This window comes from Primulina tabacum, chromosome 15 (assembly GCF_025594145.1).
Source record: "Primulina tabacum isolate GXHZ01 chromosome 15, ASM2559414v2, whole genome shotgun sequence".
NCBI lineage: Eukaryota > Viridiplantae > Streptophyta > Magnoliopsida > Lamiales > Gesneriaceae > Primulina > Primulina tabacum.
In genome coordinates, this window is record NC_134564.1 from 28,302,453 (window position 1) to 28,438,770 (window position 136,318).

General features: G+C 35.3%; 6 protein-coding genes and 2 pseudogenes across 12 annotated transcripts; 4 read left to right on the forward strand and 4 right to left on the reverse strand.

The window, feature by feature from the left end:
- The first annotated feature begins 7,053 nt into the window (after positions 1–7,053).
- LOC142527626 (ubiquitin carboxyl-terminal hydrolase 3) lies at positions 7,054–12,144 on the forward strand. Of its 2 annotated transcripts, none has more exons than XM_075632471.1 (9): positions 7,054–7,209; positions 7,803–7,934; positions 8,040–8,078; positions 9,349–9,454; positions 9,681–9,739; positions 9,847–9,921; positions 10,343–10,390; positions 11,124–11,201; positions 11,787–12,144. In XM_075632471.1, exons 1-9 carry the CDS (start codon positions 7,144–7,146, stop codon positions 11,874–11,876), a joined length of 693 nt encoding a protein of 230 aa, XP_075488586.1. In that variant the 5' UTR covers positions 7,054–7,143; the 3' UTR covers positions 11,877–12,144. The 2 variants fall into 2 exon arrangements, with proteins under 2 accessions (XP_075488586.1, XP_075488585.1); XM_075632470.1 differs by lacking the exon at positions 10,343–10,390 and adding an exon at positions 10,431–10,479 and having other exon boundaries at positions 11,125–11,201.
- A 22,266-nt stretch (positions 12,145–34,410) lies between these two features.
- Positions 34,411–41,586, forward strand: LOC142527522 (deSI-like protein At4g17486). 2 transcript variants are annotated; one of them, XM_075632352.1, is made up of 6 exons: positions 34,413–34,548; positions 34,764–34,872; positions 35,306–35,579; positions 39,101–39,388; positions 40,695–40,775; positions 41,095–41,586. In XM_075632352.1, exons 3-6 carry the CDS (start codon positions 35,417–35,419, stop codon positions 41,235–41,237), a joined length of 675 nt encoding a protein of 224 aa, XP_075488467.1. In that variant the 5' UTR covers positions 34,413–34,548; positions 34,764–34,872; positions 35,306–35,416; the 3' UTR covers positions 41,238–41,586. The 2 variants fall into 2 exon arrangements, with proteins under 2 accessions (XP_075488466.1, XP_075488467.1); XM_075632351.1 differs by lacking the exon at positions 34,764–34,872 and having other exon boundaries at positions 34,411–34,548.
- A 10,691-nt stretch (positions 41,587–52,277) lies between these two features.
- LOC142527530 (AP-1 complex subunit sigma-2-like) lies at positions 52,278–56,458 on the forward strand (annotated as a pseudogene).
- A 469-nt stretch (positions 56,459–56,927) lies between these two features.
- On the reverse strand, positions 56,928–61,686 carry LOC142527718 (vesicle-associated protein 1-2-like). The gene is made up of 7 exons (XM_075632620.1): positions 61,355–61,686; positions 61,207–61,277; positions 60,160–60,241; positions 59,767–59,888; positions 59,395–59,517; positions 58,498–58,667; positions 56,928–57,533 (listed from the first exon to the last, which is right to left on the reverse strand). Exons 1-7 carry the CDS (start codon positions 61,398–61,400, stop codon positions 57,314–57,316), a joined length of 834 nt encoding a protein of 277 aa, XP_075488735.1. The 5' UTR covers positions 61,401–61,686; the 3' UTR covers positions 56,928–57,313.
- An 11,831-nt stretch (positions 61,687–73,517) lies between these two features.
- On the reverse strand, positions 73,518–77,122 carry LOC142527695 (uncharacterized). Of its 2 annotated transcripts, XM_075632587.1 has the most exons (9): positions 76,958–77,121; positions 76,778–76,852; positions 76,476–76,562; positions 75,601–75,657; positions 74,902–74,994; positions 74,481–74,553; positions 74,276–74,351; positions 74,058–74,148; positions 73,518–73,957 (listed from the first exon to the last, which is right to left on the reverse strand). In XM_075632587.1, exons 1-9 carry the CDS (start codon positions 77,006–77,008, stop codon positions 73,838–73,840), a joined length of 723 nt encoding a protein of 240 aa, XP_075488702.1. In that variant the 5' UTR covers positions 77,009–77,121; the 3' UTR covers positions 73,518–73,837. The 2 variants fall into 2 exon arrangements, with proteins under 2 accessions (XP_075488702.1, XP_075488703.1); XM_075632588.1 differs by lacking the exon at positions 75,601–75,657 and having other exon boundaries at positions 76,958–77,122.
- Positions 77,123–88,581: 11,459 nt separating this feature from the next.
- LOC142527510 (tRNA (guanine-N(7)-)-methyltransferase) lies at positions 88,582–90,503 on the forward strand. Of its 4 annotated transcripts, none has more exons than XM_075632338.1 (2): positions 88,582–88,694; positions 89,608–90,503. In XM_075632338.1, exon 2 carries the CDS (start codon positions 89,649–89,651, stop codon positions 90,396–90,398), a length of 750 nt encoding a protein of 249 aa, XP_075488453.1. In that variant the 5' UTR covers positions 88,582–88,694; positions 89,608–89,648; the 3' UTR covers positions 90,399–90,503. The 4 variants fall into 4 exon arrangements, with proteins under 4 accessions (XP_075488453.1, XP_075488451.1, XP_075488454.1 ...); XM_075632336.1 differs by having other exon boundaries at positions 88,585–88,694; positions 89,627–90,503; XM_075632339.1 differs by lacking the exon at positions 88,582–88,694 and adding an exon at positions 88,706–88,913.
- A 10,717-nt stretch (positions 90,504–101,220) lies between these two features.
- Positions 101,221–111,955, reverse strand: LOC142526685 (peroxisomal acyl-coenzyme A oxidase 1-like; annotated as a pseudogene).
- Positions 111,956–118,151: 6,196 nt separating this feature from the next.
- Positions 118,152–121,399, reverse strand: LOC142527115 (transcription factor MYBS3-like). The gene is made up of 3 exons (XM_075631829.1): positions 120,842–121,399; positions 119,040–119,248; positions 118,152–118,910 (listed from the first exon to the last, which is right to left on the reverse strand). The coding sequence occupies exons 1-3, from the start codon at positions 121,161–121,163 to the stop codon at positions 118,404–118,406; spliced, it is 1,038 nt and encodes a 345-aa protein (XP_075487944.1). The 5' UTR covers positions 121,164–121,399; the 3' UTR covers positions 118,152–118,403.
- Between the last annotated feature and the right edge of the window lie 14,919 nt (positions 121,400–136,318).

The following is a 136,318-nucleotide window of genomic DNA, read 5'->3' on the forward strand; positions in this document are numbered from 1 at the left end:
TATAATATTCAGCTAGAAGAAGACTTTGAAGATGATATGCCCAAAAGATCTATTCAATCTCCAGAACCTGATGTTCCTGATATGCAACCAACAACAGACATCAGCAGAGGGTAAGATCAAGTGGCTATTGATCAAATTATTCTAGAGGATGCTGAAGAGATCCCATTTCAAGATAATATTGATCCAATTCAAAAAAATAATAATAAAATCTTCTCATAACCAAATTACAAATGGAGTAAGACTCATTCTCCTAACTAGTAATCGGTAATCCTTTAACACCTCTCAAGACTAGGAGACAAATGATAAATGAATTTATACATGAAACGTTAATTTATCAATCAGAATCTAAGAAAATCGATGAGTCCCTTACTAATTCTCGTTTGATAGAAGCCATGCAGGATGAATTAAATATATTCAAGACTAATAATGTTTGGTACCTAGTTTCTTGACCCTGTCATCAAAAATCAGTAATCGGTACTAAATGGGTATTTAGAAATGAATAGAATGAAGATGTATTAATAGTTACAAACAATTTGAGATTAGTGGATCAAATATTTAGACAAGAGTAATGGATACATGTTGATGAGACTTTTGCTCAAGTAGCTCGACTAGAAGCTATTAGAATATGTCTTGCTTTTGATGCTTACAAAAATTTCAGTATATTTCAAATGGATGTTAAAAGTGTCTTCCTGAAAGTTTTATTACAAGAAGAGATATGTGTTGAACATCCTCCAAGATTTACTGATCATACTCTGTCGAATCTTGTATAAAAGGTATATAAAGCTTTATATGGCTTATGTCCCAACCATTATGGTGAACGAGACTCTGAAGATGTGCCATTTCAAGAAAGGCTTGAGCAGCCGAATCCAGTTGGCCTTAGCTGTATATAAAACCCACCAATTTTTCCGACTTAATGGGAGTAGCCATGAGTGCTGAAACTGACATCAAGCTCTGTGACGAAGAAATCAAACACAAATGGGCTTTCGTTGGTAAGTCTTCCCAAAGTGGACAAAGTTTCAAACAGCCCAACCATTCAAGTGGCCCATCGAAAGGAACCTTTGCCGCCTCCAAAAACAAAGAAATAAAGCCTTGTCCTAATTGCAACATTCAACACTTGGGGGGATGCTACGAGATGTCTGGTGCTTGTTTCAAATGTGGGAAATTAGCGTATCAGATCGCTTTGTCCTAAAAACAAGGATAAAGGAACTAGATCAAACATAGATACTAAAAAGCCAACATAAAACAAGCCCAATGATCGAGTGTTTTCCATGACCCAAGATGAAATGGACAATACAGATGACGTTGTGGCATGTACCATCTTAATCAATAAAATGCTTGCATATGTATGTTTGACTGTGGTGCTACCCACTAATTTGTGGCTAAAAGATTTGCCAAGAAAATAAAACTTGAATATGAAACTCTTAGCAAACCAGTAAGAGTAGCAAACCCTACTAGCAAAACAATTGAAACCCATAAAACGCACCGGAGCTGAAAATTTGGGTCAACAAACAAATTTTCGAGGCAGAATCTATTCAAATCAAAATGGTGGAGTTCAACGCCTTCCTAGGAATTGATTGGTTAACCAAGAACCATGCTTTGGTAGACTGTCAAAAAAGGAGTGTTAAATTACGAACTCAAAACCAAGAGGAAATCGTCTATCATGGTAAATCCAAGGAACACAAATATCTTTTATCTACATCACAGATCTGGAGGGCCATAAAATGCAATGAAGAGATTTACATGACAGTGATGAACAAGGTAATTAAAAAAACTACAACAAGGATAGAAGATATACCGGCCACACAAGAGTTTCCGAATATCTTACTCGTGGAACTTCCTGGCACAATTCCCGACCATGAAGTGGAGTTCGAAATTAATTTGGTATTTAGTGTTTTATTGATATCAAAAGCACAATACCGAATAGCTTCAGCAGAGCTAAATGAGTTAAAGTATCAACTGTCGGAGTTGTTGGACAAAAAGCAAATCCGACCTAGTGCATCTCCACAGGGATCCCCAATATATTTTTGAAAAATAAATATGGGAGTATGTGAATATGTATCGACTATAGTAAGTTAAATAAAGTCGCGATTAAAAATAAATACTTACTTCCGAGAATAGATGACCTTTTTGATCATTTAAAAGGAGCCAAGGTCTTTTCAAAGCTCGATCTAAGATCAAGATAACACCAACTGAAGGTCAAGGCAGAGTATATTCCTAAAAAAACCTTCATGACAAGATATGAAAATATAAGTTCACGGTAATGCCGTTTGGTTTGACCAATGCTCCAGCAGCATTCATGGATGTCATGAATAATTTTTTCAAGCTATAACTCGATAGGTTTGTTATAGTATTTATAGATGATATCCTTGTGTACTCACAAAGTGAGGAAGATCAAAAAGAATATTTTCGCTTCACTCCACACACGTTCATAGAAAAAGAACTATACGTCAAATTCAAGAAGTGTGAATTTTGGATAAAAAAACATCATTTTCTTGGGTTACATAATATTAGAAAATGGCATATTAGTGGACCCCAAGAAAGTGAAAGCAATCATGGACTGACCTCGACCAAAAAAGGTAACCGAAGTCCGAAGTTTTCTGGGTTTAGTTGGCTCTTATAAGAAATTTGTTGAATTTTTTTTTTCAATAGTCATTCATCTCGCTAAACATACACAAAAAAACTCCAAATTCAAATGGAATGAAAGGTGTGAGAAATGTTTCAAAATCTTGAAAAGGAAACTCGCTTCTACCCCAGTATTGGTACTCCTCGATGAAAGCAAGAATTTCCTGATTTACAGTGATACATCGAAGGGAGGGTTGGGATGTATGCTCATACGAGAAGGACAATTAATTGCCTATGCGTCAAGACAATTAAAATTTATGAGCAAAATTACACAACACACAATCTTGAGTTAGCTGCAATTGTTTTTTGCTCTAAAAATCTAGAGTTACTATATGTACGGTACAAAATGAGAGATATTCATCAATCACCAAAACCTCAAATACTTATTCACACAAAAATAACTGAACATGAGGCAGAGACGGTGGATCGAACTCTCGAAGGATTATGATTTAACCATCAGTTACCATCCGAGGAAGACAAACAAGGTTGGTGATGCCCTAAGTCGAAAGGACATGGAATAAATTTAGCCTATCTTTCAGCCCAACCATGCTTTAAAAAATCAATCAAACTAAAACAAAACCGAGATTTATCCTTGAAAAATATTAAGGAACAACTCCAAGTAGGGAAAGCCCAAGAATTTCAAACTGATGAGAAGGATGTTCCGTGGATGAAAATGTGTTGTGTGTAGTGAACTTCGATAGAATTCGGCAAGAAGTGATGTTCGAGCCACACAAGTCAAAAATTTTAGTTCATCAAGAAGCACCAAGATGTACCTAGATTTGGAAAAGAATTAAAGGTGGAATTGAATGAAGAAATATGCACCTGACTTTTGTCGTGCCAAATCTGTCAACAGGTCAAAGCTGAACATTAACGAACTGAGGACTTCTGCATCAACTAGAAATACCAAAATGAAATTGGGAGCACATTTCCATGGAATTTGTGGTAGGATTACCAAAATGAAGGAAAAATCATGATGAGATCTGGGTAATTGTTGATAAATTAACCAAATCTACACGTTTCATACCGGTTCGAATGAACTACAATCTGGATAAACTAGTCACTCTGTACACAAAATACATAGAAAGATTACACAGTGTACCAATAAGCATATTATCCGACAGAGGCCCAAGATTTGTGTCCCAGAGTTTCCAAAAAACCACGGGAACCAAAGTCATTCTCAGCACAGCTTACCACTCCCAAACGGATGCCCAAACTGAGAGGACAATAAAAACTCTCGAAAAAATGTTGAGGGCATGTGCCCTAGATTTCAGTGAAAATTGGAGTGAATACATACTTCTAATCGAGTTTGCTTATAATAATAGCTATCACATGAGTATCAAAATGACTCCTTATGATGCCCTTTATGGACGAAAGTGTAGGTCACCCCTACACTGGGATGAAATCAGGGAGAAAACTATCACGGGACCTGAACTTGTTCAAGTAACTGTTGATAAAACAACTATCATCAGGTATAAACTCAAGGCAGCACAAAATGGACAAAAGAGTTGGGATGATTTGAAAAAAGACCGTTAGATTTCGAAGTCGGTGAAAAAGCATATGTGAAAGTCTCAGCTATGAAAGGAGCGATTCGATTAAGCAAATACAGAAAACAAAATCCAATATATGTCCGACCCTTCGAGATTCCCGGAAAAGTCGGCACTTAGATTACCGACTGGTCTTGCCACCAGACATGTCAATAATTCAAAACCTCTTCCACATTTCACAACTAAGAAGATACATTCCTGACCCGAACTATATTCTTGAAATCACACTATTTCTAACAGAAGGAAACCTGAACGAAGAACTAAAATATGAAGAAGTCTTTATCTATATAATGGACAGCAAAGACCAAGTACTAAGACAACCATCATTCCATACATCAAAATACAATGGTCTAACCATGCCGAACGAGACAACACGAGAGTTAGAGGAGAAGATACACACCCAGTACCCATACCTTTTGAAGATCAAGCAGACCCAAGTTTCTAGGACGAAAATTCCAATAGGGAAGGTGGGATGTGAGGACCCAAAATTTTAAAGTGTAAAACATCTCAATGGTACTCAATTCAGTGTGTTGGAGCTTGAGGTGATGCAAGCTTGTAAGAATCGAAGTGAGACAACTCGAGGGTGCAAACCACTAGCTCATGGATCATAATATCTAGCTCGAAGAAGCTCATCTGTATTGTCCTAAAATGATAGTAAAATGCAGCCAATGGATGAGCTAGGAATTGGGCAACTTTATGGTGTAAAAGATGATCCTTTATTAAACAAAAATGACCTTTGAAGTGGTTGAGCAATTTGACCATCATGGAGGCTGTTTGGGCTCTAGGTTTTCGACCATATATAGCTCTTGATATGCCATTTTGCAGCATATAAATACCACCTATGTCTTAGACAATTCACACTCCAAAAATCCTCCACAAACTCACCAAAAATTCGGCCCCTTCGTGCGGGAAAATTTGCTGTTGTGCTCTTAAATTTTGGGCAGCAAGTAGGCATATAATCAATTATAGTCAAGCCAAGAAGTGTTCTAAGGAGTTGAGAAGCAAAAAAATCGAAATCAAGCCCCGTTAGAATCGTTATAGTTCGGCCTCCTCAAGCAAGTAACTGTCGAGATTGGGTGCTTCCAGTCAAGATTCTACAGCATCTAACCAACATTTTAAGGAATTATTTTACTCGTGTATCATGTCCAAGTCTTACTCGTAGTGTTGTCCAATTCACGTTCAATCTCTGCCAAGTTCTGCCAATGTTATGTTCAAATATCGATCAAGTTTAATTTGTATCTTTGAATTATAGTAAGTGGGTATATATATGTTTTAAAAGCTTATGTAAGCGTAAAATTTGATTGTATAATGTATGTTTTGCTATGACTCAATTTGTATTATTATATGCTTTCGCATTTGTATCTTTTTCTAAGTTCCATTCCGACTTGATAAGTCCGACTCAATACATTTCTTTAGTTTAAATTCGATAAATTCCTTCGAACCAAGTGATAAGTTTGTTTGATATCATTCGAATGGTGGTGCATCGGGCAAGCCTTCAAGAGAAAATGCTCTAGAGAGAGCCTGTCTATGGTAGAAGGCCCCAGAGGGAGCCCAGATGCGAGAAAAGACCTCAGATGGAGCTTATTTATAGGAGAAGGCTCCAGAAGGATCCCAATATCAATGATAACTCGTGGTCATTATTATAAGATATGTGTTCAGTATGTGATTCTAATTTTACAAGACTTTATTATATTAAGATTATGTTATGATGCGATCTAATCGTCTAATATGATATAAGTTTTGAACTTCATCTGTTTTGTTTTTACTTCATCTTTAAAAATGATCATTTTAAAGATAAGTATATGTAAAATTTATTATTCTGGTATTCGATCGGCTCCACTTGCTGAGTGTTTCCCAAAACTTTAATCTCCTTATCCCCCTCCCCAAATAAATGTGAAGAACTGGTAGAAGATTAGGAACAAGATCAATTTTAGGCTGATGAAGAAATCCGGAGTTTTGGAGATCAAGTCCCTAGTTTCAAAATTTATAAGTTTATTGTAACAGCTTCCGCATTTTTTACATTCACTTTGTAAGAACTACTTCCCCTTATTCGACTTTGCATATATAAAGACGATATTCTTTTATGAAATAGACTGTTTTTGCTATCTTTTGATACGAGGCTTATTTTTGTTAAACAATGTTGGATGTCATTTACGCCTCGGTCTCGGGACATGATATTTATGCAAGGATTAGTTTCAATTGTCGAGCTTTACATATATCCATTAAAAATAATAGACGACCACGTCTCAAAAACCAGATCAATCGGAAATACGTGAAAAGTTGATGATGACAATACAACCACGAAAAAATCATAATGGCAGAGATGTGGTAACAAAGAAAGGCGTCAAATTTGAAGTAGCGAGGAGGATCTTCGGAAAAGATGAACGGTGAGTTCGAGCTTCTTAGTGGCTTCAGATAATGGTGACAACTTCGAAAGAGATGAGCGGCGGATTTCAAATAGAGAGACAGAGTCCGTTTGAGCGGCTAGTTCGAGCTTCTCAGTCGATCTGATATGATCTGTTAGGGTTGTGGGTGGGTCAGATAGTTTGAACGGGTCTAGTTATAAAAGATTCTTATTACAACTTAGAATTTTGAGATGATATCATATAAATTTTTATCTTTAAAAAGTATTTTTTAATGTATTCGTAAACAGATAACATTTCTTTTATCTTCTTACTACATAACAAAGAGAGAATACCTTAAAATAAATATCTTGTTATGATCACTTCAAAAGTGATCACAATAAAAATACAGAAAAAAATATATAAAATTTCCGTATTAGAAAATATTGAACATACAAAATAATTATATAAATATGTAACGGGTACATATAATAAATAGTTATTATTATGAAATTGCGCCAATTATTGTAATTTTAAAAACTATAAGGAGTAAACTGAAATTAAGCAAACAGAGAAGCTATATATTTTTTAAGCAGAATCTCGAGTATTCTCTCAAAACCTCCTGAGCTGAGAACATGGCGGGCAGTGCTTCTGCGAAGAGGTGGCTTCCTCTTGAAGCAAACCCAGATATAATGAATCAGGTAGTGAGATCGAAGAGTTTTTTGTTATTATTTTATATTTGTTTTGTTTTTCTAAAAGTTTAGAAAGAAGTTCGGCGTTTGAGGCGTGTTCCGAAAGTTATTATGATTATGATAATTATTATTCTAATGAATTGATTTTGATTTTTGAATTTAAACAATGCCTTCTGCATTTGATGCGTATTTTCATTTTTTTATTTAGAAAATTTGAATTTGTTGGGTACTGAATATTGTTATTAGAGGAATGAATTCAGCGTTTGAACTGTATTTGAAATTAATTATTTTTCATTGGATTGGGTTTTTGAAACAAGGAAAGAAATTGAGCTCTTGAACGTAATGCTAAAAATCAAAGAACAGAGTTGATTTTTACGAGACATTATTAACAGCGAGGTTTCAAGCCTCTAAAAGGGAATAAATATGAAAGGTAAATGATCTACTTGAAGTGGGAATATGTGATTACGGGTTGGTGGTTTTCAAGAAATTTTACAGCCTAGAAAAATGTAAAAAAGGATTAATAACTCTCCCAAGAATCATGATATGTATTTTACATGGAACTTGTGAGTAGTTTTATTAATTAAGCAAGTTGCAATGAGCAGTTTCTTTGGGGGCTTGGTGTTGCTCATGACGAGGCTGAGTGCTATGATGTATATGGATTGGATGAAGAGCTCCTGGAAATGGTCCCAAAGCCTGTGCTAGCTGTGCTGTTTCTGTTCCCCATAACATCACAGGTAGTTTGAGGAAATTTTTAGATTGCGCTTGTTTTACCATGTGATACATTTTTCACACAAACCGTTGGTTATTTTGTTTGTGATGAAAGTTTTGTGTTTGCACAGACTGAAGATGAAAGGATTCAGCGAGATCGTGAAGAAAGAGTGAGTTGTACTTTCTCATTAACATCTGCTCTTTCAATGGGAAACTTAATTTCTCATGAAAGGATTATTATACGGACGTTTCTAGTGAAAATCAAATGCTACTTGGTTTGTTTATCCATTCTACTTCGTAGGATGAGCTTAGACTTCATTTTTTTGCTGTCATCAGTATGTTTGCTGCACCTGAGATTTTTATTAATAGCTACATTGGTTTATATAAGGATCAACTGATTTGTTTTCCCTTTTCATATTGTAGTACACTACGGCCGTATTTCTTTACACACAAAATGCCGTATGGATTGATGTAGGAATTTGCTTATAGTTTATTTTTAGCTATGATTCTGAATTAATTTGAATAAATTTGGAAAGTCAAATCCTAGGATTATGGAGAGATAAGTTATTTTCTGATTGGTTCAAACACTATGGTTAGTTTTTCCCTGTTTATATTGTAATAGCTTCTCTGGAAAGGGGTAATTCAATAAAAAGAGAGAATATTTCTTCATATTTCTCCCTCAATTCACTGCTTTAGTTTTCAAGGCATGATCTTTTTTTCATTTTTTTTGTCATGCTGTTATAACGCTTATGTCATCTATCCTACAATCATATGCATGGGCACTTCTGTAAGTGGATAATGTATGTGCACACACAACCACGACTCGCCTTCCAAGAATTCTGTTGAATTACATCCATGCCCTTTGAAAAACTTCTCATTTTATCTTCTTCTCGCTTTTTCTCGCAGTGCTGGAAAAGTGTTGATACTACTATGCTTACTAAATACTTTTACATTTTTTATTGAAGCATTAAGCCTCAAAGAAAGGTCAAGTCCTGGGAATTTTTATGCTCATATATATTGTACAATCACTGACGAGAATTGCATGAGTTTTCTGAATATTTTATCATTTTATGCCCCTGCTATTAATACTGCATTTGAAATAGGTTACAATTTTAATTGTTTCTTGTAATTTTGTTGGCTGGGTGAACTTCCTTCACAAACTAAGAAATTCGTTATCATTTGTTTTTTGAAGGTATCATTTTCTGCCTTTATAATTAGTTCTTTTAAGTAGCACTTGTAATGTAGTTCTAGCAATGCTTATCTTTTGATGAATTTTGGGATGACATAATTGTCAGTTGGGTTCTATTTCATATTTGTATCTATTTTTTTCTGCAACTTTTTCGTTGTTTATTTTCTATATCATTGATCTTTCTAATGACCATTGGTTTTGATTCATTTGCTTTGTTGGTTAAAATTGCAACTTGACAATCTTTTATACAGGAGCAGCACACTGGAGTTTACTTTATGAAGCAAACTGTTGGAAATGCATGTGGCACCATTGGACTTCTACATGCTGTTGGAAATATCACTTCTGAGATAAAGCTTGGTAAGCTTTTTGATTCTTTGTTATCTGGCTATCGTATGTATGTGATAAAGATTTTTCGTTTCTTCTATGGATGGTCTGCTGCATAAGTCTTGCAATTTAGAGATTATGCCTTTAATAATGTTTTCATTTTTTTGCTCGCATCTTTGAATACCATCTACATTAACTATTGGCTTATCTTCGAATATTCCATTTTTATGGTTTTCACTATTTTTTGGTTGTTTTTCAGCTCAAGGGTCTTTCCTTGACAGGTTTCTCAAAGCGACTGCCAATTTTGATCCATCTGAGGTATAATGATGCCAAAATTTTCATGTTGGTATTAAGTGTTTGGGTGAAAGTTACGTGTCATTATTTTTGCTGCCTTTTAATAGTTGCTTATATAAATATTTTTGTAGCGTGCTGCATACCTTGAAAAGGATCGAGAAATGGAAGTTGCACATTCTGTCGCGGCTACTGCTGGAGATACTGAGGTCAGGTTTTGGGCTGATTGAAAATGAGGTTTAAAAGTATTATTCATGAAATGGGATGCTGTTTTTCTTTCTCAACAAGTTGACTCTACACTGGAGTTCAAAGTCAGTGATCACAGTGACTTTGAAAGCATTGTTATTATAGTGTCTTTTTATGTTCTTACTTTGTTCTAGATTCATAATTATCCTCTTTTGATATCTTTATAACAAATGTAATGAAATTGAATTGCATTGGCCGCACAAACTTGCTGTATTTGGTGCTTGCTTCTCCTGTCTTTATAAAAAACTCAATCAAGTTAAAACTTTTTCATGCTTTTATTTCGATGCACACCGACAATGTACTATGCTTCCGTTCTTTATTGAATGTAATTTAAGCTGCTGCTTGAGAAATTGTCAATTTGTGTTTGTACCTTTTTGTATGCAGGCATCTGAAGAAGTAGACACGCATTTCATCTGCTTTGTATGTGTCAATGAGAAATTGTTAATTTGTGTTTGTACCTTTTTGTATGCAGGCATCTGAAGAAGTTGACACACATTTCATCTGCTTTGTATGTGTTAATGGTCTCTCTCTCTCTCTCTCTCTGTCTCACATTTCATCTGATTTGTATGTATTAATGGTCTCTCTCTCTCTCACACACTTTCACATACATTTCATCTGCTTTGTATGTGTTAATAGTCTCTCTCTCTCTCTCTCTCGGGTGCCCGTGTAACCATTTCACTGCCTTTTGTTTCCTCGGCTCATTTTACATTGTAGTTTCTTCGTATTTAACTCAGATTTTAGATTTCAGGTGTTCTTATTGAACTTTTTGGACCTCTCTCTCTCTCTCTCTCTATCTCTTATTGAACTTATTTTGGATTTCAGGTGTTCTTATTGAACTTTTTGGACCTCCATTACAATGGTTCTATAAATTAGCTCTACTATTTTTATGATATGCGCTGATATGGCTGACTCGGTAACAAGGAAGCAATATATTTTCATTAATCACTATTCTTTTGACATCCTTTGCTTTCGGTAGATTTTATATGCACAACAAACTTGGGGACACAATATTGTCAAAGACTCAAATGTCTTTTCGTGTGCCAGGCCCACTAGTTGGTCGCTTGCTTACGCATCTTAGCTTCTACTTTCCATTTCTGAGTCCCATGTTTTCTATTGTCTCAAACTTCGTTAAACTTACACATTCATTGCACATCATGTTTTTTCAGAAAAACTGTATGAGCTTGATGGAAGGAGGGCAGGACCAGTTTTGCACGGGCCTTCCTCTGCAAGCTCGTTATTACAGGTAATTATTTTCCATCCCCAACAATTGAATAGATCTTTCACGTTCTCCCCCTTCCCCTCTTAACTGAATGATGAAGTTGTCTACCTGCTGTTGGCACAAAAGTGGGTGCGGTGCATTCTTTGCATGTTTTGGCAAGGACTGAAATAATATAGCCAATCTTGTTGTAAATGGACTAAGCTTTAAAATGTTTTTGCTAAGCATATCTTGCATGAGTTTTAAGCCGTTCCCAATCTCCTGCGCATTACTGAATCAAGTGTAGCAGAAAATGGACTAAGCTTTAAAATGTTTTTGCTCAGCATATCTTGCATGAGTTTTAAGCCGATCCCAATCTCCTGCGCATTACTGTTTCATTGTCAGCTACACTTGATTCAGTTTTAGCTAAAAGTTTCTACACATATTTAGTCGAGTTAGTCAAGTTGAGCTCAATATCATTTGTTCGTGGAACTGAATGTCCACCAAATACATCTTTTTTTGTCTATCAAAAGTTCATGTTTCCTTGATTTTTACTTAACTATGTGTGTGTTTGACTCTGCGGGAATAGGCTCTGATGATGATGATGATGCGTGTGTTTGATTCTTGGTTCAGGATACCGCTAAAATTATTCAAAAGATTATTCAGAAAAATCCTGATTCGAACAATTTCAATGTCATTTCTATATCGAAGAAAACTGGCTAAAGTGAATGGTGTCAGCTCAATGATGGTTCTACTCGGATATGCAGCGTGTGTAAATGTTCTAACAAGTTGTATATCAGGAAGGATAACACATCTGTTCTTATCCAACGGGGTATTACTTTTGAGTTGAGTTTTCGTTGATAATTTTATGCATGACTATCTTCGATACCCTCCAATTCTTTGTTATATTGTTTATGTTATTGGGGATGTTTGTTATGTGTGCTATGATCATATTGCATTAATATAAGACACAGCACATATTGACGGAGTATAGTAGAATATATATTTCCTGAATGGTCGATGTATTTTGATTTATGATCTCAATTTTTGAAAATATATTTTGATTTATGATCTCAATTTTTGAAAATATTGTCTTATGCTACCTACTCAATCGTTAAATATTAATCTACGCATAGAACCATGTGCTAATCAATCCAAAATAAAATAGAGACTAGAGAGACATTCACTCATCTTGTACCAAAAAAAATCTGTTGTCCTTTCTTTTGTCAAATTTTCGCACGCTTATTTCTATCATTTAGAGATGGATTTGTGGGAGGTCGATCGCCCCTTATCCTTCATTCCGTTGCGCGCCGAATCCAAAATCCAAGGCCTCAATGTTTTGCTCCTTGGTTCAAAAATAACAAAAAACAGTCCTTGTATCATCTATTAAATCCGATAATTGCTCTCAAAACTGCCGAACACAATTATTTTGCTTTGAGTATAGCTTCAAATATTTCCAACATATTCAAACACGACTAAGGTTTTGAAAACGTTATTTGAGCTGGCATGAATATTGTATTTGAAATCCATGATTTCGAATTAATTTTCCTTCTTAAATAAGTTAAATCGGAGAAATTCAAATTCATCTCCCACAATATAGTACAATATTTTAAAGATTTGAAATCCATTGTGATTAATATAACCAAATTCATTTGTCACGTCCCAAACCAAAACAAATGGGAAGGGAGAGTAAGATAGCTGTATTAGGCATCTGTATTCTAACTTGAATAATAGAATCTAATCATGACATTTTGTTTCATATCCATCTCCCCATTGATGAACTCAAACGGGGAGTTGGCAAGTTCAGGTTATATTAATCAGAAGGAGATGCTCATCATTTCCCATCTCCTTCTGCTCCTGTTGAATTCTTTTGGCAGAATCCAAAGTCGACTGGCCGCAACCGTGCACCTCAATTATGTGTAAGGTAGGGAATTGGGATGGCACCCAAGTTAATGGGATTTTCCTCCAGATATTTGCATCTTTCCAGAAGGCTTGGAAAATGACTGTCCAAGTATTCCATTGCTCAAAGATCCATCCAGGAAAGTTTGAAGAACTTGAGTCGAATTATAATCTCCTTCTTCGGTCCTCCACTCGGCCCCATAAAAGCAATCACGCCTCAACTTCAGAACCTCCAGGCTTTGTAGCTTTCCAAGATTTGAGATATCTTTCCAGTCCATGTGCCCACCCACCAGATAATGTCAGCTTCCTCAATCCGTGGGCAATGTGGACCGGGGATGCTTGTGTGTGTTGGCGTGTTGGCTGCCAACTGTTTCCGCTAAACTTCAGCGATCGAGATGCATCAGGCTTGAGATATTCGGAAAATGGAACTTTCCCATCTTGAATGGACAACGGTAGAAGGTGAGGTTTTGAGATTCTGAGTCTGATTCAAAACCTCTTCAGCATGCTTGTGTAGATGAGAAAGTTTGATAGCTGATAAGCCATGTCATAAGGCCGAGGTTTTCCAAACTGAACCTCTTTGGAGATACGTAAATGCCTTGGTTTCGGTATCTTCCAGATACTTAAAGCTAGGGTGACTCCATCCAACCCCTCTTCTTTAATAATTAAGAGGGATTCTCTCACGCCTAATTCTCGAGACGCAATGTGACACCGATATTGTTATCAAATTATATATTAAAAAACAAGCATATTAGATGTACAAATTTCAGAAATTCAAACCAATCTATTCATTCATAATATTGAAAATACATTGTGTTAACATTGATCGAATCAATAACATAAATAACAAAAATTTCTAGCAACATGTAGTGAAATAACAAAAAAGAAAATAAATAATAGCAACGATTTATCTCCTTCATCAGCCCTAAAACTGCATCTACTCTTCATCATCAGTCTCTTCCTTATTTTTATCTAGGAAAAGTTTTGAGTTGGTCAATAATATGGTCGTCACCCAGTAAGTGGTGGAAAATACTATCGGCCTTTAATATCATTTTCACATAAATCTCGAATTCAATATGTAGAAAAAAAATATTTTTCAGGAATAAACGAGTATCATTTTATGTATGGAACAAATTATGAATTTAATTGATATCAGTCTCCTATATTTAGTTTTCCAAGGGGTGAGGCAAGAATCGGGAATTATGGAAATCGAGAATATTCAGAATATATATTTATATAATTTGTTCATAAAAAATTCGGTGCTTCAAATATCTAAATTTCAACATTCGAACTTTAAATGCATAAATACATGATCGTCGGTTTTAAATCAGATTACACAAGTTAAAACAGAAAAGCTACTTACAGTAGTATTTTTGACAAAGTTTTGGTTGATGTTTCACAAAAATATTCACTTGTTACTGGAATGCAGCTCGAATAAGGTTGCTTCTTGCTCGAATTTTGAGTTATTTTTTCCCAGAATTTTGTATGCTATGAAAACTGATGTTGTAGGCAAATTCTACTATAGGTAAGAGATCACTCTAGTTTGAGATGAATCTAATGCACAAGCCTGCAACATGTCCTCGAGTTTCTGAATAGTTCTCCCGGTCTATGTGTCAGTCTATGGATGGTATATTGTGCTAAGTTTTATCTTCGTACCCATCTCATCTTGGAAGCTTTTTCAAAATCCCAATGCAAATGTCGGGTCTCTGTCGGAGAATGCTGATTGGTACCCCATGCAGTCTCACTGTAATATCCATGTATATGACTGTTAGTTTATCCAAATTGTAGTTCATGTGTATGGGTAGGAAATGTGTAGATCTAGTGAGTCTATCCACAATAACTCATATCCCGTCGTGGTTTTGTTGCGATTTTGGCAATCTTACTACGAAATCTATGGAAATATGCTCTCATTTTCATTATGGGATTTCTAGTGGTTGAAGAAATTCACTGGGTCTTTGGTATTCATATTTCACTTATTGACATACTAAGCACTCAGAGAAGAAGTCTGCAACATCCATCTTCATCCCACTTCACCAAAATTTATTTTTTAGAATTTGTTCATTTTGGTGCTTCTAGGATGGTTGGTAAACTTTGACTTGTGTGCTTTTAACATGAATTCTTACATTAGTTTTCGATTTTTTGCACGTACAATCTATCTTGCATCCAAAGCACACCGTTGTGGTTGATATTCATACGTCTTTCATCCATTGGTTTGAGCTTTGATTTTTGTCAAGTTAAGATCTTGGTCCTAACTTAGCTTCATTCTCTCACACAAACATAATTCGGCAAATACAAAAGTGAGTATCATCTTTCTCATGTTCTTGCAACTCAGAGCATCAGCTACTTTGTTGGCCTTTCCATGTATTAGCTGATTTCCAATTCATTGTCTTTCAAGAGTTTTATCCACCGTATTTGTCTCATGTTCAATTATTTTTGTGTGAACAAGTATTTGAGACTCTAGTGTTCAGTGAAGATTTCACATTTATTCCCGTATAAGTAATGCCTCCAAATCTTCAGAGCAAAAAACTGCGGGTAACTCAAGATCATGTGTAGGGTAATTTTGCTCATAAGACTTTAATTATCTTCAATCATATGTAATCAAATTTCTCTCTTGCACAAGTACACATTTGAGTCCTTGCTTTGCTGTTGATTGTGAAGTCCTTTTCCTCCGCTGGCTATACAAGGACGAGATATAAGCTAAATTTTTCTTCAGGGTTTCAAATCACTACTCACATTCCTCACTCCAATTTATTTTTGAGTTCTTTTATTTGAGTTTGGTGAGTGAAACTACTATTGAGGAAATTTTTTCAACCAACTTCCGATAGTGGTCTGTCAGGCCTAGGAAACTTCCAATCTCGATTATATTCTTTTGACTTGGCCGCTCCATGATCGCCTCTACGTTTACAAGATCAACTGATATATCTTTAGCGGATATTATGTGACCTAGGAATGCCACATTATCTAGAAAATAATCATATTTCTTGAACTTGGCGTAAAACTCTTTCTCCCTTAAGGTTTAAGAGTCATCCAGAGGAGCTCTTGTGGTATTCTTTGCTTGGTGAATAGACAAGAATGCAGTCAATAAAGAATACCGTGATTTTTTTATGAAATGGCTTGAAGATCCGATTCATGAAATCCACGAAAGCTGCGGAGGCATTCGTTAAGCCAAAAGACATCACTATGAACCTGTAGTGTTCACATCTTGTTCCGAAGGCAGTTTTAGGATATCTTCTGCATTAATTTTCAATTGAGGATAACTTGGCCTCAAGTCAAGATTTGAAAATACTTTATTTCATTTCAGATGGTCAAAGAGCTCATCGATTCTTGGGAGTTGATAATTGTTCTTGATTTTGATCTTGTTCAACTATCCGTAATCGATGCAAAATCTCATTCTTCTTAACAAATAAGACAAGTGCTCCGCAAGGTGATGCACTTGGATGAATTTGTTTCTTATTTAACAACTCTTGGATTTTTTATTTGAGTACCTTGAGTTTTGTTGGCGTCATTCGGTATGGTGCCTTCGAAATGAGTAATTACCCTGGTGTCAAGTTAATTTCAAATTCAATTTCTTAAGTGCGTGATTTCAGAGTTAGCAACTAAAATTTAATTCTCAATAAGCTTCGTGCAACAAAAAACTATTGAATATATTTTTCAAGTGTGGAAAACTCTCAGTGAACCTTGTTTTAAAACAGTTGGGTTAAACAACAAGATCAAAGCAACAAGTAAGTGAATATTTCATAATAGTAAATGCTTACATGTAAATGATACAAGATTTGTTGCTGGAAGTTGAAATGTAATCTTTCTACATATCTCATTCTTTTCGTTGTAGGAAGATATTCACTAGAAGAATTTGATTGGTACAAAAGCTTGTACAAACCTACTTCGGCTGAATTTAAAACATAACCAGCTGAAACTCTTAGCAGCTCGACAAAAAACTTAATATATCTACAAATGAGTTCTAGAAGTTACAAGATTACACTCTTCTTACTGACTCATTAGTACAAATGATAAAGTGAATAAAAACAACACAACTTAAATGATTGAATATAAACTATTTAGCTGTGTTTTGAAAACTTAAAGCAACAAGATGTTTTATTGTGATAAATGTTTGAAAACTTGAATGCTTAATAGAGTTTCAGGATGTCAGTTATCTTTAATGTCCAAATATTTCCTCTTTAAATACTTGAGAATTCCATCATTAATAATTTTTAAAACAATTCTAAAGTGAATGACCAACAACTTCGAATGCATAGATGTCAGATGTTTTTTTCCCCAATTTTAGCAAAGACAATAAATACTCTGATTCATTAACTTTCTTTATCTAACAACAGCTACAACTTAATACTCATAGATCACTTGGTATTTATCTGATAACATTCTCGATTGAACTTATAATAGCTCAGTTGATGTACTTTTTTGTTAGCTATAAGGCTTCATTCAACTAATTCAACTAGGCAGATCAGTAATGAGACCTCAAATATCAACAAGCTTAGAAAAATGCTGGTTAGCTTGAGAAATATTAGCTATATGATAATCCATTAATGTTGTGAAACCCCGATTTTTTTCAGGAGATAAGAATTTTTATGATAAGCCTAATTTTGGGATAAACCAAGATCTAAGATTTGATATGATATTGATACCAGATAAAGATCTAAGATTTGATATGATAATTATCCTAGATTTAAAGTTTGATTCAAATTTTAAACACAAGGATAAAACACGATCAGGATAGCAGCCAACCCCTATAAATAGAAGGACCCTCTCATTCAAATTTTACACCTCAATTTTCTAATCTCTCCATTATTTTCGAAATTCTTCCCCAAAACATTCTGCACGAGTCATCAAAATTCTGTCCAAGTTCAGAAATTCATTTCTCTCGCTCGGGTACTCGGAATCCGATCTCCACCGTTCAGAATGTTCTTCCATATGTTTGGAACAACATATCCAAATTTCGGCTAAATCCAACGGTTAGTTTTTTGTTTATAGCCTTTGTAAGAAAACTGCTCAGATTTTAGGCGAGAAACAGCATACCTACGGTTTTTCGTTCATAAGCAAGTTAAAACGGCTTCAAACTCGATCTCCACCGTTAATAATTTAATTAACGTACTTGGTAACGTATTGTAAAAGTTTGAGCCCGATCCAACGGTTCAATAAGGTGCAAGGAATTTTACAAAGGGGATGATTTTTTGGTTATTTTCGAAAATTGTGTAAATATTTTTATGTTGTGCTCGAACGGCCCCCACTTGCTGAGTGACGACCATATAACTCACCCCTTACTCTACTCTCCTCAGATAAATCAGAAAAGAAAATCGAGGAAGATGAACAAGACCAGTTTTGGGGCTGATAATAAGATGATTCAAGAAGTTTATTTTAGTTTTGACTTAGTAAGTTGTAAACGCTTCCGTATATTTTTTTTAATATTTAAGAATCTACGTTATAAAGACAATCTTTTGATTGATTATGAGTAATAAACTGGTTTTTGGTTTATACTGTACTACGAGGCTTGTTGTTTTCAATTGTGTGGTTGTAAAACAACGTCGGTGTCGACTAACCCCGGTCACGGGACGTGACATTTAAGTGGTATCATAGCTGCCAGGTTCATAATCCAGTTGGAGAAAATTTTACCAAAATAAGAAAATAAAAATCGGCCAGATTTTTGCAAAGAGCCGATCTAGTCTCCTCCAAAACGACCCAACGAGTAATATCCATAACGAAGTTGAGAGACATGGTCCGCAAACGCAAAATACCTTCGTTTAGGCATCTGAAATCGCGTATTTCCATTTTAGAAAAGTTTCGTATATACTATAACTTTCTGAAGAAAATTCCAAATTCGATTATGTCAACTGTTCTGGAACCCTCTCGACGTATTCTTTCAATCCATATGTTTATCTCTAGACTTTCCATTTTTGAAAAATATCTCGAAAAATCTCGTTCAACGCGTTTCTTGTAGTGCTTATCGGATTTTTATGGAATTGGATTAAGGAAACAATTAGTATTGACCTATATTGTTGGGATTATATCTATCTGAGATAAATTGACTTAAGCTTCTGACTTAAGATGAAATATTTGATTTGGGGACAATAAATTATTTATGGAAAAAAAAACTAGTATGTGAAAATCTGAAATAAAAGTTATAATAAGTTTTGGATATTCCAATATGGAAGTTGATTTGGGCAATAGTTAAATGTGTAAACATTAATTTGGGTTCTTGAGAATGCCAAGCGTTAACTTTAAATATGTATAATTTTGAGTTATCTTGTTTAAAATGAAGTTGAGGGACAATATCTTAAAGTTAAGAAATTTATATTATTTTGGAATAAGTAGTAGATTACGACCTTATGTGAATAAAATAAGTTACGAGATATTGTTTGACATTGAGGAAGGTATAGCATAATAAGTTTTGAATTTTTTACGGTACTAAGAAAGATTCAAGGAGAAAGACATTCAATAAAAATGTTTGTGTTGGAACTTTCTAAGCTCATGGTCTTGAGGAAAGTAAGGTTTAGTGCAAGTAAGATTTAACAAAAGAATTAATTGAGAATTAATTTCATTTGTACAAGGTTGAATAAGATTTTATTTTATGACGATTGAGTTATAATTTTTGGGATTTAAATCAATAGGGTATAGATTGATATTGAGTTAAGTTCCAAGATTTTATATGAGTTTTAAGTTTTGAGATAATAATTGTGATAATTTCAAGATAAAATAAAATCAGTATCTATTCGCATATATTCCGTGCCGACTTGATTCCAAGTACTTTGGTAGATTTCGATGTCATCATATAGATGGTTTGGTTATCTAAGAACAGTGCAATAGCAGATTATCGGAAGTAAGAATTTCAAAATCCAAACCGCGAATCAAGAAGAAATAAGGTATCATGGCAATACCAAGAGACAAAAATACATTCTTTCTGCTTCCCAAACTTGGAAAGCCATTAAATCAGGCAAAGAAGTTTACCTAACAATAGTGAACGAAGTGCAGGAAGAAATTGAGCTCAAGTTGGAAGATACCCCAATAGTGCAGGAATTCTCAGATGTTTTTTTCCGAAAGAATTCTCGGGATAGTCTTGGACCACGAGGTTGAGTTCAAAATCAATGTGGTTCTCGGTGCTGCGCTAATTTCAATAGCACCATACCGAATGACGCCAACTGAACTCCAGGAACTAAAAAAAAAAACAACTCCAAGAATTGCTAGACAAGAAGCAATTTCAACCGAGTACGTCTCCATAAGGAACTCCAGTACTGTTTGTGAATAAGGAAGACAGAAGTATGAGATTGTGTATGGATTATAGAGAACTCAATAAGATCACAATCGAGAATAAATATCTTCTTCCAATGATAGACGATCTTTTCGATCAACTTAAGAAACTACAACTTCTCCAAACTCGGCCTGAGAACAGGCTACTACCAATTGAAGGTCAGGGCTGAAGATTTTCCCAAAACAGCCTTTCGAAAAAGAGGTTCAAGCCATTACTTGACAAACTTTTTAGCGGTGTTCACCGAGGGGATCCTCATTTACTCACCAAGTGAAGAAGACCACAAAGAACATCTCCATCTCACTTTTCATAAATCAATGGAGAGAGAACTTTATTCCAGTTCAATAAAGGTGAGTTTCGGCTACAGAACGTCACTTTCTTAGGTCACATAATATGTGAGGCATGAGTATTTGCGAATACTAAGAAAGTAGAGGCAATCAAAGACCGGCCAAGACCAATGACAATGACAGAAATTCAGAGCTTCTTAGGATTGGCGAGCTATTATCGGGATTTGTCCAAGATCTTCCCTCAATAGCAATACAGCTTACAAAACTCACAAAAGAACTCTAAATTAAATTGGAGCAAAGAGTGTGAGAAAATTTTTGAACCTTACAGAAGAAGCTTGCAACCACAATGGTGATAGTGCTACCTGATGAAGGCAATGATTTTTTTCAATTACAGAGATCCGTCAAAGAAAGGTCTAAGATATGTGCTCATGCAAGAAGGAAGAGTTATTTCCTCTGCATCAAGGCAATTGGAATTGTATAAGTAAAACTATCCAACTCGCGACCTTGAGTTAGCCGCATTAGTTTTTGCATTACTGAAGCATTACCCTTACGACGCCAAGTGTGTGATCTTCACTGACCATCAGAGCCTCGAGTATTTGTTCACGTGGAAAGAATTGAACATGAGGTAGAGATGATGGATTGAATTATTTTGACGTAACGATAAGCTACCTTCCAGGCAAAGCGAATGAGGTAGCTGACGCTTTAAATCGGAAAAACATGGGTAAGAGGATTCTAGCCTCACTATCGACGCAAATGTACTTTGAGAAATTGTTAAGCAAAACCAGTTTCATGGTCTTGATGGGAAATTAAGATTTAGTATGAGAAAAGAAAATTTGAGATTAGAGTTTACGTGAAATAATCAATTGGAATTTTGATTTTTATTTTTTAAGATAATACTTTTGAGGTTTACTTAAGGTTGACCGTATTGTATTATAGTTTGAATTTTGGGAATTTTATATTACTACAAGCATTGGGAAAGGAAACAATAATAATTGGGATCCAGCTTATGCATTACATGGTTGATATAAAATTTAAGAAATGATTTTTGGGATTTATATTGGATTGATTATGATACTAGTATTTATATTAAATGTTCAATAGAAAAGTTGATATTGATTTTTTGGATTTCAGTTAGAGTTACATTATTGAGCTACATTTGGATTTCAAAAGGTTTTTATTTGGGTTTTTCTTTCTCATTAGACAAATAGTTTATCAAATTATGATTATGAGATATGCGACTATTGGGTTATAGTAAGTTTTTGTAGAATCAATGATTCTAATAATTATGGTTCAATAGAAGTCATATAATTGGATGCAGTAATAGAAGTAATAATAAGAAATTATGATGTTACAAGTATAATTGAAAGTATAAGTAAGTCAAAACTTTAGTTATTAAGATGTCTGACAAGAATTATTGGGATATGATTTAGGAATTTTAAACGATTTTTTCTAATCATACTGAAAGGAAGCCACGCGATATAAAGAATGCGAGAAGAATATTCTTATCATTCAAAGATCAAGCCAACCCAAATTTCGAGGACGAAACTTTCCAAAAGGTGGGAGGGATGTGAAACCCCGATTTTTTTTCAGGAGATAAGAATTTTTATGATAAGCCTAATTTTGGGATAAACCAAGATCTAAGATTTGATATGATATTGATAGCAAATAAAGATCTAAGATTTGATATGATAATTATCCTAGATTTAAAGTTTGATTCAAATTTTAAACACAAGGATAAAACACGATCAGGATAGCAGCCAACCCCTATAAATAGAAGGACCCTCTCATTCAAATTTTACACCTCAATTTTCTAATCTCTCCATTATTTTCGAAATTCTTCCCCAAAACATTCTGCACGAGTCATCAAAATTCTGTCCAAGTTCAGAAATTTATTTCTCTCGCTCGGGTACTCGGAATCCGATCTCCACCGTTCAGAATGTTCTTCCATATGTTTGGAACAACATATCCAAATTTCGGCCAAATCCAACGGTTAGTTTTTTGTACATAGCCTTCATAAGAAAACTGCTCAGATTTTAGGCGAGAAACAGCATACCTACGATTTTTCGTCCATAAGCAAGTTAAAACGGCTTCAAACTCGATCTCCACCGTTCATAATTTAATTAACGTACTTGGTAACGTACTGTAAAAGTTTGAGCCCGATCCAACGGTTCAATAAGGTGCAAGGAATTTTACAAAGGGAGATGATTTTTCGGTAAATGTGTTGATACGTTTTCGAAGCATGATTCTTCTATGATTTTCGAATTCTTCGTGTTTTCTTCAAGGATTAAGGAAAGTGGGCTTGTTTTAAAATATGTTGCCTACGAATTATTTCGTTTTCGAAAGTTTCGGTCGATTTTTTATGAAATTTGGTACGCTACGTGTTGGCACTGTGAGGATTCACTGAAAATGGGTGGGAATCCCAACATATGGCCCTTTACGGTGGGATAGAACCGTTTTATGGCCTCGTCCCCTTAGAGGATTAAAAATTAGGGACTGATATCAGTAAATCATAGAAGGTGAAAGAATCACAGTGCTGTTATGATATGAATATGATGATATGTTATGAAAAGCATGATATGTTTACGTGTTATTTTCGAAAATTGTATAAATATTTTTATGTTGTGCTCGAACGGCCCCCACTTGCTGAGTGACGACCATATCACTCACCCCTTACTCTACTCTCCCCGGATAAATCAGAAAAGAAAATCGAGGAAGATCAACAAGACCAGTTTTGGGGCTGATAATAAGATGATTCAAGAAGTTTATTTTAGTTTTGACTTAGTAAGTTGTAAACGCTTCCGTATATTTTTTTTATCATTTTATGAATCTACGTTGTAAAGACAATTTTTGATTGATTATGAGTAATAAACTGGTTTTTGGTTTATACTGTACTACGAGGCTTGTTGTTTTCAATTGTGTGGTTGTAAAACAACGTCGGTGTCGACTAACCCCGGTCACGGGGCGTGGCAAATGTTTTCCAGCATCCTCCTATCATTCTTATCACCAAAACTTAGATAATCTTAGTTTTGATAGTTTTTCCCTTTTCGCTGATTTCAAAATATAGAGCATATGTAGTTAATAAACAACAGAAGATGATAAAAAAAAATTAATTGAGTGAATGAAATTACATTGAGGTGAATTATTAAAAAATTACAAGTTCTAATGAGAAAAATCTTTCTCCTGGGATAGTGCTTGTTGTAATGTTTGGTAGATTTGAAACTTATTGAATAATGCTTCCCATGGCTTCAGGTCCTCCTGGCCTGTCATTATTTGGAGGATCTATTTCTTCGTTTACCCCTTTTGTGGAATAAATCTCAATTCATATCCAACAAAGATCTCTTGCATGTTATCAATCTTAGCACCGAGCACAACATGGATTCTTTGAATTTTTCCACCAAGATTGATAGCGGACTTTCCATGAATAATCTTGATTTTCTCAATATGCTTGAGGTTAGAAGAGAATCTCACACGATGAGAATCAAGATTTTTCAACACTCTTTCCTTGAAGCTACTAAAATATGTGGTAGCGTCAAATTGGATTATATTGATATGTCTCATTTCATGAGACAAGGTGGCCATTTTATACTGGAAATCACTAACAGAGAGAGGTTGAGACGCTTCATGAATTGAGCTTGTTGGGGATTTCGGAGGAGGCATGTATTTGCCCAGTTCTTGAGATGATCTAGCATAGGAGGAAAGACCATTATCATCTTGATCATCAATATGTTAGCTAAGCTCTTCAACATCTAGGATGGAAAGTACCAGTGCATCGTTAGGATCAACTGGGGTAGAAGGAAAGACCACATCAAAGGTTGGATCAATAAGAAACGGTTGAGATACCGAGCTGGATTTAGAGATATCCAACTGAGGAGCGACATCATAGCTTGAACAGTTGGTTCAACATCTGTTTTTTTTTTAAAAAAAAAAAAAAAATTGGATACATCACAGTAGTATTAGATGCCACTTTCATAAAATCTTGAAGTGAGGCGTCTAGAATATCTTCATCAGTGGCAAGGAGAGTTTCCACAATTGGCTCAAATACTTCTTCAATAGAGGGTTCTTGTTGGAGTAATGTTTTCTAGTACTCAAGGCGCAATAGAAATTTTAAATTTTAGTTTTGACGTTTAAAACGTTCATTGGACGTCGTATGAAATAAAAACATTCATCACACACAAAATTAAACAGATTTTAAATCACATATATGCTTTAAATTAAATAAATTTTATTTAATTACTCAATTAAGTAGTTAATATATTCTATACTCTTTTAGAATATTTCATGAGAATTTTGCATTTAGTAGTCACCCCTACTAATATTATTATTTAATTAGTAGATTTTAAATTTACTAAATAAATAATTTTGAACTCATTATAACTCCGATCGACGATCAGTTAACGTCGATGTGTCGAGGGTATAATTCTCGTTTATATAATGAAAAATGAAAATTTCGAAGGACAATATTTTGCAATGATCCTCTTTTGGCAGCTGCTAGTTTTGTGAACATTTTAACTAAAATAGACAATTCCAATCTCCTTACTTAATTAGTTGTTAAGCTAATTTGCACATCTTCCATCGTATGAAATCAAATTATAAACTTTTTTATAAGCAATTTTTTTTATTCATCAAACTACAATCGCCAAATTAAACTCACTGAACTTGACTATCTCAACGAGATCGCAAAATCTGATACTTGTGTGGCCCTCAATGATTCAGAGATATAGCTAGACGTGGGTTCACAATTTCATTGTGATTTAGAATAACATTTTTATTCTTATCTGGGTTTATCATAATTAGCCACATTCTTTTCATCAGCCTCTTGATCAAGAACGTCATAACTCAAGTCTGATTGTACCCATCGGATCATAGTAAGAGCATCTAGTAACATCGTCCCATGATCTCCTAGGTATTGCTGATAGTGCCTGCAAGAACCTTTAGTTATAGTTATCATAAAATACAGTCCCTTCAACTTATATATCATGATCGAATCTGCAATCATTACTATATCGAGAGTTGCAAATGAATTTGATAACGATGTGATATATTTTTGAGCAATAACAGTGACATGTTGTGTGTAACTGAGGAAACACATTTCCAAAATGCACATGTCTTAATTTAATCAGAGATTACTCGCACTATTAACTCATCATATCTTATATGATATCTTCACCTGTAGGCGAGCAGTGAATTCCCGACTACAATACATTGGCTTCTACATATTTCAAAACTACACCGAACCTCACAACATGACGACCCTCATTGGAAGTCTGTAAATGAGTCAAAGTATAGTGTTAATATGCAGAGTCTCCATGTTGTCCCTAGTCAAAGGACTAATGTTATACAACTATAACCGCTGAGTTTTACTCGATAAGTGATAAATTTTTGGACAGTATGAGGTAGGGTTGTTTAGTGTATAACCAAATGATCACCCCTTTGTATGAAAGAACATCAACATGCCCTTACCAATGAAACATGACGTTTGCATCACAGATGATAGTCTCAAACTCAAGCGATCTTTATCCTTATTTTAGGTGGCTAATTCGACTAGGAACTTATTTAAAATATATGATACACTTCCTATTGAGTTTCATGATTTTACGTTGTGAAGCAGACCTCATGGTACCTGTAACGACCCATTACAGGCCCAGTGGACCGCCCATACGGCCCACTGCCCCGATCGACCTAAGGCTATCCCGATCTTGGGCTTAGGTCCCCTCACAGGCTTTCCATAGGCGTCGTACGGGTTACTCATAGGATCTCCCCCTCCCTACCAAGGGGTTTCTTTCGCCTCCCCAGGACTCGATCCCATGACCTATAGGATAAGTACATTGATATCAAGAGTCCTGGTACCAATTGAGCTAGTACCTTTATTGTAACGACCCATTACAGGCCCAGTGGACCGTCCATACGGCCCACTTCCCCGATCGACCCAAGGCTATCTCGATCTTGGGCTCCCTCAAAGGGGCCTTTTCCCTCACGGGCTTTCCATAGGCGTCGTACGGGTTACTCATAGGACTCTCCACACCAGGTTGGTGGAGTGTTACCTCCCCAAGTCTCGAACCCATGACCCTCGCTGGAAACTTACTCTAACAATTATATCATGACTGCCTCAAGAACTTGTTTTCCTGGAGGAGGAGAGGATGGACTAGTGGTTTCTTGCAACACATCAATAATAGAGTTGGCCACTATTGATATCATCAACATTGGTAAATTAAAAATCGATGAGGGGTCTCATTTGAGTTTCTACTAACGACAGAACTTCAATAACTTTGGGATTGGTCAAATTGACAGTGGAGGATGGATAAGTAAGGGTTGGATCAGAAGGAACGTCAACAGTATAGACAACAACGAGAACAAACCAGCTAGTCAACAAAATGAACAACTTGATCACCATTTGGTGGTTAGGTGAGTTAGTTGAGCTTTCTGCCTTGTTGGATGAAGATGAAAGCAGCTAGTTGTCTTGTCTTTTTACTTTAACAACTATGGAGAGAGAGAGAGAGAGAGTATACATCTTTAGATGACCCATGATAGTTGAGTGATCCTCAGTTTTAGGTCCACGAGGATCAAAATTATTCTTCTTAACAAGAATCATGGACTGAAGCTTGATTTCCATCGTCGTCAGGCAAAGGAAATCTCTATTCTGAAGGGCTTCTGAGATCAAATTTGGTCTCCACCTAATCTAAGATCCTGCTTCAGCTTGGCAACCTTGTTCAATTATCTCTTCTTCTTGATGGAAAAAAGTGAACCATTGTTCTTTAGTATATCGAAGAATAAAAAAACTATAGCCTGTCTTGAAAAAAATATCCCACTTCAGCAGCAGAGATGTGTTGGCTGCTCTCATCAAGAATTTAATTTCCCTTAACAATCAGATCAATTGTTTGAATAATAGAGCAGGTCGCTTCCAATGCTTTTTCCTAGATCACGACTCTAGAGGATTTCTTGGGTATGGGGAAGTCTGGAATAGGAATTGGTGCTAGTCTCAACAGATGATATGAGTCATTGGTTTCCAAAACCAAAATTCTCTCTGACTTGGTCTTGTTGGGTGTTTTGATTGTCTTCCATGATGTTTTCTTTTTTTGGAACTCAACCTGTTTGGCTTTCTCTACAATAGTTCCAATTTCAAATTAGATTTCTATTATTTCAGCTGCAGTGATGACATTATTTGAATTGAATGAAACTGTAGGACTAAGCGCTTGCCGTTTTACTAAAAGTTATAGCTAGTGGTAATGGTGCAACTCAAATCTTTTAAACTTTATAGCAGCTCAAGCATCACGATTCGATCGCTCTACCAACCAAGGACAATTATTGCACCCAACAATCTCTCTCCCAATAATTGCACTCCTTGCAATAAATGAGAATTGAGCCCGTGATCTTGGCTCTGATACCGATTGTAGGACCGAGCGCTTGCCGCTTTACCAAAAAGCTATAGCTAACGGTAATGGTGCAACTCAAATCTTTTAAATTGCATAGCAGCTCAAGCACCACGGTTCGATCGCTCTACCAAGTAGAGACAATTATTGCACCCAACAGAAACAATAGACTTTGCATTCAACAATTTCATATGATGCAACGGGGTAGCCTCACCTAGCTGCATAGAGCTTTTTCTCTAGCACGCTACTCAAAAGGACAAAAACCCAAGAGACTGATTATCCGAGGTAATAATGGCCAACAAAATGTAATACAACATAGTTTACCAATTGATTTTAATCATGAAGTGATAGCAGTCATCACTTCAAATTTCTCCATGGTGACTGCATCAGAAGATCCATCCTCACTCAACTTGGGTTTGGAAACGATGTCTGACAACAATCTGGAATCCACATTCAACTCTTTCTTCTAATGGTAAATTGAATTGTCAAATATGGCAAGCTTCAAATTGTGAGATGATTTTTGTCAAATTGCAATTTAATAAACAAAAAACTGAATTGCGGAACAAAAAAGTCATCTCCTTCAGTTGCAGATATCCCAAAAAAAAACTTTCTTCTCTCAATTTTTGTGTGTGTGTGATACTTTTTTTTTTTGATGAAGAAGAGTTATTTGAAGGGTTTAGGGGCAATGTTATTATTCATGTATATCTATGAAATAAAAGGTTTATTGAGTGTTGATTATTTTCTTGTGTGAGTTAAAAAAAATTATTTTTTCAGTTATACTCGGGGTGGAGATTATGAGAAATTGGATGTTTTGTATTCAATTGTAATTTCTTTCCCATAATAAAGATTTGCACTAGAGTACATTGGCGGCTCGAGGAATTTCGTGATTCCTTCAGATGACAGAAACATCTCAGCAAATGACTTCTGATCAAAAGTGAAGTTTTTGTTGTCGATAACTCTAAAAATCGAGTTGCGCTTGACGTTAGCAATGACATAATTCTTTGCTGGTTGGCTCATAAATATATGGACCTCACAACCTAGAAATTGATTCAAACCAATGAACTTGAGGTTTTTGTTAGGATTATTTTGTCCGACAGATATAACAAATAATAAAAATATCAGAATAAGATTAAAAATAGTAAATTTGTGTTTTGTCAGAATTAAATGTTGTGCCAGATGTTACAACATCTCGGACAACATCTACATGCAGCGGAAAATTAACTTTTATAACACAAATTGACTTGAAATAAATAGATGGACAAGATTAAATATGCACAAGTATAAATACTTGTCCGATGCCTTATGCCAAAAATTAATCACTAGAAAACCACAATGTTTACACAAAAATCTATCACTAGTGATTGTACCAAAAATCAATTTCCTCAACAAGTTGAGAAAAAAAAAATACTTTCTAAAACAAATAACCAGAATAAAACTAAGACAAGAAAGCAAAAACGTGAGCCAAAAAGGTAGATCCACGAGAAGCAATCTTCGGCCAACTTCTTCCCAGATGTTGTCCGCCGATGTTCTCAACATTCACAGCAACACCCTATCACAACTCTTTAAATCACAGCACGTCTCTTGAATAAGATTTTCTCTGAAATTCTGAACGTGCACACATGAGTGAATATTGACCGAGAGGAAGAAGCCTGCAAGAAAAACTCTCACTAAAAACTCCAAGAAAATCTTCTCACGTGAAAACTCTTCACGAAAACTTCCCACGAAAAACATTTCGACTCCACGAAAATTCTACACACAAACTCTCTGAATTTTTCCCACGAAAATTCTTTCTTTTAAGCTCCCAAGAAAATCACCTCGACGAAAATCCTACACGTGAACTCCTCCACTAAAACTCTCTCACTTCTTTTTAATCTTCATCTCTCTTATTTATAATTCTCTTCATCTCACAAGGAAATCTACAAAATAAAGAAATCAAGAGTTAAATCAATAATATAATATCTTCAAGATCTTTATCATAAATATATATCTAGAAAAGTCAAATCCAATATTCCACATAATCTTATCAAGAATGAAATTAGACTTAAGGAAGATATTATATCACAATAAAATCTTAATATAATTACCTAGAAAGGCAAAACCATAATTAAATATTATACTCAATCAAATCAACAAGGAATAGATAATATTAGGGAAATAAATCAATAAGATATATCAATTAAAATTAGGAATAAATATTTCCCTTCAATCTCCCCCTTTTTGCCTTTCTGGATAAAATCAAATCAAACTCAATTTCTCAGTTGAACTCCAGTTAACTCCCCCTTAATATGAGAATTTTTCTCCCCCTGAATAAAATCAAGTTAGCATGGGTGTTGTTCGTTGTGTTGGCAACACCTGAGACAACACCTGCAAAAATCATTAACAGTTCATTAAAACAGAAACATATCAGGGAAGCAGAAGTTAACAAAGCAGAACATTAAAAAGAAATCAAGCAAAAGTATCAGATAGATGGTATCATTTGATCCTTTCAATTCACAGTCCCTTGAGTTTGAGTTGCATCTTCTCCCCCTTTTTGTCCAGAATGGACATCTACCTCCATAGCCAGACGATAGTCAGAAACTAAGTTATCATAGGAGACAAGATCAGCTTTAGCTCGTAATCACTATCCAAAATTACTGAGATAATTGCGTCAAAAATCATTTCAAAAAAAATTTCCAGAATTGAAACCCACATCGGTTTAACACCACTGAACCATCAAAAATCACAAATATTGGATTTCTAGCAAAATCCGGATTTTCATCGAATTTTCTCTGTTGAAATACGCATACCCTCTTGACCAACAATATTCACAATGTTATGTTTATGCGCAACCTATTTATGCCTAATAACAGAATGTAACGGAAATAAAAACATGAAAAAAAATATGAGATATGTTTACAGATGAGGTGTTGTCACAAATGTTGGCAGCATCTTCTGACAACTCGTCCAATTCCAGAAAATAATTTTGATTTTTCTGCACACTTGGAGATTTTTTTTTTATTTTCTGATCATAGAAGTGGTAGCTCCCACACTAGAAGAACGGTCTTCTTTAGGACTCCTCTAGGTAGCTTTTTTCATTTTCTTCTATTTTTGCCTTCTGTATAAAATTCAGAAGAGGTAGCTCCCACACTAAAAGCACAGTCTTCATTGGACTCTTTTAGGTAGCTTTTTCCCATCTTTTCTTCTGATACAGAGCATATGCATAATTGATTTTTCTTTGTACTCAATCTTTTCAAGTCACTTTTCGTATGGGACAATGTCATGGAGTACATGATCATCCTTCAACTATTTTGTGATTTAATCAGATTGTTAGGCATATCCAAGTGTGTTAAGTTTAGATAGAACAAGAAATTGTAAGTGCACCAGAAGATTTATGCAACATAGTGATAACACATCATATAACAGTATGCATGCAGATGCAGTATGTCTAAGTCCTAGAAATGCACATGCAAGTTAGGTGTTGTCCGGGATGTTACAACATCTGAGACAACATCTATGAATGATTAGGCAGAACACATGCTGAGAGATTTCCTAAGGTTGGAGAAACTCTCAAAATCTAATGCTTTGTGAATATGTCAGCCAGTTGGTTATTTGTACCAACAAATTCAATTCGAATCAATCTTTTTTCTACTAAATCTCGAATATAGTGATGTCTAATGTCAATGTGTTTTGTTCGAGAGTGTTTTACTGGATTTTTTGAAATATCAATTGTAATAGAATTATCACAGTATATGATTTCTCCCTAATGAAACTAACCCATGAAAATTGTGAGAAATCATCAACACAAACAAAAGAATACTTCTTACCTCCAAAACTTTCCACTTCCACAGGACCCATAAGATCCATGTGTAGCAATTCGAGGCAACGTGTTGTCCCAAAGTGGGGCAACAAGTGATGTGACACGCGAGTTTGCTTACCCTTTTGACAGTATCCACAAATATATGGTGTACTAGATGATAGGTTAGGCATACCTCGTACAACATCGTACTTACTCAAATTCTTCAGGGTTTTGAAACTAGCATGTCCAAGTTTTTGATGCCATAGGTCGAGTTCACTAACTTCTGCATGTTTGCATGAAAGTTCTTCACCTATTTGGTAGAAATTGTCCGAAGACCTTGTACCTGTCATAATGCACAAATTAGTTTCATCAAAAACTTCACAAGTATGTTTATCAAACTTTACATTCAAATTATCATCACACAATTGGCTTATGCTTATCAAATTTGAATTTAATCCTTCGACATGAAGAGTGTTGATGGTGTAGCAGTCTTTGCAATATAATATATTGCCATGCAAGGACAAATATTTCAGTCCACGTGTCAGCATGTTTGTGGAGAATTTTGAAATTTTAAAAAAATTCATGAACGTTTGCTGGTTGATTTTTTTGGTTGATTTTGTTGGTTGAGAATTGATCGTGTCTCTATGAGCTTAATACCAAACTTTGGTCCATCAATATGGTGTCATCGTAATCCGATCGATGATCCAATGTCACCGATATGACAACTTTAAATAGATCGTTATTAAGATTTACAGTTGAATTTATCAACCCATTGATTCTAATTATGGTAACTGCTAAATTGGTACACTTTCACACTATTTTAGAAATCATACTCTCTATATAGTTTTTAGCAGTATCTCCAAGTTTCCAAAAGAGAATATGACCATAAACTCTTTTACAAGATTAAATATTTGATCATTTCAAAATTCTATTAACAAATTCAATATATTGAGAGATACCGATACTTGTGTGACCCTCAATAGTTCAAGAATACAACTATACGTGGCTTCACAACTCTTTGTGATTCATGACAATGTTTATCCCTTATGCGGGCTTATTATAATTAGTCATATTCTATATATCAACTTCTCTATCATTAGAATGTCAAAGGTACTTTCGATTGAACAAATCGAATAATGGTAAGAATGTCTAGTAGCACTACCCCATAATTTCCTAAATATCACTGATAGTGCTTGCAGAAATCAGTAGACTATATTTAGCATATAGCAAGGTCATTTCATCACATATATCATGATCGAACCTACAATCATTGGTACGTCGAGTGTTGTCTATATGTTCGATTAGCATGTGAAGCATATTTGAGAATTCAAGTGGCATCATGTGTGCAACCCCTTTTTCCTAAATCACACATTTCTATTATGTCGAGAGATTCCATGCACATGTTCGATTAGCATGTGAAGCATATTTGAGAATTCAAGTGGCATCATGTGTGCAACCCCTTTTTCCTAAATCACACATTTCTATTATGTCGAGAGATTCCATGCACTATGATCTCTTTAGATCAAATATGATATTCACGCCCTCAGACGCTCAATGAATCATAGCCTAAAATGTAATGACTCCTACACGTGTCATAATTACATCTAATCTTGTCACTTGATGACCTTCATAGAGCCAGTAAACATGGTACAAATCATCATATATGTTATTCTCAAGCTCGAGTGACATTTATCATTTATTGACGGCCCAATCGAGTAAGAACATGTCTAAAATATACAATTAAAAGATGTGTTTCATTATAATCTCATATGTACTATGATATATTCAAGTTTTTTTTTTAATATATATCTATGGAAATACATGAGTAAATAGAAAAAAAAAATTCAAAAGAAAGAAAATTTTATATTATAAATTATATTAAAATAATAAATATTTTTACAAAGACTCAATAATAATCTAAACCGATAGTTTGCTTGTAGAGTATCTATTCTAACACTACGGTAGAATCTATGTGTTGAAATTTTTAGAAAGAAATTTTTTTTTGATTAAAAATATGAAACTGATGGGATGAACTATGCACATAAAAAGATGGTGCATTACATTCAATTTTATAACCAATCAAACTTGGTCAAGAACTCCATCAAATTTGTGCATATTTCCAAAAATAAATAAATAAATAAAGTTGGACGCCAACAGACATGCTGCAACTAACAGCCGCGTTAATTTTGCTATATTTTTATATATATTTTAAAAAATTCAAAAATAAACTGCCAAAATCTTATTTTAAAAAAATTAATCTGCAAAAGTAATAATTAGAGTTAAATTTCACAAACGTCCTTCCAAAATTTTATCTGTTCTCAAAATATTCTAAATTTATTTATTAAACTATCATTTTATGATATTATTTAAAAATAAATATTATTTAAAAATATATTTGTACATAGATAAATGCATGCTCCGATATACTAATATTAATATATATTATACATTTGGACAATAAAGGAAATATATATCACTTCGTCTAACTAATTTGTGTAACATTTAGTTTAGGATTATTTTTAAAAAGAGTAGGTCTCTTATGAGACGATCTCACAAATCTTTCTCTCATAGAATACGATCCGTGAGACCGTCTCACGTAAATTTTTGTCATTAAAAAATATGTCCAAAATTTCTAATAGGCCCCGGCTTATTACATTTATTATTATTATTATTGTTCTAAACTTTTTTTATTCTCCAAAAATATCGACCGCCTGCTCCCCTCTTTGTGATCTGAAGCTGAATCCTTCAGACACCATATCCGCGGATTTTCGCTTCATCCACCGTAATTGCTACCTCTCAAATCCTGAAATTCTTGGTATGTACACGTTTTCTTTATGTGATCATGTGAATTAAATTACATATAAATATTTATTAATCAATTGAAATGATGGATCGTTTTTTCATTTCGATTAATTGAACTGTTTTTGGATCTAAATTGTTGTTTTCCTTGATTCGTTGCATGGGGGATTTTTCACTAATTGAGAATTTGCTCGAGCTGTGTTAAAATATTTTTCCATTTTCGGCATCGAGGTTTTCAAGTTGATGATTTGTTGGAGAATGAGCTGGTGTTGTGGAAATACGCATCATTGCAACAGCTGGGAGCAGTGGAGCAGTGGCAGTGAAAAGGGGCGATGTGTGGGTTAGTTGAGCGGCTAGATATTGTGACATAGCTGGGGCATCAAACTTCGCTTGATGTTGAGTAGGAATAGTTAAATTTTGCGATACATTATACATTCAACTGGGAATTATTTTCATACTGTATCGAGAAAGAAATGTCCTCTTTGGTAGATCTCCATTGGTGATAGATATCATGAGCTTGTAAATCCTTGTTCTGAAAGAAAATTTTTGTTTCGTAATCTCCTGAAAAAAAATGGATTTTTCAATTGGATTATAGGCTTAATGGATTGAACTCGCTAGTTCGCTACATTTTTCCGTGAAGACGAACATTAAAATGATTTTTTAGACTTGATATTTGCTTTTCTACTATAAAAAAGCTGTTATTGTTATTGTGTTTTCAGTATGGATTGAACTTTCTGCGTGGCTTGACTTGTTTGTCTTTTTTCTTTGATCAGGGGTTTTGACTACTTTCTTTTACCTGGATGTTAAGATGGAGTTATAGGAAGAACAATCTAGACGCATTTTGGTGAATAGTTGGGGGATTAGTTGTGAGGAGGGGTTATAAAATGCGTTTAATTCCAGTTTCATCAAGCTCTGATAGTTCACCAGAGGAGCTGAGCAATGGAGAGAAAAGTCGTTCGATGTTGTACCTAAACGTGTATGATCTTACCCCCATAAACAACTACCTCTATTGGTTTGGCCTTGGAATCTTTCATTCTGGTATTGAAGGTATATTCTATACTTCATGTTTTCAATTCAGTGGTTGACTACTTGACAATTCACCATTTCTTTGTGCTAGACTCAGCTCAATAAATTTTTTGTTTTGATTCTCTATTGAAATCTTGCATGAGCTTATTTTCACATTTGGTGACTGATGAAGGGTTGGAACATATTCTTTTCACCCTTAGCTGTAGTTTGAGTTTGTTTTGCTGATTTATTGTTACCCTGATGGTTGCTATATGTCATTTGGTGGCAGAGATATGATTGCCGTATCATGGTTCGCCATGTGTGTCATTTAATGTGTCAAGCCCATTCAGTTACAAGTGGGCTTAATCTATTGGCTTAAAAAATGGGTCCAATAACTAAAATGAGTTCATGTGAAAACCATAATTTCTAAATTTCTTATTTTTAAAACACCTAGCAGCGGCTAGACGGGCGCCTAGTCCCCGCTTAGGTGATGGCTAGCGAATTTTAGAACCTTGCTATTGATTGTTGTCTGTGTGGTCGTCGCTTCGTATGGACCATGTCTTCAACTTCAAAAGATAGATCCTTGTGATGCGCATCAGTATACTGTACCACTCGTTGTTGAGCTTGATGAAGACTTTAATTGAGTTGACAGATCATAACCCAATAAATATTGAACAAGAGTGGGCAGCGCGCTCCCATAAACCACCTTACCTTAAATGGTATAATCTATTCAGTTGTATGAAAGGTCTTATTGTACAATATTCTATCCAATGTAGCCTCTCCACCAATAACCTCGGTTCCAACATTAAGCTACATAAGTAACTCTCAATCATCTATCAATAGTCAATACCACAATTCGTGAATCATCTCAAGCCCCTAATCTGGTTGCTTCCACTGCCACCACCATTGCTGACCACCAGCAACCCATGAATGCTCCCAGGCGAAATATTAAGTCATCTGAGCTCTTGAATTTCCCTTTTTTTTTTCCATGAGCAGCGCACACTAATTGACTCTGCTTAATTATTTAATTTCTTTGGGGGTCCAACTTAGACTATCCCAAGCAATAGCTGTTAATTATCCACTCCCCCTGTTTCACCCCCATAAATCTCACAAAGGGAGAATTCCATAGCCCCAGTGATGTTGTGGGACCACCATGGGTTTTCACCTCACCCTTATTGTTAACCCATATTCCAATCCGCTTAGAGAATATCTTAGCATTTGTTCTTATAGTAATCTTTCAATGTTCTACATTAAAATTTTGAAATTGCTCCACATACTTCTCTACTACTCATCGGCCTTGCCCAAGTGATGTCAATAATTCATCCTGGTTTGAGGCTTTTCTTCTGCTGCAGTGTCTAATAAGTTCCTGGGTGAATCTTTCCCAGGTAATTTATGGAATTCTTTTTGTTAATCCAACGTCTCCTTTGTATTGCCCCTCGTCATACATATTACCTCTTTTGGAATTTGAGTAACTGCTGGGTACCTTGGATTTGAAAATACCATTCATCTTTTGATAACCACCAGGATCAGCTCCATTAAAACTTGGGAGTCCCCGCATCCTCAGACTTGTTTCATTTCATGCCCTCCTTGCTAATGCTCTCTGCTGAGTGAATCATCTCTTCGGGTATGTAGTTGTTGGGTTCATCTTCCGCTTCCAGGTGGAAATCCCTCCTCCATCAATTTCTGAAATTTCAATCGTAGTTCTCCACATATGATTCACTGCATCAATGATTTCATCTCCAGCAAGGATGCCAAAGATTGGTGCACAGACTCTGCCTTCCAGGTTATTTAGTTGATCTTGAGTATTTGTATCCTTCTCCTCTCTACCTAGTATTGACTTTTCTCTCACTTATATTTTTGCTTCATCCCTTGTGGTTGACATGTTTTCTCCCATCTCGTTTGCAGCAGGTCAGACAAATTGTTACGATCTCAATCCATGCTGTACAAATGAAAGCAATAACAAATTTAATCTAAAGAAATAAAACTCAGCAATAGGATTTCATTCTATAAAACAGTAAGATTGTTTACAAGATAATAATCCTTCAGCAGTAATATGACCCTCCTTCCAATAGAATAATTCTCTCTCTCCCTAGCAGTGGTAGCACTACTCTGAGATATTGTTGTTTACAAATAGCTAACTTCCCCCTTATTATTCCCTCCCCATTACACTTGCACAACCTCACGCTCTCTCCCATTTCTATATTCTCCTAGTATGTAATTTTTTAAAACTAGGAGGCTTTTTCACTATTTGAGGTGTTTTATATGTCATATTCTTGGACCAACAGCCCAACCCACTAGCACTCCCTATACCGAAGTCTGTAACAAGTGTTTTTTTACCTTGACCTTTTAAGTGGGTGATAAGGAATTAACTCCAAGTAGATCTTCATCTGAATATTCAATTTTAGAGTATCAAAAACTTTATATCAGCATTTGCAGGGAGATGATTGTTTGAATTGATTTTATCAATGCATGCTCTTTATTTATTTTACATTTGGTGATGTAGCTTTTCCCGAATTGTCCTGCTGGCAATCATGAAGTTTATAGCATATTCTTGTCTAAACTTTGAACCGGATAATATATCTACCTTTTGTTGTGATGTGAGAGTGCAACCAGAATGTGTTAGGAACTTAAGTAGATTGAGCCTAAATAGTTTAGAGAGTTTTGTGGCTCAAATGAATTGGGCCTAGAAGTTACTTGAGGAGAGGGAAAAGGAAATTAAATAAGACTAGAGTTGGTTTGAGGGGTATTCGTTTTTGTTTCCTTGATTTTGCTAGCTTGCGCTAGTGTAGGGAGAGAGGAGTGCCTTCTTGTAAAGGATTTAATCCTTGGCTGGGTATTTCACTCATAGTATTGTTGTTCTTGTTGCTTTGTCATATATCAGTTTATATTCTCATTTCTCTCTATTTTGTGTCGTGGTCGTGTCAGCATGTCTATGTTTTTTTCAGATTTTTTTGTCTCCATGGAAATTTGCCTTTTCTCTTAATAACTTTGTGAACCGGTAGATAACTGTAGCTTCTGTTGTTGGGTGTCTAAAATACTTTAAAATACATATAATTGGAGAAATATATTTCTCCAATTTCTTTACTTGTGCTTTATCTTTTACTTTCCTCGGAAATTGCCTACTATCTTAGTTTGTGAATGGTGGCGTATTGTTTTTCTAAAATGCTCACGTTTAGAAATTATATGCAACTTATATCAATGCTATTGCTATTTGCAAATATGAAACTGTGGAAACTGTAGGTCAACTGATTATGGTCATGCATGATGGTGTAGCTTTATACTGGTGATATGGAAGCTTTGTTAGCTAGAGCAAAAAAATTGGATTGGATCATATTTCGAATTTTATGAAAATCTGATTTCTCGTGGAGTGTAATCCGGTTTGGGGAAAAAAACCACTTCAAACCAATGGAGCTATTTTCGGCATTTCAATGTAGATGGATTAAGGGACTTCACTACATGCACTTTAGAGTTTTATATCATGCGATCACTTCTGGATTTAAATGATTTATATTATGTGATAATCATTTACAGATAGTAACCAATAACTTTTTATTCTGATGCAGCACATGAAATGGAATATGGCTTTGGAGCTCATGAATACCCAACTAGTGGAGTATTTGAAGTCGAACCTAGAGGTTGCCCTGGTTTTGTTTTTAGGCGTTCAATCCTTGTGGGCAGCACTGACATGTCTCGTGCAGAATTTCGGTCATTTATGGAGGATCTTTCCAACAGATATCATGGGGACACATACCATTTGATTTCCAAAAATTGCAACCATTTTACCGATGAAGTCTGTTTGCATCTGACGGGAAGCCCCATACCCGGATGGGTGAATAGATTGGCTCGACTTGGTAAGGAATATCTTTTATTGAATTTTTTTTTGCACCAGTATCTGGAGCCAAATTTTTTGATATGATGCCATTGAACAATTGGGCTATTAATCCTGCCAAGGGAGCCTCTTCCAAATGTGAAATTGTATGAGCTTTTCCCCTTGAAGTTTACGTTTTTCTCGAAAATAAATATCACCTTCAAACTGAGTGTTATGGCTGAGCAGAAATCAGACCAAACGAAACCAAACCAAACAGCTAGGTTTGGATTGGTTTTTTAATTAACAAAACGAAAACTTGGTTTGGCTCGAAGTTTTGATAAAAAAATTCAAATCGAACCGAACCAAACCAAACCAACTATAAATATATTGTACTTTTAAGTATATTATATATATGTATAGATTATTTGATTTTTTTTTAGTTAATGTTGTATCATTAATATTATGAAAAAATTGATAATAGATGTTACTTTTATAAATTTTAAGCTTTCCGATTATTTAGACTGAAATTGAATGGGACATAGAAGATAAATATTTCTCCTTTTTACAAGTGTGATACGGTGAAGTTTTTTTTTAAGCTGAACTACTATTTTGAGAATTTATATATTTTGATTCGAAATTCGGAATGTCATTATCATACATTATAATGTTAAATTTTTAATATTTATTTGAATATTGATATCTATCTATTTGTTATATCTAGTTTAAAAAATTTAAACCTTGTTTAAAAATAGTCAAAAAAATTATTTGAAACATAAATAAAAATTAATTGTAGAAGACAAAAACTTGTGTGAGACGGTCTCACGGGTCATATTTTATGATACGGATATCTTATTTAGGTCATCTATGAAAAAATATTACTTTTTATGCTAAGAGTATTACTTTTTATTGTGAGACCGTCTCACAAGAGACCTACTCTTAAATCAAACCGAAACCTAGGTTTGGTTTTTAATTATTAATGGTTTGGTTTGCAATTTTGCAAGATCGATATTATTGGTTTGATTTGAGTTTTTGTCATAAACCGAACCAATCCGGTTTTGCTCACGCCTACTGAGTGGAGTCGACTCAAGTCTAGTTTTTCTTGGTTAAGATATTATTTTCAATCAATGAGAAGTAGTGAAAAAAACGTAAGGATGAGAGAAGCTAATCTTTTTCCATTTTAAAGTTAAAGGTTGCTGAATTCGAAGTCAAGAAAGTTAATTGGTTAAGGAAGAAATGCAAAGAAGTATGTGCCTTGCAAATTTATAAACATTTCAATGCGGTACTTGCCAGTAAATTCTTGAGGAGAGTGGGTATTAATTTCTGTCTCACGTAATTCATTTCTAATTCAGGAGCTTTCTGTAATTGTCTGTTGCCGGAGAGTATTCAGGCTACATCAGTCAGACATCTCCCTGATCATCAAATGTATTCAGGTGATTTTTTTTTGGATTAATTTTGTGTGTTATGTTTAACTTAAAATTTTGTTATGTGGAAGAAAAATATCTTGAAGTTCACTTTAATTTCTTCTCATTTGTCAAATTTCCATGGTATCTATGCAATTTTTGTCAACCTTTCTTATCAAATGATTGAATCCACACAAGCTTGTAACTGTTCGATGGGTCAAGTTTTTATCTTCTGTTTGTCATTTGAAACCTTTCACACCATGTTTCCCCATCAAATTACAAAACCTTATGATCAACAACATTTGCAACTTATATCTTTCGAATAAAACCTTGTATTTTCCTAAAGCAGAAGATGGTATGGATTCTGGTGGATCATCTGAAGCAGGAGAAAGCGAAGAAGACAATCTAGACCATCACCTGCTTACGACTCCCAACAGCGATGTGGCATTTTTTAAGGACAAACCAGTAAGGCTAGCCAAAGATATTCTATGACTTTTTCCTTATTGTCCATCCGAAGTGGTGGCTATATATGTAATAGAAGCAGGAGGAAGATCACTACAATAAATCTTAGTACTTAAGATTTTCGATCCTATTGGGTTTCATAGCGGAAATCTCCTAGGCCTAGCCCTCTCGTTTCAAACTGACCACTAAGCAATGATAGGGGGTCCTCTCCTCCTTAATACATAATTCCGTCTATTCTTCGATTATCGTCTTGTTCATGATGCTTGTACAAGTAATGTGTAAATCTCAAATTTCTTTAACGAACAATTTTCCATTACATTGAGTGCCACCGGTGTTGAATTCTTGGTGTTTTGATGAAGAACATATTGGACCTTGTGTGTATCATTCTTTTCTAGATGTATTATTTGTAAAACTTAGGTTTTGGCAGCAACGTGCTATCGCTTGCTTAACATATGCTCCGGGCAAAATGTCTACTTTATTACAACATGTGCATTTCTGTCTTCAAATTCTTATATGTATACCTCGTGGGCAGTTTTACCCTTATATCCCAACACATAGAATGTGCCTAAAATAAATATATGGGAAGAATACAGGGGGATAACTAATATATATGGATATTATTTACATTTAAAAAAAGGTTCATAACATCTCACTTCATTTTAAAAAAATTTACAAACTGATAATATTTTCCTTACATGTTTCTTTTACGTTTTAAAACACTGTTTATCCTTTTAAAATTGCGTACTTTCCTATTTTATTCCATCTCAACCAAAAATCCACAAACTATAAAATACTACTCTATTTAAAGGTAAACTTCAATTAAGACCGTTTTTCTAGTGTGAGAATTATCACTTCTGAGTTTAAATACAGGAAAAATTGAAAAAGCTACCTAGAGGAATTCAATGAAGACCGTTCTTCTAGCGTGAGACCCACCACTTCTTAATCAAAATGTAATTTAAATAACCAAAGAGTATAGGAGAAAAGATCTAAAAATCATTTTCAAGATTGAGAGATATTGTCGACACTGAGTATAAACAGCTCACATTATGATCACATAATTGTTATTTTTATAAAATGGTATTTAAGACATAATCAGAACATGCATATTAATGATTATGTAATTTTCTCTTGATAAGTGGGTTGTCAGTTTTAATCCTATGACATATGGAATAAACCGAATACTCGTGATTTCTAATGGATTAGTGGTGTTAAGTCTTAGAGGAGTTTAAATGTAGCTAATTTTAAATTTAATTGCATCGTTTAGCTCTATTACCGTTTAGATGCAAGATGAAAATCTGTTCAGAAATATGAACAGATTCTATGGAAACTGAATATTTTGCCATTTGATTTTGTTATAATTACTGTCGTTAATTTGATGTTATTTTTATCCCCTTCATTTCTTTTTTCATTCACACGTTCAATACTATTATCTGCTCTTAATCTGTGATCTATATTTTGCTCCCTTTCTCAACTTATTTTATCTTCACAAATCTCTTCTTCTATAAATGGGCAGGCATCGGTCAGGATCCTCAGGATATAAGAAGCGAAATGGCTGGGGCATATGATGTTTCACCTCGTGTGACAACACCGACAAATGAACCTCAACTCTCGGCCGAGACAAATCCACTTCAATCGGTTGTGAGTGACCGAGAACCAGTACCCCTCGAAACTATTGCCCTTGGTGAACCAGGCAATGTAATTGATGTAGAGAATCTTCCTAACTTTAAGGTTCTGAATTGAGTATTTCCAGTTCCACCATAGCCCCGGTGGTCCAAACGTCAGGCTTGGTATAATCCCGATCTCATTCCATCCAAGAGATTTAAATATAGTGGTGAATCCTCTTCCACCCCCTCTCTAGCTGAACCCAGACTTCACGTCTGTGATGACTCGAATGATGAAGATTTCTAGTTGGTGATTCGACCAAAGTCTGCTCCTATTGCGATAGATAAAATCTCCAACTCTAACGATGAAATTGTAGTGTCTGAAGGACCGAGCGATCCTGCCTAGGACGAAGAATCCTTTGATACATTCCTTCTCCAACTGAAAAAGCATAAAGCCTTCGAGAAAGCATCTTCTGAGCTTGAAGAACATGATGCTGAGATGTTGCAAGAATTCGATGACAATCACCCAGGATGATCTGATTCTGTCTCCGACTTTGACTCTGAAGAATATACAATTGAAGCTAATGATGATGGAGGTGATGTTACTGATGATAGTGATGATAAAGAAAGTGATTCTGATGAAGTTGCTACTGGTGTTGAGGACAATGCTGACGACACTGAGGACAACGTCGATGCTGAAGACTATTATTTGAGTAAGTAATTCTCTACAAAAACTCACTCTGGATTTTCTCTGTTTCTGTGATCTTTTTACGTCAACCTTGGATTGATAGAAGAGAAGAATATCGATGTGGATGCCTATGGGATGCAAAATTAGACATTGTTTCTCAAAAAACGAGTACTCATGTAAACAGTGACGACAATGACACCTTTATGCAAAATCCAATTCTTGATTTCTTCACAAATATCTCATCCAGTGTGGGTAATGAGATCAGTTCAGCAAAATATAGATGCGTGTCCGTCTGTGACAGAGTGTACAATTTTAATCCCGCTGTGATCGATGATTTCTACAATACTCCCGCCAAAGATTAAGGATTGTCCCCTGATATCAATGAAATTATTTATGTCATCATAGGAGGACTGATTCAGCTCTTTCTAAACCATCCAATGAGGCTGTTAGCAACAAACTTAACTTCTAACTATTCAGTGCTGTACAAACGGCCATCCGCAGTTGGACTCCTTCAACAAATACAACAGTGGTTACAAGACCACATGAACTTGTTCTGTTCTCCATAGAGATTGGGAGTACCTTCATTTTGGGAAAGCTTGTGTTCAAAACCGTGCTTCAGTTTGCAGACGGGGGGTCAAAATCAACTAAGATGCCCTTTCCCTCGCTTATCTATGGGATTTTGAGATCACATGGCTTTACTAGCTATTTGGATAAAGAGATCTCCAATGTTAATGATCGACTAAAGATTGCACCAGCATACTTCAAAGGGAATAAAATGCTCAATCTTCCATGGTTTGAAGCCGGTGTTTCCCCAGAGGTTGGCTAAACGACCTCAACAAAACTTCTGGTTATATCATGTTGTCCCTATCATTTATACAGGCCCATATTGACTTTGGTCTGAAGCAAATTGTCAATGCTAAAGAGTTCATAGCACACTATGAAGTTCAGGTAGCTGAATACCGCTTACTTCTGGATGTAGTGGATGTAGTCAAGACATAATTTATTCCTTGATTATATTTTCTATTTTAAAAATAATTTGCATAAAAATATAGTTTTTCTTCTCTATGCTAATGTAATTAATGATAAGATATATACTAAGTATAGATTTATTTAAAAGAGTTTATTCTATAAAACTATTTTTCCATATTTTTTAGGTATCTATTCAAGGAATAATTTCTAGATCAAAGATATCTTATATAAAAAATATATAGGCTACAAAATTAAGAGTGAGAGACGCGGCAAGTGAGAGCACGAACAGGAATCGGTTATTTAATCTAAATAAATTAAGGGCTCGAGTTGAGGCATGTTGCTCTGTTGCCGGGAAGTGTTAAAGAAGCTTAACCACAATAACAAATCAAAGTGTTATTTGAGATTTGTTTGTTGAACAATATTTCGGCTTCACAGAGTTTGCATCCATAGTTGTTTGATTATTTTGGTCATAGGTATTTTGGATACATTTTGCTCCATTGTTGTGTTAAGGGAGTTAGCCTTGCGTTAATACACTAATATTTCGTTTGTGTAAATTGATAATATTTTCAGGTGAATATTTTGCCCCGAAACACCGCACAAGTGTATTGAATTGTGCATAATTCTTTGCATTTCGATTTATTTACGTAAATTTTCGTGTATTGCATTATTATGTTGCATGTTGTGTTAGGTGTTACAACACCCCACATAATACTTACATCTGAAACAACAATTCTGCAATTATACAGTACTGTTATGTTAAACAAAAATTTCAATGTATATTCAAACCCACGATTAGTCCATGACTGAAAATTCTCAATAAATGATAAACTTTTAATATTACGCATATAGATTGAAAATGTAGCATGATTTTTCATCAATGCGTCAAGAAACGAAATGCTACTTGCCTTAGATTTGAGTGTAGATAGTTCAAAGATAATCCTAGAACTTGGGAGATACCCTGATCACGATGAACGTCGATGCATGACTAGAAGCTCTATGTAATACTCAGTCGTCCCTAAAAAATACTTACGGTGTTTATGTCTTTTAATTATAATATAATATCAATGATAATTGATATGGACGGTTTTTTATGGAACATTTCCTTATAATGTTAGGTATAATGATGATGATCATGGTTTAATTTATTGGGTTGACTATTGTGTTGGGTTATGGTGAACTCAACATTTGTTATGGATATATGCAAGTCTAACGTGTGAGGCAATGATATTTATATATTGAAATAAAATGTTTGACCTTGTGACAAATTAGTGTTGAGATGAGACATTGATAGAACTTGAGGGTCGTGAATATGTAGGTGGAATTCAAGATTGATTGATTGATTGGTCGGTGTTGAAAAATGTCGAAAATAAGTAAATATAACAAATAAATAGTGAAAATTCGAGGGGCGGTCGAGGAACGGAGACCGAAGGCTGAAAAATAGAAATTATTTTTATTGGCTAATTCTTTTTAATTTTATTTAAAATATGGGTGATGTTTTTTCTTATTTTTGAAAATATGGGGTTTTGAGGTCATTTTAGTCGACGGGACGTAAATTTTATCGGTGTTGATTTTTCAACAAAAATACAAACGTTTTGGCAACCCGGCTAATAAATTCACAAACTTATTTAATCAAAATTATTTTTAATATTTTAATTAATCTCTAATGAGCTTAAATGGACCTAATTAATATCTTAATGGTCCAAGACTTAATTAGTGTTTAATTAACTATATAATATACTAATCTACCCCATAATTCACCCCCACGATTTTATTTAAAACTCACGCCTCCCTCTACCCCAATGGCATAAGGACTCTTTTCCTCCCAAAGTCAGCACACGGCACACACATACAATTTGGTAGAAATTTCAAGCCAAGGTCGTTCATCGCCGTTCTTCGCAATCGTCAACGTAAAATCGTGCGTTTAAAACGCAAAGGCACGCCATATTTCTCTTTCAAACATCTGTCACACCATAATATTTATTTGGTCATGATTTGAAAGAAAACATGACACACAATTTTATTTTCGTAACTATGTGCATATAGGTGTTAAACTTGTGTTATTTGATTCCAAAATCATGTTTTATGTTGTTCAATGGGCTGCCATGGTTAGGGTATGGATTAAGCATGTTTTTACACGAGTTAGGGTCCAAATAACACAACTAAAATGTTGCAAAACCGAACAACAGAAGCTGGAAACCATAAGTGGTTGTTTGGTGTCATAGGGCTCGGGTAAGGGGGAGACTTGGTGCAAGGCTTGGCTTGGCCGGACTAGGGCTGGTCTAGGGTAGTGCCTGGGTCAAGGTAAGAGTCCTAGCCACGCTAGGACTCGAGTCAAGAGGGCTGGGGAGGAGTCCTAGCAAGCTAGGACTCCAACCCGTGAGTTCAAGGAAGAGTAGCGCAGGTGGGCAGCAGCTTGTGCAGGGCTTGTTGGCTCGGTCAGGGGCTTTGGGCTGGGCTAGGTTAGGTCCTTAGGGTCCTAAGAAGGTGCACAAGGGGCTGGTTCAAGGTCTAGTTCGGTGGTCAAGTGGCTAAGCAAGAAAACATGGAGTCCTAGTCTAGGTGGGTTTTCTCGGTCATGCTTGTGCTGAAGTGGGGGGCTTCGGTTTTCAAGATTTGGGCTGGAGTCCTATGGGTTCTAAGTGTCCAAGAGGGTGCCTAGAGGGGCTGGTCATAAGTTGGTGCAGGGTGGCTCGACATGGCTCGAGCCAAAAGCAAAAACGTGGGGGAGAAGCTCATGTTAGCAAGTTAGGCGAGAGGTTGCTGTCAAGCTTCAGTGGTTTGCTGCTCACGTCCAGGGGCTTGGTTTGGTCTGGGCGTGGTCCAGGGAGGGTTAGGGTGTGATGGTTTCGGTGGTGGCTCAGCTGGTAGAGTCCTGGGCTAACTAGGAGTCCTAGAGCAACTATGAAACTCACGCACACACAGCACATGCAATAGGGTCAGTTTTCAGGAGTGATTGTGCGGCTTAGGGGCTGGTTCTTGGGCTTGGGGCTGGTCAGTAGGGTTCATAGATGGGTTGGCCTGGGTTTGGCTCGAGGTGGCTCCAGTGTGGCTCGAGTAAATTAGAAGATGGCTCGGTGTGTTCGATAAAGGGTCAAAACAAAAATTAAAGAAGAAAAATTGAATCCATGGGTCCACGTGTGTGGCTCATAACTTGGAAGGGTAGAACAAATAATAAAAATGCTATGTTTAAAATTTGGGATCAAAATAATGAGTTTTGGATTTATCCGGGATTTAATCGCCGCACAAAACGCTAATTAACGAATTAATTGAAATACAAGAGAATTTAATAATTGCATGCATGTAGTTTGCGTGTACTTTTAAGTTTTTGGGGCGTTACAGGTGACTTTGACCAGTTACTTCGACTTAGTGGTTTTTCAAAAAGTTTGACTTTACATCATTATAACGAGCTGTTTACACTCGTCAATTGGTGGAGACTCGTCGAATGATGAAACCACGATCATAGATTTTTTGATTGATTAATCTTGGAGTATCATAGTGAAACTCTAACTAGTAGAAATCCTAGTTAGGCAAAACACCCGGTAAGAGCTTTGAGTCTTTGACTTGGAGTGCCCTAATGAAAATATAACAGAGATTTTTACATGTTGATTCAGAACGTCTTAGTCAAACATTATTTAGATAATATTACATTATCTAGCTAAGACTCTAGATATCCAAGTTGGCCAAAACTACCCGTAAAAATCCTGATAAGATTCTACTAGATCAATGATACCATTAAATATGAGATATCATATCAAATGTTGAAAAAATAATAACACAACACATTTAGATTGACAATTTGTCTCTTCTCTACAAGCAAGGATTGAGACACTTTATTAAAAACAAGAGGCATTTGGTCCCTTTTTGAACGGATCATATCGGAGAACCCCTAGAAAAATCAGAAGTAGCCAGAGCTGCCCATCACCATCTCACGCCACCATGTCTCCGATGTGACATGACCGAGACACTGTTGTATAGTCGTGCTGCTGCCGCCGGCCATCTTCCTCATCTCAAGCACAAATCTTCTAGATTTTCTAGTGCGAACTAGAAGATGAACACAATTATCTATCGTGGACTTGATTTTATAATTGGAAAAAGCGAATTCAAGTTTATTGTTTATAGGGTTATATGAGAAAAGATGTCTACGCTTAAAATATAGAATAGTTGGAGGGAATTGAATTATTCAATAAAAGTAAAAATTGATAAACCCAATATTGTTGGGTTTTAAATCATACGAGTGCCAAAGCACGTTTTGAATGTCAAAACAAAAATTTTAAATCTTTTGTTGTGCCTTAGATAAGAGAAAACGATACACCAACAGTTGTATTATAATTAAATTTCTCAAAATCGTATGGTTATTTGTTTTTTGTTAAATCATGTTGAATATTTATTTATTACCACTTAAGAAATTTTCCATAAATTGCGACGCCCAAGAAATATGAGTTTTCAAAATTACCAAAATTAATGATAATTTTTTCTATATGTTGCTCGAAACAATTTTGGGCAGCGCATGGACAGCAACTGTGAGTAAGGGCTCATGGATTACAACGAGGGAAGCTTTGGCTCGGTCCAAGAAGTCCCAAAAGGGGTATTGACCATGGGGTCCTTACAGTTTGACTGACTAATTTTTGTGAAAGTGTTCTAAATTGACAATAACAAAAATTTGAGTCAATGGACAGTTCACTTTGACCAAGTAATTTTTCGAAAAATTTGATTTTATAAAGTTATAACGAGCTCTTTAATCTCGTCACATCGGTGATGTCTGATCGTTGTTTGAGATTATGATAAAGCCACGCTCATGGATTGTTTGATAGATTAGACTTTGAGTATCTTGGTGAAACTCTAACTAGAATGAGTCATAGTTAGGAAAAACACTCAATAGAATGTTTTACTCATTGGACTGAGTATCCTAATTAAACTATAACTAGGAATTTTAACATATTAATTTGGATTGTCCTAATCAAACATCTAGATAATATTACATTATCTAGATAATAATCTAGATATCCTTGTTTGTCCATCTATTTTTCTTTCTTTAAACTTGAGAGGCTCCAACGCCCGTCATAATATCTTGCTTCTATTGCATTAGAATTTTATTGAAATGAATAAAAGTTTAGACATTGATGCTTGGAGGAAGAGATGCAATGATTGGAATGAATCAAATCCCTTCATAGCAAGGCTTGGAAATTAGTTGACGAGTTTACCACAAAGAAGGATGGCAGCGAGGAGTTGATTCTACCACTATTTTAGTTGGTAGAACCCTAATAGTTTTTGTGGTTTCCCTTGTAAATGTTGCTACTGCCACCTCAAGTGGGATTCCAATAGCACAATCCTCGGCCTCATTTTAGTTGATCCTTCTCCTGAAAAATCTATCTTTGTTCCGGTATTATGTGATCCTCAAACATATGATCGGTTTCCTAGCACAAAATCCATGGATCCCCGAGCTTACACACGATCTTCCCTCGCATAAGATATAATCCTCTTACTATAATCCTTGTAAATCTTACCATTAGTTCAAACATCACATACCTTGGTACTCAACACTTCTTTACAAAACTCCTTTGGACAAAATGATTCATTCTACTCTTTAATTTCTCTCTATTTCATCGATCAAGGCCTTAATTCAGTAGCATTCACTTTGACAACAAAAGGCCTCAAGTCAATAGCATTCACGCCGATTTTTGCCACATGAGGGAATGAGTCTTTGTCCACTACCATTGTCTCCTTCTCAGGAAATTTCAGCACCCCATACTTCTTTGTTTTTAATTCAGCAAATGATGATCCAAGAGGATGTGAGGTACATTGATCCCCCCAAGCATGCTCTCTTGTGTTGTCTGTAGACACTCCTCGACCGATAAGACCATCATAAGCTCTTGATTGTGAACCTTGTGAAGTTTATTTATCCTCTAAATCGGACAAAAGAACCGGTGGTACAAACAGTTTCCGAACTTCGCCTGGTTGACAATTTTCCGATCTTTGTACTTGATCGTTAGCTACTTACTTTCAGGCTCATAAGGTTTGTTTTCACATTTTGATGCGTCCACTCTCCCATTTATTTAATGAATTCATTCATGGTATTAGTAAAAGCATTAGCCATCTTTTTAGGTTCACTTTGAATCCCTTTCTCCATTGATACCACAAGACTCACTGGAACTTTATGGCCAATAGAATGCATGGCTCCCTCATTCATAGTATGTTCCTCGAACTTATGGAAAATCTCACCAAATGATCCTCCAGCAAATTCATTTTCCTGTCCATGCACATGATGATCCTTCCCCGGTGGCTGGGAATTCCTTCGTTTTTTCAGTGTTTGAACGCTTTGGTGACATCTCTGGTCCCATCAGATGTTTCAAATTGTTTGCTCTGAATTTTGTGGGAGTGCCATGAACGCAATGTACAAATTTTTCAGGAAAAAACAAAAATCTAACTTCTAAAATATCAAATTATTTGAGTCCTCGGTTTTGCCGTTAATTATAGCCTCCTCGATTTGATGTGACTAACACGAATATCTTACATGAAAAACGAGAGAAAAATCTTCAAATGACAAGAACATACGTGGCTAAGTTACTAAGAAATAGAATGAACTTTTTAAAAATTCGACAAATGAAAATGAACGCTAAAAATTGAAATAAACTTGAAACTATATAATATGAACAACACTGCTGATAGATTTCAGTTGTCGTCGTCTGATATTTTTTCAGCCCTTCTGTTCGACCAACCTTCGTCCCATGAATTTTCCAGTAGGTTATTTGAAAACTTTCAAACACAGATTCGCATCTTTTTTATGTTTGAAGTTTCTCTCGAAGATCTTCCATTTGAGGGTTTGGAATTTTTTTTCTTTTTCATTCTATTTGATTTTATATATGGCTAAAGATGAACAAAGGGGACGTGTTTTAATCCCATTTTCACTTCAGTTTTAATCAATTAATTATGAAAGTAAGTATTCGTATGATTTAATGTTAATCTATTGGTTCAACATTTAACAAATTAACTTTGCTCCACCTTTGACATTCCACTTAGTTTTTGTTTTTTTCGAGTAGGTTTCTTATGAGACGGTCTCACGAATATTTATCTGTGAGACGGGTCAACCCTACCGATATTCACAATAAAAAGTAATATTCTTAGCATATAAAGTAATATTTTTTAATGGATGACCCAAATAAGAGATTCGTCTCACAAAATATGACTTGTGAGATCGTCTCACACAAGTTTTTGCTTCTTTTTTTTTAGCCCAAACGAAGCTAAATGGTAGTAAATATTCTATATTTGAGTTTTAGCTTGAATAGCATTAAGATGGCTCGCGCTCTCGCATCAGATCATTACTTGCAATTAACTCACCATTGAAATATATATATATATATCAATCACACTTTTGGTATGTAATAATTGTGTGTTTCAAGTCTTCAACCCAATTATATATTTGTATGTTGCTGGATGTTTTGGTCGCTAGTATATCTATACTTCTATTATTAAGTTTAAGAGTAACTAACTTTTGATATCATGGTCTGTCTATATAATTATATGTTAATAAAGTTTTAAACTATAATGTAAGTCACATATAGTTTAGCGGATAAAGTTTTTGTTTTTTGATCATCAAATTGTAGGTTCAATTCCTACTTTGATTTTTTTTTCTATTTATTTTTTAAAATTCATACATCAAAATTACAATTCAGTCTCTCATTATTTTTTATAATTATATTTTGATAATCATTTAAATATAAATTAAATAAATTATAAAAAATATTGTATAAATACGCAACGTGTATTATGTTGGTGCACTAGTAATAATTAATAAAGTTAACCAAACCATGTCTTCAGTGCTTTTTTAGGATTGAAATTTAAATGAGCTGACCAAAATAAAAAGAGGCCGCGAATAAGGGGGCCGATACACGGAGGAAGTAAATAACTGTAGCGGAGGAGGGATTCGGATCCGCCGAGGCAGCGTAGCGGAGTAGTGACACCACTGCAGCCATGGTTAGTTTTCATCGATCGTGATCTAGCCTAATTATCCCCTTTTAGGAGTTCTGATTTCCTAATTTGCTTCTGTATACACGTATCTCGAATTGGAAATGCAATCCCTAGACTGCCATGGATGTGATTTATTTTTCGTGATTGATCAAATGCGCCTTCTCATTTTAGCTGTGTATTTTGATGGATCCCATTTGCTTCCGTTCAGATCGCTATTTGTTGAACATGTTATGCCTCTGACATTGGTCTCTCTGAAAAAATAATTGGATAATTGGGAGAGATTATGGGAGTATGTACTATAGATTTATGCAGTTTAAGAATTTCAATTGAAATGTTCTAGTTGCACCTGATGAATCAGCATATTGTAAAGACTGAGCTCTTCAGGTAAAATTTAAGTCCAAGAGAAGTTACGTTTTGATGCCCGTGAAGATATAATGTATCTTCGGTGTTTGTCTCTAATATTCAGTATGTTTTTATGGTTAATAATGAATATCACCTTGATAAAGATTGAATTCACGTGATATCCAAGTCAGAATTTGGTAGTAGTAGGATGTTTCCATCATCTGTTATGGCGGTGAGAAGTTTCGTCTAAGGGACCGATATCCTTGAGGTAGTGCAAAGACCCTATAATTGGCTTTTACACAAAAGCTTTATGGTATCAACTTTGAATCTGTTTTTCCTCAATTCTGAATTATACATCAAGTTGCTTCTGTTTAACAAGTGATTGGAGATCTGGTAATTTTCACTTTGATACTAATCTGTTATTTCTGTGTCTATGTTCACACAGAGTTGATAAGCCATCGATTGTCATATTATTTCAGATTCAATTTGTTCTTCTTATTAGCCGGCAAGGGAAAGTGAGGTTGACAAAGTGGTATTCGCCTTATTCTCAAAAAGAAAGAACAAAGGTATAGTAGTTTCCTTCTCCATTTTATGATTTGATGAAGAATTTGTTCTACTGATCAGCCATGTTCTTTTTCTCAATTATCCGTTTTTTATGCTTTGACTTATTTGTTGGGTGAAAACACATAAAGAGACTTTTCTATCTTGGTGGATTATCTAATTCCTTAAAACTATATTTTTTAAAAAATACATTGCATTTTAAAACTTTTTTCTTTCGATATAAAGGTAATCCGGGAGCTTAGTGGCTTGATCCTAACTCGAGGTCCCAAACTATGCAATTTTGTGGAGTGGAGAGGATACAAAGTTGTTTACAAAAGGTTAGTAACCTTTATTTTAACTCAGCCTTGCGAGAGATTCGATTTATTGCCGGGAAAAAAACATCCAGCCTTCTCTTCAGTGGTTTGTGTATTTAATTTTTTGCATCTTTTGCTAATTCTGCAGATATGCAAGCCTTTATTTCTGCATGTGCATTGACCAGAATGATAATGAATTGGAGGTCCTTGAAATTATCCATCACTTTGTGGAGATTCTAGACCGCTACTTTGGAAGTGTGAGACTTGATATGATCAGATCATGTATTAATTTTTGTCGTTATAAATCTGATCTTACATTGAATCGAAATTTATCTTGTTTCTTTAGGTGTGTGAACTGGATTTGATCTTTAATTTCCATAAGGTATGGTTTCCTGTCCTATTTGCTTTTAAAATCTTGATAGGTTTTTTCGTATTTATGCATTACCGGTTGAAGTTCTTAGAATGGTGTTAAAGCATTAGGTTGAGAATATTGAATAACTCTAACTTAGGCTAACTTGTTGGATGATTTGAGGTGGCCGAAATCGTTTGGTGATATCTTTAAGTGTTATGGCATGAACTGTCGTCGTCATGCTTCGTTGGGCTCCAGGCATCATAGCACATTCATGCTAGTTGCGGGGACTGCTACATGGATATTAGTTCTCCAAACTAAGTGATTTTCCTACATGACATCTCTTAAACCAATATATAAGATATCGTCCTTAACCATTACCTTTTTTATCCAAATTTTCAATGACTTATCCCTCCTTCTACTCCTTCTGTTAACCTGCCAATCTAAGATATGTCGGATTGGAGTCATGTTTGGTCTCTTCTTCACATGATCAAATCATGTTAAACGTCTTTCTCTAATCTTATCCTCAATGGGGCTACACCTAAATATCTCATAATTCTTTCATTCCTAATTCTATCATTACGCGTTTTTTCACTCGTCCATCATAACACACACATCTCTGCTACTGTTATCTCATGCATATGTAGTCCTGTAGTAGTCCAATACTACGATCCATAAAGCATAGTTGATCGAACAATAGTCTTGTAACAATCTCCTTTCAATCTCGCAGACATCATTCTATCGCATAAGATTTCTGATGTCATCATCTATTTCATCCACCTCGCTTTAATCATATGGTCTATGTGCTCTCTAATGTCACATTTCTTTTGGATAACAGATCCTAAATGGCGAGAAGATTCACACTCTGGGATTTCTTGACCTTCAATCTCAATTGGGTTACTTATTCGTCTAGATTCAGAACCAAAGTTACAAATTAAATATTCTGTTTTTGAGCGACTAATTCTAAAATATTTACTCTCAAAAACTTCACGTCATCTATCTGATTTTTTATTTACACCTTTATTTTCGTCTATCAGGACAATATCATATGCAAACAATATATACCAAGGTACCTCATCTTGAATGTGTCTCATCAGCTCATCCTTAACCAAAGCACAGAGGTAATGGCTTAAAGCTGATCCTTGATGAAGTCCTATTGCCGCAAAAAATTCACATGACATCCTTCCAATAGACCCTAGGTACGACACCTCCATACATATCTTTAATGATCTCGATGTAGCATTGAAGCAAATGCTTCCTTCTGAGTATCCACCAAATTAATTTTCTAAGCACTCTATCATAGGTTTCTCTAAGTCGATAAATGCCATATGCAGGCTCTTCTCTTGTTCTCTATATTTCTGAAAATAGCTTCCATTATAGACTTGCCCGGAGTGAAACCTAATTGGTTATGTGGTACCCACATTTATCTGTCCTGAAACAAAAGAGCCTGGCTCTGCTCCTTTCCTGGCTGGGTTGGCTCAGAACTGTGTTTGAATGGGCTTTTCTGGGTCAGGGTGGGGCCAACTGATTGCAAGCATTTGATTCTTCTGATTTCTAATTTCGGAAAATATATTGTTTTTCCTTGGTTCAGCTTGACTTTCTGAAGGTAGTGAAATTATTTTTACATATATTTGAAATCTTGATGACCTATTGGATAGGATGATGAAGAAACCAATTTAATAATCTATAGTAAGAATCAGTAAATTATTTTTCGTAGATATTCTTTGGGGAATTATATAATGGTGTAATTTAAGATTTTGAATGACCAGACATTGCAACAAATTCATTTTTCCCTCTATTTTGCTATTTCTGTGCCAAGCAGTTTTGCAACTGGATTGCACAAAGTTTTATTTCATATTTTATAAATTAATTCACTTATTTCCTATGATCCTCTATTTGACGAAGACCTCCAAATAGTCTTACCTTTGATATCTTGACAATGTGGATCTGAACATGGTTTTAGTTTAAGTAGTGCAATTGTCCTACTCCATCACTCGTTTATTCGAACCGATTTATGGATTTTTTTCCCGTGATTTAAAGATTTCTTCCGAACAGCATCGACAGGCCTATTACATCTTGGATGAAGTTCTAATCGCTGGTGAACTTCAAGAGTCGAGCAAGAAAACTGTTGCACGCCTAATAGCTGCTCAGGTGAGCAACTTATAGTTTGTGGTGCATTCCATTCAAAAGTACACTACTCAATCATCGGTAATTTGTTTGTAGGATTCTCTGGTGGAGGCGGCCTAAGGAGCAAGCAAGTTCTATAAGTAACATGATTGCCCAGGCGACAAAATGAAATGGGAATAGTATAAATGCTTCGTTTTGTACATTTTGGTTTCATTGCTGTTGTATCAGAGTTGCACGTGACCTATTTAACTTTGCTTTTACCGATAACTCGATCTGCTGTACTGAGCGTTTGCTTTCCTTAATCTCAGTTGTATTGGTCTTCAGGACCCTATCATTCTTTGCTTCTCTTTCTTTCATCTCCAAGTATGTTCTTACCACAAACTGAGCAAATATTTGATTAGTGCATCCAAAAACATAACGTGAATACTCCATATCATCTGGTGTATGACATGTTTTGGACATTAGATTTTGTCACTTAAATGTGTGAAATGTGAAGGTCGAATGATTTCTCGAGTTATGTCTCGACTTTAAGACTCTACTTGTCAACTATGTATCCTCACGATTCAAGAAATTATGATGATAATAATTTCTATATATATATATATATATTTGGGTTATTAATTTCTTTTTATTTTGAAATTGACTCCTCCTGCCAGTGCCTTCACATCATTCCCAACAAAAATACATTATTTCTGCAAATACATCATCGTCAAACACAATTTCAGAATTTAAAACTCTAGTATTTTTTGTCACCTTAAACCAAACAAAAATTTCTAACATTATTCACAAAAAAAAGCTAACAAGAAATTTTTTTAAAAAAAGAAAAAACAAGAAAACCCAACAAACGCAACCAGTAGTTCAACATTAGTCCGTGGTGTCCAGCACAGTATACCCAGTAATTCAAGAAAACTGTCATAAAACCTGCGCATACATTCTCTTTTCCCTGGGGGAGGATCAAATTCAACGCCCCAAAACCCGCCGAGGACGAAACCCACGAACGTTGAGGCTGTACATACGATTTGATTATCAACAAATTATCTCATCTCTTCCATGTCATCACAATGATTCAGCTCTATTTATATACTGCGACTGAACCATCCCAATCAGGCGCAGGGAAGAGCCAAACAACTTCAGGAGATATTATACATCAACGACGCATACATGCAAGATTCAAGAAAAATCCAGCAGATTGAAGTTTATCATGTTATCTCTCAGTTCGTTAGGATTTGAATAAACTCTATCTCCCGGTTTGTTAGGCCGAGGACTTGATCCCAAACACGTAGCATTATATGTCGTAGCCTCTCTTCGTACTTATACACGATGGACATAAACACACAGATGACAGTCTTCGCTACCCAATCTTCTATCGACTCCGACACCAACTTCGTGACCATTTTCATCATCAACATCACCATCGACTCCGTCAAAGTCCTGTCAAGCATAAATTTATTCAAGCATGAATCTAAATTTACACGAAATATATTTCAGATTACACAGCAACGCCGGTCGATTGTATTTGAATGATATCGAACTTTATATGTGCTGAAGTCGCTGGGACAAGCTAACTACACATTTAAAAAGAAAATCATGCCTTCAAAATGTAGGTTATAATCTTGTGATCGTCTTTAAATTTACATAATCCAAATGCTCGTGGCATACTCCCGAGAGATGACGAATATTTCTAGCATATTTGCACCGTTATGCAAGATAGTTTTGAGTAGAAATAGCATACTTTTAAAAGCTTGCACATAGTTGAATTAATCCATACCTACTGCACTATATACCTAAGCAAAAGCATACCTCTACACTGTATCACCACATATAAAGTATCAAATATCAAGAAATACTTGTCACAATTCTTATGTGTAGTGTTTTTCTTCTTTTTTTTTTTGGAAAGTTGCATTTCCGATTTTATATATTTTACTTTTTATGATTTTTGTTTCCTATATTGTCAAACTTTACATAGTCCGCTATCTTTGTTTTTATGACAATTTTAGTCATTTTCTCCGACTTGACGGTGATGTAGTCCTGATGCAGCACCGATGTAGCACTGACGTATGTAGTGACACGTCAGTACTCTCAATAAAAAATGACTAAAATTGCCAAAAATCGAAAGATATAGAACTACAATTGAAATTTCATAACATAGATGACCAAAAATCGCAAAGAAGCAAATACACAGGACCAAATTTGCAATTTTCCTATTTTCTTTGAAAAATAATCCCCACTTACCAGAAGTTTATTTTCAAGAGAATACTCGGAAGAAAAAAACTTGAAAAATAATAATCATGGATTTCATTATAATTAAGACTTATTAGCGTGCACAGTTTTTCTAAAGAAGTACTTTAATGTGAAAGGTGGAGCCATGAATAAAGGTAAAACAATAGATGAATACCAGATTAGAGAACATGTCTGCTTCATGAGGTAGTAGGATACCACAACAATAAAAATGCCGATGAAGCACATCAAGATCAATCCACCAACGCGAATAATGTTCCTATCCCTCACCGAAATTTGAATCTCTTGAGATGCAGTCGCTTCAACGATGGACCCTGGTTCATCAACCTGTCATAAGGGAAAAATTTGTAGCTCGGTTCATGGTTTGTCAACTCCCTAGTCTCGCATGCAGCAGAATGTGAACAGAAGGTCAAGTTCCATCAAGTGAAGGGGATAGTTATTGGACAACAGATAAAATGGTGTGGAACGGATGGAACGAATTGTAAAATGGGATAGGAAACGTACAGATTGTTTGTGGTAACTTGTATTACGGTATATTTTATAGCGCATTACATTATTTTTTTTAAATTTAACTTTCGCATTGGATAGAATAATCTATTACGATGTGTGGTTATGCATTCTATAGTGGTTCATAGTTTAAAACAATTGACACTTCACCAGAGTTAAATTTTTGAACTCTAACCAGATAAAACTTCGATGTGAATACACTAGAATTTGAGGATGAATTGTTAACTAGTGAATTATGGTTTCATGTATATAAATATTTCCAAGAGCATTATGCAGATCTAATGAAATGGGGGCAAGAGCAAGATGATTTTCACCTGTAAATCCTTGTGTTGATTTTTGACAAGGAACACCGAAAAAGTGCGCTTAACATATATACTAGTTCTGTTGAGTGTTTTCAATATGAGAATTTTTTTTTTTAAAAAAAATATTTATAATTTTTGGTTTTGATAAGAAATTAGGTTGTTCCTAAACAAACTTATTCAGCCTGCCCTATAAATTACTACACATCAAGGAGCATGAGAAAAGAGTTGTCTAAGCTTCAACTAACCTCGGATGTTGCCAAAGATTCTCTCAAGTTGTGAGCATCAAGGGTTGCAACTTGAGCTTGTGGTAAAGTGTAAACCACTTGAAGTTTGCTCTCTTCAATCATATGAGCTACCGCCGTATTGAACTACAAAATGAACAGTTCAAAGATCGTTATATCTTGTGACCCCAGTTTATATAAAGGGACATTATTTTCAATTTTGGGATGAAATATGATGCTTATCATCATCTCAAATCACCGGTTTTGAAATAATATTTCACAGACATAACTATAAATATGAAGCACCAATTGCAAACAGAAGATTTTGAATGTTAAAGGAGTAAAGATGCAAATTAGGACTATAATCAGAATGGTATGAACTCAAATGATAGATACCAAATTTGGAGCATCTTCTTTGGTTGTACCAGGCCTTGCAAAAACACTTTGAATCTTGAATATGTCCCTGCCCTGCCAAGTCTGCATGCTGGTAGGAGCCCTCCTTGGAGCTTGCGTTTTCACTACAGAATCAGTGTTTTAATTTTGAGTTTCGATTGAAGAACTTTTATGGATCTTTAAATCTTTTCACAATAACTATCATTATAGTAAAACCAGATGTCAACATCTCTAGGGGGATAAGTAGGACTAAACCAACCACCTTAACTGAAAAAATAAAAAATAAAAATTTAAGATCTAACCATTCTAAAGATATATATTTTCATCTCCCATAACATATAATATATCCTTAAAAGGTAAAAGCCAAAAGAAGTCGTGTGGAAAAATTAAAACAACCTGTAACCTCACAAGATCCCCCAGGAGAAAGAACTCCAATCCACGGCTGAACACCATACCGTCTCCGCTTTGTGCATAAAACCTGAATTTTTAATGAGAAAGGGGAGCAGAAGGTAAGAAGTTCGTTGGTTAGTTGCCTCCAAGACAAATTTTTTTTCAGATTTAAACATTTCTAAAAATAAGATTTTTGATCCATGAGAAATAGATTGAGGCAGTAGTAAAACACTGTACATAGTCCTTAACTATAACGGGTAAAACAATGATGGCTTGAAGCTCATCTGGCACCAATGACCCAAGTTTGGTACAAGACATCGAATTCAGACCTAATTGTAACAAACATTTCCCCAACTCAAAAAAAAAAACTATAACGGGTAAAAAAAACTTCATTTAGGTCCCCTGTGTATGCGAGTGTGTAACTGTGTATCATGTTTTATCTATCTGAGTAGATTATATTTGTTAATCATTTAAATAGAGTAAGTCTCTTGTGAGACGGTCTCACGAATCTTTATCTGTGAGACGGGTCAACCCTACTGATATTCACAATAAAAAGTAATACTCTTAGCATAAAAGGTAGTACTTTTTCATGGATGACCCAAATAAGAGATCCTGCCTCACAAAATACGATCCGTGAGACCGCCTCACACAAGTTTTTGCCATTTAAATAAGACTAAATCGATTATCTATAATAGTTATACAAGCATTATTCAGATGACTGAGATTAATCAAAAGTAGATAGTTATGGGGTGAAAATTAAAACTCCTCTAAATAAAGTACTAAAATCCATTACTAACAAATAAAGACAAGATATTCCAAAAAAAAAAAAAAAACCAAACAAATAGAGACAAGAGACCTAAAAATACAACCTCCTACACATGGGAACTAAATTTAACTTTTGAAAGACACCTTTAATCCTGATTGTGATCAAGGTGGTGACACAATAAAGCACAAATATGTTAATTTTTCTTTTTCGCAAGAAATTAAATTTTATAGAAAATGATAAAACAATGGATTCAATAATCGACTGAAATCACCGACATTGATCATCACCTTAAAAGCGACATGATTTTCAGTGGTATTCCTCAATTTGATCGAAGAAGATAGCTCCTTGTTTCCCTCAACTAACGAAAACCAAAAACAAGATTAGTTCAAAAACCCAGAGCCAGCTGATCAAGTCAAGTTCAATCGAAAAACTCACGCCGAAACATCAGCTCGGAAGTTTCGGAATCCAGCAACAAAGCCATGCCGCTAGCTTAATCCTCAATCCCAGTTCAAAACCAGCAATTTCATCAACTGGAGAAGTGAAAATCCGTGGCTACCTCGGCTGGTCTGGGCTTCGAATTTGTGGGAAATGTATGTTCAAAACTTATGAAATAAGCAAGTGCATGGAGCGATCGATGGGACGGAAATGGGTACTTATCAAATTCTTTGACGGAAACCGGAGTTTTGATTCCGTTGACTTTGAATGATTGTGTATGGTCTCTGATAAAACTGCAAAACGTGTCTCTGGCGCCGTATCTATTTGTTTCTTTCCGAATCCGAATGGTAAAAAGTCCAAATAAAGCATGTCACAGGAGGTATGTATCGGGGAGTCAAAAATATAATTCTGTATGAGTTAAAATTTTGAACTCTAAAATTTTTTAATATTTTAAATTGATCATGTTATTTCAAAACTATACAAAATTCACATATAATTTTAAAAAAATTTGGGCCACTATATATGCATGTAAACCATGTAAATCTAAGTAACAAGTATCACCATCCACCAGATGGTCAATTTTTTTTTAAGAAACTTCCGATATTTTGATATTTATAATGAAAAGTGATGTGATCCTTGTGAAATGGATGAGCAGGGTCGGGTGCTCCACCGGATCGAATCAACAATTTATAGTGTGGGAATTTTGAGTGAGGATAATGGCTGTGAGAGCTCCTGCAAACAATGAAAAGACCTCGTGAATGGGCGCCGGAGGGGTGTCCGGCGTAGCCACTCCGATGCTAAAGTCAGCAGGTTGAAGATGAACACAAGCAATATTTGAGAGAAAATATGTATAATACCTAGGGTTCAAAGATTTCAGGATCTATAAATGACATTAATACCTGCTATTTATAGTAAGAAAATGAGGTAGGTACCTCGATTCCAGTGCCACCTACTAAGTATGGCAAGTCGGTTGCCCATACTCTAGCTTCTGATGGCTTCTAGGACACTTCAAGCCCAAGTTGTTCTGACAGATTAGACGGCCTGTACCAATCATACTCGAGTGTGATTCAATTCTCGAGGTAGCCCGGGTAGTCGATTACCCAGGGTATTTGGATGAGAGCCCGGGCTGTGATGACTGCCGGGGAAGAGGAGAAAGTGCCCGGGTGATTGCTGAAATGATCCAGATCCTTATGGGGGTATCACCACCCATCCCTAAAATAGTCGGGCTAAAGCTTGACTCGTTGTCCCGATCAGTCATACTTGTAATTTCGTTGAAACCTAACTCAGAGTGAATAAGAGCATCGGGTCTTCAAATTTTTCACAGATGAAATGGGATACCGGGATCTGCTACAACCCGGGTTTTGAGTAAGATGCCGGGGCCTCCTCTCTCCCGGGCTCTGCCATTCTTGTCGTTTAGTATTCTCGATCAGTCCAAGAGGTGTCATAATGACGCGTGCTTTAGCATTTACACCGCCGAAAATCCTTTCATATTTCGAGGCAATAATGAGCATGTTCCCTCGATATCCGTACATGCCCTTTAACCTGTCTGCGCGATTTCCTAGATTCGTCTCGTTCGTTCGATTTTGATTAAGATAAACAGCGTAGATTGATTTCCTTCTCTTATATATAGTAACCCACCAATTTTTCAATCATAATAGCAAATTCTTATCCGAGAAGCATAATGGCATGTTCAAGTAGCTCGAAGACTCCTGATATGGCGGAGGAGTTCATGCACGCAGCTTTTGAAAAGCGAAAAGCTGAAATGGAAGATGAAGTCTTCCAAAAGATCCTACGCTACTGGAAGGAGCTGCAAGGACTACAGTTTCTCTACGAATGTGGAGAAGCTATCACTTCTCGACTGATAGCAAAGCTGGAGAAATATCGGGAACGCCTGCACGTTGCCGAGACAGTGAATCTCTTTGAAGACGACTACGTCTACCAGCTGATGCTTCATAAGGAGAGGAAGATTATGACGAACATCACTGACTCCGATAGTTTCCTCAAGACGTCCAAATAACTGATAAATGACGAACTGAAATGCCAGTACTTAATATCCCCCGTGCTTAAAATAAAGTGTCGGGGCCTCAAATCTCCCGGGCTTATGAGACAATACGTCGGGGCCTCAAATCTTCCGGGTAATAAAATAAGATGCCGGGGCCTCAAATCTCCCGGGCTTATGAGACAATACGCCGGGACCTCAAATCTCCCGGGTAATAAAATAAGATGTCGGGGCCTCAAATCTCCCGGGCTTATGAGACAATACGCCGGGGCCACAAATCTCCCGTGTAATTGATGTGGTGTTATAATGAGGTTATGAATCAGCATTAAATTCCCGCCGAAAAACATTTCATATTCCTAGATGGATAAGACTGACGCCTCGATAACCGTATATGTCCTTTCGTATGACTGGTACAATTTACGAGGCGCATCCTGGTCGTCCACGTGTGCCTAAATCAACGGCTGAGATCTTCCCCCACCGCTTATATATACTAAGCCTCTTATTTTGAAAAAAACACTTTCAAATTCACAGACTCGGCGAAGCTCTTGCAAAATTTTTTCTCGAAGTCTCTTCTGCGCAAACTCCCTCTTCTCCGGCGAACTTCTGTCGCTGCCACCACCCATCTCTCTTCAAAATCGTAAGTTCTTTCTCCCAACCATGTATAATTCTACTTCCTCTACTTCTGGAGCCAATGCGCGAGGCTCTCTCAGTGATGAGTCCACCGCGCTGCACTCAAACTCCTCCTCATCTCCCCCTCGTCGTTGCCTCCTTTCCTAGACTTCTCAAAAATAAAAAACTCTTCAAACCAAACCCTCCTCTTTGGGCACCTTCCGTGTCTCTAAAAAGGACAAGGGTAAGGGCAAAGCCCGGGCTTCTAGCCACCCTTCTACGGAGATCCCGAGAATTCCTTGGTTCTCCTCAATGAGCAGCTCTCTGCGCTAGGGGGCGGACGAGGAACTCAGAACTCTAGGGTTTATTCCTTCGTCCTATTCTATCATAATCCCCGGGGCCTCTGATAGGGCAAACAGCCCTCCCCCGGGTTATACCATCTTTTTCCGGGACCAAGCCAGAAATGGTCTTCGTTTTCCCCTCCCTCTTTTTTATATTCAGGTCGCCAAGTTTTTTGGTGTGCCTATCAACCAATTCCACCCCAATTCCTTTCGTATCATGGCTTCGGCCTATATTCTCTTTAAAATGAATAATCTTCTTATCAACCCCCTTGTTCTTCACTATTATTTTTCTTGCCGGCTTGGGGATAATGCATTTTTCTTGACCGCCCGGCAAAATGCCCGATTCCTTGATGACATCCCTTCCTCACAGAAAGGGTGGAAAGGAAGATATTTCTTTATTCAACTCCCCGGTCCTCTCCCTTGTCTGACCGAGTTTCTCCCTTCTCTCCCCACGCAACCCGCCCTTCCCCAGGCTTATAAACTTGAGGAACCTTTCCTCGCAAGTCAAACCCTGGTGGAGGGCCACAAATATTCATCCTCCGTTCTTATCTCCAACGATAATCTGGTGGCTTATGGGTTGAGTGCCGGGGCAGAGGACCCTTTGGACAGGGTGATCGACGAGGCTCTTGGCTCGGGTGCTCAATCTGGTACATATCCTTTCATACCTGTCTTTTAATATTTCTTATGCGAATTTGCAATTTGTACTGACGTTTCTTTTATTTAGATAACTCGAGAATGCAGGAAGCTTTTGCCAAGAAATGGGCGGCCGAGAAGGCGGCCAAACAAAAGAAGCTGGCAGCCAGGAAAGCTGCTTTGGAGAAGAAACAGGCCGAGGAGGCGGCCCAACGAGCAAAACGGGCTCGGGCCGAGGCCCAACGGGAGGAGGAGGCCACCCATGATGAATCCTGGGAGGATTCTGAAGATCACGTCCCTCTGGCCCAGAGGAAGCGAAAGGCCATCACAAGCCCGGAGCATATCTTGGTCGAGGACAGCCGGGAGGTGGGTCAAAGCTCCTCTCCTGTGACCCGGTCAACCACCCCTCCCCTCCAACGATCTGACCAACAACCTCCCCTCCTCGAGCTCGAGCAGCAAACCAATCAACAACCTCCTCTCCTCGAGCAGCCTCCCCGAATAAATATTCTTGAGGAGGGGCCTTCGGCACGGGGGATGAAGATTTTCAAACAGCTTCTCACTCCTGACGAGGAGGCTCGTTTGAATAATGCTCGTGTTTCTGCCAAAATTTTTGAGGGCTCGAACAAGCTCTTGTCGGTAAGTTTTTTGTTAGTCCCCATAATCTTTTCTTACTCTGATTACTGTTGATTCTTATTGATCTTGTTTTTGAACAGGCCGTTCACCTGCTGATCTCGGCTTTTGAGGAGGTTGCAGGGGCTGCCACTATCTCTGGCAAGCGAGCTCGGTCTTTCCAAGATGCTCAGGATAGGCTGCAAGAGGAGCTAGCTCGGGCTCGAGCCACCCATGAGGAAGAAGTCGCTAAGATGCGCTTAGCCCTGGACAAGGCCCAAGAGGACATTACTGAAGGCCTTGTCCGAGAGGAACGTCTACAAGGCTCTCTGTCTGTCTCGGAATCGAGCCTCCACGCCATTTCTGAACAAGCAGAGTTGCAGTTGCATCGGGCTGAGCGGGCAGAGAGTGCCCTGGCCCTGGCTGAATATAACAAAGACAAGTGGCAAGCTTTCTTCCTTCAATCTCCTGAGTTCAAGAAGGCCGTGGTGGATAAGGCCTATCCTCTCTTTCAGACCGGTTTTGAAAAATGCCAAGAGCAATTTGAGGAAGCTGGACTCCTACCTCCAGATAGGGAAAACTTTCCCGATTTTGGTCTGGCCATTGCTTCCCTTCCCAAGGAGGGTGAGGAGGAGAAGGAAGCATCCCGAGAAGAGCAGCCCGGGCCTGAACATGTAGATATAGATTAGGATTGTATTTTCATTCGTATTTTCTTGTCTTGTAATCTTTTGGCCTTCGGGCTTTTATTAATGAAAATCTTCATTTCCCCTTATCTTCTCTGCAATCATATTCCGATATGTCTTCAATAACTCGGGCGATATAACTGTTTGTATGTAAATAACCTAAAAATCTTCTAAGTGCTTTGGATTAACCGGTGTCTTTAAATAACTACCCGGGATTTTGATCCCCGCAATGAATAAAATGCTTCACACTTCGTAAATGAACTGGATGTAAGCAACCTTAATCCCGGATATAAAACCTTAGCGTGTATAACAAGTAGAAAATTCGGGTAAGAGAGCATAGCCCCGAGCCAGGGTATAGTGCCCTGGCTTTTAAGAACCAAGGTACGGAGCCTTGGGCCGAGGAGCATATCCCGGGACTTGGGAGTGGTCGAGGTGTGGTTCCCCGAGCCAGGGTGTAGTACCCTTGGCTTTTAAGAACCAAGGTACGGAGCCTTGGGCCGGGGAGCATGTCCCGGGACTTGAGAGTGGTCGAGGTGTGGTTCCCCAAGCCAGGGTGTAGTGCTCTGGGCCTTTAAGAACCAAGGTACGGAGTCTTGGGCCGGGAAGCATGTCCCGGGACTTGGGAGTGGTCGAGGTGTGGTTCACCGAGCCAAGGTGTAGTGCCCTGGGCCTTTAAGAACCAAGGTACGGAGCCTTGGGCCGGGGAGCATGTCCCGGGACTTGGGAATGGTCGAGGTGTGGTTCCCCGAGCCAGGGTGTAGTGTCCTGGGCCTTTAAGAACCAAGGTACGGATCCTTGGGCCGGGGAGCATGTCCCGGGACTTGGGAGTGATCGAGGTGTGGTTCCCCGAGCCAGGGTATAGTGCCCTTGTGAAATGGATGAGCAGGGTCGGGTGCTCCACCGGATCGAATCAACAATTTATAGTGTTTGGGAATTTTGAGTGAGGATAATGGCTGTGAGAGCTCCTGCAAACAATGAAAAGACCTCGTGAATGGGTGCCGGAGGGGTGTCCGACGTAGCCACTCCGATGCTAAAGTTAGTAGGTTGAAGATGAACACAAGCAACATTTGAAAGAAAATATGTATAATTCCTAGGGTTCAAAGATTTCAGAATCTATAAATGACATTAATACCTGCTATTTATAGTAAGAAAATGAGGTAGGTACCTCGATTTCAGTGCCACCTACTAAGTATGGCAAGTCGGTTGCCCATACTCTAGCTTCTGATGGCTTCTATGACACTCCAGCTCTCTTTTCTGGCAAGGATAATTGATGGTCCGGGGCCAGGTCTCTACTGCATTCTTGTACTTCCCTTTCCCGGGCAATCTTCAGAGGCACGTGCTGAGAAAAATGCCCTGGATTACTCCTCTTCTGCCCCCTCTCCTCGGGCTTAGACACCCGATCTCCTCTCTCCTTCTTAACATCCTCCCTCTTCTGTTTCTGAGCCTCTTCCATGTTAATATACTTCTCTGCCCGGGACAATAAGTCCTCAAAATCCCCGGGCACCTTCTTAGTCAATGATTTGAAAAACTCACCCTCTCTCAGGCCCTGGGTGAATGCGGTAGTCTTTGTTTCAGTGGCACAAGTTGGAACGTCCAGAGCCACTTTGTTGAATCTTTGAATATAAGCCCTCAGACTCTCCTCCGTTCTCTGCTTGACTTCGAAAAGACTAAAAGCAGTCTTCTTGTACTTTTTGCTGCTACTGAAATGGTGTAAGAACACCTTTTGAAAGTCTCTGAAAGAACTAATACTTTGAGGGGTCAAACCTTCGAACTACCTTTGAGCCGAATCCACCAATGTTGTCAGGAACACTTTACACTTGATTCTATCAGTGTAACAGTGTAGCATGGCCATGTTCTCGAATCTGGCCAAATGTTCCTCCGGGTCTGCGTTGCCATCATAATCCTTTATTTTGGCTGATTTAAAGTTCCCGGGAAGAGGTTCCCGGACAATGATCTCAGCAAACGGGCATCCCTAGGGACTGCCCGGGAAGTGCCCTGATTCTCCAACTGTCCTTCCAGCACCTTCATCTTTTGTCTCAACTCCAACAACTCTTCTGCCACGGTAGGAAATTTGGACCCGGCACTGGATTCCTCGTCTTCTCCTCCAATCTCATCCTCCCTCATCTCCTGCTCCTGCTCATGCCCCTGTCTATCCCCGGGTGGTGTAACATGATGAGAGACTTCTTTCCTGGCCATAGCTTGCTTTATGGCATCGGATACAATTTTTTGTAACTCCTTCGAGGTTAAAGTAATGAGATTTGGTCCAGTGTTATTAACACCGACTTGTCTTGAAGTCTGCCCCCATCATCCTGGGCGCGAGAATTATCTTGGTTGGTTCTTCTTGTACGAGCCATTTCAACGTCTTGAACTCAAGTTTCCCACAGACGGCGCCAATGATGTGATCCTTGTGAAATGGATGAGCAGGGTCGGGTGCTCCACCAGATCGAATCAACAATTTATAGTGTTTGAGAATTTTGAGAGAGGATAATGGCTGTGAGAGCACCTGCAAACAATGAAAAGACCTCGTGAATGGGCGCCGGAGGGGTGTCCGGCGTAGCCACTCTGATGCTAAAGTCAGCAGGTTGAAGATGAACACAAGCAATATTTGAGAGAAAATATGTATAATGCCTAGGGTTCAAAGATTTCAGAATCTATAAATGACATTAATACCTGCTATTTATAGTAAGAAAATGAGGTAGGTACCTCGATTCTAGTGCCACCTACTAAGTATGGCAAGTCGGTTGCCCATACTCTAGCTTCTGATGGCTTCTTGGACACTTCAAGCCCAAGTTGTTCTGACAGATTAGACGGCCTGTACCAATCATACTCGAGTGTGGTTCAATTCTCGAGGTAGCCCGGATAGTCGATTACCCGGGTATTTGGATGAGAGCCCGGGCTGTGATGACTGCCCGGGAAGAGGAGAAAGTGCCCGGGTGATTGCTGAAATGATCCGGATCATTATGGGGTATCAAAAAGAAGAGGGAATTATGCCAAAACTTCCTACAGTTGTTGTCAAACAAAAATACAATTGGTATCTAAGTTTCAAACAACTGAACTATGGTTATAATATATGTTCATCAAATCAACTTGTAGCTTGAGTTTTTGTTTACGGCCTTAATTCATTAATGTAGATCATATTAATGGATAATAATTCTGATTCCAATTTCTAGGTCAAGAACTCTTACGTGTTGTTTAATGTCTTTCTCAAGTGTCGAGTAAATTTTATTATTCTAATGTCAATTTCTAGGTGTGTTGAATAAATGTTAAAACCCAAAAAACCGATCGGAATTTTGATTTTTTATGGTTAGGTTTTAAACGAATTTCGGTTGGTTCTGGTTTTGGTTTTTCAAAAATTTCGGTTTTACTGTTAGGTTTCAATTTTCAAAATTAAAAAACCGTAAAAACCGAACCAACTATTTTATATATAATAAATAATAAAATAGACAGAAAAAGTAATTAGGTTGTTTGCATGTCCCTCGTCTTAAAGTTATTTATTATTTTCTTTATAAACTATTCATGTTCATTTTTTATTTTTTTTGTCATTTCCAGTGTTTCTCATGTGATAATTTATCTTTTTAGTTAGCTTGATGAGTTACAATGTTTTTGGTTTTATTTCATTTTTGGTGGTAGCTGAGGGTAATGCAATTATCCATGAGGCTTGCAAATGGAGTCCTGAACCAGCTGCCGCTTGTGATAAGGAATGAGAAATCTTTCTCATGTTACATGAATACAATTTTCATTTCTAATATTCTTGCAGGATTTATAGCCGGACAATTAATTCTTCTGTTTTATTAGATGGAATTTGAAGATGATTATGTGTTGATGGTCGGAAGATAATATCAAAATTAAATCGTGCACATTTTTTATGGGTTTTTTTTTAATAATATTTTAAGCACTTCTTTGTTTCAATTCGAAACATTAATAAGATGAGGTGGACATAATGGAAGATGTTAAATTACTGTTTTGTATAATAAATTACAAGCTACTTGTTTGATTATATATTACGAATTTTGATTATATATGTTTTAAATTTGATTATTTTATTTAATATTGAAACTTTGATACTTTTAGATATTTTTAAAAAGTATTGAAATGTTTACACGTAATTCATCATTAGTAAAATATGCAACTTGATATATAACTACATTTATTTCTCAAGCTATATTAAATCAAAACGTAATGTAAAAAAACGAACCAAACCGGAGAAAAATGATTTGGTTTCATCAGATTAGGAATTTGAAAATTCGAATTGTAATTTTTTTAAAACCGAACCAAATCGACTGTTGAACACCCCTATAGAAATTAAACATCAAAATAATTTAATCAAATTTTATGATTCTCTTTCAATGACATCAAAAGAAATTATAGGTCTCTCGGACTCTACAAAAATCATAAGTTGCGTTTTTCTACGTTTCTATTCAAAATATCATCCCTCAAGTGACAGATTTCGGATAAATTTAGCATTCATTTTGTGATCTAAATTATAAGAACAAAAATATTAGACAAAATAAAAATAAATTTCAAATCAAATTCCATCAATATCCAGAAACAACCAATAAGTTCACAATTAATGAATTAAACACATAAGCATGCTCAACAATCTCATTATAAAATCAAGGAAAATAATAAAAAAAATCACAGAGTCAACGAATTTCTTTCGTCTTGTGATTCAACTATCCTTTGTCATATCACACGTTTCAAATTTGTTTCTCAAGCCTATTTGAACGCGTAGTTGTGTGTTGTTTGTTTACGTATTGTGTTGTTGGATGTTCTAAAATAATAATAAAAAAAAATTAAAGAAAAGTGTGACATCTCATTTCCTAAACAACCGTCATCTTTTATTTATATAATCTACATTATTTACTGGCCGAAATTTCATCCTATCCATGTGGGAATGATAGGATGGATGGCCAAAATTTGTCCATGCATATATAGGACCCACTTTTTTTTTTTTGAAATTGTATGTGTAGCAAGATCTTACCCGTTGAAATGAATTGAGGATAGTGCCCACATAGATAGAATCTCTCTCATTAACCCTGTTTTTTGGAGCCTCGGTGCCTATGTTTGCGCCGAAAAGTCCGTTTCTTGCTGGTTTCATTTTTTTTTATTCTTTTAAGAGCTTTCTCCTACAAGATAAACATAAATCAATATTATTTTATGTTTGTGTTCAAAATCAACATAAAACATCAAATCTATGACATACAAACATGACAAATTAAGGACTATCATTTGTCTATAAGTAGGTTTTTTGTGAGACAGTCTCACGAATTTTTATCTGTGAAACGCGTCAATCCTACCGATATTCACAATAAAAAATAATACTCTTAGCATAAAAAAATAATATTTTTCATAGATGACCCAAATAAGAGATCTGTCTCACAAAATACGATCCGTGAGACCGTCTCACACAAGTTTTTGTCTTTGTCTACTATTGAGCATATATGTTTTTTTATGTTTTTCTATATTGTTGAGAATCTTTTTGTTTTGTTTTTTGTATTTTTTTTTCTCTTTCTCTCTTGTGGTTCTTGACTAAGTTCTTCATTTTCAATAGAAACACGTGATTATTAAAATCGTTGTTGTCCTCGGTGAAATGGGTTGGGTTCAAGCCCAATTTATTTATTTATTTTTTTTTTATGGGTTGTAACATTTTTCTATATTTACCTCTAAAGCATCGTATAGCCCTATTTGAATTCTTGTTATTATGGGATGTTGTTGGAGAACAACCAATAGAAGGATTGTGTATGATAAAACGTTTGTCATTTTATTAAAATTTATAATTAGTGAAAACGATATAACTTATATATTTTAAATTGTATAACAGCTCATGCATCACGTGTTGATCACTCTTTTAGTAGTAACAATTGTCCTACCACAAGAATCTTCCTTCTAATAATTTCACTATTTGAAATCACATGACATTAGCTTTGTTATCAATTATAGAATCAAATACTTGTTAGTTTTATCAAAAACCACACATAGTGAAAATGATACAACTTAAAATTTTTATCGCTCAAAAACCACGCGCTAATTACTCTCCTAACAAGGACACTTGAGTAGATCGGATAAACGAATTCATCGTTGTGAAGATAATTGTAACAAAAAATGTCATTTATTCAATTTTGAAAAATACATAACTAACATATATCATCTAGCTATGATATATATCAGTTTGGTTTATACTCTTTTCATCTAAACTTTGAAAAATTAAAAACAATTTTAAATCAAAATTTGGATAAAAACCATTTAAACCGTAAATTAGTTTGGTTTTTTAGCAGCTAAACTGAATTCATTTCACAAATATAATAGATTTTAGGAGAAATTACATACGCTATCCCTATGATATCTCGAGTTTGCGCAAATCCCCCGGTGAAAAAGTGTCAGCTTGTATGTATCTCCCCGCGGTTTTTAATTTTGAGCTCATTTACCCTAACCCGGTTTTTTAGTTAAAAAAAAATCCGATATTGCCCTCGTTCAAGAGATGACGCCGATGAGCAAGAAAAACACACTATCCCAGGGAGTCTACGGAGCGGAAACGTCGGATTCGGCAGAAAAATACGGTGGCCGAGAGGAGAAAGAATTCAAATTCACCTGTGTGTGGCGGGATTCTGAATCAGTACTCCCCCCAATTTCAGCTAATGAGATCTTCCACAACGGTATGATCAGGCCCATTTACCCGGTTTTCAACCCAATTTTTTTCTGGGAAGTACGAAATATCAAGAGAGCGTAGACGAGAGCAGGATGAATTCGGGTTTGTTTGAGGGTGTGAAGTCTCGGCTGAGATGTACTGCGTGTGGCAGCCAAAACCATCGGCGGAGGGGCGGTTGAAGAGGAGCAGCTCCCCACAGGTTGGAAGTTTTAAGGGATTTCTGCAAAAGAGCCATAGTGTTGGCAGCTTCGCAATTGCGTCTCTGAACAACGGTGTGCGAAAAAGGGATGAATGTGTCATGGAGTCGCCTGCGAGTGAGCACGGCGTCTGGAAGGAGGAAGTTGTGTGTTTATCCTCGAGCAGAACGGCCAGTAATTGCATGCCGTCGCCATACAAGAGGGACGGCGGGAAAAGGCGGTCCTGTTTGCCTTACAGACATCATCTATAGACGGTTTTTTTGCTAATGTAAATAAGTTGAGCAAAATTTTTCACCCTTTTTAAGATCATTTGTTTGTGTAAACTTGGATGTGTTTTAATTTATCATTTCATTTCTTGATTTTATTGTAGTATTTTAATGAGTATTATTTATTATGTTAAGAAATTAAATTTTATATACAGTTTTTTTATTAATATTCAAAAACATAAAAGGGAAAAATCTGTATATAAAACACGAGTTAATGGTTTTTATACCCATCTCCCCAAATATCACCCATTTTTTCCAGTGAGTCTTCCCTCTGTTTACAAGATGGCATTCCATTTCAAAGAAATCATCAATGCTATATAGCCACACATAATTTCAAGTGACGGTCAGTGCACATCTGTTGCATACTTGGAGGAGAGTGTTGAGAATCAGATTACACTTCCTTTTATCAACTAGGAGTAATCAATTCAAACGCGTACAACGAAGGGTAAAAGCACTTGCTCACAGTTGTGTCCGTTTCGGTCTTGAATTTAGGTCAGTGGTCAATGGAGTTTCTGAAGCAAGTTTTCCACCCTTATTTTTTGTTGTGTCGGGCTCAACGACTCCGTCTGCATGATTGTGTTTGCAACAAGAATAACAATAGAAGGAGAGATAGCATTCACCTACATAGTACAGTGTTCTTCAGTTAAGAGAAGGGGGACTCAAATGTCAAAGAAGACGCCATTAGGCAACAAAACACGTAGTTCGTAAAAAGATACTTACCCAAACACGACCATTCAAACCAACTGCAATCTCAAAGGCAAGCTTCTTCCCAAGCGTTTCGAGAACTGGGCATGTTGGAGATTTCAGCAACCTGAAATGGTAGTTAAGAGAAAACTGACTAAATAAAGAAATCGCCAGCTCTGTTCTGTCTATAGACGAAGCAAGAATCATTCATTAACTGAGTACAAAGACACAAGTGGAAAAAAAGACAATCATACATTCTACATAATCCGGTTGATGATTCAAACGAGAATCCATCTTTAAGAGGGCCATATTCTGCTGCTTTCCCACTGGCTATAGAATGCAAAAGGAAAGAAAAGATTATTTACACAGATAACTGAGACCATATCTTTGTAAACTCAAAACTTGCGCACTCAAACATAAGTCTAAGCATAAACAGTAAAAAAAGGTAAAAATATCAACCATCCATGCATGATAACTCTGGGTTCATGCCAATGTTTGCCTTGACAACACGGACATACAACAAAGTACCCATCTGCAAGCAATAAAAAGTTTCCCACGAGTAAGAATTACACTTACGTGTTAAAAAAGGGCATATTAGCATAGAATCATAACAACGATAAATGAGCACAGAACAACCAGCTTCTTTGAATATTTTTCAAAAATATAGTATGCAACATGATGCACAAAGTTATGAGTGCAGAAAACCACTTGTTCATCACAAGCATGATCTCAGTATCTACAGCGTACAGATGATGAAGTGTTGAAAGAGCGCAAAATGGAATAACTGGTTCAATCCGTTTAGAGCTTTAAAAAGTCAACAATCATGTGTTACCAAGAATCACATCAAGAACGAGAAAAAACATACACAACATAAACTTACGTTAAACTTAGGAATGTTCCTCCTGGTTCCACCTTCAAAAGCAAGCACTGGCAAATATGCCACTGTTGGACCTTTTATATCCACAAAAAAATTCTGTCTCAAATAAACAAAGATGGGTGAGCCCACACAATATAATGATACACATATTGTCAAATTATATCAAGATAATCTATATTAAAAAGATAGGCACGTGAATAGAAAATCATTCTACTCATAAACTTGAAAAAGGATCGAAAGAAAGCAACAACTGATTACTTTCAAGTAAGTGGTTCATTTGGAGAACTAAAACAACTACCAAGACTTGCCAGTCTTATTTTAAGTTTTTCAAATAAGCATCAGCATGACAAAATTTTTTTTAAACAGATAAGCAACTGATGTGTGTAAAGTCCTTTTATTTAACTAGGAAGAATGCAGTAAATGGATGACAAGTGATTCTCGGACAAAAAATGATCATATCAAGCAAACCAACTCTCAAGCTATAGTAATGCCTTCACTAATAGGGTTCTACCTTAAGAAGCCAAAACCAATAAAGGCATTCTCTTGATCACTTTCGTAATCAACATTTCATGCAATTGTTTAAAACAAAAGAAATGTAACTACGACGAAATAGAGTTATTAAGTTTCGGGAAATAGCAAGAATGACTTGCAGTGACTACAGTCACCCTTCCAAATCATCAATGCTAAACCAAGAATACTTACATCAGCTTTTGTGTCAACCACTATGCCAAGAACATCATCCCCAACACTAGGTGTGTACTGCAAAAAAAATATATATATATATTTTAATTCAATAATCATGAATCCCTCTGGTCATCAGATGTAACAAAGAAACAAAAGTTCTTCACAAGAAATAACCGTCAAAATTCATTAGGTCACAGTCAAAAGTTAGACCTGTTCAAATATAAAATAAGTAAAGGCATAAAAAAAAAAGAAACAGATGTCAACATGATAGGGATCTAAAGAAACGTAAACATAAGCAGCAAGCCACATAGTTCTTCAGTGCATATTCATATCAATGGGCAAGTTTCATATAGAAAAACATCCAGATTTTTTAGTGAGTGACACGATAATAAATACAACTAACCAGGAAGCAGAACAGTCTTTATGAAATGCTCCAAAAAAAAATATCTCTGAAAGATCACTTTGTTGAAAATTAAAAGAGACCTGAGGTCCGTAAAGGATTACTATTTCGCTTCCAGATACATATCTTATTACAAAACAAAATGCATTCAATCAAGGTTTCAAAGTATAGAGATCTGCAAGAAAGAACGTTTATTTTCCATGTTCAAGTCTGATGCTTGATGCTCTACATGAAAAGCTATGCATAATTCTGACTTCACAATGTACACGTGGATGCACATGGATCATTAGAACTTTGCTCAAAATACAATTATCACTAGTTTGGCGATTGAAAGAGAACTATACATAAAAGTAAAAAGAAATATGTGCACGTAGCATTCTTATTTTGTATACAATATTTAAAACTTATTCTGGAATCAGCCGATAAGCTAGAATAGGTTCACTCATCACAATTCCTTTTCCTACTCATAAGAAGTAAATCACATTAAACTCACCCGTTTATTGGAGCTCTCAATCCAATACTTATTTGGTTTTGAAAACCTAAAGATTCCTGCTTTCATAACAGAGATCACATCACCATCCTGCAAATTAAGACCTATACAATCAACATCTCAATGAAATATAACTAAGAATATGTAAGGCAACTAACTAAGGAGTCGGCAAAGTTATGAAAATGGGTGAGGGGTACAATATGAAAATGTAAATAGACGATAAAGTGAACAGAGATTAACATTGGACGGGATAAAATAGAAAAAAAGAATTGACTCTCAAACAAGCCCTAGTTGAAGAAGGAAACCTGACGGAGGCCACCGCCGAGCTTGATAGTTTGATTTGTCAGATGGGAGAGATCCAACACCACATCCCCTGGAAACTAAATTTTTTTCCCACACAAAATCGAGCAACAAACACTATTTTATATGGATATACAACTGAATATGATAACATGCCAAAAAAATATATCGTCCACCGTACTTACTACTTGTTGATCGATCAAGCTTGCGGGAGAACTTGAGGATTTTGAATCCATTTATCCACTTACGATTTCCGTGCTGCTTCCGAGCCTGAGAGCCGCTGCGCTCCGCCGCTGCTTTTGATTGTGAGAGACTGAGAAGCAAATCAGAGCTGGCCTGCAGATAGCTGATTAAGCAGGCCCATTAGCACAAAAAAGCCCAAGCCTAGCTAGCCCATTTGAAAAGGTCGGGTACCCGAGTCCGAATTAGGCTACACGCGCAATCTCTCACATATACACATTTAGGGTGTGTTTGGTTGAGTGGATTAAACAAGAATAATAGTCAAACATTTATCCAATGTTTGGTTAAAATTTTAAGATGTTTTAATAATCATTTTGACCCGGTTTAAGATTCAATTTTGTGGATAAATATTTGATTATTAATCTAACAAATCAAGTGGGATACACTATCAAAATTCAATAAATTATATTTTCTCTTCTTATCGAATCCAAGTGGTGGGTTAAGTTATTTATTGAATAAAAAGTTTTTTTTAGAGTGTTGTACATTAGATATCGATCATGATATTTAATATATATCATTATTATTTAATTTGATTTAAACTTTAAAAAATATAAATATATATTTTTATTTTGAAAAAATAATTTTTTATATATTTTAATAAAATAATAAAAACTAAATTTTAGCGTTGGATATGCTTATCAATAATATTTTAATTTTTATTATATTTAATTTGATGATATTTACACTTATTAATTCAAAGATTATTAATATATTTATTATTAACATTATTATTATTATTTAATATTATGTATTGCTTCCAGATGTGTACAACAAATAAGTAAACTTAGCAAGGGTATAATAGTAAAATTATTAATATTTAAAAGCTAATCACATATTAAAAATGTTGAACCAAACAATCTTAATAGTATCACATAATGTTTGATTAATAATATATCAATCTTGTTATCTATAACATAATCAATCATTTATTTATCTCATCACTAGTACCAAACACATCCTTAGGGTCTTGTCGATGCTGTCCCACGGGGCACTGCCCTTAATCATTTATTAGCTGCCAAGTGACAAATATTTTCAAGCTTTTTAAATAAATAAAAATTTATGAAAACTTATGTGTTATCTCAAAAAAGCGGTCGACTAACCATGGTTCAATTTTTTAAAATGATTTATTTTTAAAAAATCATATGACCTTCATTCATTTCTTCCGCCGTCATCTATCAAAAAAACAGAACAAGACTTCCACCGATTTGCTTCATTTTGCAACTTTCTGCCCAAGATTATGTTTTTATTTTTTATTTTTTATCCTTGTTAATCTAGTTTTGTTTGTCGGGAATTTTTTGACTTATGGTTGCTTCTTGCTTTTTGCTGTATTCAATGATTTAAGGACCAAATATGGGGATTTTTTATGCATTTCTTCATTTTATATTATATTATATTTACTAATTAAGTTTTAATGATTGTAATTTCTTTTAAAGTAAAATACAGTATATCAACCTCTTGTTTATGTCCATATTTTTGTAATATGTGGTACTTGAATATATGTATGTTTCTTTCATCTAATTTGTTTTTTTTTAAAAAAAAAATTAGATTCAGTTGGTCTTTTTTTTTGGGAAATAGAAGATGACAAATCAAAGGCACTTGAAGAGTTGGAGGAAGACTAGGGGAAGAAACCGAAATTGATCAGATTCCAAAAACGCTACCTGAACTCCCTAATTTTTCTATGCAAGAAAATGGAGAGGTACAAACTGAAAACTTCATTGTCGATGTTTTGAAGATCAAACTAGAAGTGGGTAAAATTGTGAACACTCATGAAGAAGCTTATTTATTGTATTGTCAATACGCACATGCCAAGGGATTTAGTGTAAAAAAAGGGTGAACAATGATGTTTTTCCCATACTGATGAACTTCAATCAAAGGAATTCAATTGCTCATGTGAATGTTTGAAAGATGAAAGATCTAGTAAAAAGATTCCAATTTATTAAAAACTGCTCAGTAGAACTAATTGTAAAGCCAAATTGAAGATTTCAAGAGAAAATGGAGGCAATGGAGAGTGAGCAGATTTGTGAAAGAGCATAACCATGAGATGTTTGCATACGATCAAACTCACTTGTTAAGATTGGCACGCAATATATTACATGCAAAAAAGTCTACTCTAGAAGCTATGGTAAATGCTGGAATATCTGTCTTTGTTGTTGTTTCTTTCATGGAAAATGAAGCATGTGGGTCAGAAAATTTGGGTTTTATTAGAAAGGATGCATATGATCATATGAGTCGACTGAAAAAACATATCAAAGTTGAGAATGGAGATGTCACTGTGCTTATTAAATATTTTATAAATACGGCGAATAAAGAGATTACTTTTACTAGAACGTGCAATTGGATGATGACGATAGGGTGATGAACTTTTTCTTTATGGACTATAGAAGTGCAGTTAATTATGACAATTTTGGTGATGTCTCGTCGATTGATACAACATATAGAACAAATAAGTATAATTTGATATGTGCTCCATTTGTTGGTATAAATCACCATATGCAGAATGCGATGTTTGGTTTGGCCTTTATGTCAGATGAAACCGGAAGTTCTTTTGAATGGTTGTTTACAACATTTCTTGATTCTATGAATGGAAAGCAACCTCAAACTACTTTTTCAAATCAATGTCAAGCCATGATAAATGCCATCGAAACAGTTTTTCCACATTCACATCATTGTTTATGTCAGTGGCATATAAATCAAAATGCTCCTTTAACACTTTGGGAGTTTAAATGAAGATTCAACTTTTAAACAGTTATGGTTTAAATGCATGACTTATTGTGAATCTGAAGATGAATTTGAGGCCACATGGAAATATATTATTGATACATATAATTTGGATGATCATAGATGGTTGAATGGGATGTACAGACTCAGGGAAAAATGGGCTACTGCCTTTAGTAGTGGAAGGTTTAGTGCAGGACTTTTGGATACTTCGAGGAGTGAAGTCACAAATATGACTTTGAAAAGGGCATGTAACAAAATGAGTTCTTTGTATGAATTTGTGATGAATTATGCAAAAATTCAAAATAATTGGCGGAATAGAAAAGACAGAGGATACTTGTTTTCGTCATGGTAAGCCTACACAGATTTTGAAAAATCATCCATTGTTGATTAATGCTGCTGAGGTTTACACGATTTCCATATACCAGTTATTTGAAATTGAATTGGTTAATTTTTTGAATTGCAAATTTGTTGAACCACCATCTTGTTTCGGCAATGATTGGAATCGGATTGAGGTCAAAGTAAAATCTCATGATGAAAACTCTAGGGTTAGACATGTGGTGTTCAATAAGCAGAGTCATGAGATAAAATGTAATTGTCATAAGTTTGAGACAATGAGGATTTTGTGTAAGCATGCTTTGATGATGTTTAACTGTATGGATGTCACTGTTTTGCCCAACATTTATATTTTGAAAAGGTTGATGAAGAATGTAAGAAATAGAGTTAAATATGATTTTGAAGAAAGTTGCAGTGGTGGTGGTGGTGATCATGTATCTGAGATGGTGTTTGTCAACCAAATAATGAGATCGATGTATGATCTAACTCAACTGAGCAAACCTCATAAGGATGCGAGAAAAATGTAATATAGATTGGTTGACATCGCAAAAGATAAAATCTCTAATCTTGTCCAGAATTTGATTATAAACACTCTCTCTACTGTTGCATTGACAATCGATAATATTAATATAAATTTTTATTATTATTAGCAATTCAATTATTTATTTAAAAGTAATTTCTTGTGATTGTAGAGTAATATATGACAAATTTTCTTCAAAAAGAAAAATGAAACTATATAATATATGATGTAAGATGTTTAGTTTAGCGTTTTAAAAGTCCACAATAACTTAACCATTACTAAGATAATTTACTATTTTTATTAAATTGATTAAATTTGATAGAGACAATATAAGGATATGTTATTTGAGCAAAATATATATTTCTATGTTTTTTTGGGCTTAATGTGCAAGGGCAAAGCGACATGTATGCCCACCAGGTTTGTAGCTCGGGTGAGTTCTTCTATTTTTAATTTTTCTAGATGGAGATTTTAGCTCAAGTAGCTCAAATAGAAAATGAAAGACAAAGTCCAAAAATATTTAAAAAAATTTGTATTTAGCTCTGATAACCTAGGTAGAAAAAGAAATACAGAGTTTGGAAAAATTAAGGTTGTTTCCCATAAAATCTAATTGTTATGAAATTAATTGACATGTATTATTTTGTATTTTGTTGAAAAAAATTTAGCCCGAGTAATATCAAATTTCTGACTCCATCACCGCCAGTGAGCTACCCACACTAGGCTAAGGGTAGCTCCGTCCATGAACGTGGCTCCATGTCTTTCATATATTTTTTTCCTCAAAGCCTTTGTAATTATGACAACATGTGGAAAAGTTGAGATTTTTTTTTAGGAGTTAATTGTGATTGATGTATTCCTTATTGGTTAATGATATGAAAATGAAGAAAGATGAAAGTCTTATATAAGCTGCATGTGAAAACAGGTCCAAAAAAAATATGAACATAATTAGTAAGATCTTAAATAAGGATGAGGTTTCTCTTTTTATGATATAATTGGTTGCGTTGAAGTGAACTAGAATACTCTCACATTCTTATCATTATCCCTTATCATTGAACCTCTTGGACCGTCAAATAATCTCATTTTCTTTGGATGGGAATTGTTTTGCTGATTCCTCCGGCCATTGAATAATTTTTAAGTTCTCTGCTTTTTCGATTGAAGCCTTTTAAGTACTCAAACACTCTCTGTAGATGGTGTATTTTGTTTTTATGAGGTATGTGCTTAGGGATCTCAATCGTTGGTATTTATAGGCCTCTCATACCATCAATGAGTGTTGCGGGAGCTTGATTGTCAAAAAAAGATGAGTATGTGTGTCTCAATTTTCTAAAGTTGAGGCGGCGTACGCATATTTAGTCACAAAATATAGGCAATGGATATCGCCATTGTCGACATGTTTAATAATTCTCCTTTTGAATTGATGTGTGCTATTTTTCTTACATTCTCTCACTTGGCTCATATCTCATTTTCAATAGAGAAAACAAAATAAATGAATCATGGCGATAGGTCGTCTTAAAACGTGTATTATCTTCCATGTACCACAATGCATTATGTCTCTCAAATCTATATAACTTAATGAATAAATCTTATGTTTATTCGAGGTCCAAATTTATTGATATTTCTCGAATCAATGAATGTGTGCACAAAAATATGAGAAATTATCACACCATAGTATCATTAATTTGTTTTTACAACAAAATTACATAAAGGAACCAAGTCTCATTCTTTCTGTATGATCCTTGAATTTTAATGGTGGCATGTCCTTTAGTCAAATGATCTGCAATCATCATTTCGGTGCTAATGTGCTCGATAATTAATTTTTTTTAATCTTTAATATGTTCTCGTATGGCTAAATACTTAATGTCGATGTGCTTGCTTCGACTATCACTTTTGTTATTTTTACCCACAAAAACTACGGCTGAATTGTCACAGTACATTCTTAATGGCCTAGATATATAATCCATAATTTTAAGCCTCGAAATGAAACTCTTCAACCATACACCATATAAGGTTGCCTCAAAACAAGATATGAACTCAGCTTCCATAGTGAAATTAGCAGTCAATGTCTGCTTTGCACTCCTCCAAGATACAGCTCCACCATCTAGCATGAAAATATATCTTGAAGTGGATTTTTGTAAATCAATGCAGCCAGCGTAGTCTAAATCAAAGTAGCCAATTACTTCCAAATTCTCAGTTCGTCTGAACATAAGCATATAATCTTTGGTCCCTTGAAGGTATCACATCACTTTCTTTGCAGCTTTCCAATGATCTAAACCTGAATTACTTTGGTATCTTCCCAACATCCCAACAACAAATGCGTAGGGTTTTTATTTTAATTAAAACACATGGTGTAAGCTTAGGCCCATTAATCTAGTATAATAGGCTCATTAAGCCTATTAGTTAATATTTAATACATTTTTTTTAGGAAAATTGTTAAAATATTAGCCGAGTTCTCAAAAAGTCCCTATTTTTATCAAAAATTAACTGTCGATTTAAAATACGACTCGGCGTATAAAAACACCTCATTTTCAAAAATACATATTAAAATATACCATATATTAAATAATTAAAAATAATCATTTAACAAAAATATATTTTTTTTTTCAGCCATCGGTCTTCGTTTCTCGATCGTGTCTCGAATAACCTTTAAAAATACAGTTTTATGCATTGTAACAGAAAACCCTATTTTAAACATTTAATCATTCACACCATTTAATTAGTCATTTTTAATTTTCCCCAGATTCACATGAAGTTTGGTTACATTATCGTATTTTAGACCTTACAGTTGTAATGAGCACAAAAGCCCGAATTAGGGCAAATAATGATCCAAACCAGATAAATCATTGATGTAATGATAAGGTTAGATATATTTTGAAATGGATTGGTAGAAACAAAATGCTGCCAAAATGACATATTTTGTGGAATTTAGTTCGTTTTGAAATATAAAAGGTTTTACGTCAGTAATCTGTATGAATATTGATTGGCCTAAAGGAATACCAATATTTGATATAATTACACATGAACTTGTGGTGGTAAACATGTGATAGTTGTTTGAAATTTCATGTGAATAACAAATCGTCACAAATGAAGATTGTTATTAGACATGATAATTACAATCAGTGTTTGACTGCTGCATCAGGATGTCACTTACAATTTACTTTTTTGTCAAAAGATAAAATATTAATGGAACGTTCAATATCCTGTTATGCGGTTTATGTTATTTCAATTTATTAATTATTTTATGTGGATATATGTTGAGCATGTTTGTTGTTGTTTTTTGTTCTTTGTTCAGATTTGACTCGTGCGAATATTCATTCCAACATTAATTTAATTTATATGCTAAATAACTCTAATTTCAAATCTTGTCAAGAGAATTTAACGATAGTTTCCAGAGTAATGGATTTGGATTTTGCGATAAGGGTTGACTCTCCCTTCGTCATTACAAATAAGAGTACATTGGATGAAAAATAGGGAGTTTGAAAGATGGGAAATGTCAAATTGCATGTGTATGATGATCATAAAAAAGGTCATTTTAGAAACATTCAGGGCATAATGTCTAGAGACATTGCTATGGCTAAGTAATTCGCTAAGGACCTCGAAAAAATGTTTGTTAAGAGTGAAGTTTGAAATTGATACGCTCTTGGCGAGCCTCATTTCAATGAGGTACAGAAGCAAAGGCAACATAAGAAAGTACATCATGGAGATGTCTCATTTTGCTTCAAGACTGAAAGTACTGAAACTTAAACTTTCTGAATACTTGTTGGTGCATCTGTTTTTTATATCTCTTCCTCAAAATTTTAACCATTTTAAGGTGAGCTATAACTGTGAGACTTGGTATCTGAATGAGCTCATCTCACATTGTGTTCAGGAAAATGAAAGGTTTAAGCAAGATAAGACTGAAAGTGCTCATTATGCATCTAACTCGAAATATAAAGGAAAGAAAAAGAAGGATAATGAAGCTACAAATACACAGCCTCCGAAGAAACAACTAAAGAATCCTAGTGATTCTCAAAGTTCTGATTGTTTCTTCTGTGACAGTGATGTGCATATGAAGAAGCAATGCACAAGTTATCATGCTTGGCATACAAAAAAAAAGTATGCTTTTAAATATAGTTTTTCTGAGGTTAATTTAACTTCATTGCCTAAAAACGTGTGGTGGATAGATTATGATGTAACAACTCACATCAATGTGTCTATGCAGGTTGCCTGTATTGCCAAAAATCAAGTCATGCTGAAATATTCATCTACTTTGGTGATGATAACAAATTTGAAGTTGAAGCAATAGAAAATTTTAGATTATTGTTAAAAACTTATTTGAATTTATTTGAAACATTTGTTGTACGTCTTTTAGATGAAATTTGATTTCCATTTATGCTTTGGACAGATCTGATTATTCTTGTTCTTTTAGGAAAGAAATATTCAGTTTGTTTCATTATTCAAAAAACGATTGTTTTTGGGCCTTTATCATGATACAATAATTTTTGTCTTTGGATTTCATTTAATGAATCCCTGCAAACAAGTAAAGATACTAAAAGAATATTAACCAGTGAGAATTCATATGTGTTATGACACAAGAAATTATGTCATATATCTGTAAATAAAATAAGGATACTTGTGTCAGACGAAATTCTCGAGCCTACAGAATGCATATATTTTAATAATTGTTTTAATTTTTATAGAAAAACAAACAAACCAACAAAAGGAGATTTGAAGCTAACAGGTGTTCAGGCGTCTTAGAACTTATACATACTGATATTTGTGGTACATTCTCTTCGGCTTCACGGAATGATTAATATTATTTTATAACGTTCACATTCGATTTTTCAATATATGAATTTATTTATCTCATTCATAAAAAAACACAATCATTGAGTGTGTTCAAAAATTATACTTGACTTAAAGATTAAAAATATTAGATTTGACTGTGGTGGTGAATAATATAGTAGATATGATGGTTCAGGTCAACAAAGTTCAGGACCTTTTGCTGGATTCTTATAGGAATGCGGTATCGTCTCACAGTACACTATGTCGGGTTTTGCCTAATATGAATGATATCGCTAAAAGACGAAACAGAACGCTTAAGTACATGATGAAGATTATGATTAGGATTCTACTTACTAGAATTACTTTGGGGAGAGGCACTAATGACCGATCCTTAACATGGTTCCAACTAAGCAGTGAGCAAAATACATTATAAACTTTGGACAGGAAATAAGCTTAGTCTTAAGCATTTGCACGTTTGGGGATATCCTGCTAAGGCAAAGCCTTATAAGCCTAGCTAATGAAAAAAGCTGAACTCAAGGACGGTCAGTTATTATTTTATTGGATAATCTAAAAGATCTAGGGGTACATGTTTTATGAGCTTACAAGCAAGTCGATTTTTTAGTTAAGAAATGCCCGGTTCCTTGGATGCTGAGTTTTCCAAAGGAGATACATTAGTTATGAATATTGTTTTTGAAGAGGAATATGTATGTCTTGGGCATTGATCAAGATTATATTCCTCACCTTGACCAAGACACAATACATTAAGACAATCTTTAGAGATCATCTCATTATTCCAGATGAACAAACTCAAGCTACCTCTTCCTCTAAAATTAATTCCTCTTGCTCTGCCAAATCTTCCACCTCTAAATGATTTTCCTTTATTTTCACCACTTGAAGATGATTCTCCACAACTTTTAACATTCAGATTTACTTTTGATTGAAATGCACTCTCAACAGATTTTTCAGATTGTCTAACCAACCTTTCTTCATATAGCCTTTTAATGCACCAATCAACTCATTAATGTTCGTTTCAGAAACATCCTTAGTTTGTTCAATAACCTCCACGAGTAGATTAAATCTCTTTAGAAAAAAATTTAAAATTTTCTCAATCATTATATTATTTGATTTGATATTTCTTCACCATAAGTTTTCATTTGATTAGATAATTCCACGAACTTTGAACCAACATATCCAAATTTTATTTCTCCAGCTTCATTTACAAAATTTCAGACTTTCTTCTGAGATTTAGAAGTTTAATGCTTCTTACATTCTCATCTCCTCCAAATTCTTTTTGAAGAATGTCACATGCAATTCTTTTGATTTTTTACTTGCCATAATCCTTGTAAAGATTGAATCTGCTACAACTTGTTGAATTTTGGACAAAGCTGCAGCATCTCTTTGTTTTGTTTCCTTCAACTCCTTTATTTAAGCTAACGTAGGTTCTTTCATTTCTTCATCATTGTAACCATCTTGGACAAGATCCCACAAATCTAAAGAGATCAGCAGAGTCATCATCTTCTTACATCAAAACTCACAGTTTTCTCTCCCAAAAATCGGAAGAGCAACCTGCTGTAAATTTTTTTTGGTTTTACAGTAAATTTTTTTTTCCTTCAAAAAACCGGATTTTTTCCAATCTGACTCTGGTACCAGTTTGTTTAATTTAAAAGATTAAAATGACCTAAAAAAATGGTTTTCAATCACTTCCCAGATAAAAAAAAAAAAAAAAAACTGTAGCCGGGGTGGCCCAATTTTATTTTTTAAATTTTCATACGCTAAGTTATGCCTAATTTCTCAGTAACTTGTGACTCAATTTTAAGTTAAAAAGATCTCAGCTCAACCCATGACAGAGAGGGATTAGAAAACAATACATTTTCCCAATTTGTGCCGATTTAGCAAGAAACTTACATTACTTGAGTATTCTAATAATAAAAAATAACTTGAACAAGTTAGTCAAAATTATGTAAAATTTATAAATATAATTGAAACCAAATTTCAAAACTTGATATAAATTCATCATTTGTAGATATGACCGACTTTTCAATAGAAACACACACACACACATCTATATATATACTATAATTGGGAAAAAGACAAAGATGACATTCTCTGCATGTATGTCGGCTGATAGTAAAATTAAGGATCGATTTAAAAAATTATAACATTGAAATGTCACATTTTTAATAGACAAGTTATACAATATTGCAGAATACTGAATCAATTGTAAATGTCGATCATTTTTGTATCTTTCTAAAAAGTCGAATTTTAAACATCGAGATGATATGATAGTGAATTATTGTGTAATTTTCAGAAACTTATTTCTAATCATATAATGATATTTTTATTGAGTTAGTAGGAGTTTTGGTGGTTAGAGTTTGACTAGATGAAGTGGATTTTTACAAGCAAGTTCTTTCTGCACTTAGAAAATATTTTTACTAGTTTTTTGAGGTAATATGGGTGGAACAATTCGAGTATCTCGGGTTGTAAAATTCATGTTACCTGGGCTGCTAAGTTCGTTTCACAAGTATTGGGATGAGTAATTTCTTGGGAAGCTATGTGCATTAATATGTTACTTTCTATATTGTATGATCTGGTTAGCTGGGTTAACCGTAAAAGAGGAACGTCATATCTTAATTGGTAAGACCGATCTCTACTGAGGATAGTGTTAGCGACTAAACATAAAAAAGATAAACTAATATCTAAGTAACATGAGTTAGCATTAAGACACACCCAACTTCAGGCCTGACTTCTTGACACTCTGAGTAGGTACAACTCCTCATGTTGACTCGCCGCATAGCACACAGCTCTGCGTTGCCAGATCCACGAATACAAGGAAATAAAGTTGCGATGTGAAACTTTGAGCCGACTGGAGATGTCGATGGATTTTTCGGAATTTATTTAATATCTATTTCGAATATTCAGATTATATATATTGGGATAATGTTTGATTTTTTAAAGGCTTGAAATTTATTTATTTAATATTTATTCATATTATATTAATTAAAAAAATCAATGTTCACAAACTATCAAACAATATAATTTGGCTTAGGTCATATTTGAGTTCGATTAATTTGTATACGAATAAAATATTTTCGAGTCAACTCAAAAAATTTCGTAATCCGACTCGATTTATTTATACCTTCAGCCAGGTATAACTTTGGAGGTCAATTACTAATTCCGTAGTGCCATATGTACCGATCCTTGTATACGCACACATGCATGTATACAAATGTAATGTGTATTTAACGGGCCTAAGAGCCCAATTAAACGATGCGGCCCACCTGATTCAAACATTTCAAATTAGGGCACAAATCGTTGCCCTTTCTTGTTCTCTCCTCTTACCGATCTCTGTCGCCTTAAAGGTTTGCAATTTCTCAATTCTCCGTGTTCCTTTTTTATTTTCCTTAAATCCCTTTGCTTATATTACAACCTTAAGTTTTCGTTCGTTGATTTTCTTATTTATTTTTAGTCTAAAGCCTTCAAACGAAAATTTCAACCTCCTAATTAGATTTTATTGAAATTAATTTCCGCGAAATGGGTTCACCCTGCTAAGGAAAGGTACTAACTTTGATTATATCGAGGTACCTACTTTGATCCCTAATGTACAATACACCGTGTTGTGCTGTTGCTATGAAGCTATTTCGAAATATTTTGAAGAGATGAATGTTCTGGAATTATATTGTTGAATTATAATTTTTTCAAGTTTTCATAGCTTTGGATGTAACTAAGTTATGTTAAATGAGGAGGATTTTTTTGGGATATCATGTTATCTGTGTTTATGAAATTATTAAAACTAACAAATTGCGTATATATATCATCATACATAAAATATCTGTATATCATAAATAAATCATTCTCGAAATTAAGAAATTAGAGGCATTCCCCAAAGGGAGTCACCTGAAATTGATGTTTTTTTAAAACCAAAGTCAGGATCTTTTGGAGTCAGAAAACACTTGTGTTGGCAAAATACACAAATTCTTGTAGGGAAATCTAAAATATTTTATGCAGTCTCTACACGTGAAAATGTATGCAAATGAATAGAATATGACCTCAATATAAAGAATTAATATGTGCCTGTGATATGACACTAATGGTTGGCTAAATTACTGTAGTATTGTTCGTGAAACTTCTTTGCTGTCAATAAAGTTACCATCTGTGATGTATAATGAACAGCCTATAGTTTGCGCTATGCGATTCAAGCTATTGTACCTTGTTTTGGCTGGATGAACGTTATGAATTTCTGTTGCAAATGTATGGTATTTTGGGTTTGATTAGATTGGGATGCAATTGACAGAGGGAAAACCGGTGGCCTGAAAATGTTGGAGCATCAATGCGTATCAAACCCTACTCATAGTAAGACAACAGGACTGCCTCGGAAGCGATTTTATCGAGCTCGCGCTCATAGCAATCCTTTGAGTGATTCTCATTTCCCTGTCCCAATATCCCCCGGTCAGGTTGACTACAACCTCCATTACCCCATGTACGATGGTTCAAAAAAGATTGAATTTGCAGACATTGGTTGTGGATTTGGTGGGCTTTTAATTAGCCTCGCAACTCTTTTTCCTTGTACGTTTATGATTGGGATGGAATTGAGGGACAAGGTGACAGAGTATGTGAAGGAAAGAATATTAGCATTGAGGGCCACTAATCCAGGCCAGTATGAGAATGTGTCTGTGGTTCGGACTAATTCCATGAAGTACATTCCCAATTACTTTGAGAAAGGACAGCTCGCCAAGATGTTCTTTTTGTTTCCGGATCCTCATTTTAAAGAGAAAAATCATAGGCGCAGGGTAATCAGTCCACATTTACTCGATGAATATGCATATGTTCTTAGGGTCGGTGGGATTATATACACAATAACTGATGTCGAGGAGCTTGGTTTGTGGATGAAGTCATGTTTGGAGAGTCACCCGTTATTCAAGCCTCTTACTGAGGATGAGCTCCAAAATGATCCGGTTGTAAAGCTCTTGAGCACTGCAACTGAGGAAGGGCAGAAAGTTGAGAGGAATGGTGGCCAAACGTTTCAATCTGTTTATAGACGCGTTGGACTGGCTCTTCCTCATTGAGTTATGCGCCGAGTAATATGATTTATGGAATTAATCCGTTCATGTTATAGTTTTCAATCAAATTAAATGATGAATAGAAAGCTGGTCTTTCTTTTTGCGCGTAAATTAGCCCTTTTTACTGCCGTGGTATTCCTGTTATGGTGAAGAAGTATTGGACTGCCGTAGATTATGCTCAAAATCCGAATGACGTTATAGAAAGAGCTAATTGATGTCTTTTATGTTGTCTGACCATGTTCGAAAACAAATATAGGGCCTGTAAGAGAGAAACCATTGAATTGGACGTCGGTCAATGTCCATATGAGTTATGCCTGTGGGATCAAGTATCCCACTGATAGGCTGCTCTTAATTCATGGTTTTAGTTTAGACTCTGAGAATTATTGGACTCCATTTTTCGCAATGATATATATATATTTTTATTTTTCGTGTTTCTTTTTAATTTAACTCTGGTTCGTATATTTGAAAAGCACCTGCAGTGGAATTGTGTATCCTTACAGATACTAGAGAAATAGTCGTATGTTGGCTATTTTATTTCCTATTCTTGATTACTAAATCCAACAGATCTGTTTAGCAGCAGTAGTTTAAAGGAGCCTTGAAGAAATAAGAGAGTTGGGGATGAATTAAAACATAATATTCATTAAAAATTATAAGAAAATGTATATTTTTAGCGAAAACAAAATTTCATTCGTAATTTTATGTTTTATTTTGGAGTATAATTTTCAATTTATACACCTAATATCTTAAAGTTGATGTCATCGGGTTCCTTCCTCATTGTCTACGTTCATCATGTGAACTACTATAATTCATTTGAGGGGATTCTTCAAGGAGTTTTCTTGAGAATCAGGTTGTAATCCCCGTCGACGACGATGTCGTTTTTCAGCAATTCTGCTACATGCACACGATTTTAAATTTTATATATATATATATATATATATATATGTTAAAATGTGTAAACTGGTTGTGCTGATGGCGTGGTCATAATATTTAATATGTTAGACATTAATATGAAATTCATAAAATAACTTATGACATTGAAGATGTAAATACCAGCACGATCGTTTTTGGTCACGAAAATTATTAATATTACTTTTACATATTGCGTGATTTAAAAGTTTGAGTAGGTCTCTTGTGATACGGTCTCGTGAATCTTTATCTGTGAGACGGGTCAATCCTACCGATATTCACAATAAAAAGTAATACTCTTAGCATAAAAAGTAATACTTTTCATGGATAATCCAACTAAGAGATCTGTTTCACAAAATACGACCCGTGAGATCGTCTCACACAAGTTTTTGCCTAAAAGTTTTTAAATGGAAAAAAAAAAAGATATTTACTTGGTCTGAAAATCAAAGAAGGCTGAGAGAAAAACTAACTTAATGACCAGCTAAAAAAAAAAAACTAACTTAATGACTCAGAAATAAATAATATTAATATTACTTTTACATATTGTATGCCAAAAAATAAAATAAAAGATGTTGAAAGAGCCTTCTCCATGGGTGATCAATTCTAATTGAATTATTTGATCGTCCTGAGTCATGCCAAACAGTGCAATCATCCAAATAAGTTTTACTTCCAATGTTTATTTCTCGGAAAATAAATCGAATTGCAACATCTCCCCAAATATGATAAAAATTTGTGATAAGATCATCGAGACGAGGAAAGACAAAATTCAAATATAATAATCGCCAGCGGAGAATATTATATAGTTTAAGATAAACAAAATATAAAGTCTAAAAAAATCATCGCTTCATGCAAGAGAAATAAACGTTTTAATAGATTACCACTAGCTTTGCTTTTCCAACTTGGCCTCCAAATTGACAAGCCAAAAATGTAAAACTCATTTGAAGATTCAAGTCCACTGATTGGACAATATGACTCAAAACAAGAATAATGGAAAACTCGATTGCAGTTAAATGAATCATAATATCACCGCCAACAATCAAAGAGCATAAAGTAATCTCAAATCTATTCAATTCGGTGATTGGTCATAGCAAGTTGGGGCATGTCAATCCAATTAGCAAAGAACGCATCCCTTTTCCTAATCATATGTTGTTGCCCTAGTATTGGTTTCAGTTTAGATCTTTGCGGTAAACCCTTTGTTAATGTAAATAATCATAGAATCTGCCAAGAATTCTTCTTTCATTTATTCCAGAGAGAAGTATTAAGAAGTTTTATAGCTGAGAATGATTGTTCTATTGTTGAAGTAGAAATAGGAATCATTAAAATAAGATGAATCAATCTGTCAATTAAATGATAATGTTGTGTATTTTCATTCTCTACTAATCATCGATATAATCAGAAATAGTAGAGATATTCTGAAATCTTTCATGATGAATTATATCAAACTTATAATGATCCAATTGACTTCTCAAATAATGTCGTTCTTGTCCATTGAAATCACTGGATAGAATTTCTCTACAAGATTGTAAATATAATCCAAAGCAAGCTAAGTCTAAGAAATTCTACAACTCCATCATTGAATCTGTTATTGAGTTCTTCCACTTGAAAATATATTGCAGCATGAAATACATCAAAACAATAATGGTGCTCAAATGTAATAAAACCTCTTTCCTGGCACGAACGTCATGTTGCGGATCTATAACATACATTCATATCTGGTATCTCAATGCTATTAATTTCACAAACTGATTGCATGATCATTAGAAGAATAGCATAACCTTCTGCTCTCAAAGTATGAAGTAAAGCTTTTGTGTTCGAGACAAAATCCATTGTATTTAAAATGTCTAAAGGCTTCTCTTGCAAAGCTCGACAAAGCAAATTAGTTATCCCCATAATCTTGTGCATCAAATACAATAAATACGAAATCAAATGATCTCAATGCAATCAAAGAACTCGTATCTTTCCCCCAGTATAGAATTCAAATATGCTTCTTCCACCATGTACTCAAGCACAATAATTACAGAGTTGTATATATCTGTTATACTGCAAATCGACTCAAAATGAGAACTCCAACGCGTTTTGCCAGTTCGCTACAAAGTTCCAATATGATTAAAGCCAGTACCTGTCTTGCGAATACCAGTTGCTATCAAATTTGCAATTTCAATAGCTTGAGCAGATTGCAACTCGGTGTGATGTTTTGGAGATGCCTTAATGAGATTACAGATAAAAGTTAATTTTGAAAAAAATAGTCAAATAGACCTCTCTTTTTCAGCAGCGACTACCAACTTTAACTGAAGTCTGTGTGCAAAACACTGAACATAATATTCTTGTGGAGAATCCCTCGGAAAAAGAGCTTGTAGTTCCTTCCATGTGTCGGCAAAAGAGTGAAAATGCATTTAATGCATTAAAGAAGATGATTGACTGAATTTGTTGAATAAAAACGTGGGTTGGAAAAGTTGAATTCCGACGACGCGTTTTATACACGTTTTCACACGGACAAGGGGCTCTATAAATAGAACTCCCTCCCCTCATTCTGATATCATCCCTTCTTCGAGTTTTCTCTCATCCTATATCATTCGAGTTTTTAGTTCTATAATATTTGTGAGGTGTTTGTTCTCATGTATTAAGAGAGTGTGTGTTCTCTTTGGAAACACAGTGCATGGTTGTACACCATAAAATATTATAGTGAAATTATTTTCATCTTGCCCGTGGTTTTTACCTTAATAATTTTTAGGGGTTTTCCACGTAAATCTCGGTGTCCAATTTATTCTTTATTTTCATATTCATTATCTCAAATTACCGCACGTGGGACCAACAAGCGTTATCAGAGCTAGGTTTAAAATTTCTTAAAATTCTGAGTATGCTCTGTGGTTGCAGTCTAGACTGAGCTTCTACATCAGAAATTTTGTTTAAAGATTTTTTTATTAAGGCGGGATTGTTTTGTCCAGTCTACTAAATTATTGTAGACATAATGGCGGACAGATATGAGATAACAAAGTTCAATAGAAGCAATTTTATGCTGTGGAAAATAAAGATATAAACATTTTTAAGAAAAGAGAATTGATTGGCGGCTAATGGAGATAGACCGGTGGAAATTACGGATGATGAAAAGTGGAATGAGATGAATGACAATGTTGTTGCTAATTTACACTTGGTTATAGCAGACGAAGTATTGTCAAGTATCTTTGAGATTAAATTAACAAAAGTTATCTGGGATACTCTGACAAAGATGTACAAGGTCAATTCGATACTCAACATGATTTTCTTAAAGAGAAGGCTTTATACTCTTCGGATAACTAAATCCTCATCGATGACCGACCATATAAACACACTAAATACTTTATTTGTCCAACTCACTTCCATGAGGCATAAAAATAGGGGAAAATGAACGTGCAGAGCTTTTACTTCAAAGTCTACCAGATTTATATGATCAACTTATCATCAATGACCAACTTATGGGCTTTCCAAAATTCAACGATGTCTTAACTTCGGTTCTCGGTGAAGAAAGCCAATGCAAGAATAAGGAAGATAGATTGATAACTTCGAAGCAGGTAGAGGCTTTGCCGATGATAAGACAAAGATTTATAGACCGTGACTCCAGTGAGAGCCAAAGACGAGGTAGGTCAAAGGCGAGAAGTAAAAAAGAGAAATATTTACTGCTTTAAATGTGGCGGTAAAGAGCACTTCAAGAAATAGTGTACGAGTATCGAGAAAAGTTCTCAAGAAAATGTGGTCATTACTTCAGGCGGTGGTGAAATATTATTCAGCGAAGTAGCAACAGTTGCAGAAAGCAAGCACAAATTTTGTGACACATGGATTATGGATTCAAGAGCGACATGTCACATGACGTCTTAGAGAGAATGGTTTGATCATTATGAACCAGTCTCAGGAGGATCTGTATTCATGAGAAATGATCATGCCTTGAAAATAGCTGGAGTCGGTACTATCGAAATAAAAATGTTTGATGAGACAATTCGCACATACATGAGGTACAACATGTGAAGAGAATGATAAAAAAATCTTTTTCATTCGGGCAATTGGATGACATGGGGTGCAAAACTCATCTCGAGAACGAGATCATGAAAATTGTGAAGGGTGCGCTTGTGGTTATGAAGGCGAAAAAAGTTGTTGCAAATCTGTATATACATTTGGGAGAAACACACAAAGAGGCGGAACTAGTTGTTGCATCAATTGATTTAGGAGAAGAATTAACAGTGATATGGCCTAGAAAGCTCGGGTATATGTCAGAACGTGGGTTGAAAAATATCTCAGAATAGAAGCTGCTGCCAGGAATTACAAAAATGTCACTATCCTTTTTTGAGCATTGTGTTACCAGTAAACAACACAGATTAAAGTTTGACACTTCTACTGCCAGGAGCAAAAGCATACTGGAGCTGATTCATTCGAATATTTGGCAAGCACCGGTTTATCCCTAAGAGGAGCGAGATACTTCGTCTCGTTCATTGATGGTTTCTCTAGAAGATGTTGGGTGTATCCAATCAAGAAGAAATCAGATGTTTTCCAAGTCTTCAGAGATTTTAAAGCGTGGGTTGAACTTGATTAAGAAAAGAAAATTAAGTGTCTGAGGACTGACAATGAAGGAGAATATACCAGTGACGAATTCGATGCATATTGTCAACATAATGACATCAAAAGACAGTTTACGATGTCTTACATGCCTCAGCTGAATGGAGTGGCAGAGTGAGTGAACAAAACTTTGTTGGATAGAATAAGAGCTATGTTGAGGACTGGGGGTCTAGACAAGTCATTTTGGGCGAAAGCAGTCAAAAACGCTTGTTATATTATCAATCGTTGTCCTTCAATGACGATTGATCTGAAGACACCGATAGATATGTGGACTGGGAAGCCGACATATTATTCTCATTTGCATACATTTAAAAGTCATGTGTACGTTATGTATAATAAGCAAGAAAGATCTAAGTTGGATTCAAAAACCAGAAAATATATCTTCTTGGGATATGCTAATGGAATTAAAGGGTTTCGCTTGTGAGATCCTAATGTTCACAAGCTTTTCTTCAGCATGAATGTTATCTTCGAGGAAGATAAAGTAAAGGGAGACAAAGGTACACTGAATTCATAAACTACTATATTTCAGGTGGAAAATAAGACGGAAGAAGGTCAAATTTCTTGTGAAGTAGTACTAGAGCACGAAAAACAAGAACATGTTGAGTGAGGTTTCCAATGTGAGACAGTCAACTCGAAACAGAAGACCACCAGGTTGGTTTTCAGATTATGTCACTAAAAAAACATTGCATATCCACGAGGCTACTCAAAGCTCGGATGTATCCTTGTGGATGATAGCAATGTAAGAAGAGTTGGAGGCATTAGACAAGATTAAAACTTGGGATCTTGTTACACTACCACGATGGAGGAAATCCATTGGCAACAGATGGGTCTATAAGATCAAGCGTGATAGCAATAATCAAGTGGAGCTGTATCGTGTTAGATTGGTAGTAAAAGATATGCTCAGAAAGAAGGCATTGACTTCGATGAGATATTTTCTCCTGTGGTTTGGCTTACAACAGTCAGAGCAGTGATGGCATTGTGTACGGTGTTTGACCTACATCCAAAACAGTTAGATCTGAAAACGACATTTCTTCATGGAGATCTTGAAGAAGAAATCTATATGCTCCAACCAGAAGGTTTCGCAGAAAAAGGCAAAGAGAATTTGGTTTGTAGGTTGAAAAAATCTATGTACGGTCTCAAACAGGCGCCGAGGTGTTGGTACAAGAGATTTGATTCCTATATCATGAGCCTTAATTACAACAGACTGAATGCAGACCCTTATATATATTTCAAGAGGTCTGGTAATGATTATATCATTCTGCTGTTATATATGGACGACATGTTAGTAGCAGGCCCAAACAAATATCAGGTCCAAGGATTGAAGGCACAGTTGACTAGGAAATTTGATATGAAGGACTTGGGACCAGCAAACAATATTCTAGAAATACAAGTTTACCGAGACAGAAGTAACAGAAACATTTGGCTTTCCTAGAAAAATTATTTGAAGAAAGTCTTGCAACACTTCAACATGCAAGATAGTAAGCCAATATTGATCCCTCTTCCTGTTAACTTCAAGTTACCCTCCGAGATGTATCATAGAAGTGAAGCAGAGAGGATGGAGATGTCTCGAGTACCATATGCATTAGCAGTGAGAAGTTTGATGATCCCCATGATCTGTACAAGATCGGACATTGCTCAAGCAGTGGGAGCAGTTAGTCGGTAAATGGTGAATCCTGAACGAGAGCATTGGAGCACGGTTAAGAGGATCTTTAGATACATTAATGGTACCTCAAATGCTGCATAATATTATGGAGGATCAGATTTTACACTCAGGGGCTATGTCGATTCAGATTATGCAGGTGATCCTGATAAGAGAAAATCTACTACTGGTTATGTGTTTACACTTGCAGGGGGAGCAGTAAGCTGTGTTTCAAAACTGCAAACAGTTGTGGCAGTATCTACGACGAAAGCAGGATACATGGAAGCTACTCAAGCTTGCAAGGAGGCAATATGGATTAAAAGGTTATTGGAGGAAATTAGACACAAACAAGAGAATGTTCCTTTGTTTTGTGACAGTTACAGTGCCTTGCATATCGAAAGGAATCAAGCCTTTCATTCCAAGACAAAACACATTGGAGTAAAATTTCACTTTGTATGGGAAGTAGTAGAAGAAAGAAGCATGGATATGCAGAAAATCAATACAAAAGATAACATAGCTGATTTTCTGACCAAGCCAGTGAACATTGAAAGTTTGAGTGGTGTAGATCCTTAAGTGATCTAGCGGAAACGTAAGTAGCAGGAAATGACAAGATTAAAATATGTGTGAAGATGTGTTTGATTCTCAATCAAATCTCCAAATGGGAGAAATGTCGGCAAAAGAGTGAAAATGCATTTAATGTATTAAAAAGATGGTTGGCTGAATTTGTTGAATAAAAACTTGGGTTGGCAAAGTTGAATTCAGACGACGCGTTTTATACGCGTCTTCACACGGACAAGGGGCTCTATAAATAGAGCTCCCTTCCCTCATTATGATATCATCACTTCTTCGATTTTTCTCTCATCCAATAGCATTTTAGTGCTTAGTTCTATAATATTTATGAGGTGTTTGTTCTCCTGTATTAAGAGAGAGTGTATTTTTTTGGAAACACAGTGAGTGATTGTACATTGTAAAATATTATAGTTGAATTTTTTCATCTAGCCCATGGTTTTTACCATAATAATTTTTAGGGGTTATCACGTAAATCTCGGTGTCCAGTTTATTCTTTATTTTTATATTTATTATATCAAATTACTACACGTGGGACCAACATCATATGCCACACATATTGCTAGCTCCATCTTATCCTTGACCCCGAATATCTTTGATACGCAACTCATGTCGACCAAGCACATTACAATTTTTTTTGTATCATCATAATGGTATCAAAATGTTCTTCTAAGAAACCTTCACGATCAACAAATCTCAACACAATAGTCATTTGCTCTTTGTTTGATATGTCTTTAGTCTCATCAACCAAAAGACAAAAATTTGTGCTCCCAACCTCCTAACATATTTTTTTCTCACTCTCTAGGCAAGAACATGCAAAATAGTTCGTTGAATGTATGATGATATATACTTTGCATTTCGTGGTGCTTTTTCTAAAACAACATTATTAAAATTAACAACCATTTTTCCCATACGCTTTATCATCTCTATAAGATTACCTTGATTGTTGGAAGACAAAGATTCATCATATCCTCTTAAGGCACATCTTTGCAAACTAAGCCAATGCTTTCAATTGTCACTTTAAGCCTCAACCGATTCTTCTTCACTTATTATGATGTTTATGCATTCATCACTTCATTAATGTGACCACTTACATTCATCAAAACGCTTACAGATTGGGTTACATTGTTATGTGGTGAAGTGGGACCTCCCACATGCATTAAAAAAGTACATAATTTTCCATCATTAACTCTTTCCAACTTCTAAAACCATTAACTATTAATATTGGATAACGAGTCGCTTTTCCTTGGAAAAGGAAACATGGGACCCAAAAGACCGCATCTTTATTAGGAGAGTACTCCACCAGGAAATTGCTCAAACCAACATTTTTGAAATCATTGATATTGTTCTACTAATTTGGTTCGCAGGCACTCCATAACAGGTTGATATGGCCCTTTTAAGATATAAGCTTGTCTGATTGCATCTTTTTCATTCACATGACATTGCCATATTGGAGTACAGCATAGATCGGATCTAGTTGAACATAAACGCTAACATCACTTTCAACCCTTTGATACTTGGCGGGATGTTGGTCATCATGGTTTGAGGTCCCAGCATTAGTTGGTGAATGCTCAGCTCTAGTTGATGTACAATCTTTTGGTTTTAAAAATGAAAATATATTTTTCTATTGGCTGCCTTGAGCTTTCGTCGGAGAAACCAACCTATTAGGTATTAGAAATGTTATTATTTCAAATGACTAATTCACTTAACCATCACATGCTTATTTAAAAATAAAAGTTTAAACAATTCCAAAGATTTTAAATGATGGTACACCATAATTCTATCGATATATGATTATTAAAATACAAGAAATCTTTTCTTCATCTTTGGTGAAATTAATCGACTTGTCACACTTTTCAACATTAAATGATATTGAATCACGTTAAAATAGTAAATATCAAATTTCAACACATTGTTCCCACAAACCCAACACCAAAACCAAAACCAAAACCAAAACCAATCTTTAATCAATAAATCGAAATGTTCTCGAACTAAATAATTCTCAACGTATCGATATATTCATCTTGACCAAATGTAAAGAAATATCATTATTTTGTTTGGATTGCTTCGACCAAATGTAAAGAAAGATCAAGTTCTAAATTTTTATAATATCAGTTATTGTTATTTTTAATCAATTTTCCAATAATCGAGCTTATTATTGCTTTCATAATAATATTTTATTTAAATAATAATCCTTCCATGTTTCCTATAAAATCCAAGCTATTCAAAAATCCAAATGATAATTTCATATAATAAAATGAAGCAATGACAGAGAAAAAAAAAAGAACAGAAAACTCACTGGGGTAACAGAAAACCGTCGATGATGTGAGATGATCCGATGAGCAGTCCATGAGATAATGACTCCAAGTCTATTGAAAATGAAGGAAACAAAAATTAAGGAAACGAAATTGTGAAGGCAAATGTCTCTGCCAGCCTTTGGGATGACTCCGTCCCGAAAAACTACTAAACATCGTGAATATTTTTTGAAAAGTAAGAAGCGAATGAATCGTTATTATGGAAGATAAAAAGTAAGATGAAAACATGTTCTTATAAACTGATACTAAAAATATGATGTGTATGAAAAAAAAATGTTGATAAAATTCTAACAAACAATGTTATGTACATGCAAAAAAATCTTAATAGAGTTCTAACAAACATTATTATAAGGGGGCAAAATTCATAAAAAAGCCTCTCGACAACTTTTTATCCAAAATGCCTTAAATGAATAAATTAATGACAATACTTTTATTTTAATAAATAGACCTAATTTGAAATTTTTAAATCAAATTAGTTGATGGAATCCGATTTTTATTTTATTTCTTTTAACATTAATATATTAGTTTTTTTATTGCATGTCTACATTTTGAACCAAACTGTAGTTGTACAATCTATATTTCACACGCATAAAAAAGGAGAGTAACAAAATGATAGGGACAAAAACTTGTTTAAGGCGATCTCATGGATCATATTTTATGATACGAATATCTTATTTGGGTCATCTATGAAAAATTATTACTTTTTATGCTAAGAGTATTACTTTTTATTATGAATATCGGCAGAGTTGACCCGTTTCACAGATAAAGATTCGTGAGACCGTCTCACAACAGACCCACTCAAATGATACTCATGATGATTTATAACAGAGGCAATATCTATATCACTGAATCCTTTTGTGAAACAATATATCCCATCAATTCAATAATCAATATATAAATAAAATCTACCATACAATAAATATATATCAATTACATCTCCTCAACTCATCTTCCAGTGTCGATGTGAGTTTATTAGATTACACACCTCAATGTAATTGAATCTAAAGGCTACAATTTAGCGGTGAGGATCTCTTGCTTAAGCAAAGGCCTCACATATTCATAGTAGCCATCGGGAAGAACTGAATCATTCAAAGGATCCTTCCATGCCGCCTCGTAAAGTTTGGGATAAACATTCCCATCATACCGTCCCAGAATAGAACCAAGGAAGTGATTGGTATAATTGAATGAATCAACAAGTGCAATAGCATTCGGACGAACCTGAAACGAACCAAAATTCTAAATATGCCGTGACCTTTTTGGGGAGGTACGTTATACGAAATTACAGAAACACACCTTGGAATACAGTGATCTTAACAGATCATTAGCGAGTGAAGCTTGTTTTGGAGTGACATAACCGGTTGCAAGGAAGTCGCCTTGGTGCTTGTGAAGAAGGAAGAGGTAATATATACCACAAAGCACCTCTAGCTGTTGCTTGACCCCTTTACCAGGGATTTCTTGCTTCAGTTTCTCGATAAACCTAAGCAGGGAAGGTTTTTATCAATCACAGCTCAGCTAAAATATGAGTCTCCGCAACACAATTTTAAACTGTGGTAATTTAATAATTTGAGGCTCAGAAACAGAATGAAGTTTGCATGCAATATCCGCACATAGGAAGAGCATGAAATCCAGAACCTTAAACCGAGCAAGAAGACGATGATGCTTTTATTCTACATTACCCTGATTCTGGCCAAGTGGAGTGCTATTATACGAAATGTTACGTTTTTTTACTACGTCAATTGAATATCAAATGTTTCGGGTGCCAAGTGTAACAATGTGTTTATAATTATTATTTGGGTTCAAGGGTGGACTAGGCAGGGAATATTGAAACACCAATACATAACACAAAAGCATAGGAACCAATTAACTTGCCAGAAATACAGAACTTATGGTGTGTTGGATTGAGTAATTTAAAATCAGGACTTACAAGTCCTTTTAATTGTTTGGGTAATTTTGACTAAGAGGAATTTCCAACACATCCCCTGTCGATTAAACCTTTTGCTAATTATTGTGATACAATTCAAATGTACCTAACCTTAGTGTCATAAGTCCAACCTTTGAATCCTTTCCACAAATGAAATATTTCACATCTAAGTCAAATTAATCCATCCAAACATGCAACCTCAGAGATTTGGTCCCGACAATTTAGATGTAAAAGTTTAATGGTGCACCTTCCATTGCTGAACGGTCAGTTTACGAAACCAGAAAGTTTGCGAATGGATCATGGGTCACCATCATAATGTTTGGTGGTTTTGGAGCAAATGGGAGATGTAAGCTCTCGAGAAGCATATTGTTATTTAGAAGAACAATAACACTTACTTGGAAACAACAATTAGTTGACAGTGAGCGACTGCTGCCTCAACCAAATCAGCTGATAGCTCTGCAAAACCTGAAAGGCGAAAGGTAAAAAAATAACACTATGAATGAAGAGAAACTACAAAATGGATTTCAAGATGATGCATTCTCAACATACAAAGGACCAAAAAACGAAACCCTTTAAATTGTTCAATTTGATTCTAATCAGATCAGTCAAGATACGCAACCTAAGATCATGTTTGGGTTGATAGATTTGATTTGGAGAAATAATCGAGTCATAATTTCAAATGGCACTCCTCGTGTATTTAAAATCCACCACAATTATTAATGAAATTGCATAACTTGATATGAAGCAAATTTGAAATTCAATTCTAGTTTGTTAATCCAAACGAGTCAAAAAAATTGGAAATCAATGGATTTAAAATCCATCATCTTAAATAAATTAATCCAAGCACAACCTAAAAATATAAAATTTCGTATTTGTATTTTCAAGTAATTCACTAGAAAAACCTAACCTTTTTGAACACTACAACTGCATTTCATTAGCTGTTCAATTCTTCCCATATAAGAAACAGTCCCAACTGGTGGTTTGCCAGTTCCAATCTGGGAGACAGTTTTCACAAGAAATCGAGCAACCTAGAGGAGAAAATGAATAGATTAGCAAAAGCTTAAGTGTGCATTACCACAAAGGAATATTTTATCAGCAAAATAAACCTCAAATTATGTATAGCTAAATGCGGAACTATGGAAATTATTAATATGAAGTCTCATCAAACATTAAATCATTTGATGTCATACTAAAGCTTGACATACTACGTTAATCATTTTCATTCAATTCATTATTTTTCACTATGTCTCAAAAAACGAAAATCAAAGCAATTTGCGCTGAACTACAGCATACATGGCTTGACATGGAACCTCATATAATATTGGAAGTCCATCCACTAACAAGGCAACTGCCATTTTAACCGAACACCAATGATGGTCCATTAAAGCCCCAAATTTTGGTCCATATAATGTTCTAGCTCCAAATAGTATCATTCATAAGCACTGAATTGACCCCAAAAAATAAACTTAACAACAAAGAAAAAACACAAAAAGTTAGAGATAATAGGAAAAAAATTGGTGGTCGCCATCATTTGGCGATCGAGATCCAATCCAACATTTTTCTTTATAGCCACTCCGGACCAGAAAATACAAATGAAATATTTGCTGTCTCACACTCCATCAAGCAGATCTTTTTCCACGAAGAAAAGAAGCAAACATGTAATGAGTGGATATGATTATTAGGGAAATACAAAATTTCAAGAATAAAATGCATCATTCACACAGAAAAAGCTACCTGTAGAAGCAGCACAATGTTGTCCCCTTCATATGTACAAGCCGGAACATAGACCGCAAATAACTCTGGAAGTCCACTACTGCAAAGGTAACCATGGCCTCCACATAACTTTCGACATTCTTCAATACCATCCTGTGATGCAAAAGTAGAATAATGAAAAGACTTGCTCAAAACTCAGTAAACATGAAGTTTCACATCAGTCGCACCAAGACAAATTTGACTACAACAGAAGTCTCATATTGCGCATATCAACCACGACAAAGTCGTAAAGGCAAACAGATACCCTAATATACACAAGTAAGAATGCAGGATGGAACAACACTCACATATGAAAATACAAGGGTAGAAAGATGAAATATGTGTTACTTACAGCAGTGGCTGTAGTAGTCAAAGACTTCAACCCGGCAGTACAGGCATGAGCTTCGGGTAATGTTGAAAAGTCATTTGCTTGCAATCTTTCGGTAACATCGGTGTACAGCCATTTAAGCCATTCACCAACAAATCTAAAGGCATAAGCAGAAGCCAGCAAAGGGAAAAGTCAGCTCTGTTGTGTTTTGTAGTCAATAACCTAAACAAAAAGGTGTCCAACCAATAATTAAAGATAAAAGAATAATAACATAATCAACTAAAATTCTAATACATGTAAATACCAGGATTAAAAGCATATACTTAATCGGTGAACCTGTCCATCAATAAGCATCACATGGAGCTTCATAGTGAAAGTGAAATCAGACACATAACGTTGATCCATATTCAATGATACAAAAGTTTCAGTCCAAATGCTGTTATGGTATGTTTTCCCCAATCAGAGAAATAGCTACGAGTTATAACTACCACATTCTGAAATAACCCATACCTGAGTTTCAGGTTTACCATTTTGGGATCCAAATTGTCTTCGTACAGCACTATATCTTGTAGCAATACAAACGGCCTTTGATAAAGCATAAGATGCATCCACTACAATTGTTTGTCGAACATATACCATAGTCCCATAAACTAACTGTCTTGGGACATCAGATTGCTTATATTTGCCCTCTATTGTAACCTGTGAAACCCTGAGAGATACAAAAGAATCAGCTACACCAACATTTTAAGAATGCAAAAATGGAAGTTTACACGTGTTCTCTTAAAAACCGTTACAAAAGTGGTTGTGCAGTGAACAAATGTGTTGTATTTACAGACAAAATGCATGTCAAAAAGGGAGAGTTGAATACAGTGAGGTCAATCCAACCCTTATGACATGCAAACATTTGTGACTCAATCAGATTTTGACCCATCAAGATACAAAAGGAATTCCAACAGCAAAATTACTAGCCAAACCTGCACATACTGTTCTTTCTTGAATCTTGCAAGGAGAGTGTATGAGATTAAGATATAAAAGTATCAATAGATATCTGAGACAAAACATAGAACTAGACCAACATGGAAACGCTACCAATGATAATTACATTTCCCCAAAGTTGACTTCACTACAAGCTGATTTTATCATCTTAATATTGGCATTGAGCTTCTTACCACAATCCTTTCATCAGAAAATGTCAAAATTAAAACCCAACTTGTGATACACTTCCACCTACTATAGGGGTGTCAATCGGGTCGGGTGGGTAGGGTTTCAGGTCAACCCGCGAAATTTTTTTATTTATTTTTTCAACCCGAACCCAACCCGTACACGAAGCAACCCGAAAACCCCCAACCCGAACACGAACCCGTCTAACCCGACTCAACCCGTCTAACCCGAATTTTATTTATTTTTTTTAAAAAAAATTAATTAAAAAAATTAGAAAAAATAAAAAATTATAATAATATTTTAATTTAAACACATAATAACAAAATTTCCGATTTAAATTTGAAAGTTTAATTGTAGAAAATTAAAGTATATTTACTAAATCAAATAAACAATTGTTAAAAAAATAAAAAATATACAAAATAAATATTAAATTATAAAAATTTATCATATAAATATACAATAAATTTTATTCAAACATACAATATATAAAAATATAGGTAATATTTTCAAAAAAAAAAAGTTTTCGGGTCAACCCGCGACCCAACCCGACCCAACCCGAAACCCGTCTAACCTGGCACTAACCCGAACCCACCCAACCCGAACTCGAAAAACACCAACCCGAACCTGATTTTTTTCGTATTGAGTCGTGTTGGATTGACGGGTCGTGTTGCATTTTGACACCCTTGACCTACTGAAAACATTTCTCATTTTACGTAACTATAAGTGTCACTTGACCATTCCACATGAAGAACTGAAGTTTCATAAAACACATATAATTCATAACAGAATTAGACCAGTCTGACCAGATAAATAGGATTTGAAGCATTTTATGAATAACGAAGTTGCGAAAAGGAATGAGGCCTGCCTCATCAGCATTTGATTTCTCGGAATGCGAACATGCTCAAATCTCACTACGCCGTTGTCCATGGTGTTGTATGCTCCATTTCCAAACTTCATACCAATATCGCCAACAGTTATTCCTGGAAGAGGTGTATGGTCCTCCATTTTCCGTAGTTGGACAATAAATCCTATTATATGTTAGTTAGTATGCAACATTATGAAGGAAGAAAACATACTTTACACCCAACTACCTGTTATCCAATAAAAACCTAAAATTCCTAGCTTCTTTTCTTTGGCGACGGGAAGCCCTTAAGGGAAGCGTATGGGTATCATGTACTCACCGTGCACCCCATGATCTTTACCATCAGGTGATGAGACGAGCATAAACAACAGCATGAGTTGAGACTTTACCAAGTCCACCAGGCCACCACTATAAGAATATAAACAGTTAATGAATATGTGATTGGGAAAATTAAATGACATAAAAAGAGAGTACAAAATACTGTACTATTGACTGTGTGTAGATATTTCAAAAGCAGAACATACAGGCACTACAATATTGCAAACATCAGAACAAACAAACATTAAGAGAGAAAAAACACTAAGACCTTGTCAAAAAAATGTTACTTACTTTGCTTGATGTCAAAGTGGGACTATGAATTACAAATTCATCTGTTTGAGGGTCGAATGAGGCCGTGGTTTCAAGACCTTGCACATTAGAGCCATGACCAAGTTCTGTCTGTGCATAGCAACCAATTATTTTCATCTTATAGGCCAGTGGCAACCATTGCTGCTGCTGTTCATCGGTGCCTTGTCCCTTGATAGCTGGTACGAACATTCCCTGCACAGGAAAGTGTAAAAGTAAGTCATAATGTTAGAGCAACTCTCCCGAAACAGGCCTGGAAGATAAAGTCTAAGTTACCAACAACTTCAGTAAAAATCAATATATTACAATTAAAAAAAAAGGTAAAAGTAAAACCTACCCAATGAAGATCAGTATACGCCGGCTCATCCATGTAAAACCGTAACCTGGATGCCTCTTCCTCTGCAAGAATGATATTGAAGAGATAAGAAAAATGTTGTCAAATAAATATGAACCGTACAATCACCTTCGAATAAGGAAAATCTTGCCTGTCAAATGAAGTTCGATGATCCGTTTCCATGCATAAGCTGCCTTCCTAAGTGTATTTTTGAACAATTCCTTTCTTGGTAGCATAGTTCTTTCATCCTTCCGAAACGCCTAAAGCCAACAAAATAACACATTTAATCATATTAGCTATCAGCATACAAACAAATATCAAAATCTTCCATTCATCAGAGTTTTAGAAGTAGTATTCAAAAAGGTAAATATTCCATTTTCTAGGTAGCAACTTAACTTCTAAAGGACAAAATCTCTTTCGTCGTTTCTTAAATTTATATTTGCTAAATATCACTTTCTGTAAGGTCAAATGCGATAATATAATCCAACTGCATGCAAATCTAGGAAAAATAGAAAATGTCTAATTAAATTATTGTAATTGCATTAATTATATGTGGTAGACATGTTTACATGTTTAAAATATCATTTTCTATTAGAATGCATAAAACTGTTTTTTAAGGGTTATTCGAGACGCCGCCAAGGAACAGAGACCGGGGACTGTAAACGAAAATTATTTTTATTAAATGATTATTTTTAAACCAGTGTCTTTTGAGATATTTTACATGCCGAATCGTATTTAAACCGGTAACCGATTTTTGACGAAAACAAGGACTTTTTGGAGGTCGGTTAATATTTTCGAAAACTTTCCTAAACGAGATATTTTTCCTACATTATAATGGGCCTATTATACTAAGTTTATTGGGCCTAAGTTTTTACCTTATTATTTATAACCATAGGAGGTATTTCCAAAGCCTAAAACTCTTCAACGCCTCAAGCAATAAGAAACCTAGGGTTTCTCTCCCTAGAACACACGCACACACACCTACAGGTTTAGAAGCAATTCACGTCGGTTTTAAAGAGGATAAACGCAACAAGGATTTTCCGTCTCTCCGACAACGTCCCTTCGCGTCTAGAATTGAATCTTCGTGCGTGAATCACGCAAAAGCACACCTTATTCCTTTTTTTCTCATCATTCATACCATATTATGTGTGATTATGTGTTCTTGCATGAAAAATCTCAAAGCATCATGGTATTTTCGTTTTTAAGGGTTACACATGGCAGTGTTCTAAATGGCGTTCTAGGCGGTAGGCGCCCTCGACCGCACCGCCTATTCATGATGCGGGTGTTTTACGCGGCCCAAGCTATACTGGCGTTGGGGAGGCGGGTCGAGGCTGGTCGAAGCGGCGAGCAGGCGGGCTAGGCGGACAAGGCGGCGAGCAGGCAGGGCGAGGCGGGCAGTCAAGATTTTTAAGTTGTAGTTAACAATTTTAAAAACTTAGTCAACAATTTTAGAAACCTAGTCAACTAATTTTAAATATCAAAATCCTAGCACACCCTCACTTTCTTTATTTTATTTTTGGTTTTTACTCTCAACTCACAAGTCTCAACCACCACACACAGTCTGCCGCCCACTGCCCGCCGCGTAAAAGTAATTATATTACTTTGTTAGCATAATAGCATTCATATGATGATGAATCTTTATTAATTGCACATTATCTAGATCATATTATATTATATGAAGGTTCTTTGTGCTTAAACATTATTTAATTGCAAATTTTACATAAAAAATTATGAATATTTGTGATTATATTGCATGATTATCTATAAAAAATTACTTTAAAAAATTCAACAACCTAGGCACCGCCCCGCCATTTACAACCTTGATACATGGAAAACATGACTTTTCCTGCATGATTCTTGATGGTTCTTGTTAAAGAGAAGGGGCTGCCAGGTTAGGGACTCTTAGATGCACGGTTAAGGGCTGGAAAGGAAGGGCAAGGGCTGCACGATTTTTGGGTTCAACAAAGGCTAGGGCACGGCTTTGGGAAGGAAATAGAAAGGGGGATGCTCGGGGCCCTTTCTAGGCGAGGGGCCTGGGCTCGTGAGTGTCCTAGAATCGAGCCATGGTGGTCCACGCACGGCTGGAGAGGCTAGGAGGGGTAGGCGCACAGCTACAGCACAACATAGCTGTGGCCGTGCGCCAGATGGACGAAGCATGCACGTCCTCGTGCATGGCTCGCTAGGGATGGTCCAACTGGGTCCTAAGGGCTAGGTCCTAGGGTGGTTGGTTAGGGTCTGGTCTCGTCGTTTTGGGCTAGGATCGAAGGAGCTTGGGATTTGTTGGGCTAGGGTTTGGTTCAAAGGTGCAGAAAAATTCAGTAGCTTGCTAGGCTTTTCCGAGGGTTCTAAATGGCTTGAATTTGGTTGAGAAAGGGTAGGTTAGGTGTTAATAATTTATGGTTAAAGTTTGGTTAAGATTCGAGTTGATACGTGTTAAAACCGTGACTTCGGTTCAAGTTTTAAAACGAATTACGAATTTAGTCAAGGGGCTTAAGTTTACGACTAAAAAATGTTTATGGGTGTGTTTTAAGGTGTTATAGTAAGTTTGGATGGATTCGGGTCGAAGTTTTAAGGTCCAAGGGTAAAATGGGAAAGTTAGGGTCTTAAGGGCAAAACGATCATTTTACATCTGAAAAATATTAAGAGTATTGGCAATGTCCTGAACGCTGTAATGAATGTTAAATGTTTATTTTGAAAAAATATGAAATTTTATGATGAAAAATGATAAATGCTAAAAGAAGAGTTGCATGATTGGTTTAAAAGAAATGATCTCTATGAATGTATTTTTATAAAGTGATGGAAACGATGAAAATGTTTTGAATGAAGTGACTTTATTGTGACGATAAGGAAATGGGGATTCGTGAGAGACTAAGCCCCAATGGAACCCCGTTTACGGGACTAATCCCCGTGGGAACCCAATACCGAATTTCTATATGTCAAAGCCCAGTAACGGAAAAGTGGGTGTTGGTGTCCTCGCCAACTATAGGCCAAGGTACAGAACGGAAAAGTGGTTACTATTGCCCCGCCGTCTGGTACCATGGTTACAGCTGAGATTGATCGATCGACCGAAAGATGAAAGGATGGTCACAATTAATGAACGGATTTCACCTCAAAAAGTAATGTATGTATATGTATATGAATTATGATGAAAGAAAAGTATACGATGAAAGAAAATGTTTAAGTTTGCATGTCATGAAAAGCTATTTTTATTAAAATTATTTTCACTGTTGCATGTGGATGTATACGTGTTACTTGTTATAATCAGGGGCGGAGGTACATGGGCTTGTACCCGGGCTGGCCCAATTTTTTTTGAAAAAATTTATAGGTAAATTTTGTATAATTTTAGAATAATATGATATTAGCCCGGGTATATAAATTTACAATATTAAAAATTCTAGAGATTAAAATTCTAGCCCGGGCGGAGCCATATTTCTGGCTCCGCCCCTGGTTATAATGGTTAAGGCTTGCTGAGTCAATAGACTCACTAGATGTGAATGATGTAGGTGAGGATTTTACTGTTGAGATCGGAGGGTTGGATGACTGAACTGGCTGGACGGATGGTGCACTAACCGATGACCTATGCATTACTAGTTTTTCCGCACAGCTATCGATTTTACATTACTTTAAAGATTTTGATGACTTTTGGAAGTAAGAGTGGCTTTTGAGATAATTGATGACGTTTATGACTTTATGCTATTTTAGAAAAATGCTAGTTTAGGTTTGGTTTGACGTTTACGATTTCATGACTTTTTCTGCAGTTATGAGTTTTGAGTAAAATAAACGTTGTGTTTATTTTAATGATGCAAAACACACACATATATATATATAGATAGGTGTTCGGCCAAGGCTTTAGGATTAAAAAAAATTCTAGTATATTTTAAAGAAAACGAATTAGAGACGGTTTCACTTTCATACAAAAACAAACACTTTATAACGATATGAATGAAGATAAAATTGTAAGTAAAAAAAATCTAAGTTTGATAGCCGGTCTTATAATCAAAACCCATCAGTCCAAACCCTTGATACGGCTTGAATTCCTCGTACCACTAACAACCAGATGCTCAATAGCCATATCAACCGCAGCCCCTGTCTATACCAATTACCATAGCTTAAAGTCTTGCTTAGTTAAAAGGAAAAAAGAAAGGAGAAAATGCAAGCAAAATTCCAGCCATTTACCTATTTACGTCCACCGACCAAGTTAGAACAAAACCAAAAACAACATAAATAGTGTAAACCAACAAAATTGTAAAAAAAAAAAAAAAAAACTAAAATTACAGGATCGTTAGCGACGAGCTTGGAAATCCGATCCGAAACTTCAAAGGCGTGTGAAGAACCAGCCCATACAATCTTCATCGCCTGCACATCGAACTCCGCCTTCTTCCTCTCATCAGCTAAATGATCCACTCCCGCCATATTTCCCTGGGTCAACAGCAATACTAATTCCACCGATGCAATTCTCGACTTGCTGAGTGATTTTTGAAGTGTTTCAAGGAAAGTATCGATATAGATAGACGTCGAGGATTCCAATGGGGATTTATGCACATTTATTTCAATGGAATAGAGTCATACTTGGTCAAAATTATGGTTAATCAATTCAATTAATTTTAAAAAACCGAATAGAAAATAGAGCGATATGATTTCTGGTTTTTCCTAAGCATCAAAGACATTGTTGTAAAATACTTAATTTATCGGAAAATTCAAACCTAACACAAGGGAATTGTTCTTGTGACCATTTAAGTTTTAAATTGAAAAAAATAGTTATTTTAATTTTACTATTTTGTCAATAAAAATAAAAACTTTAAATTAATCAAAATAAAAATTTTACCTCAAACTCAATTCAGACATAAAACTCCACCCAAAACTTCAGCGCAAAGCTCATTCCAAAACTCAACTCCAAATGTGTAAAACTCGAATTAAATGTGAAAACATTGATCCAAATGTGAAAAACTCGACTCAAATATGAAATCTTCGAACTAAATAAGAAAAACTTGACCTAAACGACTCAAACTCGATCCAAATGTGAAAAACGTGACCACTCGATCCAAATGTGAAAACGTGACCCAGATATAATATGAATATAATTATTTACGTAAATATTCACTCAAATATGACATAGTGTAGGGGTAAGATGTTGTGTCGTGCAAAAATAGAGCGTTTGAATCTGGATTGGGTCAAAATAAAAATTTTAACAAGCATTTGTAAATATTATCATGTCCTTTAGGTCAATCTCTCACTCCCTCCAATTAAAATAAATTGTTGAGACGTCATATATTTTAATGACCCCCCAACTTATTTGGGATACCGTACTTCATAGATAAATAAATAAACTAGTGAAAGGTCTAATAATTGAATTAAGGCTTCTCTTGCACTGTTATGATCATTTTCTTATTCTTTCCTTCTAGAATTTAAAGGAAAATTGCAATTTTCAATTTAAAATATGATCTTATAATTTGAATTCATTCTCTAAAATATTCATTAATTTTGGAAATAAAAACCGATTTTTTTAAAGTTAATATAATTTCATGAATAACATACGATGATATCAAAAAACATAACTTGAGTTCAGTCTTGTGAGCTCAATATTTTTTGCAGGCTCAGTGCGGGTAGGACTGCGGTTCAACTCGGATCTCCACAGACAAATAGAAGTTAGAAAGCGGCGGAAGTGTTTCCGATGTAGTATCTCCGATGCTTAAGTCATTACTTGGACACAAATTAAGTGTGCAATAAAAGTGGTGTTAGTGATAACAATGAGTGAAAGTATAAAATCATGGAAAGTACCTGATATTTATAGAGTGAAGAGTAGCTAGATACCTTGTAGTAAAAGAACTCTTAGTAAGACAAGTCGGTGAAACACCAGATTTGTAGCAATATTTGCACTGACCAGTCCTTGTATTTAGCGGATTATGACTTTTAAATGTATCCGCATATCGTAGAAGTTTATCTTGTACAAGAGGTTTGACAATGTATTTTGCATTAATAGGTCTGTGTATTCATCGCCATAATTATTTAATTGAGATTGGCTCGGACAATCATGCTCTAAGCTCGGTTGTCCGTCTTGTGTGACCTTTTTCCCAAGTAGAGAACAGCTCGGCTATTATGTAGGATCTTGGGCTCTTATTATGGTCTAATTATGTCGAATATGGGCTTATCAGCTTTTGTAAATGGGCTCAGATCTTGTTCGATTCGGATTGGATCCCTGTCGGGTCGGATGTACGGGGTTATCGATGTTACATCCCCTTTTATTCTAAAAGTATTATGAAATTTAGACCAAGTATTTGGACCTATACTCGGCCGACCCGAGTAAAATCTATTGATTCTAGATTTGGGTTTCTTCCAAATTTGTGTTAATTAAGGCTATATCTTAGCCAACAAATGGACGGTCAAGATCGTGATCCGCGCACATTGTGTTTCTTTCAGATATTTTGTTTGTTTTGGATAGTATCTGAGCCGTTAAAATCAATGATCGGGATTTCGATCAGCGTGCTTGTTTTTAGGACCATTGATTTTCGATCAAGATCCTGATCCTGCACACATTTTTTCAATCTGCATTACTTCAAAGATCTTCGAGCATACTTAAAGCTTTCATATTTCAAGCTGCTCAACCTAAGCACACGTCTATCTGATTACATCAGATAGTCTTTTAGTGAAATCATTCTTAAGTGGAAAAAATGATGACATAGAAGTATTTATCTCCGAACATTCATATACTCGTCTCTTTACATTACACACATTTTACTATATGTTCATATATAGTCATTTCTTATTAATTGCCAATTGCATAATACTTGCTTTATCATCAGTCAAGCCGGATACTTATTCTTTTTTTCCAGTGGTCTGGTTAAGCTAGTCATTGAAGAATATCTCTTAGCAGCCTAAATATTCTTAAGGAGAGTCAAAATTTGTAAAAATTTTAAAAGAGTTTATTCACACTCTTTTAAACTCTAATTTGATCCCAACAAATGGTAACAGTGCGTTTTTTCTTGAATTCTGATAATTATATATATTTTAAATGGCATCCTTTAATAAGATTATAATGTTTTCTAAAGAAGACTATGATGGTTGGAAAATACTCATGCAGACACGTTTAGCTGCTCAAGATGATGACATGTTGTTTGTCATTACTGATGGTCCAATGAAGCCGTAGCAAAATCTGATGTTGATCCATAGATGGTGGAAAAACACCGGTCTGAATGGAAAACTGAAGATAAGGAGAGGGCCAACCTCGAAAATGTGGCCAAAGCCATCCTATATAAAACTCTTGAAAAGAAAAAGTTCAGCAAGATCAAGACATGTTCAACCGCCAAAGAGATCTGAGAGAAGCTGACAAATCTGTGAGGGCAACGATCAAACCAAAAAGAACAAAATAACTGTTGCAATCCAGAAGATCAATAATTTCAAAACGAAGCCCGATGAGACTCATTATGAGTTAATGAACGGTTTAGTAGTACTGCTACTGAACTTGTATCACTTGGTAAAGAATACTATAACTATGAAATTTCTTTGAATGTTATGAGAGCACTGCCCAGATAATGTGAAGTAAAGACAATGGCAATAGGGAGTCAAAGGACCTCAACAAACTCGAGTTGTAGGACCTTTTTGTTGATCTAAAAACCTACGAGTTTGAGCTGGGGATTCGGACCGAAGAAAAACCATCCACTCCACAACCACCAAAGCTCTAGCCGCCACAACTTCAAATTCTCTAGTGAAGAAGCTTCCAGCAGAAAATCTGCTGATCAGATAACAATCAAAAAATGTATTTATTTAAAAAAATTAGCAAATTTATGAGAATGGACCAACCCAAATATAAATCTTATCGTAAAAATGATCAAGCTGATGACAATCAGACTTGTTTTAACTGTGGAAAGAAAGACCATTTTATTGTAAATTTTAACATGCCGAAGAAAGATGGTAAGAAGCCGTTTGAGAAGAGACGATCCAAAGATGACAAAAAATATTTCAAGAAGAAGACATATCAAAAAGTACTAGTTGCTGAGGAAACCAAAAGCAAGTGGGCTGACTTGGATTCAGACCAATATAGTTTAGAGACCTCCACAAATTAAAGTGACGATGAACAGGTCAAGTGCCTCATGGTAGATGTTGATCCGGAGGCTTCAGAAATTGAGCTGGAAACTATCAATGACTCAGTATTTAATTTTGACCCAGATGAATTCACACGAGAGGATCTTGTCACAACACTGCATGATATGATGTATGATTTTAAAAGATTCTCGCAACAATTCAAGGAAGCTAAGGTGAAAAAAAAAATGTAACAAATAAATCAAGCAACTCTAGCTGCTCGCAGCGAAAAGAACTTGACTGTTTGAGAGTAAAATAAATCTGTTAGCGGCTATGAATGATGACATGCGAAGAGCATTTTAAGCAATTATTAATGAAAATAAACGATTGATATTTCTAGTTAATTGTTGGAACAAATCTTCTGCCTCCATTGAGAAGATGTGTTGAACCATAGAGTTTTAACTCTAACAAGACATGGATAAAAAGCAAACAGAGTCAAGCTGATTACACCGACCCCAAATCATCGTGCAAAAAGCTAATTTCAACCAGACATTACTCTGTCAAGGGAAAATCTAACTGTTACCACAACATCAGACCAATTCAAAAGAGATACATACTAGATGGGAAAGATGAATGGCCCAAACAACACTTTGTGAGAGAGAGAACACAACACACAGCAACACCTGGTTTTGCATAGAATCACACTCTTTTGGATATACACACTAGTAATCATATTAGACTTATTCAAGTGTGAGTCTCGAAATAGTTAATCCATTTAGGAACCAACTAAAATTGGATACCAAAATCTTATTTGAATTATTGCAGGTACTAAAGAAAAATACTCTTAAAGAATCTACATGGTTTCTGGACTGTGAGTGCTCCAGACACATGATCGATGACATCAAGCTGTTGTTCGAATTGAATAACAAAAAAGGAACAAAAATCACGTTCGATGATAACTCGAAGGATAAGGCTGTGAATAAGGATAAGATTATCCATGAAAAGATAATCATTAAATATTTTGTATTAGTTGAGAATCTTTGCTATAATTTTAGTAGCATCAATCAACTGTGTAAAAATGGTTATTCTGTTGAATTTCACAAACATATTTGCACTGTTAAATCTGCAGATGGTGATAATGTTAATCGAACAAAGAGAACAAAACACATATAAAGTAGCTGGAATGATGATAATTTTAATTCTACCAGACATTTTGTTGCTTTACATCATGATAATAAAAATTGGTTTATGAAATAATCGGCTCAATCACTTAAATTTAAAATTTATGCCTGTAACTTCTTCATATGGACTTATTTGGTCCAATATCTGTGATGAGTATAGGAGGAAGTATAGACCAGAAATCATTGATGATTTCTCATCATTGATGATTTCTCCAGATATATACGGGTTATCTTCATTAGTTCTAAAATGATTTCTCCATATATATACGGGTTATCTTCATGAGTTCTAAATATCAAATCGTTGCAGACCTTATCAAGATTCTTAAAAGAAATTAGAATGAGAGATCCTCAGTGCTGGATCGGATAAGGAGTGACTGAGGAATTGAGATCATAAAAAATCTCATTTCAACCTATCTGGATGATAATTGAATCAAGCACGAGCTTTCAACCGCAAGATCACCTCAGCAAAATGGAGTAGTTGAACGATTTTTTTTTAACTTAAATATCACATATCTTCTGCAAATCAATAATAAGAAATAAAGCTAGACTTGTATCCCTGAAGTTGTTTGTCACTCAAGATTTGCAGAAGATATGTGATATTGAAGTTAAAAAAATCGTTCAAGTTTGTTATCAACTTTTGAGAAATTGATATACAAGATCATAATGTGGCAATTTCAAGGGATATTTGCAACAATGAAATTAATCCAAACTGCACACTTTTTCCTTGTCCATGATTTTAAAGTTTGGTTAATTTTTTGTCATAGTAACTTATGAATTTTTAAATTGTAGCATTTTTTTGTATGTTAAGTCATGTTAGAAAATTAATTAATAGTAAATAAGACGAGAGTATTCAATCAGAAATATGATTTATTCTGAACCGAGATTTCTATTTATATGGTAATATCGATTAATATATATATACCGATAAATACTAATTATTCTAAAATAAATTTATAAACTAATTAACAATAAATATGATTCACAGAATATTAACTACTAGTGCCACTGTACACTATGTACAGTTGGTTTTTTCTGGATAATTATTTTTCAAGTTTAGTTAATTTTATTTATAACTATGGACAATTATATCGAAAATAATTGTAATTAATTTGTTATAGTTTGTAATTATTGTTTATATAATGTTTATTTATTACATAAATAATTATGTAATTAAAATTAATATTTCTGTAATTTTTATATAATGTATGAATTTTAGAAAATTGATGGGATACAGTAATTATGGCAAGTTAATTTTTTTTTTAATTAAAATAGGGTTTTTATGAAAATATTATTTTCCTAAGTTGTTTTGGGTATATGGAGACATATAAAATCGTTACTTAAACCAAGAGAATGCAATGGATACAAAGATGTCGGATCCAGGTGCATGAGCGTCACTCTTGTGAACCCTAAAAAATATGGAGGATTATCGTCAGCGTCACAAACAAAAATGTTAAGAGACACCAATACCCGGCGAAAACTGATGGCTAAATTTTTTTTCATAAATTCCTTATAGAAAAGTACATAATGAATAAAACCGATAATTAATGAATGGTACATGTCTAACAAAAATGAACAGCAAAGGACTATTTGACTGATGCAGAAGTGTTCGATATTCAGATTATCAGAGTAAGAGTTTTGGAACCTACAATGTAATTGTAAGATGCTGACATGATGTTAATCTTAACCTGCACACAAACTTACGAAGACAACCTAAAAAATAACATTAAAAACTTAGCTAAACGACTGTCAAGCACTACGATCTTCTAGGAAGAAATGGAGCAGGATGGCAAGAAACAATCCGATGGCTCGAGAACATGTTCTTTATAGGGCATGAATCGGGCTATGACTAGAGTTGATGCCCGAACTGTCGGGAGCAGGATTTGCATGAAATGCTGATGGCCTTGTCGAACCTTCAACAAGTTTAAGGGACAAAGTGGATGGCCCGGAATCGGCTAGAGATTCACCTAAGCTGAGTTTTGACATGCCAACTAACTGATCAACGTTGATGGGCTTCTTGGAATGGACAGCCATCGGCTTCACCACTTCATGAGTGTCTTCTTTTGTGGGTTCTGCATTATATCCGGGCCAGACTGGTATGGAGAATGGGAAGAATGGTGCCACATAAGCAGGATATACTAGAGGATATGGATATGGCAGGCAGTCAGGATTTGGAACCATGGTGATGTTGTGGTCGTTGGAGTTTTCTGATTCCATCGATTCACTTTCTTTGTCTGCAGAAGGAGGTGGCACTGGGATGGTGCTGCTTTGTGTCTCAGCTTGAGGGCTACCAGAGAGAAAATCCCGAGAAACAATTGGAGTGTCGACCCGCTAAAGAAAATGCAAAACAGAAACAAAAGTAGCATACATATAAGTAAAAGTTTAATCCTTTTTTAGTATGTTGTATGTTCTGAGAATTATTAGAAAGTATTACTTGGGAAGCTTATAAAATATGCTTACTTCATCGGCCACAATATCAAAAAGGCTGGAGCGTCTTTTTCGCCTAGACATGTTATTGTGTCTTATGAAATATTTCTGCGCATGGCTAGCAACCTGGGTAGGTGTTCTAGAGATCACATAGCTCCGTGCGATTCCACGCCAATCACCTTTACCAAGCTTTTGCAAGCCAAGAAGAAACATTCGGTGTTCCTCTTCTGTCCATGGAACACCTGAAAAAATAGAATATCGTTTCAAACAAAAAGTAAACAAACTATAAACTTCACCACCCATCAAAGTAATGCGTGGAAAGACTAAAGAGAACATTACCATCTTTAATAGTTTCACCACCCTTTTTCAGGTTTGGTAGATGCTACCCATATGTGTAGACCCTCATCCACATAACACATGACACGTGTGCTGAGTGATGAATCATGGTCACTCATCCGTACTTCACGGTTGAACGGGTAATCATGATTTATCCGTTTAGCACACGTATTATGTGTTGAGTGGATAAGAACAATATTCATATGGATAGCATGAACAACACCCCTTTTTCATAATGATTATCAAATCATCCAACCAAATTAGACATTCCATATTCCACTCAATTTAAAAGGTATGATTCTGCAACCATACTTCTATGTTAAGGATATACATGTTAAATATGCTCGACCATTGCTCCCACTGATAAGTGATAAATGTAATTTCACATGTAATGCCAACAGAAGAAACTTCAGCGAAAGAAGGCATAAGAAAAAGTCCATAATCGGTCTCATTACGAGGTTACTCTTTTTTGCTGAGATCAAAGTCGGTTTTCAAACTTCCTTTCAGAATCGGGCTTATTACGAGGTTAATCTTTTTTACATCAGCATGTGTTCTGCAATTGAATGGCGAAAAGCAGTAGAAATCCAAAAATCTCCATTCCACTGTCGTTTCTGATTCTCAATCACTTCAATCAGCATCTTGCCAAAATGATAAAATAGAAAAAGAGGTGGACCAAGGAATTCAGTTGAGAGATAACTTGATCAGTGTTTAAATAGAGAGATCTCGTGAATTGAAGTATCTAAGTCCTAATAAAAATCCACTCAAATTGTTAGGTAATTTCATATCCATGGACTTTGAATCTCTCAACTTCCATTTGAAGGTATTTTTAACCAGACCAAGACATTCAAATGTTCAACCTCCCATCCAAACACAACCTTAATGCAATTTTTCAGACTATGAAACTTATTACTTCAGTAAAATCACACAAAATAAATTCGAGGGCAACTGCAAGCGTCACCTCTTGGTTCACCATTGACTTAAACAAAACTAATGTAGCAAAAAAGTGTGAACAAAAAAGAATCCGGATTAAAAAAAATCAATCTGGCAAAACTCTACTTTATTCTGAATAGAATAAGTTGATAAGAACAAGAAAAGCAGAACCATAATAAGCATCATCTCTCTGATATTCCAGGGTAGGTTTCCTAATAAACTACAAAGTTTATCCCAAAACATACTTATACAGAAACAAAATTAAATTCCCACCTCCCTACTCTCAAAAAAAAAAATTTCCCAGCTCCCTTGCTAAGAATATACGCACCCAAGAAATTTATACAGAAACAAACATTTGAAAGTATACCAATACAAATACTGAAACAAATTTATACACAAGACATGCAAATGATCAACGGCCACCATTCTCGTTTTCCACGCAAATCAGTTCATCTCAAATAGTCTACAATAAGAAGAAAATTTGCAGATCCCCAAATCTGAAATAAACACAGATTTCACACAGACAAACAATCACAAATTATCTTAATATAAACAACCAAGTTAAAAACCTTTCTTCCTTTCTCGGCTGATCGAGGAACCAGCAACAAAATCTTCCGACCCATATCCATCGGCAGCAGCTGAGACAGCAGAAGGGTGGTCAGGGGTGTCCGCCGGAGATTCAGCAAAACCGCCGTTCTGCGGGGTCCCGCTTCCGCTACCGCCGCCACCCCCCATATAATGAGACAAATTACCCATACTCGCGCTCTTCCGGATCGACCCATCAGTCAATCGAACCCCAAAAATCTTCACCCCACGATTCGGACACGTCCGAGAATTATGCCCGTTGTGGCTGCAATGCGAGCACCTCCTCGTCATTGAACCAGAAAACATAGACTCCCGAAAACCCAAGAAAATGGAAATCAATCGCTCAGTCCGTCGAAAATGGATCAAATCATCACGATCCAGCCAAATGATTGGCCTTGTTTCTGGGTTTGAATGGAACAGTTGGTGTGTGGATACGGATAAAGAATAGTGAAATAAAATTAACTAGATTTTGAGGATTTGAAGGAAAATAAGCGATATATGGATGAGGATGGTGCACTCTGTGTGCGTGTGTGAATAAAGAAACTAGGCTAAAGATTTGTCTGGCCATTTTGGCTATGTCAAAAAAAAGGTTCATTCGAATAATTTTCTTGAATTTTTTAAAATAAACAAATTTAGCTCGTGTCAATAAATTTAAAATATTATCACTTTTTTAGATAATATTTTTTATTCATATGGTAGAATCTTATATCACGTAAAATTCATATATTTGACCTCCATGAATAAATCAAATTAATTACTATTATTAGTATACAAAAATTCTTGACAAAAACTTGTGTGAGACAGTCTCACGAGTTGTATTTTGTGAGATTGATATCTTATTTGGGTCATTCATGAAAAAATATTACTTTTTATGATAAGAGTATTAATTTTGAATAGTTTTTATTGTGAATATCGGTAGCGTTGACACGTCTCACAGATAAAGATTCGTAAGACCGTCTCACAAGAGACCTACTCAAAATTCTTATGAGATCATTTTATGAGACAAATCTTTTACTCGACCCGAGTCATAAAAATGTATTATTTTTTATGTAAAAATAATTAAATTTTACTCTAAATATGGATCTAGTTGACCCTTATCAAAAATATAAATCCGTGAGACAGTCGGACAAAATACTTACTCCTATTATTACAAACAAATATCCAAATATCATGTTGAAAAGTTTGAATCTTATAAAAAAATTAGTGATTTTATTTTATCATATTTGTGTTTATCTTACTTTTTTATTTCATATTTTGTGCAATTTTGGATTAAGGTTATATTGTTTCAAGGTTTGACGAGTATGTCTCTTGTGTGACGGTCTCACGAATCTTTATCAGTAAGATGGGTCAACCCTACCGATATTCACAATAAAAAGTAATATTTTTTCATAGATGACTCAAATAAGAGATCTGTCTCACAAAATACGACCCGTGAAACCGTCTCACACAAGTTTTTGTTTGAAAAAACTTAATTTTGGGAAAGAGGACATACAATTTAATGTCATTAAGGAAAGACACCGAAAAATACGGAGGGAGCGGACAACAAGGACTCTCGATATTCAAGGAAAGAATTGGTGGAGAATTTTTATCATATATTCATATGTGATTTTACATTACTCCAAGTGCAACAAAATACTAAAAAATAATAATAATAATAATAAAATAAAAAAGAATTTTAAATTCTTTTGTGATACACGTTGGAGGGTTTGTTTTTGGAAGAGATATTTTGGCAAATCTCTTGGACATTCACACGAAGTCTTCAAAAAAGAGTGTTGTACTTTTAAAATTGGGCCATTGACGTAAGAAACAAAAGAACAGAACGCAGATTTCTCAAACCTTACGTTACAACCATATGGAACGCGGAGGGAGACGACGACTAGGATTCGAGATAAGGGAGGAAGACGACTTCACAGTGTGAATCGTCGCGCCAACCATGTTGAGATTTTCTTATTTCTACGTAGAGTTTATTTTTATGAATTCAAACATCGTGTTTTAATTTTATGAAATAAATTTCTCGAGACTATAAGGCCAGAAAATACTATGTTTGATATCTTATTTAGTTTCAAGAGATTATTTTTCTGCTTTCATTTATTGATTGATGTTGATTTAATGTTTGTTATTAATAGCCTGATTACCTATTTAATTGTTTGGTTGATTAATCACGAACTGAAAAAGGATTTATTAAATATAGTAACAAATATGTCCAACAACAAATAATAAAATTGATTAGGAATATATACGATTTCTATGTGCGTTTTTAAGTGAAAAGTGAAATTTCCACAAATATTTAATGTATTTAGATATAATTAAATTCACTTAGAATTAATTAGATTGTTAGATTTAAATAATTTTATTAACTCGAGAAATCCTTTAATCAATTAGATTGTAACATGTGTTAATATAGTAGAGTTTGACATTGTTGTGTGTTTGACAAACAAGATTTGAGAGGATTTCATAGAATTTGGATTTTAAAATCCTATTTTTACTGTTTGGAAAGGTGGTTCAAAAAAAGAATTCGGATTTGTTTAGAATTTTATGGGATTTCAATGAGTATATCCAAATCCCATCAAATTTAATAAGATTTGGTGGGATTTGGATTTTAAAAACATACAATTACTTTTTTATCCAACACATTATTCTCATCAACACATCATTCTCATCGGTCAACTTTCTCCACCAAAAATTTCTAAATGGTTAGACTTTTTTTCCTTTTAAATTTTTTTTGAAGTTGAAGAATTTCGTTTAAATTTTATAAGTTTCGTCTGTTATTTACTGATTAATATAATAAAGATTATAGTAATTACCAAAGCCTCTTTTTTACGTTTAATAATTAATTTCATGTTAAAGTTTGAAGTTGTTTGTGCATTATAATTAATAAATAATAATTAATTTTTGAATTTACAAACACAAATAATAAAGAAGAATTATTAATTTCTAAACTTCTTTGGGTTATTTATGTTTATATGATTTCTAAGGGTAGCTTAGTAAAATTTTAAAATTCCAAATTCGAATATTTTTTTCTCCAAACAAGAAATGGATTTGTAAATACTAATTTTAAATTTTAAACCAAACACCAAATATAATTTCAAATACTTGAATTTCCAAATCCCATGAAATTCTCTCAAATCCGGGTTGCCAAACACACTGTTAGTTTTTATTTGAATTTGAAATCTTTCTTGATTATTGAACATTGTCATCTTTAATGAAAATTGTTATAGTTAATTAATTTTGATTATTAATAAATATTTTTTCTATTTTATTTTATTTTATCTAGCTTAAGTAAATTATTTAAAAATTTTATGACTTAAATATTAGTCTCTATGCGATCGGCTCGGACTCCAATCCGATTATATTATAACTTGACATAGTCTACTTGCAAGTTTTTCCTAAACGAAAATATCGGTCAATTTCTTTTAGCTAGCGTCGTTGTAGAGGATTAATTTATTCAATATTAGATAAGTTGCTTGCTTGATACTAGTTTGTTCTTGATCTGATGTAATGTTTGATATTTTTATTGAATTATCTTGTTGGTCTTTGTTCGAGTCTTTCTTTGTTTTCATCACATACGTTAGTCATGGTAATTTAAATGTAGTCAATATTCAAAACTTAGCTTATAATTTCGATCTTACAGTTTTACTATTAAGAGAATTGGTATAAGTTTTGCACGGAGGTCAAATTAAAAAAGAAAAAGAAAATACAAAAATATAAAATAAATAAGTTTGAAACTTTACAACAATCTCATTTTTTGCAATCTTCCAACTCTCCATTCATTCATATCCCCTATTATTTAGTAACCGCCTTTGGAGTGACGAGCTCTAAGATTAAAATTGTTCTCAAACCCATTATTAATGCCCAAATCAGGAATGAGAGAGTCCTCGGGTCGGATCAAGTGTGATTGGTGGTGAAGATGAGGTTGCATGGATTCCGAGATGGGTGTTTGGGTATGGTAGGCGGCAGGCGGAGGCGGAATTGGTTGAGGCCGCTGCTTGTTGGGTCTATTTTTTGCAATCTTCCAACTCTCCGCTCTTGTAGGGGACTAATTTATTTAATTTATTTGTTTAAATTTTTTTCTTGTGAGGTACTTCGAGATGGATCATCGAATAATAATCAGAACCATTTCATATTACTTTGGGAGAGGGGGGGGGGGATCAATGATTTGGAAAAAAATTTCTTTAAGTTTTCTATATAGGTTTGGATGAGGCAACATTAAGTTAGTAAATTATAGAGATTTGGCAACTGGTAGACAATTGTTCAATAGAGATTACGATAGTACGATGCACTTGTTATATGATATGATAGATTTCGACTACCACTGCATTGTGATCCTTCACTTCAAGGTTAGAGTCACCAATTTCTCCCATATCAATTCTATAGCCCCAATTCTGCAAGCCTACCAATTGAGCATCGAGAAGAGTGTAGCGCATGTTTGGATGAAATCGTGACCCATTTGGAAAACATTGTGAATAATAATTTTTAAAAAAAGATAAATAAGAATTTTTTTAATAAATTCACATCAACTCTATGAGTTTCTCGGATGAGAAAATTGAACTTCTTTTGCAACCATTTTCTGATATCCGCCAAGAGAATGAAACAATTTTTGCCGATCAATTAGTGACCAATCAGGTGTGCTTGCATGATGACAACTCAAATGACCAAAGTTGGGAGAGTGATTCAAATCATGAAGAACTTCACGAGAATCTGATCCTCCACAAGTAATTGAGCTAGAGTAAGAAGAATGATTTGAGAATTCCCCTGTGAAGATGAGTCAAAAGTGAAGTTGGAAGATGAAAAGGCATACAAGATAAAGGATTTGAACTCATAGATGGTCCTTAAATATAGACCACCAACATATCTTTTATTTCCACCAACGCCAAATCCACAATATTACATCCGCTACGAGCTTCACCCTAAATTAGAATTATCTTCCCATGATCACTAGTTCATGTGAATGTTGTTGGAGCGACCATCTTACAAATTCAATATCATGTCAAGATTGAGAGGCATACATAATCAAGACTCATATGTAATATTTTATGATACTTAATATAGGGAGAAGCAGCCATTTCTCCATAGGCAAGATATAGACAATAAATTTAGAGCTTACTGAGAGCCAACTCATTGTTTTCTTTCCTATCTATTTTTTTCTTTAAATATTTTCATTCTAATATTTTATTTTTTTCGATTTTATGTTTTAGGTGTTGAATTCTCAGCACTGGTTTGGCTTGCACCTTAGAAGTTTTAAAGGTAAAGTACTATTGCTTGGATATTTCTAACATCTTGTGACTCTCTCTAATGATTATTCAAGGTTATGACTTTGTCAGGGAAGTATTTCTTTACTACTTATTTTATGCTTTGATGTTTTCTAAAGTGGTAATAGAACGATGAGGGCAATGTCGATCTTTGTTAGGATCGAAAATGTGTTAAAAGGAGGGTAAAAAGAACTTTAAAATAATTGTGAAAAACGAGCAGACTTTAAGAATATTTGATATGTTAAGGTTATTTCTTGAGCGGTTAGATTTTGCTGGACTACTAAAAATAAGTAAGTGCAGAAACGGTCCAGCTAAACTAGTGATAAAGTATAAATATTCAACGCGAGCAGCAATTTAACATCAACGGTTAGAAATAATCAAGCAAAATAAAATGTATAAGTGAATGAGATAGTATTTATAGATATTCGGAGATGAATACTCCTAACACATGCCTTCTTTCACTTAGGAAGTAATCCTATAAGAATTTGGTTTTACAACTTTTTGTAACAAGCCACTTCAAATAAGACTTATCACTCCTTGTATAAAAATTTTTAGTGATCAATTGTCAATTTATGGATGTTTAAAAGCTCTCGGTTCACTAGAGATGACAACACAATCCAACGGTTAGCTTTGACAACTTGAGTTGATAGAGTAGCACATAAATATCCTTACTTGATTCGATATAATCTGATAAATGTCTTCTTAGATGAGCAACATATCTTGGGGGTACTCGAAGATCTTGGAATAATGCAGATTTTGAAAGATATAAGCTTGTAATATTTTTTATTGTTGTTTTCTTCTGTCTTGAGTCTGCCTATTTATAGTTGAAAAGTTCTAACGATCGAAAATATTTTCAACAATCTGTTCTATCTCCATACAAAATGACCTTGTCGCTTTCATTCATCGTACACATAAATAAATTCCATTTAATTTTTTTTCTTTTGCGATTTTTAGCTCTTAGCTTCTGAAAAAGTTGATTGATTTTAGATAGTATATGAGAGTTGGTAGGATATTGTGCATTAATACTTTAACTGGTAGTATGTGAATGGTTGGAGTTAAAATATTCACTTTGATATGCTAAAGTCTGACCAGTCGGATAAGTGTAGATCTTGAATTACCTCAATGGTCCAATCAGAGACAAATGATATTATGAAGTTTCCAACTTGAAATATTGATAATGTGTTGAAGCAACAGGGGTTGGTCCAGCAACCGGAAGTCTTCATTTTCAGCTGGATTTCTGAAACAGCTCGATGACGTTATTATCATTGCCAAAATTTAGGGTGATTTTTATCTAACAAATTATCTCTTTTTGTGATGACAAAACCAAATTGCAAGACAAGATATAAATGTTATAAATAACCAATGTGATAAATGATAATACTCAATATATTAAAGTATTCTTCATTGAGATAATGGATAACATTTTTACAATTTAAAATAAGAAATTCTAATATACCTACTGAAAGGAAATAAGGAAAATCTATCTATCTTCTAAAACTTGAGTTGTTGATGTCACCTCCTCTTCTTCTCCTAGTATCTTTCTCCTGCCTTATCATATCTTCTTCTTTCTTAGATTCCTCGTACTTTGCTCTCTCAACTTTTCTCTTCTACTCTTCGGCTCTCTTGTAATCTTTCCTTTTTTTTTTGGCCTCACCGCGATGCATGTACTCAAGGATTTCCTATAGCTGGCTGCCAATGGTCATTTGGATGATATTGAGTAGACATCCATATGATTTTTAACTTGAGTAAAATATCTGGAGAGTTCAACATTCATACTAGTGACTCGATGTTTAGCTATTTCTTGATCGGTGTCCATCAGTCTGAAGTTGTTCTTTATAGAGATGAGATCACGAAATACCTGTTTCTTGAAGTTGTAAAATGCTACAGTATCGGCATGACTTCCCCGTAAATAAGACATCTCGATAACTCAAGCATCAGAAAATAGTAAAATGACTCAAGACTGATGTTGCGATAAACATAAACAATCACATGCAAGTGCCAACCAGATACACGTCAACAATTCTCAAGCATCAGTTCAACTAAGCCGACAAAGCTTTAAAACATGCTAAAACTGATACAAACTAAAATAATAATAAGTCAAACACCCATACATATACTCGGGGCATCTTCCCGGCAAATAAAATATGACATAGAACTAACACAATTCCAAGAAAACTATAAATACTAACTTGAAGACTCCAACAAACCAAAACCAACAATCCAACCTCAACCAAGAGTTCTGCCAGCGGAACCTCCGTTTGGTGTTACAAAACTACTCCGGAGTTCTACCATGGTACCCAAAAGCAACCACAGCAGCCCCCAGTAAACAACTGAGGTTAGGATTCTAGTATGAAACAGTTCAACAATAAAAAAATAACATAAATTATGCATAATTATATAATAAAATGTAATATGCAATGCATAAAAGACTCAACGAATAATCGGGATAACATGACTTTAAGGTAAAATTTGTTTCTTCTGTCTTGAGCTTACATATTTATAGTTGAAAAGTCTCCAACAATTATAATTTTCTTTTCAATAATCATAGGTACTAACTCCCTGCATAATAGTCTTATCACTTTCAATAATCATAAACAATATTAAAATCCATTTAATGTCACTTATCTTTTTCAAGCTTTAGCCCTTATAGCATCTAAAAATTTGATTGAATTTGGACAATTTCTAAAACATTAATATGTCAATCGGGAGTTAGTAGGATACTATATCATAATACTTGAACTAAAACGGCTTGAGTTTAATGTATCCACCTCGATTTTCTCATATATGTCTGGTTGCAGTGTGGTTGGATTTTAACGATTATACTCGTACACTTCATTTAAGATTTGGTCCGGTCAGAAGTCACATGATAATTTTCAAGTTTAATTCATAGAATACTTTTTTTTTCCTTTCAGACAAATGCCTCGATTCGTCTTCACACTTTAACGAATGGATTTCGATCGGACTCTTAATTCATAGAATACTTGAGTGATCATCAGTCGGAAAAACTTATAAATAAAAAAGATAAGTAGCTGGATCCTAAAATAACTCGATGTTGTTTATTTGTCAATCACCAAAACTCAGGGTAAAATAAATATTCTAACATAATCAATACTCGCGATACTTACATATTTATGAATTTGAAATCTAATAAGATTAATTTGGACGTGACACTACTAATCGCTACAAGAATCTTACCATGCAATGAATACAAAATACTATAAAATGGATTTATTTTAATTAGAAATCTTGACATCTCGGAATCTATAAAATGGATTTATTTTAATGAGACAATAACGTAAATACAAATCTTTAAATTAACTCCTCAAATTCTTTATGTTCTTATTTACTATTCCTAAATCCCGAACTCTTTTTGCAATGAATACAAAATACTCCCATGTATGAGTGTCGGCTTGATTTTCGCGAATTTAAGTCCTATTTTTATACTTCATTCCCCACCTTTTGCTTGGCACACAAATAATTGTTTATATATATAAAAGAAAAGTATCCAAAAGACCAGTACTACCGGAGACCCGACCAAGAAATTTCATATTATAAAAATATTTTAAAATTAATATTTTTGAAAGATGATATTAAATTTTTTATGAAATCCATATTCATACTAAAGATTAGGTCTTTTGTGAGACGGTCTCACGAATCTTTATCTGTGAGACGGGTCAAAACTACCGATATTCACAATAAAAAGTAATATTTTTTCATGGATGACCCAAAAAAGCGATTCGTCTCACAAAATACGACTCGTGATTAGGGGTGAGCATTCGATCGGTTCGGTTACCTGACCGAACCGAATTAGCAATAACCGAACCGAACCGAAATATTTAGTCATAACCGAACCGACCGAATTAATTTTCATAACCGATGAAAACCGAACCGAATTAAAATCGGTTAATTCGGTCACCTAAAAAAATTTTAATTAGAAATCTGTGTATCACAATATTTCAGAAAACGTAGCAGACAACCGAGAGTCAAAATATTTCCAAAAGTAAATGAACAAAGCAATAAAAGTAAATGAACGAAGCAGTAAAATTAGAAAACAGACCGAAGAAATATTAAAAACAGCAATTTCCCGTTTCAAAAAAAAAAAAAAAAGTGATTGCTAGATCAACATGCAACGATTACGCTGTTAAAGGGGGTAATATGCCGGCAGAAAACACCACAACATAACAGGGGAGAAATAGTAAAACAAAATAAGAAATCAAAGATTAAACTTAAATACAAAATTAATCTAACATCGTTAGATTTTACATAAAAATGTACTAAATAAAAAAATATATATTTTATAAAATAAAGTTCATTAAAATACAAGAAGGCACAAACTATTCAATAAAATTAAATAAAAACAAAAATATTTTTAAAAAAATATTAGTCATTCTATATAAATATTTATTACATAAATAAAATATATTCTAAATTTATGCAACTTATGACTCCTTTCGTCTCCTTTTTCGATTTTAAGCCCTTTCGTCTACTTTTTAAGTCCACCTCCAAGGTGATTTGAATATTGACCAATACCAAAAATATTTCCAAGGATTCCCACGGAACTTTTGTTTCAAAATTATGACAGAATTTTATTTTTTTTTAAAATTCATTTGTACAATTATTCCTTGACATATACAATGTATGGATAGAAAAAACCAGACAACAAAAAGTAATAAGAGTAACTAGTGTCGTTGTATACGTATTTCGTGTTTGTACAGTTGATTAATTTCTCACATAATTGTTTTCAGAGTTTAATTAATTATTATTAAAAAATGAACAATTGTATTGAAGTTAGTTGTAATTATTTTGTGGTGGATTGTTATTATTATTTGGATAATATATAACTGTTTCAAAAATAATGGTGTAACTATATTAAAACATATTTGTAATTTTATCAGCATAACACTTGAATTCTTATGTTATCTCCGGCTGATTGCACTACATTATGTACCACATTCTAAGTTGCATCTGTGTCACATAAAAATCATCTCCAACTCATTTACGCAACATTCTGTATTACAATAGAATATTTTTTGTTATCATTATTTCAACATTAATATTTTAATTTTCTAATAATTTTTGTTGACCCAATACAATCTGTATATTGTTTGTTCGGTCCAAGCAGCAGGACAATGTTTTGGATGCATTACGTTATTCGTAATATTTGTTATTTGTCGGACTTAATTTATACAATTTTTAACACGTTAGTAATTTAATTTTGTTGTTTGTTAAATTTATATTTATATAGTTAAATAATTTCATTTCAAAGTATTAATTTTTTTTATAAATAATATTTAAGAAAAATGATTTTCTGCATATCCACGCTTCCTTCTTCTACTACTTCCCATACAAAGTGAAATTGGACTCCAATGTGTTTAGTCCTGGAATGAAAGGTTGGATTCCTTGCGATGTACAAGGCACTCTGACTGTCACAAAACAAAGGAACATTCTCTTGTTTGTGTCTGATCTCCTCCAATAACCTTTTAATCCATATTGCCTCCTTGCAAGTTTGAGTATCTGCCATGTATTCTGCCTCCGTTGTAGATAACGCCACAACTGTTTGCAATTTTGAAACCCAGCTTACAGCTCCCCCTGCAAGTGTAAACACATAACCAGTAGTAGATTTCCTCTTATCAGGATCACCTGCATAATCTGAATCGACATAGCCCCTGGGTGTAAAATCCGATCCTCCATAACATAATGCAGCATTCGAGGTACCCTTAATGTATAGAAGGATCCTCTTAACAGTGCTCCAATGCTCTCGTCCAGGATTCGCCATATACCGACTAACTGCTCCCACTGCTTGAGCAATGTCCGGTCTTGTACAGATCATGGCGAACATCAAACTTTCCACTGCAGATGCATATGGTAATCGAGACATCTCCATCCTCTCTGCTTCACTGCTATGACACATCTCGGAGTATAACTTGAAGTTAATAGGAAGAGGGGTCGAAATTGGCTTACTATCTTGCATGTTGAAGCGGTGCAAGACTTTCGTCAAATAATTTTTTTTGGAAAGCCAAATCTTTCTGTTACTTCTGTCTCGATGAACTTGCATCCCTAGAATCTTGTTTGCTGGTCACAAGTCCTTCATATCAAATTTCCTAGCCAACTGTGCCTTCAATCCTTGGACCTGATCTTTGTTGGGGCATGCTACCAACATGTCGTCCATATACAACAGCAAAATGATATAATCATCACCAGACCTCTTGAAATATGTACAAGAGTCTACACTCAATCTGTTGTATTAAAGGCTCATGATATAGGAATCAAATCTCTTGTACCAACACCTCGACGCCTGTTTGAGACCGTACAGAGATTTGTTCAACCTGCAAACCAAGTTCTCTTTGTCTTTTTCCGCAAAACCTTCTGGCTGGAGCATATAAATTTCTTCTTCAAGATCTCCATGAAGAAACGTCGTTTTTACATCTAGCTATTCTAGATGTAGGTCAAACACCGCACATAATGCCAACACTACTCTGACTGTTGTAAACCGAACCACAGGAGAAAATATCTCATTGAAGTCAATGCCTTCTTTCTAAGCATATCCTTTTACCACCAATCTAGCACGATACCGCTCCACTTGGTTATTGGCATCACGCTTGATCTTATAGACCCATCTGTTTCCAATGGCTTTCCTCTCTCGTGGTAGTGTAACAAAATCCCAAGTTTTATTCTTGTCTAATGCCTCCAACTCTTTTTGCATTGCTATCATCCACAAGGATACATTCGAGCTTTGAGTAGCCTCGTGGAAACTCGATGACTCACCATCCTCTGATAATAGACAATATGCAATGTTACTTTCAGTGACATAATTGAAAGCCAACCTGGTAGTCTTCTGTCTCGAGTTGACTGCCTCACATTGGAAACCTCAGACTCGACATGTTCTTGTTCTTTGTGCTCTGGTACTGCTTCATAAGAAACTTGATCTTCGTCTGTCTTATTTTCCACCTGAAAAATAGTAGTTTCTGAATTCGGTGTGCCTTTGTCTCCCTTTATTTTATCTTCCTAGAAGATAAAATCCCTGCCGATGACAAGCTTGTGAACAGTAGGATCCCACAAGCGAAACCCCTTTACTCCATCAGCATAACCCAAGAAGATACATTTTCTGGATTTTGAATCCAACTTCGATCTTTCTTGCTCATTGTACAGAACGTACACAGGACTTCCAAATGTATGCAAATGAGAATAATCTGTCGGCTTCCCAGTCCACATCTCCATCGGAGTCTTCAGATCAATCGCCACCGAAGGAGAACGATTGATAATATAACAAGCGGTTTTGACTGCTTCCGCCCAAAATGACTTTTCTAGACCTGCAGTCCTCACCATAGCTCTTGTTCTGTCCAAAAAGGTTCTGTTCATCCGCTCCGCCACTCCATTCTGTTGAGGTGTGTAAGCTGTCGTGAACTGTCTTTTGATGCCCTCATGTTGACAAAATGAATCAAACTCGTCACTGGTATATTCTCCTCCATTGTCAGTCCTCAGACACTTGATTTTATTTTCTGAATCAAGTTCAACCTGAGCTTTGAAATCTTTGAAGACTTGGAAAACATCTGATTTCTTCTTGATTGGATACACCCAACATCTCCTAGAGAAATCATCAATGAACGAGACAAAGTATCTCGCTCCTCATAGGGATACAACCGGTGCTTGCCAAACATCCGAATTAATCAGCTCCAATGTACTTTTGCTTTTGGCAGTAGAAGTGTCAAACTTTAATCAGTGTTATTTACTGGTAACACAATGCTCACAAAAGGGTAGTGACACTTTTGTAAGTCCCGGCAGCAGCTTCCGTTCTGAGAGAATTTTCAACCCCCGTTCTGACATATGCCCGAGCTTTCTATGCCATAACACTGTTAATTCTTCTCCTGAACCAATTGATGCAACAGCTAGTTCTGCCTCTTTGTGTGTTTCCACCAAAAGTACATACAGATTTGCAGCAAATTTCTCCGCATTCATAACCACAAGAGCGCCCTTCACAATTTTCATGATCCCGTTCTTGATACGAGTTTTGCACCCGATGTCATCCAATTGCCCCAAGGACAAAAGATTTTTCGTCAGTCCTTTCACATGTCGTACCTCCTATATGGTGTGAATGGTGCCATCAAACATTTTAATTTTGACAGTACCGACTCCAGCAATTTCCAAGGCATGATCATTTCCCATGAATACAGATCCTCCTGAGACTGGTTCATAATGATCAAACCATTCTCTCCGAGACGTCATATGCCACGTCGCTCCTGAATCCATAATCCATGTATCACAAAATTTGGGCCTGCCTTCTGCAACTGTTGTTGCTTCGCTGAATAATATTTCACCACTGCCTGAAGTACTGGCCACATTTCCTTGAGAACTTTTATCGATACTCGTACACTCTTTCTTGAAGTGCCCTTTACCGCCACATTTAAAGCAGTAAATATTTTTCTTCTTACTTCTCGACTTTGATCTATCTCGCCTTTGGCTCCAACTGGAGTCACGGTCCATAAATCTTCCTCTTATCATCGGTAAAGCCTCTGCTTGCTTCGATGTTACCAACCTATCTTCCTTATTCTTGCGCTGGCTTTCTTCTCCGAGAACCGCAGTCAAGACATCGTCGAATCTTAGAAAGCCCATAAGAATATTGTTGGTTATGTTGATGATAAGTTAATCATATGAATCTGGTAGACTTTGAAGTAGAAGCTCCGCACGTTCATTTTCCCCTATTTTATGCTCCATGGAAGTGAGTTGGGCAAATAGAGTATTTAATGTGTTGATATGATCGGTCATCGATGAGGATTCCGCCGTCCGAAGAGTATAAAGCATTCTCTTTAGGAAAATCATGTTGTGTAGCGACTTGACCTCGTACATCTTTTGTTAGAGTAGGTGCCCGTCGAGCCAAGTGTTGGCCGAGTGTTCACAATGAAACTCTATGTATAAGCAATCTTTATTTTAATAATATTTGAAATTATTGTTTTGGCAAATCTTTATCTGTATACCCATGCTAGTTGCATAGATAAAGCCCTTGAATATACAAATAGTAGAAAGAATATGAGATGCTCATATGATGAGTATCATGAAACTCATATTTGGAATACTGTATATTCTAAACAGTTCCTAGTCGATTCAGCCGCCGCTAAGAAGGATATAGGCCGCTAGAGTTCGAGACTAGTATCTGCGATGTGAGTACCATGTTTCATTGGTAGGGGACATTGTGGTGTCCGAGCATGCAGATAGATGCTCCTGGTAGAGTGCACTGAACAACCCTCCATAAAGGACTTTCCAAGTGGTTCTCACTTATCGAGTGGAAACGTCCTAGTTTATGGTTGTACACCATTAGTCCTTATGACCCGGGACAACATTGAGACTCTATGTGCTAGAATTACACTTTGACTTGTTTACCGACTCTCAAGGGGTCATCAGGTGGCAAGGTTGGGTGTTCTGTCGAAACACATAGAAGTCGATGCATTGTAGTCGGGGATTCACCGCTTACCTTCGGGTATGGATATCCTATGTGTTCTCATGTATGTGTAGGTTGAAATATTTGATCAGAGTATGGTGGTAATTATGAAAGGGGTTTCATAGATTACACCATCGATGCAACTACGACATGACACATAGTATCGATTCATTGACAACTCTCGATAAACCAATGGTTGTCGAATCGGTCGGGATATATGAGTTGAAGGGACCGTACTGTACGCTAGCCATAATTGAATGGTTCTTGCAGGCACTATCATTTGATACCTAGGGAATCATGTAAGCGATGCTGCTAGGTGTTTAACATGATTGGTTGGGTACTATCGGACTTGAGTTCTGACGTTCTTATTATCAAGGAGTTGATAAGTAAGAATGGGGCAATTGGGGTATGCTCATATAAGGACATGTTTAGTCCGAATCACATGGAGATGTGAACCCACGGCTAGTTGTATCAATGAACCATTGAGGGCCACACAAGTACTAGCTTTCTAGATCCCGTTGAGAAGTAAAAATAGTTCAATGTGTTGAACGGCTTATAAATGAGTATAAGCGTTGACAAAAATAGAAGTATGACTTCTATGAGAGAAATGTAATTTTTAATTTTTGAATGTGTTCCTAAATTAAAAAATAGGCCAAGTAAATAATGTATTTGAAAATTGTGATTTTCATAAACATTGTTATGGACTAAATTAAATTAATTCAGGTGTTGAATTAATAAAACACTAGTGGGCCTAGTAGAGTCCAAATAATTAAATTAAT

Coding starts and splice junctions, on each gene's coding strand:
- LOC142527626 (XM_075632471.1), top strand. CDS start 7,144: ATGGCGGGCAGTGCTTCTGCGAAGAGGTGGCTTCCTCTTGAAGCAAAC. Junction 7,210..7,802: donor ACCCAGATATAATGAATCAG/GTAGTGAGATCG, acceptor TGCAATGAGCAG/TTTCTTTGGGGGCTTGGTGT. Junction 8,079..9,348: donor AGCGAGATCGTGAAGAAAGA/GTGAGTTGTACT, acceptor TCTTTTATACAG/GAGCAGCACACTGGAGTTTA.
- LOC142527522 (XM_075632351.1), top strand. CDS start 35,417: ATGCGTTTAATTCCAGTTTCATCAAGCTCTGATAGTTCACCAGAGGAG. Junction 39,389..40,694: donor GAATAGATTGGCTCGACTTG/GTAAGGAATATC, acceptor TTTCTAATTCAG/GAGCTTTCTGTAATTGTCTG. Junction 40,776..41,094: donor TGATCATCAAATGTATTCAG/GTGATTTTTTTT, acceptor TTCCTAAAGCAG/AAGATGGTATGGATTCTGGT.
- LOC142527718 (XM_075632620.1), bottom strand. CDS start 61,400: ATGGCTTTGTTGCTGGATTCCGAAACTTCCGAGCTGATGTTTCGGC. Junction 60,242..61,206: donor AAAATCATGTCGCTTTTAAG/GTGATGATCAAT, acceptor TTAAAAATTCAG/GTTTTATGCACAAAGCGGAG. Junction 59,518..59,766: donor AAGAAGATGCTCCAAATTTG/GTATCTATCATT, acceptor TTCATTTTGTAG/TTCAATACGGCGGTAGCTCA.
- LOC142527695 (XM_075632587.1), bottom strand. CDS start 77,008: ATGGATTCAAAATCCTCAAGTTCTCCCGCAAGCTTGATCGATCAACAA. Junction 76,853..76,957: donor GCTTGATCGATCAACAAGTA/GTAAGTACGGTG, acceptor AAAAAAATTTAG/TTTCCAGGGGATGTGGTGTT. Junction 75,658..76,475: donor TTGAGAGCTCCAATAAACGG/GTGAGTTTAATG, acceptor TTTTTTTTGCAG/TACACACCTAGTGTTGGGGA.
- LOC142527510 (XM_075632338.1), top strand. CDS start 89,649: ATGTTGGAGCATCAATGCGTATCAAACCCTACTCATAGTAAGACAACA.
- LOC142527115 (XM_075631829.1), bottom strand. CDS start 121,163: ATGTTTTCTGGTTCAATGACGAGGAGGTGCTCGCATTGCAGCCACAAC. Junction 119,249..120,841: donor CAGCCGAGAAAGGAAGAAAG/GTTTTTAACTTG, acceptor CTATTTTTTCAG/GTGTTCCATGGACAGAAGAG. Junction 118,911..119,039: donor TTGATATTGTGGCCGATGAA/GTAAGCATATTT, acceptor CATTTTCTTTAG/CGGGTCGACACTCCAATTGT.